Raw genomic sequence first — 127202 nt, 5'->3', positions numbered from 1 at the left:
CAACTTTATTCTTGTAATATTACGACTTTATTCTCGTAATGCTATGACTTTTTCCTGTAATATTACAACTTTTTTCTTGTAATATTACGACTTTTTTCTCATAATATTAAGACTTTTTTCTCATAATAATACTAGTGTTTTTCTTGTAATATTATGGGAAGAAAGTTGTAATATTCTCGTAATGTCAAAAAAAAAGTTTATTCTTTTTTTTTTTGTCTTCATGTGGCCCTAATACTCCGTCGTACCCCATCTTTCCCACCTACCTCTATTCATTTAGATGGACAGAGGCTGAACCAACCATCATACACACCTATAACTGTGTTGATTTGTAATGCTGCTATGCCAGTCCATGCTCATAAAAGTCATTATTTATATGTTGAACTCACTTGCCATTGGATTAGGGCTCCCTATAACCATTGACTGTAAGGTTTTTGCATTTTAAGCTATAGATTGCTGAGGACCATGGCCTTTCCATTTACCTCCATTTATTTAGATGGAACGTTTTCGCCCAGAAACAGGTGTGCTGGGCCAAATGCCTGGATGGACTGGTCATATTCATCTCAATGTCAACATTACATTATGCTGTCATTACTAGCATTTAAAACATTAGCATGTTTTCCAGAAGGTAAGGTTTCAGCTACTAAATATTAGCGGAACATTAATTGGTTGGATTACCGGTGTGGCCGTCCACAGAGTTGAATCTAATGAAGGTGTTTGACATATTTGCCTGCAGTTTTAGAAGCGGGATGATCAATACTCCCAGATTGACATGTGGATATCTAGTGTTGCTCTTGCAGACACCTCAAGCTTGATTAAGGTTATGATTTCACAGCCATGCATTAAAAGACTTGGCTCGGTCTAAACACAAACAGCCCAGCATTGGTCGCTCAAAGACGGGGCTCTCTGATTGGCTGGTCAGCAGTCCAATCAAGGAGTCTGCAAAGGGTTAATTGCCAAAATTCGGCCTTCCTCCCAGACTCTGTTACTGCTGATAATGCTAACAAGCTGGCAATAAATAGACATTTTTAATATTGGCAGAGCTTGTGATGATATATTATCTCCAGAAATCTTGCATATATAATTTTTTGTTAAGTTTCAGACAGGCTGAAGCTAGCATTAACATGCACTAACTACATAAAGTTCCCCATTAGCATTCTAGGCTAATTCCAGCCAGACACAGGACTAAACAGCTGATCTTTCGAGGTGACAGGACTTTGATCAAAGAGCTGATCTGACAAACTCAGATCAAGTATAACCAGACGGGTTCTTTTCCTCGTGCCATTCTGCTTCCCCAGACAAGTTTACCAGGTCTTTAGCTAGCAGAGCTGATCGATCATCGAGCTAAATAACAACAGGAGATAATCCGAGGGTGTTTCTCCATCTGTTTAAAGAATGTTCTTGTGACTAAGCATTTTTTTTCCAAATATCGCTCATGAAGAGTTTGTGTTTATTTCTTAATACGGATCATTTAGAATTTATGAATACTGAGTAATAATAATGTGGTGGTGATGACTTACAGAGTTTATAATAGTTTGGATAATGATTTTGAGTTCCTTATGATTTGACAATGAGTTGAATTTCAAGGTCGTTTTGGTGATGTTTTGGAATTCATAATGATTTGTCAATGAGTGTGACTTTGTGCTGATGTGCTGTGTGTTTCAGGGAGAGCTGCAGAAGAGCTCCAACTGTAAACCTCTCTGGTTTCTAACCTGCTTATCGAGGGCTTACTGTACACGGTGCTATCTGTTTAAAGCCATCTGTACAGAAAATACCTTCCTCCTTCCCCATCCTATCCTTCATCACACTAACACCTGAAACTCTTAGATTAACCCCCCCTAAAGGCATAGATCTACACCGGTTTTCCTGAACTATTAAATACACTTTAGCTAACCTGCCATTACGATCTTAGAGTAACGGTAACTCACCAGGAATGGGCCATATATGGAGTTTCCTCCCTGCCATATTGGGGTTTTTTTCCCCTGCCATTCGTGGAGTTTCCTTCAGAAAAAAACAGTTTCTAAGATGCCATAAATAGATTTTTATAGAGGCCTAAAATTCCGTTTCCCAGTAAGAGTTTTAAATGTGTTTAGTATTCGCTAGAAAAATAGATTTCATACAACTTTTATCTCAATAATTATAGCTGATTTTAACTGCCACCTGAATTTAATGCAGCAGTACTGCAAGATGGTGGCTGTGGCGCATCTGAAAGCTGTTTGCTAAATGGCGAAGGAAGAAGAAAAGATGCCTGTACGTCCTTATCCATCCAGGTCATGGTTATCCAGTCCTTGGTCAAGGGGGAACTGGACTTAATTGAGGTTCTTGAAGACAGAGTCCGACTGCCATCTACCATTGACCAAGTTTCACCTGAGGGCGCCCCTCTAGCTTTTGCCAGGGCTAAAGGGTGTTAGGTCATGTGGTCCAGTGTTAAAGCCTTGTTTTGACTGCTGTCCAAAGGAATCCAAGGCTGCACTGTATGCAGGGGAAAAACCAGTGATCTTCTCTTGACAGTATCCAAACGTTGCTGTCCTCAGAGAAATGTCCTATACTGACCTTAACTGAGTCAAGTGAGGCCTGCAGGTCTTTAGATATTGTTCTGGCTTTCTTTTAAGATCTCCTGGCTGAGTCACCCATGCGCTCTTGGAATTATTTTGGTAGGCAGACCACTGCCGGGAAGGTTCACCACTGTTCCCCATTTGTGGATAATGGCTCACAGTGAGGTCTCCAAGTCTTCAGACGTTGTTCTGGGTTCATTTGGGACCTCCTGGATGAGTCGTCCATCCGCTCTTGGAGTCATTTTACTAGGCTGGCAACTCCTGGGATGGTTCGACACTGTTCCAAGTTTTCCCAGTTTGTGGATAATGGCTCTCACTGTGGTTAGCTGTAGTCCTAAAGCCTTGCAAATGTCTTTGTAACCCCTTCAGACTGATAGATGTCGATGACTTTGTTCCTCATGTGTTCTTGAATTTCTCTAGATGTGTTGCTTTTTGAGGTCTGAGCCTACTTTAGTTTGTCAGATAGGTTCTATTTCAGGGGTTAAGTGACATCATAGGACACCCTGGTCTCTTCTGGTTACAGTCCTAGGCCACTTATCTTGTTGGCAAAATCCTGAGAGTTCCTGATGTGATGTGGGTTGTTACCAGCCGTTGGAGTCAAGATGGTCGCAAGGTTTTTAGAGATGTTAAACGTGACAAAGTAGAAGAAGCTGAAGAGGCACAACATCTTTAAGAACCTCAATAAAGTCCAGCTGCCCTCCTAACCAAGATGAGATAAGAAGAAAAAAGTGACATGGCTGTAGAGATGCTCGGTAGCTAACTTTGCTTCTCTTAAGATCTATTTTACTGAGCATTTTATGTAAAAGATCAATATAAAAAGTCTGTTTTCTTAATTAAAATAGATCTTAAGTTAAATTGGCATGAAGCAATGCTAAATCTGCTAGCCTTTTAATGGCCATTTCCATCATACGTTAGCATAAAGCTAAGCTACAAAAATTAATGCTTTTGTTGCATACAATTACTGGTCTTGACTTTGTCCTTGTAGAATCATAAAACAACTATGAAAAGAGCACTAAGTGTTTGAAATACACCTATTAAGAAAAACAAGTTAAAAAGCCAAGCCATACAGGAAAATTGCACGCTAACTTTAGCTGAATGCTTGCTGAATTGCTAGCTGTGTTAGCCTGTGCTTTATTTCCCACTCCCTGCCTGTTCTACACCACTGCTAAGCTACTTTCATTGCCAATGAACACAAGTCAAATTTGACTCACAGCACTGAGGACAACTCTCCAAGGAAGTGTCTTCTGTCAACAGATGAAAAGAGACACACACGGAGATCCAGGATGTGTTTAGCTTAGCTTAGATTAGCTTAGCATGACAACTGGAAGCTGGGGGAAACTCCTAGCCTAGATTTATTAAAAGTAAAAAGGAAATGCACCTGTCAACAGCAGTGAAGTTATTTCTGAATGTGTCAAATTTTGTTGTAAGAAAAGTTTACATTTGAGACTAAAGCTAAAGAGCTGCTAGCATTTAACACAGCAGCGAATAGAAACCTGTTTCTGCCACTACAAAATATAATGCAGTTATAAAACAAAACGTAAATTAAAATAATGAGAGTGTAAGACAAAATTATGAGGTTAAAAGTCAAAGTTATGGATAAAATCTAAAAGTGGTGGGGTTAAAATGTAAAAAACTTTGAGATAGTGAACCACATCTTTACGATAGAAATTAAATATGGGACAGTCAGCCCTGTTCATGAGATTAGAATGACATAATTATGAAAAAAAATTAGGAAATTCACAAGGGAAAACAGAAAATTGTGAGAAAAATACAAAATTATTTAAAAACAATTGAGTTCATTGGGAAAAAATAAAAAATATTATGGGAAGGAAGTATCAACTATGAGGCACATTTATTTGTTTTAAATAAATGATTGTTTATTTAATTTAAAAAAAAAAAATCAAAATTTAAAAGATAAAATTCCTCAATAACTGTCCCTTATTTTTTACTTCTATTATTATGTCTTTTTGAACGTGCAAAAAAACTTTTATTTTATAATTTTGACTTTTTACCCTGTAACTTTTAAGTTATATAAAAATGTTCAAGTTATGTCATTATGAAACAAAGAGTCTGGATTATAAGATAAAAATGTATTACTATTAGATAAAATGCCTCAATAACATTAAAAAGTATCTTTAATTTTATTTTGAAATTATAAATTTTTGATATTTGATTTTAACTTTTATCTCAGTTTCAACATAAAACCTTATGTTTAAATTTTCACATGATTTTGATTTTTTTTATTTCACAAATATAACTCTCTATTGTTATGACTTACTATCACATAATTTCAACTTTTTACCTTATAATTTTGGATTTAACTAAAAACTTTGACATTAAAACATATTTGTGACTTATTGCATTATTTCGGCTATCGACTATTATTTGCTTGACTTTCAAATTTTGTATTTTATAGTGGCAGAAACAGGTTTCCATGGCAACAAACACTAGAAACAACTAATATTAAATTCCCTCAGAATTCACTGTAAGGTGAATTTCTTCATTTTTAAAAATATTTAACCTGTTGTAGTGATTTTTATGAACAGCTTCCCTTTTTCTAAATAATCCCAGAGATTAAATTTATACTATTTTAACACAGCTCCATAGTTTACCTGACGGTTCTTCCTCTTGACTCCCTTTGAAGCACAATCAACGATAGAGTGCCTGTTTCCACGACAACCAATCTTCTGCATTTATCCAGAGTTTTTTATGACTCCAGATGAGCCACAATCCCAAAGTTGTTTACGGTGCCCTTTTCTGGAAGTTTAAGCTGCCTGTGGCAGAGCACAGAGTTCGAGAATGTAGAGTCTAAGTACAGCACATGACAGTAGACTTTATAGTCTGTATAATATATATTATAGTAGAGTTATGTAGCTATAGTGTAATATATAAAGTATAGTAAACAATAAAATGTATACAGTCATATTTTGGTAGTCTGTAGTCTATAAATCTTTATCTAGAGGTCATATTCACTCTCTGTAAACAGCTACACAGTAAACATGTTTTCATCTGCCACAAAAATCTGAATTTACACACGTCCAGTCATGTTTGAGGTTTAGGTCAGCAGTTTGTGCTGATTATCATGAAATATGAAGTTCTACCTAAAAGACACAATAAGGCTCGATGAGAATCTCCTGTCATAATCACAAACTCAACCACAACCTGCACTTTAAAAAACACAGACTCACAGGAGTGTACAATACCGCAGTTCCTCAAGTGTCCACTTGAGGCTTGCTCCTATAATGAGTCGTACCCCATTCAATTCCATATTAAACCCACATTTTTACATCAGAAGTAAAATTTCAAACAGCCAACATTAGTGTTCGATTTACCCAAAATATCATCTACCATGATGATTTTATGTCTCGTTACACCAACTGGTTTTCAGAAAATAAGTCAGTTTCTGAAAATCTGCTCATAAATGTAAAAACTCATTGCAAAAGAAGAAAGAATTCACTTGAACCTTTTATCAGTAGATATAAGTTAAAATTTTCAGAGTATGTTATGGAAAAACTTTGGAGAATTTTGACCAAAAAAAAATCCATTCCATTTTATTATTAATATTATTGTTATTATTATTATTATTATTATTATTATTATTATTATTATTATTAAAACTTTATTCTAATTTCTTTGGGAAACTTTTTTTTTTTTTTTGAGAAAATTTCAAAAATGAATTGAACTTTTGTGAAATGTTTTGAAAACCTTTTCTAAACATTTTTGGAGCTTGTGTCAAAATATTCAGATACTTCATATAAATACTTATGAAAAATTTCCTTCAAGTATTTTCAGTATTTTTGAATCTCAAAGTTTTTTTTTCAGGCTTTGGCAAAAATTTTATTTTTTTCCCTAAAACTCTAATATTTATTAAACTATCTTAGAAAATTTTGGCAATTTTTAAAAAAATGTTTATCAATTTTTTTATTTCATTTTTAAAGACTTGGATTTCAAATTCTTTTGATCTTTGTCAAAAATCCTCAGGTACTTATACTTTTAAACATTATTTTTGAGAAATTTCTTTCAAACATTTTCAACAGTTGTGAATATTTCAGCTAAGGTTTTTTTTTTTTTGAGTCTGTCAGATATTGGAACTTTTCTAGAAAAAAATGTGGAATTTTCTCAAAATTTCTAATCTTTTTTTTTTGTTTGTTTGTTTGTTTAATTTCTTCCATTTTTCCAAAAGTGTTTATTTTCTCTGAAACTCAAGAAAAAGTTTCTGACTACTTAATCAAATGTTTTTTCTTTTCTCTTTTTGAAATTTTTTTGCAATTTTTTTTTTGCAAATGTTTGGTAACTTTGGTCAAAACTATTTAAAAAAACTTTAGTACAATTTTTTTGAAGGTGTTTATTGCAATTTTAGAAAACTGATTAGAAGTTTTGGCCCACGCTTTTCCCATATTAAACATCCATTTTTACATTTGAAGTCAAAACTTTTTCAGACTGGTACAAAATCCACATTGGTGTTGGATTAGGCCTAAGTATAACTTGGTTTGATGATTTTTTTAATGTTTAGTTTGTTGATAAATTTAAAAAATGATCCAAATTAAAGCTCGGGGAAGAAGCTCCAGATCTACTACAGCGCAGTAACTCGGATCAGATGTCTGAATTTACTTTCTTAAACTCATTACATGTGAGTCTTGGGCCACTGAAACCAGTCGAACCTTCTGTTGGTATCTGACTTTCTGACAGATCAAACCAGAGCCGTGTGACGTCTAAGTGCCTGTGGCTGTTTCCCCTGAGTGAATCTGCCGTCTCTGCTGTCTGTGTAGTATATATTATAAAGGACTAGAGTCTACTGTACACACTCATCCAGAGTGAGACGAGGGTCGTCGGTCTCTGCGGTGTAAAAATGAAAGTCATGTGATGAAGAGGTCATGCGACCTCTTAGCCTCCGACCTCAGGTCCCCTCCTTTTGATTCAGACACGAGGTCATCCATTCATTTGTTTTTTGGATTTCTCAGCCAATCAGAATCAAACCAGCAAACCTGCTGCTGAAACCTCATCAGAGACACAGAGTTTTTAACCGGGAAAGATAGATTTCCCTTAAACTCAGCCTTCACATAACTTAGGAGTCTCAAAATAAACTCATTTATTAGAGTTCATAGAAACAAAAGTAGAGTTGACATTAAAAATAGAGTAACAGCTCCTCCTGGATGCTCTGAGTGGACATGCATCATATGTTTTATTTAAAATATTTATGTTTCTATTGTAAGATAAAAATGCTGCTTTTCCAGTGACATAAAGAGTTAAATTCTTCAGATCTTTAAAAAAAGGCTGGAATTCACTCATAATTAATGCAAAACCAGCATTTTTATTCGGAGAAAGTCCGAAAAATAAAAAAGTTCTAACTGTACTAACGTGTTATATCAGGGAAACGAGCTGATAGAAAGAAGTGACTCATGTCCTTTAAGGGCTTCCATACCTTCTAGTTCTTAACAGGAATGAACCTCATTCATTCATTATTAGGGTTTGATTTTTAACCCCTGTATTTGTTGTCCAGAATTAAAATTTCCTCAAAAAAAAAAAAAAAAATCACTTCTATAATTTAAAAGTTCCGCAAAGAAAAATGTAAAATAACTGGGTTAGCATGAATGCTAATGGATGTTGACTCACTGAGAATGTTAGCTAGAAGAATTTATGCCAGAATTGACATACCACATATACCGCTCTTTATCGTTTGCTAACAAGTGGAAACTGCTCAGATTTTTAAAGTTTGGGTTGGATTTTCTGTTTTTGGATGCCTTTTTTTTTTTTTTAAACTATGTTTTACCGGAGCTAAATGTTAGCTAGCTTACATAACAGCTAACTTTTACATTCTGACTATTTCAGTCTTTTCTCCGCCTCGTTTCTGATCAGCAGCAGTGGAATTTAAACTCAAACTACTGAAGTTATTTTACTTTACATAAATACTTCACTGTCTTACCAGAAAATACAGACACGTTTAAATCCCGACTTAAAACATGAGATCTATTATATATTTAGAGCAAATGTGCATCCTGAAAACTATTAAAGTGGAGCTTTGAGCTCCTCAGTGCAGTTCTTGTTACTGGCTTTTAATTTTTAAATATTGTCGAATTGTCTCAGCTGTCGTAAAAAACAATTCAGTTTTTCATTTGAAACTTTCAACAACTTTGTTAAAGTTTTTCAAACTGCTGAGGTTTATGAATCACTACTAATTTTTGGAAAATTAAACACATCAATCCAAAAATCTGGTACAAAAAACAAACAAACAAACAAAAAACAACTCTAAATAGAGGATATTTTATCAAATTTTGGAAAACATGTTTTAATGTTTTATTAGAAGATTTGGCTCAAATAAAAAAATCTGATTTTTTGTTTCCAAAATTACTTGGAGAAATTTAATAAAAAAACATTTCACCAAATTGTCAACAACTTTAGATGATTTTTTCAAAATATTTGCCCAATTCATATAGAAACTCACATAAGGAAATCTGAAACTTTTGTTCCTTTCTTTAACTTTTTTTTCAATGTTTTTAGACTTTAGTTCAAAACTTAAATTAACCTTTGTTCTAATTATTTTAAGTTGTTTTATAACAATTAGATTTTAATCCCAGTGATTTCAGAAATTTTACTGTATATTTCTAAAACATGTCAAGAATATTTTAGGCTTTTGTTAAAAGTTTTGAAAACGTTCTCTGAAAATGTTTGGAGCTCGTGTGAAAAACATTTTTCTCAAACATCTTTTCTAAAATGTTCCTTAATATTTGAAACATTTTTGATCTTTTAACAAAAATATGCAGAGATGTTTGTTTCAAATCCTTGGAGAATTTTGACAAAAAAAACTTAATTTGATCTAAAACCTTTGAAAACTTAAGTTGAAAATTTTGAAGACTTCCCCAACTCATTTAGAAATTTTCATCAGAAAATTTTGAGAAAAATATTTGTACCTTTATTTCATTTTTCTTTATTTTTTCCCCTAAAACTTTAATTCATCACTTTTGTTTTATTTTTTATATTGCACTTTATCATAAAAGTCTGTTATTCAAATTATATTTAAAAAATTCAAATTATTTTGGTCGGAAATTTAATCTAATTTTTAGAAAACTTTCTTTGAAAATGTTAGGAACTTCAGTAATACTTTGCTCAAATATATATTGCTAATTTTCTGAATTTTCTTTGGAAATCTCTGAAACTTTGCTTACTCTTCGTCAATAGTTTGAAACTTTTTATTGAAAATATTTACAAAACTTCTGAAGTTTCATCAGATTTTCAGAAATATTTTGTCAGAAGTTTTGAAATCTGTTTTTATTGATAAGGGTTTTAGATCATTCTGTCTGATTAATATTTCTGATTGTAGTGATCATTAGTAGAGTTTGATAGTGTTGGTTTCAGTGAAGTAAACGTCTTGAATGTTTTTCCTGCTGCTGGTCAGAAATCGATCCTAATCAGAGGGGCGGAGTTTAACGGCGTCTTCGTGTTAACAGAGACAAGCCTGGCGGCAAACAGAACCTGCACAGTGAGAAATAACAGAATCAGAGGCCTAAACAGCCACTGGACATCCCATAATACACTGCTGTGACTACAATGCCTTCACCATGGTAACGCCTCAGCTTGCTGCTGATTGGCTGAGAATCCTGTCCTTCTAACCTGCGTGTTTCCCCTCCTCCTCCTGATCTTCACCTGGTTTTAATGGTTTTATGGTTCCTTTCCTCCTCCTCCTCTTCCTCCTCCTTTCTAGCTTCCTCTTTTTACAGGATGTTTGTAGTTTCTTCTGGAGTGAGTGGCGTGTGTGTACTTGTAGTTTTTTTTCTTCCCTTTTCTAAAAACTGAAGAGCACACAATGACAACCGATGAGCTCTGCGACGCAACAAACAGATTGTAATCTTTATAATAAACCGTCATTTATTACAAAGTCAACGCTCCGCCTACCTGTCTTTTCTTTTCCACATCCACAGTCAACGGGTTTATGACCTCTGACTCAGGATCCTTGAGTCGAGTTAATGACTGACCAGATTCAGCTCAATACAGAGATAAAAAGGAAATAAACGACTGACCAAACAAAACTCAGTCACATTAGACACAATTAAAAACCTCAGACTGGAAAATCAACCTCAACTTTGAACAAGAAATCAAACTCTGGCTGTTCAGACTGACATCTTCATATTTTTTAAGTAATTTTAAACTCAAACAAAAGAAAAGCCTGAAAATAGAATAAAAATAGAATAAAAGGGAGCTGTAATAAGAATGAAAACACTAAAAGGTAACTCAGGTAAATGTTCTTAAATAAGAAAATAAAGCACTGAAGGAGAATTTGGTGAAATATGATAAATCAGGGGGTAAACGGTCCTGCAAATCCCAGGACCCCTTCCAGCACAATTCAGGAAGTGCCTTTTTCAGTGCATCTCTCCTTCATTATGAGAAATTTATGAGTGAAAACAAAAAGTTTCTGTTATGAGGAGCTATTTTATTCAGCTAAGTTTGAGTGTTTAGAAGGACTCGGCAGAGGTGGGCGACACTTGACAGTGCTGCTCTAAACTCGCTGGAAATGCAGAGTTGTGGGGGGTGTCCAAGCTTGAAGATGCCGTATGAGAAATGCATTCTCATGTTCCTTCAATCGTGCTTTTTTTAAAAAAAAATTTAACCTCTGCTCCGGTTCTTCACAGCGATGTTTCACTCCCTTTTTCTCTCTCTCACACTGAAACTTGACTTTAAACACTGTGTTGTGCCAATTCAGTCGACTTTAACCATGGATCCGAGTAGATTGAGGCCAAAAGTTTGTGCTCCAAGCCACATAAAGCAAGAAAAACTGAACCAAGAAGATGAACGCTCTCTCTCTCTGCAACATGTTAGACGTGAATATAACCGAAATACATGAAAAACTCTCTACAGCTCGATGGCTCCGTTTTGCATTTTGTTTCTGCAAAAATTAGAAAAATAAACTGTCAGGCTCAGTGTGGACAGACATTTAGAGTGTCTCTGAATTAGGTTAATGTATTTTTGACTGTGCAGAAAAGGCTTTAACTGTCTAGGACAAACTTTTATGTCATAAATAATAAAATAAATCTTTAAAGTGACTCAGCACCGTGTTAAAGTGAAACGGTGGCTGAGATAAAAGCTCTGCAGGTGAACTTGAACTCCAGCGAGGAGTTCAGCTGAATCTTTTGGAGCTCCATGGAGACATTTTAACCAAAGCTGGAACCTGATTGGCTGTTTCTGTCCTCCTCCTCCTCCCTGCTCTCCTTCCATTGGCCGGCGGACTCGTTGACCTGGCTTTGCTTTATGATGAGCTGCAGGTCAATGGCACTTGGACTGAAGCTCCTGAGCAGGTATGATCCCCTCAGCGTGGGTTTAAAGGGACAACATGAGGTCAGGTAGAGGATGTTTTTATGGGAGTGCATTGTTAAATTAGCATCATTAGGAGCTTGTTTATTTACTTTAGCACTAAAGTTACTTCTATGTCTGTTTAGAGCTTCTTGATTCCTCTGCTCATCACCGTCTCTGTGGTAAATATTCTACTTTCCTGTGAATTTGTCTGACTAGTTTATGTGCAAATGTTTTAACTTGTGTTTGCTTTTAAAGGGCAGTTCTGGTGTTTTAAAACCTTCGGCTCTAGTTTTCCTTCTTAACATGCCTTCAGTGCAACTAGACATGCTTGTTTGTACACATACATGCTTGGTGTGCTCTTCCAACATGTCTGACAATGTTCTTAACATCTCCGCCAGAGGACTTCTCAGGTCCGACGTGTTTTATTTTAACGAGGACAGCTTTAAAAATATAAAACAATAAAGTGATTTTAAACGTGTTTATCATGCAGTTTCACTCATGGTTATGTGTTATGTGATGAATGGGAAATGCTTTAATGAGGCTGGAGAAAATTAGTATGACATGCCTTTTGTATTGGAGTCTGTTTGGCAACAGATTTTCTCCACCAATTATGTCTTTAAATAAATTGACTGCCAGATGCAAATCTGGACACGCAAAAGTTTCCACCAGGAGTTTCATCGCTACGACCAAAAACATTTCTGTCAATCAAACAGGAAGAGGAAGTTACTCGGGAGGAGATGTTTGCGCGTTTAGTTACTCGGTCAAAAACATTTAAGAACTGTAGAAATACAGGTGCATCCCAGAAACTAGAATATCATGTAAACGTTCATTTTTCACCATGCATTTTACTTACAAGGTGAAATATTTCAAGACTTTTGTTCTTATTTTGATGACTCTCATTTAGTTCACACAGCCACAATCATGGGGAGCTGACTTGACATTTGTCCAGAAGAACACTCATTGACATCCTCCACAAGGAGAGTTAGTCACAGAAGGTCATCTTCTGCTGCTGGTCCACTGGTCTTCATCAAATCCATCTTTCTGGAGATCCTGATTTCCTTTCCACCATCCCACAGTGAAGCCAGAACTACCAGAGACTGGCTTTCTGACCGTGGAGTTACTGTGTTTGATAGTCCAGCCATCTGGTCTGACCTGTTGGGGCTTCATAGCAGCCCAGCAGTGCCACAGGCTGATCGCCTCTATGACACGAGCAGAGATGCAGGAACTTTCCAGACGGTCAACATTCCTGTCATAAATCTTTTTAGGACTCATGTTTCATTATATTCAAATATTCTGAGGAAGTGGATTTTAGGTCTTTTTAATCTGGCTGTGATCAACTGGATTTTAAAAAGTCTTGAAATATTTTACTTTGTAATGATGAATCGAGAATATCTAGAAGTTTCAATTCTTGAATAAGGAAAAAATAGACTTTTCATGATATTCTATTTTTTTTAGATGCACCTGTAATGGCCCAAATGATTTTAAAATCCTATTCAATCTCACTGTTTTCCCGCCAATACAAAAATAACTGCATTCAAATGCATACAAATTTTTTAAAATCTTTGCAAAGCCAAAAAATTACCACTTATAAAGAAGATGTTAAAAACGGGCTTGAAATAGAGAAAATGAAAGGTGTTATAGTGGGTCATTTTAGACTGGTGTATTATGCACAAATTAGGGCTGTCAGCATTATTGCAGACGGCATTAATGTCCATAAGTGTTGCATTATGTTTTAAGTTATTTGCATGCTTTATTGCACCTGCAAGCACTCTTTGTTTATTGCAGCATCTCCCAGCAGCCATAGTGATGGAAAATAAGCCACCGCTGCTCCTTAATGTCTCACTTCACTTTAAAATCTCACAGACAACCCAGAGGACAGAGCCATCTGCACCTCCTGTTATCAAATATTTACCTTTTTAATATCCTCCTATTTACTTCTCAATCCTTAACAAGTGTCCCTGTCTGAAGATAAGTTTAATGCCATAAACTTTTATCTACTTCTTCTTTCACAAATCAGATCCAAACAGGGTGCCAGTTACCCTTAGACTACGTTGTCTACAACAAGAGCAAACACGTTCCAATAAAAGTTAAAATCATAAATCATAGCTGTTTACTTTTTTCCTCCTGGAAGCTCTCTATTTTGCCCTTCCACTGATGCTATCCATGTCTTCATAGCTCTTATAGGGGCTTTTCTAGTGAGTCTGGAACTTGGGGGACTTTCTGGGGTCTTTAAAGATCAAATCTGCACTATTTACTATTTTTTAATCAATTTTTAATCTGTTTTTCTATCATAAGTTTGTATCCCACAATGCCAACCAATGGCAGGCTGTTCCAGCCTGAACTGCTCATAATGGAGAGAAAGAGACACAGAAAGCCTGTGACGTGTCCCTCTGTGTCCCTGCAGACAGGATCTGCTTGAATAATGGCACAAATAGAACTATAACAAAAAAGCACAGGACTGTTTTTATAAATATGTGAATGTTTTGAAGACTTTTTGTCACAGAATGATTATTATATAGACAGAAAAACAAGTTTGTGCAAAAGAAGTTGTAGTCATTATTGTTTACAGTTTGTTATACATAACAATCTTTTGAGTTCTTTGGTCTTTATAGTCCCATAACTTTTTAAGAAATTAAACTGACAATACAGCAGCACAGATAATCTTTAAGACCAGGTTGTCCTGAAGAAAATAATGTCAAGAGCCTGACTGGTCACCATAATGTTGATGTTTTACAAGATTTTTTTTAAGATTTCTTTTTGACAAAAATGCCAGGAGAGACAAAATGATGTGCCCACTTTCCCAGGCCTGAACTAGCTCGCTGCATACTGGGCGCCCAGGAGCTGGTGAGATGGTCTAGACCCCTGGGGCGACTACGGGGGAAGATACCTGTAAAGATAGGGGATGGGGGAGGGGGTGGCCTAGTGGTTTAAGGTGTGCCCCATGTATGGACGGCCCAGGCTCAAACTGGCCTGAGGCCCTTTACCGTATGTCTCTCCCCAGCTCTCGTCGCTGTTTCCAACTCTATCCACCGTCCTCCTCTATCAAATAAAGGCACAAAAATGCCCAAAATAAATCTTTGAAAAAAGAAAAAAAAATAGGGGAGGGGCCTGGAGCATGGCGATCAGGACACCAGAGCAGTACAGGACCAAAGTTGACATGAGAAATGCCAGACCGGCGTATGCTCTCATACCTGACCTGACCTGAATCTAAACAATGGTTCCTAATGTGAAAACACCCAGTTAGCCTCGAACCATTTCCATTTTTTGAAGGTTTTTGTCAGGTCAGCTAATGCGACAAAAGGTCAACCTGCTTTGAAAGCTCTCAGATCTTAAATTAACGTCTGTTTTTCTGTTTTTGAAGCCGGCATGCTGTCCGTCCCAGACATCATCAAGAAAAAGCGAGATGGAGAGACGCTGAGCGATGAAGAGATCAGAACCTTCATCAATGCTGTGACCGACAGATCCATGCAGGAATGTCAGATCGGTACGTTAACGCTGACTTTTAACCATCCTACGTGTTTCTGAGCTCATTTCTTCTTTGTCCTCAGGCGCCATGCTGATGGCGGTCTGGCAGAAGGGCATGATCGATACGGAGACCACCACCCTGACCAGAGAGATGATGTCATCAGGGAAGGTGATGTCATGGCCGAAGGAGTGGGCGGGGCGTGTGGTCGATAAACACTCGACAGGAGGAGTGGGGGATAAAGTCAGTCTGGTGTTAGCGCCGGCGCTGGCCGCCTGCGGCTGTAAGGTACAAAACTTCACAGCAACGCATGTTACACTGTGAGTTCAAGTTTAGACTAGGGGTGTCTGAATGTCGACATCGAGGATGTTACGTTAGCAAAACCGGTCTAATGGAGGCGAGGATATGCGATTGGGCGAGGCAAACAGCCAATCATTGAAAGGGTTTTGGGGTGACTAATCAGATTCCAGGGGGCCCTTGTTGGTTATTGGTGTTGATCTTTGTTCACATCAACTAATTCTTCTTGTCAAAATGTTTGTTTACAGAATTAACATGGTAGCACGGCCTTGTGCTGAAACTAAAAGAGCTGTACAGTCAAGAAAATTCTTCATGTGGGCCATATTAAATGTAATTTAAAGAATAAGCTGCAGGCGGATCAAAAATGCCAACATTAAAAGCAGACGGATTGTCCAGATTCAACATCTGCCATCAGGCAAATCCATCTTGCAAATATGTGCAGATTAATGTGACTAATATGAACGAAAACCAGTGCGAGAGAGGGGACAGGGGGAGGAAGCGTGCTCAAACATCTCTATGATGTCATAACCTCAGGTGTGTTTCCCAGGTGCCTATGATCAGTGGGCGGGGCTTGGCTCATACAGGTGGGACGCTGGACAAACTGGAATCAATACCAGGGTACAACATCCAGCAATCAGCAGCACAGGTATGACTTTGTGTCTCTTTAAAGGGCTCTGAAATGGAAAGACATCCTTTCAGTTAATCTTTGATAAAACTGCCAACACCAGTGTTTGATGTTTAAATGTTTAGGTGTATTTAGAGGCAGCATCTGTGCTTCTGTATTGTAATAATTTACTCTAGTTTTGAAATGTAGATCCTGGAGATCCTGGACTCTGTTGGCTGCTGCATTGTGGGTCAGACGGAGACCCTGGTTCCTGCAGATCGAGTCCTTTACGCTTTGAGGGACGCCACCAGCACCGTGGACAGTTTACCCCTAATTACTGGTACGGGACTGCTCCGTGCTGCAAGCACACCTTTTGTAAATTGCTTGGTACCGTTTGAACCGTAAATTGTAGGCACTTACTTGTTTCTTTGAATGGTTTTCTCCATGTATTCGTGGCTCTTACAGAACATTTTCTAGTAAGCCTGGAACTCAGCTGAATTTTTGGGTGCCTTTAAAGATTAAATTCACACAAGTAACTCTGATATTGGACATCTTTTTATCCTTTTATAAGCCACTTCTCAATTGTTTCTGCAGTTAGCCGGCTACAACGGTTAGCCCACCGCCATATTGTCTGTTTGTTTCCCAGAGTGCATTGTGACTGGGCCATAAAAACCAATTGGAAGCTGTTCCATCATCACGTCATGTGCACAGACTTTTAAAATTAAAAAGAGAGCCTGAAGGACTCAGAAAAGAGAGAAAGAGACACAGAGAGGCCGTGACGTGTCCCTCAGAGTCTCGACATTTAAATAATGACTCAAATTCCCAAAAGGGCAATGACTTTTTTGTAAATACGTGAATATTTTGAAGACTTTTTGTCACAGAATTCAGTTTTTTATATTCTTGTCCCAAAGAGATGGGAGAACAAGTTTGTGCAAAAAAATCTATTGGCTATTAATAGTTACTGTGTTTAATTTAGGATTCGTTTTTTTTTTTGTATTTATAGCCCCAACTCTTTTATTTAAATTAAAGTGACATCACTGCAGCACACATATTCTTATAGTCCAGGTTGTCCTGAAGAAAAGGCTGTTTAGAGCCTGACTGTGAACCACAGCGTTGATGTTTTACAAGCTTTAAAAGACTAAAAGTCCAGGAGAGACACAATTGTTTACAAAAACAGCTGAGAGCTCAGGGGGTTAAATGAAACAGATAAAAGTGTGATCTCATCTTTGTTTTAGGATCCATAATCTCAAAGAAAGGAGCTGAGTCTCTGTCTGCTCTGGTTCTGGATGTGAAGTTTGGTCGAGCCGCTCTCTATAAAGACCTGCAGAGCGCCAAAGAACTGGCACAGTCACTGGTACATTACATAATACATCAGACTAAAAATGTTACATAAATGAAAAACATATTGTTAAGAGTGTTCATTGAGTATAAAAGTGCTGGATGGTTTGATGGTGGTGTTTTGTTGCAGGTGAATGCAGGTAACGGTCTGGGCATGCGTACGGGGGCGGTACTTAGCAGTATGGACTCTACGATTGGTCGATGTGTGGGAAACAGTCTGGAGGTGATCGAGTCTTTGGAGACGCTGAAGGGACGAGGACCTGAGGACCTGATGGACCTCGTCATGACTCTGGGTGAATAGAGGACGCATTACCTGGCAATGTCAAAACATTATTGCATTAAAAAATCCACATTTTAACCACATTTACTGAACAATTTAATGCTTTTAATTATTATTTTAACAAATTTCTGTGAACAATATGGTTTTTTACATGGTGTTTAATGTGCTTTATATTTAACGCCTCGTTTTCTTACTGTATGCATAAATGGTAGAAATCTGATTTGCCATCCAAAACAGTCGATAATCTAACGTCAATGCTCTACAGAATAAATGAGCACAAATTCCCACAGAAACACCAAAATCTTGCGGACAGCTTTTTAAGAAGCGAGGAGGCTGTTAGAGCTGCAGAAGGAGGCCATCTACATTAAAGTACATGGATATGAATACAACGTCATACAGTCCCTGTAGGTGTAATGGACAAGTGGCCGAATACTTTTGTCCACATAGTGAGTTCATTTAGGGGATTTTGTGTCTTTTATTGTAGGTGGTGTTTTGCTGGTGATGACTGGCTCAGTGTCCAACCTATCAGAAGGCAGGAAGAAGATTTCTGACGCTGTGATTGGTGGAGCTGCTCTTTCAAAGTTCCAGGCCATGATGGAGAAACAGGGCGTGGCCAAAGAGACAGCTCACTCGCTCTGCTCCGCCCATGTAGATTACTACAGCGTCCTGAGAAAAGCCAAACATCAGAAGGAGCTGAAGACTGAAAGAGAGGGTGAAAGTTGAAAACTTATGATGGAACAAAAACAAACTCAGAGCTGACGCATCAGTGGACTTAAACTTTAACGCTTGACTTTCTCTGGTTTCCAGGGGTCGTCGTGGACGTCGACGGTTTGGTTCTCGCTGAGATTCTTCATAAACTGGGGGCGGGACGATCGAAGGCGGGAGAGCCTGTCAATCACAGTGTGGGGGCGGAGCTACTGGTGTCGCCAGGTCAGAGTGTCAATAAAGGTGAGGAATCGCTGATAAACATGGTGATGGCTAGTTCAGGGACCTCCTCTAAAGTCCGATTCTGTATTGTTAGGTGACCCCTGGCTGCGACTGCACTACGAAGACCCAGCCCCAACTCCAGACCAGATTCATCGACTGCAGAACGCCGTGACAGTGGGAAAACGAGACGATGCACATCAAGGAGAACAGACTTTAGTGAGAGAACTTCTGCTTCCTCATTAACACCAGTTTTAATGTTTTATTTATTAGAAAATCTCAAACCACCTTTAACTAGTCAATTTTTATTTCACCTTTAATGTTCAAAATTTTATTTTTGCAGATTTATAATGAAAGTTTATGATTATTTTATTCTAAGTGATCAGATTTTAACACAAAAAAGCCAAAATGGACTGTTTAAAGAGACTCCAGTGTGAAACACTGTTGAATATTTAAAGCTGGTTATAAACAGAGATAAATAGTGAAATGATGATGACAGATCGTGACAAAGAGTCGAATCTGCTGGTATGAAATGTGAATGAATAAAGTGTAATTCTGCCGACTCATCAGTTCTGCTGTTCTGTTTCCTGTGAGGAGAATTAAAGGATTCGATTGTTCCTGACTCAGTGGGTGATTCTAAATAAGTCTGTTCTTCATTCATGATTAGATCAACTTTCGGGACTTTCAGATGCCGTTCGTCACACAATCAGAGAATCTAGAGAATAGCAGCCTCGCCTGTTTTTCTCTGTGTGGCCAAATTAGACAGGAAATGAAAACCAGAGAGCCTTCGTAAGTGTATTGTAGCAAATATGCACATCCACTTTGCAAGAACATGTCACAGAAATGATAAACACAGGAAGAACACACTTCAGGTTTGTGCTTTTCAAAATAAAAGCCTCGTGTAGCATTTCATCAGAGGAACTCCCTCCATCTTTACAGAATTATAGCATTTCACTATGCAAGTCACTTGCAGACAAGTCTGCCCACAGATCTGTCTGGACTCTGGGCCCCGCCCCAGTTGTGATTTATTGATGATGTCATTATATGTGTCGGTTAAGTCGCTATGGTGCTGGTATATTTTCCAACTGTTGCTTTATTTAGAAGCTTTTGTTGATTTTTTCTTATACTGAGCATATTTTCACATGCTTTTGTTAACCTCTTTTCACCACTTTTTAACAGTTTTTCACCATATTAAACCACTTTTTATCCCATTTCACTTTTTTTGACACTTTCAACACATTTTTGGCGTTTTTTAACCCCTTTTCACCATTTTTTTCCATTCATTTTTGTTTGTTTTTTGCTCTCATGCTTCTTAAAAACAGCAAAAAAAAAGGAGTCAAAAATAGGTGAAAGTGGCAAAAATGGGCATAAATAGTGGTAAAATATAGTTACAAAGTTACTGTTGTGGCAAAAAAAATCTGAGGAAATTTGGTGAAATGGGATGAGAAATTGATGTAAACTGGCAAAAAAAAGGTTAAATGAGCAAGAATAAATAGGCAGATAGTGGCAGAAATTGGTTAAACTAGCAAAAATGTGCATAACAGATAGTAAAATGTGGTTAAAATGGGAAAATTGGGTGTAAAAAGTGGTAAAAATGGGTTAATAGTGGCAATAATGGGTCAACAGGCGCAACATTATTCTTAAGTGTCAAGAACTGGTTCAGAAGGCAAAAACAGGCAGAAAAAAAGTGGTGGAAAAGGTTTAAAATGGACAAAAATAGGTGTTAAAAGGCAAAAAAATGTTCAAATTGTTGGGAATACCATGATGAAAAGGGGTTACAATTTGGCAGAGTTGGTGTAAAGTGGCAACAGTGAGACCCCCTCTCAGTTTCTCGCGACCCCAAAGGGGGTCCTGAACCTGAGGTTGAGAACCACTGTCTTAGAGGACCCTATGGAGGAAGTGAATGAAAGGAAAAAGCTTAAATTTGCAGATTTAGGCAACTGAGCTGAAGTTGTGAGGCTGGGGAGTCCAGGTTTGTCTGGTAGTAGTGGGATGTAGAGGGTTAATAGCTCAGCCGTCTTATTACTGGGAGTACTGGGATAGAGTTTGTGAAAAATTATAAAGAAAATGTTAACCTCAAACCAGTCAGTGGGTTTTGACGTGGATAATGTGCAATAATGTCATTTGTTCTCTTCCTTCATGAAAATGAAGGAGTAGGTGGAGTTAGAGCAACAGTACCTAACCCTGCATACTTCCCTCCACTGTTATTATATAGTTGAAGGTGGTGTTGCTGTCTGGGCTGTGATCACTATGTGGTAAGTTAAGGAATATATAACATGTTTATATTAAAATGGTGGGCAGTGAGAGTGAGAGTGGAGAGGGTAGATCTGAGTCACCAGAGCTCACTGTCTGGCCTTTCCAAAGACCGTGGGACGGACTGGAAGAAAAACCAGTAGAGGGAAGTTCCCACACGACGACCCTGGAGATGCTCTGGCTTCCTGCCGCCCCATCAGCCTACATGGTTAGGCTGCAGTGGCCAATAAATAGGGCATGTATGGGTTTATGTTTTCACCAAGGCACAAGCATGCTGTGTTTATTTTAGATGTTCTGCATGCAAGATGATTTTCAAGACATTTTATTCTGATGTTTATGAGAGTTAAAATAAAAGAGGGATTTTGCAGTTACTTCAGAAGGGACTAGAATATTTTTTTCTGCCACAAACATGGCTTTCATTTACCTTTTTAGCTCCAGTTTTCCCTTAAATTCACAGGTACGTTGCTACAAGGTCAGTTTGAAACAGAAACATGTTATGCAGTTAGAAAGTAGAAAAATACTTTGTACATGCATTTCATGAAAAATTCAAACTGTCACAGTCTCACAAAAAAAAAGAATTTATTTGCAGCATTTCTGTTCCAGACTTTCGTCAGGCAAACCTGACGCTGCTGGTGTCACTTCCAAAATGTTTAGTTCCTGCTGGTGACCACCAGGGGTCTCCAGAGGACACTGTGATCAGAACAGATAAATAAAGTGAGGAGAAGTTTACATTCAGTGACATCAGAAAAGCTTATCCCACATATTTGGAGTTATAATTTCAAATATAAGGGATAAATATTTAAGCTTGTATTAATATTGAGCTGGAGAAATAAGAAAACTCTAGAATAGGAAAACAAAACTGATGAGGATAATCATAAAAATGAAGGAAATTTGCCAAAGAAAATAAGAATAAGTAAAAATCAACATATCTTTTTTTGTTGAATAGACACTCAACAAATAAAATAATTTACAAATTTAATACCTATTGTTTTCTTATTTACACTTATTTATTAATCGTGTTGAAATTTACCATTATTTTGCATTTTAATTGGTTTTGTGCCATTTATATATATATAATAATAATAGGATAATAAAATTGATTGAATATAAATGTGTTTATTTATTTCATTTGGTTAAAAATGAGGCACATGTTGCCTTTTTATCACCCTAGCCCATTGAGGTTGTAGAAGCCATTTTGTAGCTGTTTTGGTCATTTTTAGTTTCCTTTTTCTGAGCTTTTTGCCTGTGTCAATATAAATATTTGTAGGGTTTGATGTTTTTTAGTAGAAATTTGAAAAGAAAAAGTTTAAATTTTCCATTATTTTCCATTTAAAATGTTTTTTTTTGTACCATTAATATATATACGATGAAATTAAAATAATAATATGACAATAAAAGCTTAAATATAATTGTACTAATTTATTTCATTTTGTTAAAAATAAAGCACATGTTGTTGAAATTGAAATAAAACAATCACAGATACATGAGTTTATTAATTTCAGTGTTTTTCTGATCTTTTTGCCTGTGTATAAATATATATATATAAATATTTGTGGGTTATAATGTTTTTTAGTAGAAATTTGAAAAAAAAAAAAAAGTTAAAATGTTCCATTATTTTGCATTTTAAATGTTTTTGTGCCATATATATATTATATGATGAAAATAAAATACTAATATGACAATAAAAAATAAGCTTTATGTTGCCTTTTCATGGCCCCTTAAATTGAAATTAAACCATATTAGATACATTGGTTTATTAATTTCAGTGTCTGGTCTTCATAAAGATAGAGGAAACGTTTTCGCCCGTGGAGGTTGTATGAGCTACATTGGTCATTTTTAGTTTTCTTTTTCTGATCTTTTAGCCTGTGTTCAATATTCATATTTGTAGGGTATGATGTTTTTTTAGTAGAAATTTAAAATATTAATATCAGAATCTTAGTTAATAATCAGCTTTGTAGACTTCTTGTATACACTCTGGCTCTTGGTGACAAAAATGCCCCATTGAAAACCCATTAAAACCACATTTATTGATCCCTTAGTACAGGGGTGTCAAACTCAGTCACAGCAGGGGCCGGATTCTGGATTCAGGTCTAACCTGAGGGCCGAACAGGGTCAACAGAACCTTAAACTGTCAACCTCATTTTCACCAGTGATGGAATATGAAAAAACAAACAAACAAACAAACAAACAAACAAACAAACAAAAAAAAAACAGCACTGATGATAAACCATTTGGAAATTCAAAAAAGTTAAAAATGCTAAGTTTAAAGGCTTAAATCTGAGAAAAAAATCTAAATTATTAGTTCAAAAAAAGGCAACACATATGACTCAAAATCTTGAAATTTCAAATTTTTATTTATTTTCCCCCACCGTTTTGTTGATGAAAAACGTTTTAACATCACATGAAGTTTTCTGAGCCCATTCAAACAAATACATTTTCCTTATTTCCGGTGAACATCTATAACATCATGGTCACATGCGGAGTTATAATGATTTTCCGAGGTTGTGAACTGTCTGCTGTTTGATGTGAAACATCTGAAACCCCCAGCAGCACTGTGACAGGCAGCCGACTCTGTCATCATGTGACGCTGCAGAGATGGGCAAACCTCAAAGACATCTCACTCTACTGAGAATTCCTGTGCCACCTCTCTGAAAGATTGCCGGCTATAGTTTAGTGCCAAAATAGATTAACAGGGAAACAAGGTGCTATTCAATTTAAATAAACCACATTACAGGTAATATACACCTTATAGTTTTTGCTAATGAACAATGAGGAAGAAGTTTAAAGCATTTGGCTGTCTGCTGATAACAGAGAGCATAGTGGTCCATCTTTACGTCTACAGACGATCTTTGGGGAAGCTAGCCGGCTAACTACTAGCTCAAAGAGACGCCATTAGTTGGGTGAAAACCAGGCTTTCGTATTACGTTGAAAGGAGAATTAGCCCCCTGTCCAGACCCTTTTACGCCACACCTGCTGGAAGATATCGATGAAAGCCGGATTCGCTTATGCTGTCGAGGTGTTTTCCTCTTAATTTTAGCTGTTTTTCTAAAGTCGGAAGCTGATGTGAGCTGCGCAGGACTTCAGTTCTTTCGGGGTTAGCATTAGCAGGGTTAGCTTGAGAGCGCTTGTTTTGATAAAAATCAGAGGTTTTCTTTATTCAACTGCCCGCTATGGCTGCCGGGGGGACGGGCGGCAAAACCTACTCGTTCAAGGTGGTGCTGTTGGGAGAAGGCTGTGTGGGGAAGACCTCTCTGGTGCTACGATACTGCGAGAACAAATTCAACGACAAACACATCACAACTCTACAGGTAAGACACCAGGAAGCTGCTAACTCCGGCGGTGAGGCTAATTAGCTCCGAGGCTAACCTGTCTGAGGAGAGGGGACATTTCTAGAACCTGTTTGTAATATTAGAGATAAAAATCACGGGAAGGTGGAGGTGTTTAGTCGGGCGGGGGGTGTTTTTGTTGCTGTCACTTCTGTGGGTACGCGTGTTGCGCAGCCTGTGTCATCCCGGGGGAGCGGGGTTATTGCGAAACAGGGATGTTGGTGTTGTTGAAATACGAGCTGAGCATGTTGCTGTGATTACCTGAGGTGACAGAAGAAAGGTAAACATACCTGCAGAAACACATCCGTGATACTAGGGTGGCAACGATGTTAGATATTTAAACTCAGATACGCTTGGAGTAAAATCAAACGGTATTTTTTATTTTTGTCAATACCAGGGAACTGCTATTCGCCAAATATTGACTAATTTGTTGTTTCGAGTCTTAAAATTCCAGACTAACCTCCTAGCAATGTCTAAATCACACAGATACATGGACATGTTGGCACTAAGTGTGCATGAGTGTTCCTGCTATTTTCATGGATGTATTCCCCCACAATGCACCTGCTGTATGAAATAAAAGTAATTTTAGTTGCAGCGTTATAACTCATATAAATATGTTGTTTTAAAAAGAGCAGAATTAAAAATAGGCGATTGGCAACGCTAGGCATCTTTATTTATAGAGCATTATTCATGGTTATAGGTATTCAGAGTGCTTTACAGCCAAACACAAAGAATGCAAAACATCCAGGGCATCAAAACATGACGAGGAGCTTTCACAAGACATTGAAGCACAAAACACATACACACGAATGCTAAATGCTGTGTGATTCTAAGGATATTTAGACTTGTTTACAACATTAAAAGAAGCCACATGCATCAAACATTTGGTAATTTCTTTGGGGATTATTGGTTTTATCTGCATAATATCAGAATTGGAAGATATAAGCTTAAAATGCTATTTTTGGGCATTGGCAGAAATGAGAATTTCTGCCAAAATTTACATGAAATATATTGGCTGCAAATATCAGCTTGTGTCTACTGTAGATAGTGGCCTATACTGGCTGTATGTATGGCCTATATTGGCTGTAATTTGTCTAAATTGGCTGTAAATATCAGTCTTTATTGGCTAGAAACATTGGTCTACATTTAAAGTAAATATTGGTCTTTTTAGCTGTAATTATATGCCTGTATTGCTGTAAATAATGGTCTATATCTGTTGTTAATATCAGCCAATAGTGGCCTTGAATAATTTGCCCATGCCAGCCATAAATATTGGTCTGTATTGGCCTTAAATATTGGTTTAATAGCTGTAATATCGGCCCTTATATTGGTTGTAAATATTAGTCTAAATCAGCTGTAAATGTTGGTCTATAATGGCTGTAAATATTGATCTATATTTGCCATAATTATCTGCTGCTATTGGATGTAAATATCAGCCTACATTAACTGTAAATATCAGTCTATATCGGCTGTAAATATTGGTCTATATTGCCTGTAAATATCAATCTTTTATCAGCTGTAAATATTGGTCTATATTGGCTGTAATCAGCCTATATTAACTGTAAATATCAGCCTTTATTGGCTGTAAATATTTGCCATACGTATGTATTAGTAAGTGGAGTTTTAGGAAGGACCAACAGTCCAATATCGGTCTTATTTTTCATCCCCAAACTTTAAAGTGTGTTTTATGGACTAAAGTTTTGTGTCTGAACTCCATTAAGGCATCAGTATTTATGTTTATAACTGATTTTTAAAATATCAACATCAGATGTCGGCACAAATCGAATATTGTGCATCCCTGCATTCTTTAATAATTATCCCAAAACACTGAAACATTTCGATGTAGAAAACCTTGCCTATGTTTTTGAGCAGTTCAGCCAGTGTGCACGAGTTTGGCTGCAACTAGTCATGGTCCCATTAGAAACTTTAGAGAACCTTGCATGCTTTAGGTAAGAATAAACCTGATATCACTAAGGGGGAGCATCCCAAACACTGTTGGTGATCAATGTTTTCTTCAAATCATTCCTTCTGTGACTAATTTCTGATCATAAATCATCAACAGTACAGAGTATTTCTGCTGTATGGATGGAGTAAACACGGCTCTGTATGCAGCCCAAGTTTCACATTTTGATGTTAAAAACTTACAAACTAAGTACAATTTTAAGGCTGTTTTCCTTGGGTCCTTACCGTTTTTAGACCTATGCTAGTACATGATAATTCTCAGGGTAACATTATTTATTGATAAACACAAACTCATGAAAACAAATCATAGCTGAGATACTCTTGCCTTCATACAGCCATCAATGTAGTTAGGCCTACTTTTAAACCACCACAATACACCAGAGGAAAAAGGTTCTTTTTCACTTCTCTTTTTTTCACAAGCAGGTGCTCACCTTCATTTCCTTCTCTTATTTCTCCGTCTCTATTTTTCTTACCAGGGTTGTTCTCCCATTTCAGGATATTTAGTACTAGCAATATCAAAAATTAATGCTCAAGACATGTATGAATCCTTCACAGTGCATTATCTAAACACAGACTATGACAGTGTGCAGGTGTGTTTTCTTTTTTTTTTGCAGTTTTTGTGAATCTAAAACCAACAAAACAAGCCAATATCATTTGTCTAAGACTTGCCTTCATGTTGTTGTGGTATTGAAACGGGTATCAATACCGGTGGATTTTTACTAGAATCGTTATGAAGCTTTAAGTTGCAGTATTATCACAACCCTAGTGCAACCCCAGTTCTAAAAAAGTTGGGTCACTGTGTAAAATGTAAATAAAAAACAGAATGCAAATTGTCAAATCTCATAAACCCATATTTTATTCACTCAAGAATATAAAGAACATATCAGACATTTTACCATTTCATGAAAAATATTAGCTCATTTAGATTTTGATGGCAGCAACATCTAAAAAAAAAAAAGTAGGGACAGGGTCATGGTTACCATTTTGTAGCGTCCTACTTCTTTTATCAACAGTCTGGAAACGTCTGGGAAGTGAGGAGACCAACTGCTGGAGTGTTAGAGAGGAATGTTGTCCCATTCTAGGATTATAGCTCCTCAACAGTCCTTGGTTTTTTCTGTTGGTGTCTGGATGGGAGCATATGTTGCTCTAAAACCTCTCTACTTTTCAGCATCGATAGTTCCTTTCCAGATGTTAGAGCTGCCCACGCCATAGGCACTAATGCAACCCCATACCATCAGAGATACAGGCTTTAGACCTGAGCCAGGAGAACAAGCTGGATGCTCCCTCTCCTCTTTAGTCTGCAGGACACAGCATTTGTGGTTTCCAAAAGGAGTTTCAAATTTTCATGTGACCACAGAACAGTTTTCCTTGTAGCCTCAGTCCATTTTAAATGAGCTTTGGTCCAGAGAAGACGGTGGCGTTTCTGGATCCTGTTCACATATGGCTTCTTCTCTCCATGATTCAGCTTTAACTGACGTTTGTGGATGGCACGGCCAACTGTGATGACAGACAATGTGTTCCTGAGCCCATGCAGTGATTTCCAGTCCAGAATCATGCCTGTTTTTAACGCAGTGGTCCCTGAGGGCCCCTTCCGCGTCATCCAGTGCTCACAGAGATTTCTCCAGATTCTCTGAATCTCTTGAGGATATTCTGGACTGTAGATGTTGGGATATTCAAGGTTTTTGCTGTTTTGTATTGAGGAACATTTTGTGAAATTGTTCCACATTTTTTGGATGCTGTTTTTTCACTGATTGGTGAACCTCTGCCCAGCTTAACTTCTGAGAGACTCTGCCTCTCTAAAATGTTCCTTTTATTCGCAGCCATGTTACTGACCTGTTAACAATGAAGTTGGATAGTTGCATAATGCTCCTCCAGCTGTTTTTTGTATATTTAATCTTACAGCCTTATAAAGTTTATGAGAATTGACATCGTTGACTTCTGTTTTATTTATATTTTACACAGCGCCCCAACTTTTTTGGGAGGTTGTAGTTCAAGAGTCAAGACATTATGAGAAAGGCTCATGTATGATTTAATGACTTCTAAAGCTGTTTACTGTGGATGCAGCATTGTTGTGGTGACATTCAACCCTAAAAACCCAAAAGAGAAATGAGTTTTTAGCAGGAGTGTCGACAGAAACTTTATAAAATGCAAACGTAGTTGTGATAATAACAGAATCTTTATGACTCAGTGGCTCTAGAGCTGACAAAACCCTTTTACAGTTCTTGTTTGTTTGCATATCTTATTCCAGACTGGCTCTGAGGCAGCTGCTCTGCTCATACGTTCCCTGTTTTGCTTGTTAATCTGCTGCGATCGGGTTACAGAACCGTCTCTCTGCCCGTCCTCTCCAGGAGGGAGAAACATCCAGGAAGTGTGATGCAGCGTTTCCATGATGGAGCGTCAATAATGACTTACAGCCGCTCTCGCCGAATCGACCCCCACAGCGGGTCGGCGGAGCGCTCGTGGTTGTTTATGTTAACCACGGTGTCACATTCAGGCGCTCTGACGTCCTTGTAGATTTTTTGCGTTGAAGCCTGAAGCCAGACCTTTCCCAGAATTCTCAGTGTCGTGTTTGCGTTAGGATCAAGTGGCTGCAGACGGGAAAAAAAAGCCCAGATTTTCTCATTTGTTGTTGTCAGGCTGATCTGTTTCTCCTCTGCTGTCGTCAGACGGGGAAATAAAATGTTGTTTTAATACTGATGGATTAATCTGCTCTGATGGAGACGTGTAGGTTGATTTAATAATCCTGAAATTACTCAGCAACAAAGAATCTGTGCAAGAAAATGCTTCATTTCGACAGAAATAATCCACGTGTCCATTCCTTTTAGATATTAAATTAGGCTTGTATTTGCTCCTAGTGATTTATAATGGGTGTGGCTGAACTCAGTGGCCCTTGGACCGTGATAAAGCACTGTTTAAATTGCTCTGATAACTTTGGCAGAGTTTTGGCGGTGGATCTATGCAATTTAGCAGGAGTTATCTGTGAGTCACATCTTCTTTTTGTCTTGTTGTGGTGGCAGAACAGGCATCTGTAGGATCTGATTGGATGTTTACTAGAATCATAATGACGTTCGAGTTCTGGTATCATGACAACCCTAATAGAATAACTTTGTGATGTGTTAGGCTGGAGATATACTTCCTGTTTACCATGCATCTCTATGAATTCATACCTAAACAAAAACGACATTCAAGAGGACTGTTCTGTTTTCCCCAGCCCCTGTAGCGACATTAGGACATGGACCAGACCAGATCTCAACACCACCTAAGGTGGAAAAACTTTGTAATGATTTTTGGAAAGGTCCTCGTCTGTCGTTAACATGTTGGCATGATAGACTTTCCTTAGAAGTATCTGAGTCATAGTCATCAGCTCATGAAGTGAACCATCCCCTAAAGCACTGATCATCAACTGGTGGCCCGAGGGCCAAATCAGGCCCCCCAAAGCTTCTTGTCCGGCCCCTTGAAGATTTTTAATTCAGAAAAGGAGGAAAAGATGTTGTGATTTGAATTTTATCTTTCAACTTTAAACGTCTGCAGCTATTAAATCCACCCCAAAAACAATTAGTATCGAAATAGTTGTAGAATGACTTAACATTTTTCTTGTCGGCCATTATTAGTACTTTCTTTTTGAATGTTTAGGACTGGCAGAATTGTGGCAAAAATGGCCAGGAGTTCGAGAGTGGCACAAGGGGAAAACATTTGCCTGAAAATTGGTGAAAAGAGGTTAAAATGTGGAAAAATTTGTAAAAGAGGAAAGAAGGTGCATAAATGTAACAAAAAGGGGTTAAAAATGGCATCACAAAGATAAAATAGAGTGGCACAAAGAGGATAAAACATGCAGGAAAAGTGGTTTAAAAGGGACTAAATTGAAAAAATGAGTTAAAGAGGCCAAAAGAATCAAAAATGGGTTAAAAGTGGCAAAAACAGCACAAATAGCCTGGCAAAGTAGTGGAAAGGCTTAAAGAGTGGCACACAGGGGCAATAGTAGGCAGGAAAGTTGCAAAAAGGGTGGCAAAATGGGTGAAAAGTGGCAAAACTGATCAAAAATTGTTTAAGAGGGGCCGAAAGTGCTGCAGAAATGGCAGAATGAAGTATGGAAAAGGGGTTGAAAAAAGTTTCAAAAATGAATTAACACTGGTCCTAAATTACAACTGGGGAGGGCCCATTCTCTGAGATTTTCAGGGGCACAGCCTGTCTCATTGTGGCCCTCGGCATTATAGATAACAGGGGTGGATCTCACTGGTAATGACCGAAAATGTCCTGCGTTTTGAAAGAAAATAAAAATACTAATTCAAAAATTACTTGATTTTTGCTTTTTTGAAAGTCTGGCCTCAGAGTCTCTGTCAAGACTAAAGCTGGCCCTTGTGAAAATGTACTTGATGACCCCTGGCCTATAGTGAATAGCATTTTGGATGCTAGTGCACATCCTGATTCAGACTCATGGCTAGAACATTGTTCAGGTTTTATTATATTGGTATCTTTCTAAAGGGGACACTCTTAGCTTTCATTCAAGCCCAATTTTGAATCTTTATAGCAAATACAGAGTTAGCTGCAGCCCTTCAGATAGTTGGTGACACACATTTTCCTAAATTTTCACCTAAACTGTCTTTTTTCTTTTAGCCCTGGGACATCTAGGAGCATCAGGGACACAAAATTCAGAATCTGGGATATTCCCAGGGCTCAAATGAATAATATTTATAAGGAATGTACAACATTGGATTTCTACCTAAGTCAATGTGTAGATCAGTGTATTTCAAACATTTTTTTGCGCGGGGCACACCATCTTCAAATCTATGCAAAATTGCTTCTTTAACTCCTCCTACAGTATCTTTAGTTCAGAGTTTCCCAAGCATTTTTTCTTGGAGCCCCCCCCCCCCCACATGTACCTCAGAAAAGCAGAGCCACCCAAGGACACAAGAGAGAAGAAAAAGTGACACACTGCCGTCAAATATCAACATAGCTTTTAATTGTTTCACTGATAAACCCCTAAAAAAGGCCTATGCATGCTTTTCTGATTAAAAGACCTTTGTATGAACTGCTTAAAAACTACTTTATCATGGTTTTACTGAAGGATGTTCCTAAGCGTCTATTTCCCCATTCACCTAAACGCTCATTTACAATTCGTTTAACCGACTAGACTAAAGAGGAGAAAATTCCTAGAAAACAGCCAAATTCGTCACAGGGTCATTGTGTTAGTGGGTGTGATGTTAGCCTGATATATTCTCTACAGGGTGGCTAACATTGAAAGCTAGCGCTGCCCGCCTTCTTTCCTTTTATTTCCCATTGGGTGAGTATTTATACGTGAGCTCAACCCTTGACGGCCTACATACCACTTTATTTCCATTTACTACTTTAGAAAACTGTCGTACCGCAGTCTTCATACTACACTCTAACAGCTAAGCTACCGCTGAGCTTTTCATGTTTACATCCAGTGAAATGCCAGAGAGGAAGGCAGCAGCCATTAACTGAAGCTACAGTGGCCTCTAGTGGCGGGAGGTTCATTGCAGTTTTAAAGACTGGAATTTCAAACCTGTGTTCACAAAAAATGATAGGTAATAAATTTAACTGACTAGTAAATCCTGTGCTGGCTGGATTTGATAAACAGTTTTGACCATTTGATTAACCACACACATACCTAGTTTTGCCGAACATTTGCACATCTAATTTTGGCATAACCTGGTGTTTGAGAAAGGGCAGCCTTTGAAAAGAAGCGGAGGGTGATTGGATGAACGTTCTGTCTTTCACATCTTTACGGGCCAGTCAGAGCAACAAAATACGTGACGATTAAACTCTTACAGAATCCAGTAGAGAGAGGGGCAAAAACATTGTTTCCGCAAATAAAACAACTCACTGCTGTTCTTTGTTCTTCTTTTAATGAAGACGTAAAGTTCTGATGAAACTGGCGCTCTAGCAGCATCCATGCTAATGTCTTCCGCCATAACTGCACTGGCCTCTTCTTGCTGCTCCGCTGTGCCTGAAAGTACTGCCCCTCAACGCTGATTGGTCCTGTCACTTTCTAACCGGGCCCAAATGGTTCAGATGGTAGCTGTGCAAGATGGATTCACCAGTGAGAAACAAGGAAATGGGTGTATCCATCTGCTTTTCAAGGTTAGTTTTGGCAGCCTCAGAGCAGAAAAAGCCTTTGACCCCCAAGAGACAGACTTGAGCTGTCATTTGTTAGCTCAGTCAGCTGATACAGAAAGAGTTTTATAGCCAAAATATTGGTTGTATATTGGCAGAAATTTTCACATCTGCAGATACGATTACTTCACTTTTTAAGCTTGTAGTGAATAAATCCAGAGACTTTCCTGAGGGTTTATTTATTGCAGAATTAGAGATTTGTAAAATCAGTTTGTCCCCCTAAACAAAAAGCAAAGCGAGCAAAGACAATAAAAGGAACAAAAGAAGAACACATTTACCCGGAAGTGACCAAGTGTGACATTTCCTGAGCGGTTTATTTTCCACTGAAATATCTTCATGCTTGTTAGAAACACATGATGCTTCTCATATCTGCAGGGCTCTGACAACATTTTCACTTCTCTTGCCCAGAGGTGAATTCTGGGATCCCAGCTGGCTGTAGTGACTTTCGAGCCTGAGATTAACACGTTTTTTATCGCTGTTTTGTCCTCATAAAGGATGCACGGTCTCCAGTGAGCGTTAAATTTAAGGATCATCCGTCTCTTGAGTGTGAGCTCGGCTTCAGTTAATCACGAGATCGCTCCAAGGGGAAAGCTTCTGTTTTTGCATATTTTTCCTCTCATAAAGTAAGGTTCTGCCTGATTTATGAAGCTACAGATGTTTTCCATATTTCCTCCCGTTACTGCATTTTTATTCCTGGACCTGACAGAGCAATATTTTTGTCCGTAAATATGCGTCTCAGTCAGGATTATGGGATCAAAGCGTCGTGAATTTGAACCCTGAATCATCTGAGAGGAAGGCAGAAGTCTGACGTCTATCAGGTGTATATGCACTTTGATCACTGAGTGTATATAAGTGAGTGTAACCTCTGGTTCAGAAGTGGAGCTTTGCCAAGCAAAAACTCTGGTACTTTGGATTGTCTGGATACCACAGTTTTAAACATAGCCACATTGCTGGTCTAAATCAGTCAATATTGATTGAACAAAAATAGAAGTCCTATGCACGCAATATTGGATTATTTATAGAGATCTCTCCACCACAGGTCATACAGGCTAATCTGAGCAACAGAACATATGAAGGAGGCATTACAAGCAGCCATTATTGTTGTTCATTGTCAGTGGAGCCAGTTGGTAAATCAAACTCTCGTGTGGTTCTCTTTTAATAAAGAAATGTTTTCCAGCTCTGATCAAACTGCCGCTATTGCTAGGGATGGGTACCTTTTACATTTGAACTGGCACGGTACCGATCCCCGGTACTTGTGAACTGGTACCGGTACTCAACGGTACCCATTTTCGGTACTTTTTTGTGTGAAAAATATGCAATAACAAATGTTAGTTATATGACCTCAAAACTTCTGAATTTTAGATATTTATTTCCCATTTTTAAAACACTATCAAATATATCAAAACAACATTGTACACCATTTGTAATTTAACATCACAAGTGTTTTTTCAAATTACTCCAACATGGAAAACCTAAACTACTATAACTACCCGGTGGGTTTTCTTATATTGCACAAATGAAAACCCAGCCCACTACCTCCTATTCCTCTAATTTCCCCTCTTGGAAAAATGTGTGTTGGGTCCATGGAGGGCGAATAAGTTGAAAACAAATGAACAATGGAGTGTGGAGTCAAAATAACTAACTAGATAATAGATTGTGGACAGGCTGGGGGCACAGATGTTTGTTAGAAAAGCTAAAAAGTAATTTTTGCATAGTATGTCCCTTTAAACCACACACATGCATGTGCACCTTTGCTTACAGAGGGAGAGAAAAAAAGATACAAAACTACCAGTGAAGTTTTTGAACAACACTGCAACTATAATAACATCCACCAACCCTGTAGTAAATGCTAAATGTCCTTTATTTATTTATTTATTTTGAAAGAGGACAGTGGAGTAGAGAGTAGAGTCAGAAACAGGGACGAGAGCGGGGGAGAGACATGCGGTAAAGAGCCTCAGGCCGGTCTCAAACCCAGGCCGTCCGCATACATGGGGCGCGCCTTAAACCACTACGCCACCTGTGCCCCTCCCTTTTTGTTTTCTTAGTCTTGGTGAAAGACGCTTGATCTAAATTTAGTTTATGTAGTTTGTGGTGTTTCATGTATTGCTTATGTTGTGTGGGAATTTCTTTGTTTGCCTCGTGTCAGTTTTATGTGGAACTACAGATGAATATAAGTGTCTCTGTCAAACTAAAATACTGAGTGGAACACATGTAGCGGTGTGCCTTTCCTCACTAGGCAGGAAGAATAAATTGTATTAAAAACAGGATTCTGCCCTGTCCTACACCATAGCCACGAAAGGCTAATTCTTAGAGATTTAGGAGTAGTACCACACTCTGCCATCTTTGTTATTGTTCTGATCTAAAGCCTCCGGATGGGGAGATTTATATTCTGAGCATTTAGCAGATAAAGTTAAAATCAGTGCATTAGGAGATATGAGGAAGGAAAGTTCTGGAAGTCTGAAAAAGTACAAATTCAACAAGGACTTCTGTTGACGTGTGTGCTAATATTCCCACAATGCAGTGTGTCCTATTTTACAGTTGTGTAACTCTTCACCTTTGTGATGACGCAGACGGGTGATTCATGAACCTGAAGGCTGCACGGTGAACAGCAGAGAGTTTTATAGAGACACGACCTGGATCGGAATAAAAATTAGATAAAACCATGTAAACTGCGAAGGAGATTTGTCTTTGATTGTTGAGATTAAATCAGAGAAAAACTCTGAAACCCGTTTGTCACCTGTTACGCCATTATAATGACTGTGTTGGTATTTACAGAGGACTGGTTAACCTTGTTATGAAGGAGTATGGATTTTGTTTGCATAGATTAGATGGATTTGAGTTAAAAGGTTGAAGATTTATTATAGTATATTAGTTTTCAGTTTGGGAAGGAGGAGGAAGTTCAGAAGTGTTACTGTAAAGAATTTTTAAAGATATCAAGTCAACAATCCTACTTTAGGGAAGAATATTCAGTACTTTAACAAACTCTCACTATCAGGATTTCTTTCAGTTTAATTTTGAGAGTTTTAAACCAACAGGTCTCGAACGCAGCCCTGATGAATTCCCAGAGAGTCAGAGTCCCTCTGGGCCAAAGGTGACGTTTCTTCGTCCTCCTGCAGCGTTTCTGATTTATTCAACGGTTCTGTGGGAAATGTCCACCGACTCAGAGACAGATTTATCAGTGTGTGTGAGCAGGACTAGGGTGTGTTTATGCAGAGGATCGAGTGTGTGAGCTCGCTCAGCTGACTCGCTGCGTTGTTGAACATGTGGCCTGACCTCTAAATCAGGTCAAAGCAAACAGATTTACTCTGTTATTTCACTCTTATTGTTGGGGTTGTTTAGTTTCAGAATCACCGGCATATTCTTTAAAAACAGTCTATTGTCTTTAAATAAAGGTACTCAGTTAAATCATACATTTTTAATCACAGCTATTATTGCCTCACTATTGCTGATGTAATCCTCCTGTTATTAGAAATCATCCCCATTTATGCCACTTTACTGCCTTCTTAAATCTGTCCTAAAGTCTTGTGAAAAAGCAACTTCTGTAAGCCTTATTTTTTTTTTAAATTTATCACACTTTATTGTTTCAGATCACCAAACAAAATGTGATATCAGTCAAAGATAAGCTGAGCAAATACAAAATGCATTTTTTAAATGATGATTTCTTTTATTAACGGAAAAGCCATCCAAACCTACCTGGCTCTATGTGGAAAAGTCATTCTCCCTCCTTAAATCATGAATGAACTTTGATTAAACAACCAGGTCATCGACATCTATCAGTCTGGGAAAGGTTACAATGACATTTTTAAGGCATTTGGACCATGGCGAGAGCCGTTATCCACAACTAGAGAAAACTTGGAACAATATTACACCTTCCCAGGAGTGGCTGCCTACCTAAATGACTCCAAGAATGCACTGACGACTCATCCAGGAGGTCACAAAAAAATTCAGAACAACATCTAAAGACCAACAGGTCTTACTTGACCACAGTGAGAGTAATTATCCACAAATGCAGAAAACTTGGAACAATGGTAGACCTTCCCAGTAGGGGCTGGCCTACCAAAATGACTCCAAGAGCGTATCGACTGCTCATCCAGGAGGTCACAAACGAGTCCAAAACAACATCCAACGACCCTCAGCCTCACTAGACTGCAGTGTGAGTCATTATCCACAAATGGAGAAAACTTAGAACAACGGTTAACCTTACCAGGAGTGCCCAGCCTCTAGTCAAAGTCTGGACTTAAATCTGACCTTAAACAGGCCGTTCATGCTGGAAAACCCTCCTCTGTGGCTAAATTTAAATGATTCTGCAAAGAAGAGTGTGCCAAAATTCCTCCATAGTGATGTAAAAGACTCAGCACCAGTTGTCAGAAACGCTTGCTTGCTGCTGTTGCTGCAGAGGATGGAAGGACCAGTTAGGTTTAGGGGGCAGTGACTTCTTCACATCTGGTCTGATGACCTGAAACCAAATGAGAAATCAGGAAGGGGGCATATTCTTCTTCACTGCACTGCAGTTTAGCCATGAGGTTTTCAAACAGATAATGTCACATGCATTTACAACAATGTAATCCCTTCATTTTCAATGATCAGTACTGATGATTGTGTCTCCCTCTGCAGGCGTCCTTCCTCACAAAGAAGCTCAACATCACAGGAAAGAGAGTTAACCTGGCCATATGGGTAAGAGCCGACCCTCATCTTTTTACAGCATACACAAAATTATCATTTAAAAGTTGGTAAAGTCTTCATAAATGAAGGTTTTCTTGTGTTTTCAGGACACGGCAGGTCAGGAGCGTTTTCATGCGTTAGGTCCAATCTACTACAGAGACTCCAACGGAGCCATCCTAGTGTACGACATCACAGATGAAGACTCCTTTCAGAAGGTAAGGCAGCACTCCATCTTATCAGATGTTAGCAGGTCTACTGTGATACTCAGCTGATCAGGCTAACTAAGGCATTTTGGCTTTTCTCTAGATCCCAGTCAAAAGCAGAACTATGCCAGTCATGATTGAGCCCTGATCATACAAGCCTTATTCATCCAGCTTCACCAGTTTGGATGTTTTTAAACCAATAACAGTTTGACCCTGAAATAACTCCTCCAAAAATGCCAACTAATCAGATTTTCTAGCACTGCCTGCCGTTATTGTGTGATGGCACAACAAACCTTAATGTGCTCCATTCAGACAGCTGTGAACAGAGAGAGAAATGGTAGCTTTTCTCTTTCATGTGAGCTCTAAAGTATGTTGGAACAGCTGATGTTAGCCAGGCATGCAGCATATGGGATGTAAAACCCTAATTCCAGAAAAGTTGGGGCGTTTTTTGAAAATGCGAATAGAAACAGTATTCAGTTATTTTCAAAATTTTCAACCTTCATTCAACTCATTACAGCACAAATATGAAATATTTAATGTTTCATCTGATGCAAGTTTTTTGTTTTTTATAAGTGTACACACATTCTGAACTTGATGCCTGCAACATGTTCCAAAAAAGTTGGGCCAGGCGCATGTTTAACACCTTTATATCACCTTTTGTTCTCTGTAAGTGTCTGGGGACTGTAGACAATAACTGTTGAAGTTTTAGAAGGGGAGTTAATTGTGGGTTTCTGTCGTCATGTTTTGTGCTTACCAGCTGTTGGCTCCTTCACCCTGTGCTGGGGTGGTTCGTAGCTGAGTGCTCAGCAGTCGGGATGAGGGCCCAGTACCTCCAAGTCTGAGACCGTGGTTCTCTGCTGGGAAGAGGTGGCTTCCTCCCTCTTGTGGGGAGTGAGTCTCTGCCGCAAGTGAAGTAGTTCAAGTATCTCAGGGTCTTGTTCATGAGTGATAGTAGAATGGACCGTGAGATTTACAGGCGGACTGGTGCAGCATCAGCGGTGTTGCAGAAATTCGCTGTTGTGGTGAAGAGGTAGCTGAGCCAGAGGGCTTTCAATTTACTGGTTGATCTTTGAGATAGTGAGTTCAAGCTGTCCAGATGAGATTCCTCAGGAGGGTGTCAGGGCAAAGATCTCGGATATCTGGAGGGAGCTTGGAGTAGAGACACTCCTCCTATACTTTAAAGGAGTTAGTTGAGGTGGTCCAGGCGTCTGATCAGGATGCCTTCTGGTTGCCTCCCTGTTGAGGCTTCTGGGTATGTCCAACTGGGAGTTGACCCCAGGTTAGACCCAGGACTCGCTGGTGAGATTGCATGCCTCAGCTGGCCTGGGAATGCCCTGGAATCCCCCAGGAAGAACTGGAAAAGTTGCTGGGAAGAGGGATGACTTGCTCAGCCTGCTGCCATCTCAACCTGGCCCTGGAGGTGGAAGAAAACGGATTAAAAGATGCATGGATATTTTGCATGTGCAAAAATTTCAATGGGAGACAGGTCTAGAGTGCATGCAGGCCAGTCTAGGCCCCGCCCCCCTGTCGTTGTGAAGCCATGCTGCTGTAACTCCTATAGAATATGGCCTCTAAAACCTGTGTGTACCTCTCAGGTCCAGAGAAGTGGGCGGGGCTTCCTGATGTTGATATATGGCTTTGTCTTTGCATGCAGGGTCTTTTCTTACTTCTGTAGATGCAGTGAGCTGCTGTGTTAACCAACAATAGTTTTCTAAAGTTTTCCTATAAGTCCACGTTGTAATATCCATCACAGAATGATGACCGTTTTTAAGCAGTGCTTCCTGAGGGGTCAAAGGTTATGTGCATTCAGTGTGGGGCTTCAGCCTCCCCTAGACGTGCAAAGACTTCTTCAGATTCTCTGAATCTTTTGATGATTTTATGGACTCTAGATGATGAAATCTCTAAATTCCTCGCAGTTGCGCGTTGAGGAACGCTGTTCATAACCTGCTAGACTATTTTCCCACACAGTCTTTCACAAACTAGAGAACCTCACACCGTTTAAACCAGGGGTGTCAAACTCAATCACAGCAGGGCCCTGATTCTGAATTTAGGTCTAACCTGAGGGCCAGGGTCAACATTTAACCATAAACTCTCATCATCATATCATCAGCAATGAAGTATGGACAAAAACTAAGTACTGATGATATGAAGATTTTGAGATTAAAAAGTCTAAATGATAAGTTTAAAGGCTCAATTTCTGAGTTAAAAGTCAAACTTAAAAGATCAAAAGGTCAGAACATGAAATTAAAAGTCAAAAAAAGTTTTTAAAAGGCACTTACATGAGATAAATTCAAAATCATGAGTTTTAACAGTCCAAATATGAGATAGAATTCAAAATAATAAGTTTAAACTTCAAAATATGAGGTTAAAAAAGTGAAAATCATAAATCTTAAATGTCAAATTATGAGCTAAAACTGGAAATCAGGAGTTTTATTAGTGAAAATATGAGATAAATTCAAAATAATGAGTTTTAACAGTCCAAATATGAGATAGAATTCAAAATACTTTGTTTAAACTTCAAAATATGAGGTTAAAAAATGTCAAAATCGCAAGTTTTAAAGGTCAAATCGTGAGATAAAACTGGAAATCATGAGTTTTATCAGTGAAAATAATGAGAAAAAATTCAAAATCATGAGTTTTAAGGGTCAAAATTAAATCGTGAGTTTTATCAGTGAAAATATGAGAGAAAATTTCAAAATAATACATTTTAAACTTTAAAATATGAGATAAAATGTCAAAATCATGAATTTTAAAGTCAAATGTACAAGACAAAATGTAAAATAATAGCTAAGTTTTAAAGGTCAAATTATGAGATAAAACTGAAAATCAAGATCTTAAGGATGTTTTAAATTATTGAGGTTAAGTTTGCATTTTTATACTAAAGAAATCTGCAGACCTCATACTTGTGGGCCAACTATAATAAAGAAATATTAATGGTCTTGTGGGCAGGGTATAACTGTACCAGGGGCCGGATTTGGCCCCCAGGCCCTTAGTTTGACACCCCTGGTTTAAACCTTCCAGGAGTGCTGCTTCCGTACCCTATCATGTTTCTAATCTCCCTACATACCTGTGGAGTGTTTAAGGTGTTTTTTTGAAGATTGAACTTGTTGCAGGCTTCAACAAATGCTGAATGTGTGTGTATTTATGAAAAACAGCATTTGAATGTAAAATATTTTGTTTTTATGCTGTTTACAGTTGAATAAAAGTTGAAAACGACTTGCAAATCACTGTATGCTGTTAAATTCACATTTTACAAAACATCCCAACTTTTCTGGGATCAGAGTGTTTATGTTCCAATTTGTACTTTGCCGTATGCAGTTCTGCGCTCAGCCAGGGTCTGAATTTGTTATTTTTTTCTGTGGTTTCAGGTGAAGAACTGGGTGAAAGAGTTGAGGAAAATGTTGGGGAACGAGATTTGTTTATGTATAGTAGGTAAGTCATCCTCTGATTTATGTCTCCAAGATAAACTGCCTGCCTTTCATGACAAAATTCACAAGGTTTTAAGGCTTTTAGACGCCTTTTACTCTGTGCAGTAGCATTTTACGGCTTTAAAAAGATGTCAAAGCTGCAGTTACTCCATCTTTTGCCACAGTGGCAGCAAATTTAACGGTCAAAATCGAACCGTGTCATTTATATGAGGAGATTTTCATCCATGTCCGAGTTTGCTGCCATGTTTTTTGTTTTTCTCTTTGCCTTAGTATCCAGATCTTCAGTTATTTATCTTCTTGTGGCATCATGAAGGGGAAATCTGAAATGTTCAAAGTGGATTATGTTGTTTTGATGCTTGTCTGCTCATCATGTGTTTTATTACGTGGGGGTTTTAAAAGGACAATCTGCTGTTTCATAATATAATTTTAGTGTTTTTCATAAAGCTGTAAATCACATGAAGTGGTTTACAGAGTGGAGAGGAAGTCTGACAGAGACTTGAACTTCCTTTGAGGTGATGTGAGGATTATTTATGTACGTGTGAAATTCATGTTTATATTTGGCTTTAAAGGGAAACTCTCATCAGTGCGTCTGCAGAGAAAGAGAAACGTTTTTTACTGTAACAGAAATGCTTAAAAAATGTCACTGATGAACAAAATAGGGATGTGGCATGATTTTTTGAGTTGTCATTCATGAAAACTCAAAGAAATTAAATGGAAACACTTTTATCAGTACAACTTTTAAAAAAGAAGAAATGATTTGAAGGGTCTCACTCCCATACACTCAGGGATGAGAATGAAAATACAGTAGCATTTGGTTTAAGCTTCTTTAATAATAACTTTATTTGTACAGCACCTTTTAAAACAGTGGTTTACAAAGTGCTTTGACAAAAAGCAGGAATACAAACAAGACAAAGCATCATAACACAACAAGAAAGACAGAACCCCAGCACAAAAGAATCCATGAAAAATTCAGCTAGAATTTTAACCACATCATAATAAGCCAGCAAATCGGAAACTAAAACAGAAACCAAAACCCAGAATAACCTAGATGAATACAGGCAACATGGGAACCCAGTGACGTAAAGAGAGACCTTAGGACCAGAAATGTAAAACATAAAAGATCTTTTAGTAGCGATGGAACAGAATGGAAGTTAAAACTGTAAGAACAAATTAAGATGAGTAGTGATTTGATTATTAGATCAGAGTACAACAATAAAAAGGTAGAAATTGTAAGGTTACAATAATAGTAAATAAAACTCAATTAGAAGACTAAAAGCGCAATAAGAATCAAATAAAGGCATATAAAAGCTTTAAGATGAAATTAGAAAACTAAGGTAAATTAGAGGCAGAAAAATTAAAAGAGAGAAAATTGGCCAATGATGGAGGAGAAGGAAAAGACAGAAGACAACATCACATAAAAGCAAGACTATAAAAATGAGGCTTAAGAAGATATTTAAAGGAGGTATCTCCTCGGGCAGGTCGTTCCAAGGGGCCCTGATGGAGAAGGCCCTGTCACCTTTAGTCTTCAGTCTTGACTTTGGAACGACCAAGAGGCCCCCGCCCAAGGATCTAAAGGCCCAAACATACTAAGGCGGAACATACCTTGAAGACTCAAAGCGGACGTCCGCAAGGCCTGTGCGCGCAAAGCTCAAATTTTACGACTGTGCGGACTCCGCTCCGCGTACTGGTGTCACACAAAACACTGTTGGGCATGCATTTTTCACATTGACCCGCATTAAATGTGACACCGACCTGCATTTAGTTCCTCTGTGCAGCGTTGACGGGTGAGCGGTGACTCCATGATTGGAGAAGGAGTGGGGCTGGGCGCTCAACTAGATCATTAAAGTTTTCACGTGTCAATACTTCGCATGTCCTTCACCAACATGGCATACTCCTCTTCCTCGTCTCTTGTGGCATTTAATGGCCGTGCATACCACCATTTCTTAATTTTATTGCTTTGCAAAGCCAGCAGGCTCTGTCAGCGTAGGACGCCATGACAGAAAAATGTCAACAACTCACAAGGATTGTGGGAAATGTAGGATTTCATGGAAATTTCACAGGAAACTACTACGCAGCAGTGCGCTCGACTATGGAAGCTCTGATGACTGTGGACATTCTGCGTGGAGTCCACTCTGTTCACAGTACACTCGAGTATGTTTGGGCCTTAAGGCTGCGGCCTGGCCCACAAAGGGTTAAAAGTTCTGTTAAGTAGTTTGGAGCCAGGCCCTTCAGTGCTTTAAAAGTGAAGAGTAAAATCTTAAAATCAATTCTAAAACTTACAGGGAGCCAGTGTAAGGATGCTAAAATGGGGTGATATGATGCTGTGTGAAGCCTAGCTGCTTCGTTCTGCACTAACTGTAGACGAGAGAGGGATTTTTGACTGATGCTGGAGAGTAGGGAGTTACAGTAATGGAGTCTGGAAAGTGGCATGGATAGCCCTCCAAATGAGAACGCAAGTCACATTGAATCTGACCTTTTCGAATCAGATTCAGGCTACTTTCAGATGTGGTTCTCAATCAGATACATATCTGATCTTTTGGAAGTTGGCTGCAGTGTGAACAGGCAAACAAAAAATCTGATCTGAAAAAAGATCAGAATTGAGCGTTGAGGCCTGCAGTGTGGTCGTAGCCTAAATCCAGCTGTCTGTGATGATCTGAATCTCAGGAAACTACACCAGATGGCTTGGGTCAGAGTGCTGCTACACTCACGCTTGACAGTTGACTTCAGCCATAGTGTGTGTTTTCAGGAATTGTCGTTTTTTTTTTTTTTTTCCCGTTTACTCGGAGACGGAGAAGTTTTGAAAAACTTTCACTCTGGAGCCTGATTCCAAATTGTTCGTTTTTTTGGCACCAAAACGCTGTTCTTGTGTAAACGGACACCCAAAATGCTACAAAAGTTTTCACCTGAAAACATTGTCTCATATACAGGTCCGAATTTAAAACAAGAATTAAGGAACAGAGGTGGGCGGAGCTAAGCAGTGTTTCTATTTGTTATTGTTTTGTTAAGAGCCCCTTATGTGGTGGAATTAAAGTGGTGTTGGGTTTTGCAACTGTCTGAATCATAGGAGAGGAGTCCTGCCATATAGGGAGATCAGCTGCCTAGAAACTGTAGAAGGCCGGCTCATGCAAACCCTAATAATTTAGCAGGAACATTTCTCTTTGTTGGTGCATTTTTTAACACAAAAATCTCTGAATGGACCGTTTCCCCACATTATTCCATCTTCCTGTAAATCTCTGCATCTGTCAGGAAACATGATTCAGTTTCCTCAGAGCTCCAGTCATCTTTTTCTGTGTTCTGTGCTTACAAACAGACCAGACAGAATAACAGATGAATTTATAGTTATAGTGGGAGTTTCACTGTGAGGATATCATGTAATTTGATTTGTGTGATGTCTATCTGGAAGCCATAAAAGCCTGAATATTCTGAATAAAACTGTCTGTGCCTTTTGATCTGTAAATAGAGATTTATGATAAAGCTTGACCCGAGTTTTACAACCTTTTCATCTTCAAATTACCACAGAAAGGCCACATTTCCCATGCATGAAAATCCAGTTAAACTGTTGTGATTTTTGTGGTGGGTTATTACATTTCCTGCTCAGTAATGCTAATTCAGATGTTTTTGGGGGTTGCTACAGGCGTGGAAACTTCATCAATGCTCTGCAAAAATGTCAACTATGAGGAGAAGAATGATGGAAATGTTCTTAAAATGCCGTGTCTTTGTTTTCTCTCCAGGTAATAAAATCGATTTGGACAAAGACAGACACGTTTCAGTGGAGGAGGCCGAGAGGTGAGGGCAGAATCGACATAAACAGGAGATCGGTTTATTATTGAAGCTCATTATTCCTCATTTCTGTCTTTTTCTGTGCAGTTATGCAGAGTCGGTGGGAGCCAAACACTACCACACTTCAGCCAAGTTAAATAAAGGCATCGAGGAGCTCTTCCTGGATCTCTGTAAAAGTAAGAAAACAAATAAACACGCTGGAAGTGATTAGATCTAATTAATATCACAGTCGTCTCACAAATAAAACATACAGACCCCTTCACTTCATTAATCTACTCCCAGTTCCCCATCATGACAGAGTAAAACAGAATTTCAGACATGTTTGTCAATTTATTTGGCTGAGAAAAGTCGTAGCCATCACAAAAACATGAATGAGGTACAGCAACAGAATGGCGGTTTCAATAAACAACAAACATCTTTGTGTCTTTGTAGGGATTTAAGGACATTTTAAGTTGTTTTTACTCGCATTAATCGCTTTCTTTCTTTTCTAGGGATGATGGAAACGGCTCAAGCTGACGAGAGGTTGAAGGGCAACGGAGCCAGCCAATCAGCATCGAGTAGGAGGGGCGTACAGATCGTCGACGACGAACCACAAGCCACGCCGGCGGGAGGATGCTGCTCCTCTGGCTAACACACACACAGTTATACACACTCTCTTTCTGTCATTCATGCTTGCAGACATATTCACATGGTGTCGGCTCTAAAATCTTTAAATTAATCCTGGACAAAAAAAAAACAAAACAAAACGTTTCTGTTCATTCAGTACCGCCTCTGCTGCTAAGGAGCATGGGAAATATATTTAAAATGGTTTTATCATTGTTCCCTTCAAAATAAAAGTAACTTATGATTGAAAAGAGTGTGCTTTCAGAGGTTTAAATTGACAGAAAATGACATTTTCAGCACTTAAATAACTGTAACAAAGGCGTGAAGGTGTCTGATCTATCGCTGTTTCTGAAGCTGCGTTTCCACCAAGCTGTCTGCTCTAGTTCGGTTCAGTTTGGTACAGGATTATTGGAGTTTCCTCTGGCAAAAGTGAGCTAGACTCTCAGCATGCTGTTAGCTGGTTAAAAGGATCATTACTTTCTAAAGGACTAAGCAAGATGGGAAGTTAAAAGTGATGTTGAATGAGCTGGTTCTGACAGTTTTTCCATTGTTGTTGGTGTTTAATAGACATAATAGAACAGCCAGCAGGTGCTTAGCTGCCTCTACAAGCTTGCTAACTGCTGTTGTTACTCTGTTGTAGATCTCTTTGCATTTACACAAGACTAGAGCAATAAAAAACAACTTTTCACACATGCAGAAAGAAGGTAAAGCTCTAAAGAGGTGGTAAAATCACTCAGAATATGCAAAGTGTTAATTTCGACAACTAAAACTAAGACTAAAAATGTTATATGCCAGTTCTTTTTCAATGAGATGAGCTTAAACGGATCTTTGGTGATGAAAACTGTCACTGAAAGTGTGTTTAGTGTCTGTCAGGGAGACGAAAATGACTAAAATGTTTCTGCTGGACTGTTGGACGTCAAAAGTTGGTGCTGTTTCTGCACTATGCATAGAAGATATGTTGATATTTTCAATAGTTTGTTTTAAATCAATGAAAATATTGCTAGAGAATTAATATGTGTTTTTTTGACATTTATATTAATTATTCAACTTAGCTGATTAAATCAGTCCTAAGAGAATAAGAGCCTTGATTAAAAGACTAAAATGTAAGGAATTTAAAGGACTTAACCTGGACTAAAAGGTGTTTAAGTTTTCATCAACTAAAATGACGAAAATGTCACTAAAACAAAAGAATTTCAATATAAAGCAGTGTTGGGCATCTGGAGGCCTGGGGCCTGCATTTGACCCTCCTCACTTAATGTGGCCCTCAAGTTAGTTTCTAATTTTAACATAGTACTAAAAACAAGGCAGACAGGACAAAACCTGCCATGGAAACATGTCAAATAGAAGTTTCTACATCACTCCATAATTACTAGTATATATAAGAAGGAAATTAGAGATGTAACTTTTGCCGTAGAAGTCTGTCTTCATCAGTTGATGCATTTGTAAAAAAAAGAAAGATATGCAAGTAAACTGTACTAAAATATCCAGTAACTATTATGTTTTTTGCATTATAAAAACAGTTTAAAGGTCAATATGTTACCCTTTTAAGTCAAGTTTGTATTAGTCCCAGAGGTCCCCAAAACACTCCAGTATTGGATTTTTGCATGTCTAAAAGCCCCTCTGTTTCAGCCCTGCTCAGAACGAGCTGTTTGTGTGCCTGTAGCTTTAAATGTAATGAGCTGTCTGACCCCTGGCCACACCCCTCTTAGGAAATGATCCTCCTCTCAGCTGCCATCTGAAAGGAGGATCAGGAAAGGAGGGCAGAACTTTCTTCTAAGCGGGGAGGGGCATAGATTTTTCTGATTCTTGGGGGGGATTGTGGACAGGCCATGGGTACGTATTTTAGTTAGAAAAGCCTGAAAAAGTGATTTTCGCATAATATGTGACCTTTGAACTGGCATAAATGCACGGTATTTACATTTCCACCACCAGGGGGCTCTCACCCAAAACAATTACACAATATGACCAGCCCCGCCCATCCCTGCTTCTTGTTTTAAGTTGAAGACTGATAAAAGTAACCAGGCATGTTTACTAAACAGGAATCAGAAGATTTCGTTTCATTCAGAAATTTCTCCAATGAGGGAGAAATGCACTTAAAAAGGCACTTCCACATTCATGCTGGAAGTTGCACCAGAATGCACATGTGCAAGGATGTGCACAGGCTCAGGTGTGTATTCCAGCATGGATGCAGAAGTGCTCTTTTGTGCAAACTTCCTCAAAGCACACAAGAATGGCTGAGACAGAGGGAAGGACAAACATACGACCTTGGTTCTGGCTATCGCTGGTGTGCTGGTATTAAAAAGCCAAACTGGCCCCCAAAAAAGAGCCATCAGGAGCTGAAAGACCGGCTCTTATTACTGAGCAGAGATCTCTGAGAAGATAAAACTCCATCACTTAAAGCTGCACTGATGTTGACAGTAGAAACAAACAAGATTTGCTGTTCCAAACTGTTCTGAACCAAACTGGCCTGCTTGGTGGAAACTCGGCATGTGTTTTTAAATTAATCATCTTTATTAAAATATTAACGGCTTAGACTTCAGCAGAGGTTCATGTTTGTCTTTCTTTATTTCAGGGCGTTTCAAACGTGCATCCAGACACACAAACAAACTGTATAAACCTCCATTAATCATCATATTAAACTAAAATATAAAAACATGTTTGTGACCCAGAGGAGCAGCAGGGAGACGGCTGGTGGTGCAACGACTCCCCCTAGTGGAGGAAAGTCGCTGCAGTAAGTTCACTTTGAGCTGCACGTGGTAGTCGAGTCTGGTAGCAAAATTAAACTATGGTTGTATTCTGTTTTTATCCTTTATCCGGATTATTTATAATTTATTTGATTAAAACAAGGAAAAGAAGGAAAAACAAGGATGTTAACAAAAAATAACAGTACTTAGGAGATGAAAAATTCAAAGATCCTGCAGGAATAAGTAAGCAAACAACCAACAGAGTATAATTAAATGGCATTTAATGAATTTTTTTAATCTAGGGTTTCACTCTCTTTGACTTGTTTGCATTGCACTCACTGGTCACTTTATTAGGTACAGCGGGTGTACTTTATAAAGTGATCAAAGAGTGCTTTTCCAGTGAAAATCAGTTGATTTCAGCTGTTTTCTCAAGATTGCAAAAAAACTTACTCATCATAGAAAAATCAATGTTTTATTTTAAGGTTGAAGAAAATCAAAATAAGACATCCACACCCTTTTAATGGGTGCAGAATCCAGAACAAACCAGCTTAAAAAGAATGAAATCTCCAATTTGAGACGCTCCTGTTATGCTGGAGCTTCCTGGTGTGCAGACTGTTTTGTTTCCCTATCTCAAGAAAATGACATAAATGTTTGATTTTGAACAAAAAAATGACAAATTGAATAAATTAAATGAAAGGTTTTGTGGCATCCATGAAAAATTTAGGAGGAGATGAGTATTTTGTGTAAATTTGATTCTTTTTTAGTTGTATGTTGGCTAAAAATGCTGTTTATAGAGAGGAAAAAATCAACCTATTTAGAAGAAAAGACTAAAATCTGTCCATGTAAAAGCTTAATTACTGATTAAATCAGGTCGTTTCATTTATAATTGGTTAATTGAGTTGAGTCTGAACAGCATGCAGCAGCAAGATCGACCTGATTACAGCGATTCCTTTGACAGTGTCCTAACAGCCTGCACTTTACGTTTAACATGTTGCCCTGTTTCTTTATTCCTCTCGCTTGTGTCGGCATGAATGAAGAGCAAGGAGTCAGGGAATGGCGATCCATGCACCTGTTTTCTTTTTATGGCTTATCCAGGGGCGGTGGCAGAAGGCTAAGAAAGCAGACTCAGATGTCCCCCTCCTCAGCAACATTTCCCAACACCTGGGGCATTTCCAGGCATTCCCAGACCAGTTAGAGGATAAAATACCTCCAGTTTTCTCTAAAGGTGGCTGAACTTAGCCGTAACCAGTTAATGATGGGACAGATTTATTGCAGCGTAAGGCCGCACACACACTACAGGATTTTAACCCGATTTTAGCCTTTACGATTGTGGGGGCATATACCAACTGGAGCCTCGTTGCAAACGATTATTTGTCTGAGTAGTCTGCATGTGTGTGATGTCAACATGATTCATTTACTGCTCCAAATCGCGTCATAGCCTCCCAAACCCTGAATAGTAAATATCAAACATGTCTGATATTTACGTTTCTAGGTCATAGTGCTGCTGACGGAGTACACGCAACAACCAATGAAATCGAGCACACTGGGTAGCATCACCAGACGAATCACACGTACTTTAACTGCTCATAGCCATAAACACAACTGTACCTTAATTCCAGCCAGGATTTCGTCTTGAGTCTTTCCCCTGTTTTATGATTGTTGCTGCACCTGTATCACATGCCAGGACAGCTTGTTGTGGAGAGACAGCAAGATGGTATCGACAGACATCTGTGTTTTTTTTTTTTTTTCTGAAGTCACATGATCACGCAAGGTCGTAGGCAGGTTGGCAGGTGTGTGGTCTCCAGTGATCTGACAGTCTGGCTGAGTCGTCTAGTGTGTGCGTTCAGAGGATTAAATATGAAAAATCTTTGGAAAAATTCCTGAAGTCTGTGGTCTCTAATGGTTTTAAAATCGTTTCAGATTAAAAAATCTTCTAGTGTGTGGCCGGCCTAACTTTAGAAATGAATGTCTTTAAATTGAGTGACTGTGAGAGTGTAGCTATGGAAAGAATGCATCGTCTCCTCCAGTTCCAGCGGTGTGAACTACCTGGTTTAGAACGTCGCTGAGCATCCTGTCGTAGACAGCTGCAAGTTGCTATTGGGTGTGAGGGGTTCTAACATCCAGATGGGACTAGGAGAGCTGCCGCTCTTTCACTTTGAAAGGAGCCTGCTGAGGTGGTTCAGGTATGTGGTTTAGGATGCCTGCCTTTGGAGGTCTTCCAGGCTAGTCTAATGCTGAGTAGACCTCAGAGTGGACCCAGAATGCACTGCAGGAGAGATTTAAAGGCATCTGTGCCTTTAAAAACAGTCGTAGGTGTGCAGCATATCCTCTGAGTAGCACGGTAGATGCAGAAGTTGGAAAAGGGTCGTTGTTGGCGTCTTGACAGTCGTAAGACCATGCATAATAGCCTAGATGGACAGCATTGTTTGCATGGTGCTTATATAACCTAGTGTGGTTGCTGCTTCTTCTTTCTTCTTGGTACCACCTACATGCATAGCGCCACCTACTGTTATGGACTTTAAATGCAAGCATGCTTGGGCATGGAGTGGTGCTACTCATGTGAAAGCAGATCAGCGACCAGAAGGGATGTGGGGTGAAAGTAGTGCCTAATGTGAAAAAGCCTAAAATATTTAGCAGATGCAGAGCGGATAGCTTGTGTGCAATGCTGCAAAAGCTGATGATTTCAGTGCATGCTGTAAGGACACTGTCAAAGTCATTAAAATCCTTGAATATTACATGAAATTAAAAGAAAATTTTGCATTAAAAAGTCTCAAAATTGAAGCTACGGTGTTATGATGGCGTCTGTGCAGCTGCTCCTTCATTTGTCTCCACACAAACAGAGGAAAACTACCATGCATGTTGATTTCTGTAAAAGGCTCTTTGTTTGTTTTTCTTTTCAAAGAAAATAAAGATTGCAGCTCGATTATTTAATAAGTTATATTCATGTGGCAGTGATGGAAATGTGTGTACTCTCTAACGTGTACTTTAACTGTGGCTTCATTACTCTTCTGCTGACTCATCAGACTACAGTGACATGTACAAAAGCGTTTTATCTGCCTTTGGGGGAAAATCGATGCACATAGAAGAAGAAAAACCCCGCCATTGTTGTGTCCTGTTCTTTATGGAAAAACAACGAAATGTGGTTCAAAATAAATCAGCGCACTTTTTGGAGATGTAATTTTTTAAACTGCTAGTGTCAAAGTGTTTTTGTAAAGATAAAAAAAGAACAATTATAACGATTTACACAAGGCATTGAAGGTGTCGCACTCATTGTTGTCATTTCACACACAAACATCCCTGCCGCCATTTTTAATTTATTTATAACAGGAAAGAACGGTAAATTATCCTGATCAGGAATGTAGTTTTTGACTCAACACAAGTAGTTTGCCTTCTTGAACCTACAGATTGACCTTAACCTTAAGCATTTTACGTAATACAGCCCCAGTTACAAAAAAGTTGGGACACTGTTTTAGATATAAACAAAAACAATGATTGCCAAATATCATCAACATATATTTATTCACAATAGAACATGAACAACACATCAGATGTTGAAACTGGCATTTTCCCATTTTATGAAAATATTAGCTCATTTTGTATTTGATGGCAGCAACACATCTCAAAAAAGCTGGGACAGGGTCATGTTTACCGTCATGTAGCATCGCCTCTTATAACAACAGTCTGTAAACGTCTGGGACATTAGGAGACCAGCTGATGGAGTTTTGGGAGAGGAATGTTGTCCCATCCTTATCTGATGCAGGGTTTTAGCTTCTCAGCAGTCATGGATCTTCTTTATTGATATTCCAAATGTTGTAAAACTTTAGTGCCCATACCATCGGCACTAATGCAACCCCGTACCATCAGAGATGCAGGCTTTAGAACTGAGCCAGGATAACAAGCTGGATGGTCCCTCTCCTCTTAAATGCACAGGACACGGCGTCTGTGGTTTCCAAAAGTCATTTCAAATTTTTGTCTGACCACAGAACAGTTTTCCATGTAGCCTCAGTCCATTTTAAACGAGATTTGGTCCAGAGAAGACAGCGGCATTTCTAGATCCTGATCAAACATGACTTCTTTTTTGCAAGATCCAGCTTTAACTGTTATTTAAAGATGGCACCAGGGGTGGAAAGTAACTAATTACATTACTCAAATTACTGTTATTGCGTAGCTTTTTGTACACTTTTAAAACCACTAGTTTTCCTTTTACTTAAGTATATTTTGGGAGAATTACTCTACTTCATTACATTTTTAAAAGCATCAAGTACTGAGTAAAAATAAACTCAAAAAGCCAAAATAAGGAGATCAGAGCTTTCTGATGAAAACAAAAAATGATCAGTCATTTGGCCTTCACAACACATGACATTCAATAGCACACAGCTAGAGAATTTCATCCCGTACAGAAAGTAAGACTTTATAATAACCAGCCTGGTTGGAGATTTATATTCTTATGTAGTTTTTGCACACAAGGAAAGATCATAATCACTGTGAAAGCTCCTTCAGTACCAAAAGTAGCTGCTCAGTACTTAAAGACTTACAGTTTACTTTTAATTGAATTATAGACCAGTACTTTTACTTCTACTTATGTAAATTTTAACCAGAGTTATTGTACTTTTCCTTAAGTACAACAGTCTGGATGGCACAACCAACTGACAGACAATATTTCTGTAAGTGTCCCTGAGCCCATGCAGTGATTTCAGCACAGAATCATGCCTGTTTTTAATGCAGTGTCCCCTGAGGGCCCTAAGATAATGAGCATCCATGTTGACCTTCAGCCTTGTCCCTTGCTCACAGAGATTTATTCAGATTCTCTGAATCTTTTGGCGAAGGGATATTCAAAGCTGTCAAAATTTTACATTCAGGAACTTTGCCAGGTCACCCTTGCGAAAGAGATCTCGATCTCAATGGTTGAATAAAGGTTAAATAAATTTTCTTCTGAAATTGTTCCAGAATTTTTTGAAGCAGTTTTTCAGATAGGTGAAGCTCTGCCCGTCAATGAGGTGTGGCTAATGAATAATGAGACTGAGGATAAAACCATGTGGTTATGAGAGCAGTCTTGTTATTTAATAGATGTGCCTGGGCCTGCCCAAAAACCAACTGCCAAACCCAGAGAACAGGCCCTGCCCAGCTGTGATTTGTTAATCATATGAGTGCATGTGTTTTAGATTTGCTAGCATTGGTGCTAGCCAGTGTTAATTTTGTCCCATCACTAAAACTATTCCTCCACAGACTTTTTTCCATGACAAAAACTAGACTAGGAGTAACAAAATAGATCTTTGATGACTAAAACTGACAAAAACTAAGTTTAGTTTTAGTCAAGATGACTAAAACTAGACCAAAATGTAATTTAGTTTTTGTCAGACATTCAAAATCTGTGATATTTCTCCACTGTGAGTATAATCTGTCAAAAACAATGTAGCTGTATCTATTCTGCCTCTCAGCTGTAGAAAACAGGGACCCCAGGTTTGGCAGAGAACACACTACCATGATTTGGTACCAGATTTAGGCAAGAAAATAAATGCTTGAACTAAAAGTAAATACTAAAACGTGAGGACTTTTTTATGGACTAAAACTAGACTAAAACTAAAAAGGATAGACATGACTAAAAAGTGAATAAAACTAAAAATAGCTGCCAAAATTTACACTGACACAGTGTCCCAACTTTTTTGGAATTAGGGTTGCATATCAAGACTTAGTCGTTGGTATTATCTAAGACCAGTGGTTTTCAAAGTGTGAAGCCGGCCTCCCCTGGGGGGCGCTACAGAGCTTCAGGGGAGGCGCAGAACCATAAACCAGAAAAAAAGGTGATTTGCTTTGCTAACCTCTGCTGTGCATGGAGCAATATGGATAGACCTATAACCAAAGAGCCAAATTGTTGAAAAATACCTTTGCAAGAGCCACATTCTAAAAAAAAAAAATAGGTCAAAGGTGGCGAAATGGTCAAAAAGCAGCAAAAAAATGGGCAAAAATGGGGAGAAAAAGTGGAAAAATGGTCAGAAAGTAGCAGAAATGGGTGAGAAATGACAAAAAAAAAATGAGTGGAAAGTAACTAAAATGGGCAAAAAGCAGTCAAGAGTGGCAAAATGGTCAAAAAAAGAGGAAACAAGTGGTATGTAATTGCAAAGGGTAGTTTAAATGGACAAAAAGTGGCAAAAAAATTGTCACAAAGTGCACAGATGGGAAAAAATGGCAAAGAGGTGAGGCAAAAATTGGGAAAAAAGGAAACAAGTGGTATTTAATGGCAATGGGTGGCTTACATGGACTTAAAGTGGCAAAAAAATGATAAGAAAAAGGGCAAAAAATTGGATAAAAGTGGCAAAAATGAGCATAAGAATTTGAAAAAATGGATATCTAATGATGAAAAGTAGCTTCAATGGGCAAAAATGGGATAAAGGTGGAAAAAGTGGGGGAAAAGGCAAAAAGAAGTTGATAAATGGCCAAAATAATATGAAAAAGGGGTATTTAATGGCATTGTAACTGAATAAAAGAGAAAGGCAGATGTTTAAGGACATTTGCAAACCAAAATATATTAATGTAAATGTTTTCAGATAAGACATAAATGTTTGAAATGTTGTTTTTTTAAATTTGAATCCTTTTTGTGGATGGGGGTCCACCGAATGATTAATTTCTTCTTAGCAGAGGCTCACTCTTCCACACTTTGAAAACCACTGCCTTACACCATCTGCTAGGGGAGTCAGTTTGAGGTTAGCACAGGAAACAAGAAATCCGTCTCTGAAAATCACCAGCTGCTAAATGCTCACTGCATCAAACTGGTGATGGAATATTTTAAAGGTATTTTCTGTTACCCATATTTGTTATTTTTCACTTTTATAAAAGGTTTCAAACTTTCACTTGCAGCTGGAGTTATTTTGCAAACTTTAATCACAACATGACCTGAAAATTTTCTTTTAAGTCTTTGCAGCCCCTGACCCAAACGCTGGAAACCACAGACTCCTTTTCCGTGAAATGTCAGAAGAGCTGACACGTAATTCAGTCAAACCACACCACTGAAAATAGGTTAACTGTGAATTTACAATCTAACTTAAGAATTCTGGGCACAAAGAAACACTCAGGCACTTTATTTTGAAGTTTTTATTTCTACAAGGGTTCTACAGTCACAGCAGAAGAATCGATACAAAGAAGGGTCTCAAATTTAAAAAGATTCTCTCCCTTTTCTCCAGTTTCAGACGTTTACTGGCTTCTTCGTCTTTAAAGTGACTCAAACATCCTCTGTTTACTTCCTGCTTTACACTTTTCAGTACAAAAATAAATTTAAAGCTCTGAAATACTTCAACATTCCTTTGAGTTTGTCATGACAGCGCTCGTTTTTCAAAATAAAAGCCCTCTTATGTTGGTCATCAGGGAGTGGTTCATTACTGTTAATCAGATGTTCCTTTATTTCTCCTTAGATAAGCCCTGCTGTGACGTTAGACAGTAAAGAACATATTTGAGTAATATTATTTATAAGGAATAAGAAAAACTGAGGCAAGAGGCGCTCTGACACGTGTACCACTGACGCATGAGGCTGAGAGGAAACATTTAAAGCTAACCACAGTGTAATGTATTGCATAAACTCAAGTCTGTTTAAGGCCATTTGCAGAGTTATTTTCAGAACCAGTGGAGAGAAAAATATAGGGTTTTTTTTGCATTGCATTAAAGTAAAGTGCAATTATGTTTGGGAAAGTAGAGCAGATTTTTGCTGAGACCAGAGAGGATGTGGGTACAAAGAAAAGTCAGTAAATATTTTCAGATAAGAACCATTTGAGTTGGTATTTTCCACCTAATGCACAAAAAAAGCTAGATTTTTAATCTCTTTGTTTTTTGTCTCTCAAAGCTTCTTAAACCCAGATCAGACCAAAGATTTGCAGCAAGGAGGACCCAAAACTTGCAGAGAGACACTCAGCAAGGCTCTGAAAGCCTGCATGTTGACGTAAACTGCACGGTTTCCATTGCAATGACACGTTTGTACGCCTGTCTCGCCACTGCATTTCCTACGACGTAAATAAAGTCAGAAACAGTGAGTTACTGCGGTTGCAGATCTTCTGTTGTGAAAAAAGCAAAAGTAGAACAATCAAGAGGATCCAGACTTAATGTAAGGGGGCTCATGCACAAGCTTCAAGCTTAAAAATTCCATTATTTGCCAAATTCTCCCAGCTATTCCAGGAGTTTTTCAGTCATTTAGAGCCATAGTTCCCAACCTTTTTTCCCCTTCAGGCCTCCGTACTTAGATTTTAAGAACAGCAAGGACCCTCTGGGAAAAATTCAACGTCAATTTGAACTGTTTTCATTGAGAATACCCCGACATAGAAAGCCTTTAATTGACAATTAAACTTTTTATTATAACAAGGGCGTATTATAGCCTCTCTAGAAGAAAAATAATCAAGAGGTACTGTTGATTTTCAAGAAAAAGCGCCAAATTTTTAAGTTTAAAAAGTCGTTACTTTATGAGAAAAAAAATCTACCTTAAAGTCAGAAATGTCCGTGAAACAAAACTGATTTCGATTTGTTTTTTTGGGGTAAAATCTTGACTTTACATGGATGTAAAAACTTGATATATTTCTGTTTCTAAAGTCAAAATTTAAGACTTATGAAATTTTTTTCTCATAAATGTACAACTTTTTAAATCCTGAAGTTCTGAGTTTTTCTTATCGATATTTGACTTTATAAGCTTTTCTTTTGATAATAAGTAAATTTTGCTTCTTTCTCTAGTTTTCAAATTATTTATCTCCTTTACTCATGATCAAAAAGTTGGGTTTCCCAAGAGAACAGGATAATTCCTCAACAAATTAGCTGAATTTTCAGGTTATCTCAGGAAAAATAAACTGTATGTCCTCTGGTACTGATGCACTTTCAACAAGTTTCCTTGTCTCTCTGTTAAATCATGATTTATTCCACTGAAAGTCCAAAACTGCAACCCTTTTCATTCAATAAATCTGAGCAGTTGAGGATTGCTTAAAAATCTGGGACGCCATCTCTCTTTGAAGACATGGTGGTTCCTGATGCCCGTCCAGCTAAGAACTTCCTGTTCAGAGGACCTGGTCAAGCCTCAGGACCAACCATACACTTCAATGAGAATCTGTGATCCAAATTTCTGTTTTTTGACCAATCAGATGTATTTAACAAAAAAAAGCACAGTTTGTGCTTCAGACAGACTTTTTTCCAAACGCTATCTGGGCTACTGAAAAGGGCTCTATGACCAACTTTTGGGGCCTGACCCACCAGTTGAGAACCACTGCTTTAAAGGAGTTGGTGTTGCCTCTACAAAACAGAGAAAACAGTAACAACCGAGGCTGTATTTCACCCATGAAACAGCTGATAACACTGCGATTTCTGCAGTAACTTCTGATAAATATGCAGCGTTATGCAGGAGGCATCCCATTCTGCAGCCTTGAGAAGATCAGACCTACTTTTTTGGATTTTCTTTGCATTTCTAATGATTGTGCAAGAAAAAAAGAGCAGATTCAACGTATAAAATCTTCAACTTTGCCATTGCAACAAGGTGAGCATCTGCAATGCCGTAACTAATCTGTTAAAACACACGTGTCTTGTGTTCTAAAATCTGCAAACTGAAACGCCGGCAGCACTGTCAGCCGATTCTTGCAGCAACCGGCTTCTGAAATGGTCTTGTTGCATTGCAAATCTTTGGTCAGGAACGGGGTGCAGACTAAATTCGTCCAGACAATGCAAATATTTCTTATCTTACTTTATTTATCATACTTTTTTGCTTTATTATCATACATGACTGTATTTTTCTACTTTTAGGTGCTTTTTCAAGCCATATCTGTAATTTTGCACAGTCTAGAAGCTTTTTTTAATCATTGAGATGAAAAAAAAAAAAAAGATCCTAGGAACCATCAACTAATTTTCCTGAGGTTAAATTATCTTGTGGTCCTCTCTGGTCGCATGAAAACAGTAAATCACGGCAACATTTCAAGTGCTAAATGAGCCCTGTCCCAGGTGTGCTTACCTACGTAAAAATAGAGAATAACATGAATCATTATTTCAGTACAAAATAAAACCCAGTGGTGTTTTTTGTGACAGTCTCCACCATGTTTCAGGACTCCCTGCTAAGGCACTTTGGAGGCCGAACAGTGAGGATTGCCTCAAATCAACAACAAAAAAGAGGCCACATCAGACCCTGAATGCCGAGCTAACAGCAGAGAAGAGAGGCGGACTTGTTCCTCTAGTAAAGTGGAGGATTCATCTCCTGGTATTTGGGTGGAGGATTCTGAATCTCCTGGTATTTGGGTGGACTGTTTTGCAGCTCCTGGTATTTGGGGAGACCAGGAGTGAAGATGGCGGGGACCGACAGTACCACGGTGGCCCTGTTGGGGTAGCGCATTTGGTGGATGATGACGGAGGACAGAGCCATGCCGAGCAGCTGGAGGAGAAAAACAAAGCAGTTAAAACCTTTGCTGTTGAAATAAAAGGTCTGAAAATAAACCAGAGATGAAGTTTAACCCTTAAGAGATCCTAGGGACATTTATGCCAATCAAGTTTTTTTTTAATTTTTTAAGCCATTTTGGCTGTGTTTAATGGATATACTGTAGCTCAAATTTGCCAGAAGAAACTCATTTTCAAAATGTTTGGAATTGTCGTATCAGTTCCTTAAATGAGCCTAAAATGCTAAGCTACACAAAAACCGACACATTTTTTCCTAAGGACCAAAAATGTCCCATTGAAAACCATTGAAAATGACATTTTTGATCCTACATTTATCTTAACATAAACTAATGCATTCCTTTAAAATTTCACTTTGGACTACTAGCTTTCAATTTTCAATTTTATATCTGCCACTAGATGCCGCGTCTGTTTACCATTCAAAGCATGCTGCGAAATTTCGACCTTTTGACAGTTTTCTGCAAGGATGCCTTGCTACTGAAATGATAAGTGAGTGCTGCTATAGGTGTTTGATAATGGTGTGTGTGACTTTTATTTGAGTTTTTTGATTTTGTTCTATTAAAAACAGTGGAGTTGTGTAAACATACTGGCCTTAAAAAGGATTAAAACCCCCAAAATATAATTAATATTTGATATATTTCAGGCTGAAGTAGTTTTAAAAGATGGATTATTTTAAAGTGGAATAAAATATTAATATATATTTTTTACCGCTGATTTTGAGTGTGGACATTTTTTGTCCCTAGGGCCACGGGAGTGAGTTTTTTTAATCTTACACTGCAAAAAATAGCTGAAGTCCATGTTGAAATCAGCAGAAAAGACACTAATTCGCATACTTAACAAGCTAACGCACGGCTGTATGATGATTCGTTCAAGTTGGCTGGGAAATTTTACTGTTTAAAGAATGGGTATAAATATGTCAATATATAAATTTAAAAAAACAAGTGATTCAAAAATATATTTATTTATGAATATCTTTAATCACTGAAGAACTTTTGGAAGGAGGTTGCAGCATTATTTATAATTTAAATATAATTTATTCAGCCTATTTATTTTAATACAATTTATTAAAAATAATAATACATTTTATTTATTTGCTTTAATTACCATACCGAAAACATACAGAACTGTGACTTCAAAACTGAGGTATGTACTGAATTGAAACTTATCTGTACTGTTACACCCTAATATATATCTTTTTGCAGGTGGTTTTGAAAGGTGTAGCATTTTTTGTCCTTAGGGAGAAATGTGTTAAAGGAACTCTTAAGGGTTGAACATCAGTGCTTACCGCCAGTGTTGCCAGAGAAAAGGTGATGCCAATCAGGATGGAAAACATCAAATTTAGGTAGTACATCATGATTGGGAAGCAGGCCTGCAGGAAGGAGAGGAAATGTCACATATGAGGGTTAAATTTAACCCTTTTGAAACCTCTGTTAGTTACATTTTCACTGAACTCACCTGGGCGTAGACTTTTTTGGGGCCTGCTCCCTGCCGCATCAGATTCTGTAAATCAGAGAAAACCAGAGTCAGCTTGATGCATTAAAAAAACAGAATATAAATCACAAAGTGAAGCTTTGCGTGCTTTAAACTCACCTTGTAGTTGATGGTCTGACACTGGCCCTCGGACTGGTCCTCGTCACACAGGCAGCTCTCGGGGATGTCATCCCTCCAGTCGTCATAGCTGAACAGACCGCAGCAGTGGAACTACACCAAGGCGAACAGAAGACGAAGAAGTTTAGTTTAACTGTTTTCCAGGTTATTTTCACTGGTTGTTATTTGCTCTATAACTTGCTTGATGGTTCAAACACAGCATTCAATTTTATTTGATTTTATTCCCAGACAGGTGTTTTTGACTCAGCTTACCTGGAATTTTTAGGGGTTACAAAATTGATGATATCAAAGATTGGCAAAACTAAAAAAAAAAAAAAAACACATCTATTTCATAAGACAGCTGCGTAGGAGGGGAACCCCTGAACAGTTTAACTCGACAGAAATACTTGCAGAGTTTCTTTGATGAAATGCTGCCAGTATATTTATATAGTTCAGGCGATCTGCCTGCAATCTTTGATCACCTGAAGGAGAAATTAGCCAACACTGGAGCCATGGACCTCAAAACAGCAATCAATGTAGTTTGATTTTTAATTCTTGTCCAGCCTCACCGGTTAAACCTGCTGTAATGCTGAGTAAATGTTGTGTCTAAGCTGTAATGCTGCTTATATCAGGTCTGGTATCCATTTGATAGCGTAGAAATAAGTCAGTATGCATTACAAGAATATGTTTTAACGTGACAAATGCCGTTTAAATTCCATCTATTGTGACATTTAACCCTGATATTTCAAAGCTAAACATGACAAGTTCTTCAGAAAAGAAATGCACATTTTTATCTCAGACTCGGGGTTTCAAGTTTTGGCGTTCACAGAGTTTTACTGTAAAAACCACAACACGGAGAGAACATTGTTCAAAGTAGGACAGCAGTTTCTGCAGCTGTCGTAGGAGGTTTGCACCTCCTCACTGCAGGCCTTTACCAACAAAAACCCTCTGTTTGGTTTCATCTGAGTTTCCGTGATGACAGCTCCATGCAGATAAAGATCAGACCAGGACGATAAGCAAATTAATATTTTGAATTTTGACTGTGAATGGGCTTGTTCATACATGTCATAAGAGAAGACGGTGCAGATGATTAGTCACTACAAACTTTATGATTTTGTTTTCACAGTTCAGCCCGTGTTTGTTTTTAAAGTCCAGCATCAACACATTTCAGAGCAAAGATTCCCAATGCAACATTTCTGACTATTTCGGAGAAACTTCGCTCAAAAATGAAAACGTGAGCCATCCCTGCACTCCTCCATCTTGTTCAAATGTATGTTGCAAAAGTTCCTCATTTCTATGGTGTGGATTATCTTCTATTTCTCCATAAATGTGGGATTAGAGGAACAAAAACCAGTCAGATCTTCCTCCTTAAATGAAGAAGTAGTTCATACTGAAGTCAGAGCTCTGAGATTAATTGGAGGAGTTTCTCTGAATACAGGCATGAGAAAGTTTTCCTTCAAACTGGGCTAAGCACTTTAATTCTCTCTATTTCAGGTGCAATCTACTTTTTATGGAGCGCAATCTCTGACCCCGTTTAAACTGGCATTAGCATCCACGCTGGGTAATCAGACACCACACTTTATTTTTCTTTACAACTCTAAACTGACCACTACACTGTACAAAACTTCTGCTTACATTGAATGTGATGCCTACACTGATTTACCTGGCGTAGAGGTGATTGATGTCACAATTTACAGCAGACCTCTGAGCGTTGTCAAGCCCAACAAAGGGAAGCAAGAGTCTAGCACTGAGCTGAGAGGCTAGCGGAGCCCCTTTAACATATAAAATCCTTATTTTGTCACAAACATGCTTTTAAAAGAGTAAAATAAATAAAGTAAATAAACTTTATTTGGTCAGAGACCCAGTAATGATTGTTACGCTCATATTTGATAATTTCTTAAACCCATTTAACCCCCTTGACCCATTTTAGCCACTTTTGAATCCAATTTTCTGCTTCTTTTGATCCATTTTGCCAATTTCCCAACTGTTGTTGCCTCTTTGGACTTATTTTTGCCATTATTTATCACTTTTCCTCACTTTTTACACCCATTTTATTAAAATTTAACTTAATCTCCCTGTTTCTGTTTTTTCCATTGTCACCATTTTTCCTGCTGTTTTTTGCCACTTATAACAACTTTTTGCTAATTAGGAGACTGAGTAATGCTGTTCCGCCAATAAACGAGCCTGTGCTATGAAACAGCTCTTTAATGTTAGCCGTGGTAGCTAGCTCTTGTTTGAGTTGTTGTTAGCTTACTTAAGGAGGCGCTAGCAAACCAGGCCTGTCACCCATGTCACACACCAATAAAACATCAGATTTATTCACCAGGCCTGATGCATGTGCTGACTTTCAAGCCTTTTCTGATATATTAGGGCCTTCGAATTAAAAAACCTCATGCCTCAGGTCTTAATCAGCCTGTTTCATGAGAAACCAGAACTACTTTACCAAAACAATGAGCTAAACAAGTCAAAATCTCGAGAAAACAAGCAGAAATGACTCATCGTAACAGGTAAGTTGAGTGAAATAAAATGTAAGTACGTCCTCTGAGGCGTACTGTAAAAAATCATTAACCTGCAGCCCTTATGGAGTCCATGCTTGCAAAATAATCTACTTCCTTCTACTTGCTGTCCACTGACACCTGCCTAGCAACCTCTCCAGGATCCAGCCAGCCAATCAGACCACACCTGGCTGCTTCGTGAGCTCAGGGAGTGGAAACTGGTCTGACAGCTTCTAACTAGCTGTCTGAGTAAATACTTGCACCTCCCCCTCCTGACGATCAGACAACAACGACTGAAGCTTTTGCTTTTTGCTCAGATTGTGAGCGAGTGTGGTTGTTTACCGTCTTCTGAAGGAGGTTGGCGACTTCCTGGTCATCCTCTGGAGCTTGATCTAGGGGCAGCATCTGCCTGAACTTCTCCTCCAGTAGTGGCTCCACCTGCAAACACAATGACATTATTTTAGGTGTCACATATAACCTTGTTATTCTGTCAAAGAGGTTAACTTATTCTCACTGCTTAATAAAATAACAATACTTCCAGTTTTTACTGCCTTTTGTCTGTTCAGACTTGTTTACTTGGGTAGTTAAAGTCTTGTTTACAGTGCAAATATTTGGAAGTTCTAGTAACTAGAACTTAAAGTTCTGAAGATAGATGGGTTTCTACTGCAGAAGAAAAGGCAAATCGGACTAACACCAAAAGAAAAATGTAGGTTCAAAAGCCTTTTTCCAGCCTGTACAAGAAGGAACTTTGAGGCGAAAGCGACGTTTTAAAATCTTGGGTCCTCTAAAGCAGGGGTGTCACACTCAAGGACCAACACATTGTTGTGTTTAAATGTTAACACAGGAAAAAAAATTCCCCTGTTTTAACTTAGAAATTAGAAAAGCTGTCAAGAAAAGCTCTGTAACTAAAGCTATGGGCACTGCTAGTACAGCTAGTCCTCTTTTGTCTTGTAAATTTGACTTTACTTTTTCATATTTCAATTTTTTATGTCAGTATTTCAGCTTTAAATCACCTGTTGATGATTTTAATTACCCACATTGACACACAATAAAATATAATATAAATTTACAAGACATTCTATATTTTTTCATGAAGTTTTTGCCTTGCTTACCTTTGGGCGTCCGGCGGCTAACACGATACCGCCTCGGAGCAGCACCAGACTTCCAATAACCATGCACACCAAGAACTGTAAAGACAGAATAAGATCAGAAAAGGTTTAATATCAAAGTTTTTGAAGGTGAAAACCAAATACTTAAATTTCACTTGGAGGGAAAATTCATCTTTTCTTTACAAATAATCTTTTAGAATTTTAACAAACTCCTTAAGTGGGCAGCTTTTACTTCTTTAATAGAAACACTAAAGGAACAATAAAAACAATAATGGCTTTATTTGTATAACACCTTTAAAAACCAAGGTTTACAAGGTGCTTTGACAATAAGCAGAAAGACAACAACAAAGACAAAACCCATGAAAACAGAAGAACTCATGAAAAAATCAGCTGGAATTTTAACCCCAACATCATAATAATGAAGCAGAAACATTATAAAAACCAGAAAGACAAGATAAAAACCCAGAATGGAAACAAAAATCCAGAATAACCTAGACGAATCCAGGCCACACAGGAACCTGACTACATTAAAAAAAAAGAAAAAGAAAAAAAAGTAGGCTCATGAAAACAGCGACAAAACCCCCTAAACAGGAAGTGACAGAGTAAGCTAACCAAAGTTCTTGCCCTGCCTAGCCACAGCATTTTGACTTTCCCCACACATGACCTCAATCTGGAAATTTCTCAGGAGGATCTAAATCATGCGAAGCTTTTCATGACTAAACTCTTCCCAGATTTGTAAATAACCTCTCTTCCTGTTCCAGTCCTACCGGAGTTACATCATCCTGTGCTTTTACAGAGTTTCCTAAGGTTTGTACTTACGGCAATCATGCAACCTTTGTTCTCCTTGTGGGCTCCGTAGGCTCCCAGGATGGCAATGATCATTGTGATGGCGCCAATGATATACAGGAGGAGCAGGCCGGTGGCCCGACCTTCCATCTGGAAGCAGAAGAGATGAGACAAGTTAAAAAAAATTTTTTTCTTTTTTTTTTTAAAGAAAGAGAAAGATACTTAGTTTCTGGTTATTTCAATTAGACTTACGTTGCTTTCAACATTTGTGACGACCTGAGACAGCAGAGCGAGCCCGATGATGACGCCACCAACAATCTGAAACAAACAAAAAAATAGCCTTTGATCAGCACCACAGACCTTAATATCAAAATAAAAGAACAGGAAGTCCTACATTACTTTGAAGAACGTAAAAGCCCACTGTCTGACTGAGCTTTGGCACCTCTGCCATGGCAACAACAACAAAAAAAACCTGTTTTGATTAATAAGAAACAAGTAGAGTCATACAATGTAAAAATACCACATTTTAGTCACACAGACTAGTTGCTCTTCATTAATTTAATAAAAGTTGAACACACAGGATGCTGTAATATTTTAGCTTCATATGCACAAATCTAATGTACTAATATACTGACTTTTCAGTGAATTGAAGATTTTTATGTTTTTGAGTTGGTAAAACTTAATGGTTTCTACAGATATTAAAAAAAACAGTCCACCTTTTACATTATTATATAATATTTAAAGTCAATATAGGCTGATATTACAGCCAATATATGCTGACATTTACACTTAAATACTGATATTACAGCCAATAAAGGCCAATATTTACGGCGAATGCAGGCCCATATTTACAGCAGATGTAGGCTGATATTTACCGCTGATACAGGCTAATATTCACAGCTGATATAGACTGATATTTTCAGCTGATATAGGCCGATATTTTCCACTGATAAAGGCCGATATTTTCAGCTGATATATGTCGATATTTTCAGCTGATAAAGGCTGAAAATAATTAGACTGACTCTGCAGATTACACACTTTTTAAATAGGCATTGCTGTAATTGTACTACTTCCAACTGAAGATTAAGGCTAATACGAACGGTTATTTAACTGTCAGACTAGGAAGGAGTTTAGACTATAATCACTTCAAAATATATTGTTTTTTAAAGTCTGTGTTGTTCCCAGAGTCCAAATGATCTCAAACAAATAGTCAAAAAGCCATTAACTTTGGATTTAATTAACGTAAAGGAGGAAACATCAAGCCTTTCAACAAAACTTTGCCATCCTTGAGCTTGTTTTACACATTTTGGCCTAATCTACGCCCTCTATGCTGGTGTCTGCTGCTCTGCAATACTTCCCCAAAATGCTTGAGCAGTGCAACTTCTGAGCTAATTTGGTTCTGTCATATTTCCTGTTTGTTTGTTGACAGGAAGCCATGGCTGCTTGTGTTAAATTAGAATTGATAAATATGGAGCAGAAGTTGATTATACCGCTAAGGAGAAAAGAGAGGAGACATTAGAGGAGATGGAAAGTACAGCCACTAAATCTGCTGAGGCAGCAGACCGGGACATACATGGATGCACCTATTGTATTTTCAGACGTCTGCCAGTAGATTTGACAGACTGGTTTGTGGTCTATAGCCAGTTATTTCACACCAGAGCAGTGCTACCAGCAGAAGTTGGTATACCCTAAACTTATGACCCACTTTTTTTTTTACCAACAAATCCAGTAAATGATGAACACCCTGTGTTTCAGACTTCTCTGGTGTATTTGGTATTTAAATCAGCCTTTTGTATTTGCACTAGGGATGCATGTACAGGGTTTTTGCTGATATCAAATATACTGGTATTTCTAAATTACATCAATCCAATTAGCAATCACAATGGTGTTATATAAATTAATCTAGTTACGGCTTAAAAATTCAGTCCTTAAAACATACTTTAATGCGAAGAAATGAGGGTGAACAAAGAAAAAGACTGCAGCTGATATAGGCCAATTTGTCTGGTCTAAAACTCCATAAATTATTCAACAAATGAGCCGATGTTTACAGCAAATGAAGGTTGATATTAACAGCTGATAGACTGATGTGTACAGCCTGTATAGGTTGATATTTCAAGTCTTTATAGGCTAATGTTTAAAGCCTAAATAGGTCAATATATACAGCCAATAAAGGCCTATACTTAAAGACAATTAAGAATGATATTTACATCAACACAGGCTGTGATTTCAAGCCAATAAAGGATAACATTTTCAGCCAATATAAGCCAATATTAACAACCAAAAGATTTATCAGACAATAAGTACAGGTGATAAATGCAGATATTTACAGCACATATAGTACAATATTTACAGCAGATATAGGCTGGTATTTACAGCTGATAAAGGACAATATTTAAAGCTTATATTCATCAGAATTCAAAGCAATATGCTGATATTTACAGCCAACATGGGCTAAAATTTACAGCCTTTTTAGGCTGATATTTAAAGCTGATACAGGCCAATATTTACAGCCCATAAAGACTGATATTTACAGTCGATACACACTGATATTTTAAGCTGAAAAGGCCAATTTTTACAGCAGATATAGGCTGTTATTTATACCCAAAAGACCAACATAGGCAGATAATTGCAGCCAATATAGGCAGATATTTAGAGGCAACATAGGCCAGTATCTTCAGCCAATATAAGCTGATATTAACGACCGATACAGGCCAGCATCTTCAGCCAATATAGGCTGATATTAACAGCCAATATAGGGAGAAATTTACAGCCAATATAGGCTGATATTTACAGGCAATATAGGCTGATATTTACAGGCAATATAGGCTGATATTTACTGGCAATATTGGCTGATATTTACAGGCAATATAGGCTGATATTTACAGGCAATATAGGCTGATATTTACAGGCAATATAGGCTGATATTTACTGGCAATATAGGCTGATATTTACAGGCAATATAGGCTGATATTTACTGCCTATACGGGCCAATATAGGCAGATGTCCAGAGCCAATAAAGGCAGATATTTACAGATGATATTTACATTTGATACAGCTGCATATCTTCAGCCAAATGAGACAATATTTGCAGTTGATTTGTTCTGATATAGCTAGTTCATTTTTATAGCCAATACGAACTTATACTATTAGACTTTGGGGTCATTATCGACCAAAAATATTTGAGTATGCTCCGTGTACCATTCACCAGGGTAAAAATAATGTGCCTGTAGATACTACTGAGAAACTGGCAGTCACCAGATGCCAACCAGGCGATCAACCACAGCTGCTGCTGTCTGCAATGCTTCGATGTGTAGGTTCATTTTTGTGGCTTTGTGTGTAGGGTTCTATGTAGTTTCAGGGCCACGAGGCATAAGCAGCAGCAATGATTCACCACAGAAGTATTACAGGCATCACACCTCACTGTAACAGCACATTAGAGGTCCCATTTTTACTTTCACAGAGGCTGAAACAAGATACATTAGTTGAAAAAACAATTCAGATGAATAATAACAATATAAATGGTGCGGAATAAACTACTGCGCAATGGTTAAATGTTGAATCTGTTGTTTCTTTTAGAGATAGTTGTATTTAGTCCACATAAGGGCAAATACATGTTATTCTCCTCATCTTTTGCTGTTTTAATTGGATTATTAGAACTTTTAACCCGTTTGGTATGTACATTATGAAACTGCAGTGCGGAAAAACCAAATTAGGGTTTCCAGGTCATTAAATACAGATGCCAGTCTTACATAAGCAGATGGGAGTAACCAATAAACACTATAATGTTGTTTACAGAATACTGAAGGGTACTTTTCCAGACAGTTTACCTTTAACAGTAACCTTTTCCCTTCACAAAACCAGTATTAATCTCAAATATACACCTAAACGTTTAAACATAACATTTTAAGGCAAAATAGAAAGCAAATTTTGAACCTGAACTAAAAAAGTCCCGTTTTTATAGCACCTTAAGCTTAAGTTAGTCAAATTGATGTGGTTAAATAAGGGAAAGTACACAAAATGCTTTGTGAAAGTGAGTTCAGACATAAGATATAAAAACTTGACTTGGATGGACAAAGATGTAACCTGATATCCTTTAAATAAATAAATAAATAAAAAGATAACTAACTAACAAACTAAGATAGTTTTGCTTACCATTAGTGTAAAAACGAAACAGAAATAAGACAACAAACCGAAATAAAGCCGAAAAGAGCAGTAAAAAGACGCTTTCAAAAGGCAGACAAATAATAGGTGGCTCTAGCTTCCCATGAAATTGGATACCTTTAGTCACATGTTTTTGCATTTCACATAAGAGAATGATATTACTTCAAAATGTATTTCTTTAAGGTACGATTTTTCCAAACGTAGCTAATTTTAAATTCGCAATTAATTATAGTAACTTTTCTCATCAAACTTTATTGGAAAGAACAGCTGAGAAACGATGGGGGATTATGTTTTGATATATAATAAAAAGGGCAAAACGAATCCTTTTAAAAATCGATCTGTACCGCGACACGCTCGACAGATTCGAACTTTCGCTACGCACTTTTTATTCCCCTTTGATCTCCCGATTAGAACGGCGAACAAGCAGCGGCCATTTTTGTTTTTAACGGTTATTAAACTTACCGCGAAGAAGATGTTGAAGATGGTGAAGATGCGTTTGAGGCAGGTGTTGACCTGAGCCATGTTTACGGCTGAAAATGAGCAGAAATTCAACAAAGTGTTACAGTCCTGAGGAGCTCCCGGCCGAAGCGAAGAGAAGTGAGGACAGACGGAGGGAGAGCCGGTTTTAGGTGACAGAGGAACCTGGCAGGAGGGGTGAAGAGGAGGAGCTTCCGGTAAGTGCATTAGAGCAGATGGAGCTCTGTTATGGACGATCCCAATGTAGAGGTGGGAATTTATGGCCTTCTTAGTGATTTGGATCCTTTGGTTCCGACTCCCAAACGGATCTTTTCATGGCGTTTATTTCATTAGCAAGGTTTAGAAAAGTTTTAAATTAAGATTGATGTGTATGCAGCTATTTTATCTCACAAAAAAACATTAAAACATGGAAGTGGTATCGTCCTAAACCAGTTGGTCTGCCTGCATATTTTCAGTGTAAATATGTGTAGGATATTTTAAGCCCAATCAAGTAATAGACGTCTATTTGTTCAGGAAAACCTGGACAATCAGATTATGTGTATAGCAAGAATGTCCGGCAAATGTATAAAACGTTTTATGACCAGAAACAGACTCACAGAACTTTATACAAATAATACCCAGATCTACAATAACAAAGCCTATTCAAATCTGTGTTCAGTTTCTGACTTGATTGACTAACAGGAAAAAAAAAACTTTATAACAAACACAAAACAGAAACCCTCCCTATCATTTATCCCTGCAGTACCTATTTAAATGTTGTGCATATGTGGTATTCCAGTGCCTAAAATGCGCATTAATCTCATTTTAGGACTGCAAATGTCCTGTTTTCATAATTTGGGCCATAAAGGACTATTTTTCTTTCCTGTCCACACTGGCAGATGGCTCTAGCTGATCTTTTGTTGGCCCTTATTGGGCGCTACAGCTAAGAAAAACAACAGAAGAAGAAACTGGAGCATCATGATTAGCCAACAAGCTTATATTATGTTCTTGAAGAGATAAAAATGTCAGTGGCCTCCTATAGATCACCAACCGACCCCATAGAAATCCACCTTATGGATCCCGAGATATTGTAAACAACGCATGCACTACTACTTGGGACGGTCAGTCAGTTTTGGGTGTAGCCGTGTGCCCAGTTTTGCAGGTCTTAGCTTAGCTTAGCTATATACACAGATATTACTGTTCTAGTGATTTGGCTCAACCATGACATTAATATCACAAAAATAAAAACTCATACCGTTTTACGAAAATGGAGGTTACATTTTGAATGGGCTTTGTTGATTGGATGTGCTTGTGATAATTGGTCCTATTGGAGCCATCCTCAGGTGGACATTCAAGGAACTGTGGATGCACTTCTGCATTTTTTTTTTTTTTTTTTTCATGGTGGAGGTTGCCCAGTGTATAAAAATAAAATAATGCTTGACCATCAAACCCCAATACTCATGTGTACTTAACATTTTATCCATGCACAAAAACTGAAATGTACTTTTTCACTTCAAAAAATAAACACAGCAGTGAAACCAGCCCTCAAACAGAGTCGGGGCTCATGTTCACAGAAGAGTCGGTTAAAAGAGTAGACTCGTTCTTGAACGGCACATCTTTGTTCCGGTGGTTGTTAATCGAAAAGAAAGGGAGCGAGTGAAGGGAGGGAGAGAAAAGCTGCATTCCGGGAACAGATATGGAAAATTCCAGGCTTCTGACAGAGGAGTGCGGGACTGTTGAGGATTTGAGGGGCGGGTGGAGTTGCGTCCAGACACGAACCCTCCAAAAAAAATCCAGATCCAGGAAATGACTGGGCTCTTCTCTGTCAGGAAAGCAAGTTATGAAAGTTTACTTCTCTGGTAAATTTAAGTAAATAGGACATAAAGTAGGGCATGACTAAAAGTCAGTATAAAAAAGTTGACAAAATATTAGGCTAAACCTTAATAGGCTATTCCATGACATCGTTTGCTTCACAGTTCGGCCTTTACGCATCCAGGCCTACACAGCTTGAGAGAGGAGCATTAAAGAGGAATTTAATATAGTAAAAGTTGCATTTAAACTCTTACACACTGTCTAAATTACACAAATAAGTAAAGTGCAAATGTTTAGCAGTGAAACCTATCTGTCTAGTTGCAATTTATGCAAATAAACAGACAAATGCAAGAATTTATACTTCATAATGGATGTCTAAAACTTCAGTCGGCATGTCTGAAACAGATTGGCCCATTGATATGACATAATTTTTACAATCCTTTCCCAGTTTAATAACCCTGAAACACACAACGACATATATAAAAAAATCAAAGCATACTAGCATGACTCTTTTTTTGTAATGATTAAGCCTTCACATCTCATAATTATGTTAGTTTTAAAGCCCAAATTGTTGAACTTGACCTGATCATTGCATTTTTATCTCAAAATTTGGAATTAAAATGTTGAAATGATCCCTCTTCTCCGTTTCTGCCTTCTTGTGTCATGGTTATGACTACTTCTCACTGCAGCAATGTGACTTGCAATGTTAAAAATGTCAAACATTTGACCTTTGTGTCTCTGATTATCACTTTAATCTCAAAAATAGGCCATGACATTACATTTTTAATCAAGGCTGAGATAACATGAAACCTAACGTTCATGCATACAAACTGAACTTTTACCTTCTTTGGATTAAAGTTACACTGTTGAAGTAATGCAGAAGTGACTCAGACATCCTTGCATTTTCCTCAAAACAAAGAAAACAATGCCTGAGTGGCTAGAGTAGAAAAGCTAAAAGTGATATTTAAAGATTGAATTTTGAGAATGATGTAAAAATTTAAATTAGGGTCAAGAGATTTTTTTTTTTATTATCAAAGGATTTTAACTTGATACTCAAAACAGAAACCAAAAGTCTTCTTCAACTTTCGCCTAGAAGTCCAAAATGAATGAATCACCCATCATGAGATCACTGAAAACAAGTTGGCTCATGCATGCACCTCATGGATATTACCAGCAGAGGGTGCTGAATCCACTGTGTTTAGGCCTCATGTGCCATCCTCAGTCATGTATCTGCACTCAGGCAGCTGTTTTGAACAGTTTTCTTCTCTTAAACCCCAGATACACATTAAAAACTTGTCCAGCTTAAAGAGGAGTTTAAAACTTATGACTGAGTATTAGGGCCACATGAAGAGAGAGAGAGAAAAAAAGAAATATTATTTTTCTTGACACTACGATAAAGTCATAATATTATGAGAAAAAAGTCGTAATATTACAAGAATAAATATTACAAGAAAGATAGTCTGCCGTTAAAATGAGCAATGTTGAGCATCTTGTGAAGCTATTATTTAGTATCATTTTCACAAATAAGGAAATACTTCATCTTTTGGCACATCAGCATCAAATTATTATCAGAATCAGGACAACACTCCATTATAGATCCATGGCGCCGCAGCAGACTGTCTTTCTTGTAATATTTTATTCTCGTAATGTTACAAGTTTTCTTCTCATAATATTTTTCTCATAATATTACGAGTTTTTTTCTCGTAATATTATCACTTTTTTCTCTTAATACTACAACTTTTTTCTCGTAATATTACGACTTTTTTCTCTTAATACTACAGCTTTTTTTCTTGTAATCTTACAACTTTTTTCTCATAATATTATGACTTTATTCTCGTAATGTAAAAAAAAAAATGTTGTAATGTGGGCCATATTTAATCTTATTTCTAGAGTTTGCCAATCAAAAATCAAAAAAGGGCTGTGAGCGGCATTTGGCCCCTGGGCCATAGTTTGGACACCCCTGATGTAGACATACTGAGACACTGAATCAGTATGTTACTGTGTGGTAAAATGACATACAATGAAAGATAATGTCCAATTTGTTGCTGAAGAATGGATTTTGCTCACTAATGAGCATTTATTTTAGATTTTTAAGTAACATTTGGCCTACGATGCATGTTAAAATATTAAGATGTGGTAAATTTGAGGTGTAATGCTCCTTTAAGAGATGATTAAGCTAGTATAGGGTGTTTAAGCTTTAGATTTGGGTAGTTTATGTAGTTTTCTGGCTTCCTTAAATTGAAAAATATGCTTTAGAGCCTTGGTTCCCAACCTGGGGTCCGGGACCCCCCAGGGGGGGCGCCAAAGATCTCAAGGGGGGCGCGAGGCTTTGTCTGCTTTGAGACTGCCAAAAATATATGTGCAAATATTGACTAAAACCATGATAAACAGTTAGTAAGTAGTTTATGCAAAGGTCTTTAGATAATAAAAGCATTCATAGACCTCTTTTTAGGGTTTTATCATTGAAACAGTTCAAATCTTTGTTGATTTTTGGTGTCAGTGTGTCACTTTTTCTTCACTCTTGGGTCCTGGGGGGGGGGGGCTACGCTTTTCTTAGGTGCATGTAGGGGGGCTTCAAGGAAAAATGGTTGGGAAACACTGCTTTAGAGTATTTGGTTAACTTAAAGTATGATCGCTTTAAGAAAAACAAGGAAGGGCCACATTGGTCTTTGCCTAGGGCCTCAAAATTAGAGAAAACACCAAGAAGGTAAAAAAAAACTGGTCTGACACAGACGCAAGCTTTTACAAGAGTATTAGGCCCACACAAAGAGAAAAAAAAAATTAAAGATTTTATTTTTTACATTACAAGAATAAAGTCATAATATAGCGAGAAAAAAGTTGTAATATTACGAGAAAAAAGTTGTAATATAATGAGAAAAGAACTCGTATTATTATGAGAAAAAAGTTGTAAGATTACGAGAAAAAAGTTGTAGTATTAAGAGAAAAAAGTCATAATATTACGAGAAAAAACTCGTAATATTATGAGAAAAAACTCGTAATATTATGAGAAAAATATTATGAGAAAAAACTCGTAATATTATGAGAAAAAAACTTGTAATATTATGAGAAAAATATTATGAGAAAAAACTCGTAATATTATGAGAAAAAACTCAGAATATTATGAGAATAAAGTATTACAAGAAGGGCAGTCTGCTTCGGCGCCGTGGATCTATGATGGAGTATTGTCCTGATTCTGATGCTACCATGTTAAATTTGTAAACAAACATTTTGACAAGAAGATATCTTGATTGATAATGCCCTGATGGATTATCCCAGCAAATAGCAGCACCAATAACTTTTCAGGGGCAGAGCCAGTGGTAATGAGGGCTTTATGGGGCCCCCTGAAATCAGACTGGCTCCCCAAAATCCAAAAAAATGACTCTTAATTTGCCCTGTCAGCCATTAAGGCATACTCAATTGCTAAGCATGTATTAACTTAGATTGGATTAGTCTTACTAACTTTAAAATCCTCATGGCGAGAATATAAAAGTGGCCCCACCATCCTAATGTATTTCTGTATGTGGCCCTCTTTGAAAAAGTTTGGACACCCCTGGTTTACAGGGATCCACCTAGCTTGGTATCAAGACATTTTGAGGCTTTTGAGGGACTTGGACCTCACTTGGGGCCTGGGTTCTTCATCTGTTATGATGTTCTTCCATGGAATTGGCTTTTCAAAAATCTTTATAATCTGAAAAATTCTATATTTTGGTTGTCATAAATTTCTAACCTTTAAACTTGAAGATTCCATTTTTTGTCTTCTGTTTCTGACTTTTTAAATTTGAAAATTTCCAAATTTTCCCCCCAAAATAAACAGATCTGATATATTCTTTCACAGTGGCCCTAATACTTCATTGTAAAATAGGGTGAAGTACAGTTCTTCCCCAAGTGGAAACATTGGTGTAAAAATCATCTTCAAAAAGTATAAATACTCAAAAACACAAGACGGTTACCGTAACACAAGTTAATGTAAATTCCACCCCAGAAATACCAGCTAATAGATATTTTTTCAAGTTCTGTTACTTTTTATTTATAGAAATTGTTAAATTAAGATATATCACTTTGTTTAAAACACTTGTTAATCTTCTTGAAATAAGCCACTTAACCCATTGAAGAAACTAACAAGTTAATTTAGCTTTCTGCCCTGTCAGCCAATTTAAGGTTACTCGTTACGGTCATTTCAGGCCTTCCCTGTCTACTTTTATTTGAATGTAACCAGAAATAACCCTGTTGATCTGGACTTTTCAGGTGAATGTGACTCTTTTTATGTAACACTGATAAGGAATAAGACAAATAAATGAGTTTTCAAAGAGCCTAACCATGGCCAGGCCAGGTAGCATTAGATAAAAAATAAACCATTTCATCAAATTAGCAGGTGAAAAAGAGGCAGTATCAAACATCCTTTTTGTTTAATTATTTACTATTCAAATGCATTCATTTTCATAATTTATTGTACAACTCCAAACTAATTATTGTTCCCACTGTATATATATCAAAATTGTGTTAAAATGACACAGCATTTGACACGTTGAGCAAAGATGCTATCGTGTGTGCTCGCTACTTGATGTAATATGGTGCTTCTAAATCAAAATAATGTCTTTTAAATCATAATATTAAAATTTCCAAACCAATACGGACACGCTTTTTGAAGAGAACCTATGAGAAGAATTTGCAAATTGATTTACCGTGAGCTTGAAACGGTGCTAGCATGCTAATGCTGTGCTTTCTGCGTATTAGCATAAACACATGTTACATTAACTGATTGAATTCAGACAGGTTATTTTTATTTTTTTGGCAAATTCAGGTCTAAATGGGTGTAAATTATACAACCATTGGCACTTCTCAAACCATTAAATCAATGTAGTTATTTGATAACCTTCAATAATCAACAGCAGTTAATTTATGAGCCTGAATAAGTGCTAACATGCTAATATTATGATTGCTTTATATTAGCATAAATGTATGATACAAAAACTGATTAAATTGAGATGTAAGGTCAATTTGTGGCAGTTATTGGGCCTAAATTGGTGTATCCTAGGCAACTGCTGGAACTTCTCAAAACATTAAATTGATGACGTCTATCACAAACTGGCTTATTTTCTGACTTTGAAGATCCAACAGCTGTTAATTTGCTATCTTGAAACAGGGCTAGAATGCTAATTTTGAAGCTTGCTTTGTATTAGCATAAATGCATGATACAAAACTGATTAAATTAAGATGTTAGATTAATTTTTGGCTTATGTAGGTCTACATTTGTGTACTTAGATAACTATTGGCACTTCTTAAACCATTAAATCAGGTTATCTATGTGATAAATTTAAAGAATAAATCTGAAGGTTAGTTTGTTAACTTGAAACAGGGGCATGCTAATGCTATGCTACTGTTGCACTATTTTAACATTAATGTATGATACAAAAGCTGATCAATTCAGACATTTTTAGCTTATTTTATGGCGTAGTGTTTACAGAGCGCAATCAGTTGTAAACTACTGGCATTAACGTTAAATATTCAATGAAAGTTAACTAGTTAGCTTGAATAAGTGCAAGCATGCTAAGTTATGCTTGCTGTAAATTAGCATAAATGTATGATACAAAAACTAACTAAATTCAGACATTACGTTATTTTTTGTTGTAGTTGGGTCTAAACAGGGGTAATTTAGGCATCTATTGGAACTTCTGAAAACATCAAATTAAAGTAGTCACTTGATAACTTCAGAGATTTCAACAGCGTCATAGCTAGCCAAAAAGCTACAGTCGGTGTTACGGTCTTGCTAGTGACCGTGTTAACTGATAACTTTCAGTTGAGTGCGTTTGTGGTTGTCGTAGAGTCCTTATGATCGCATGTTTCTTTGCCTGTATTTTTCGGTGTATTTACCTATTGACAAGGATATCAGAGATACGTTTAAGCAAAAAATGATAAAGTAGAGGGCTTAAAAGTAGTTATGACAACCACGACGCCGAGTCACCGGTTAACACGGTCGCTTGTTTAAGCGAAACACCAAACGAAACTATTGGCTAAGGCCGGATAAGGCATTAATCGTGAAAAATAAATTAAAATGTAATAAATAAAAATGAATACGGAATATTTTTCTGCATCCCGAACATTGAATACAACGTGTCATTGTTTATTTATATTTTGACAGTGTGAAGGTAAATGAAAAAGCGTTATGAAAAATGAATGACTAATGCTTCTGTCTCCACACCACACCTCCTCTCCTCCCCTTCCTCCCTCTCATCATCATCATTGCCAGTCTCCACCTGAACCCCAGCTAACCACACTCCTCCTCCCCGTCTCCTGTGAATCTCACATGGAGGAAACCTCCGCCTCTCCCGGGGCTACTGCTGCTGCGGAGCGGCTCTTCCTTCTGTAGCCAGGCTGCTGAAGGACACCGCTGGACGGGAAGGAGCGTTCGCGGGGGGCCGGTAACGCCGATCCCCGGAGCTCCTGCAGCAGCGTCTCCTCCCTTCATGCTTCATGCTGCGGACACACATACATGCACGGGAATATTCACCATCTGCTTTCCTTGATGCATAATTACAGCAGTGAGAGAAGCTGCAAGAGCCGATTTATTCCAGTGTGAGCTGCAGAGAGGAAGGATGACTCGAAGAAGAGGACGAGGAGGATTTCTCACCATGTTCCTTTTCCTGAGCCTAATATGGACACAGCTGCTGATCACAGGTAAGCGTCTGTTATCTGTGCTGCCTACAACCACACATACTAGCAGCTATACAACTCAGACGAAAGAGTCTGCCTGTATTTCTGCCATTTACATTGTTAAAATAAACCAAATAGTGCTAATTGCAGAATATGCATGCATTTGGACCAAACAAACGTGCTCCGTAGACACATAAGCAAATTAACCCTTGTGGTAGTAGTGCATACATTAAAATTTGACAACAACTGTTAATGATTAGAGCTTAAATAACGTTAAATCCTTGAATGTTTGCAGGGTGCTGCACGTTGGAATCAGCAGTCATGCCTTCTGTGTACTAGCAGGGAAATATGACAACATAAGTAAGGTGCTACTACACAGCAAATTAACATTTAGAAACAAAAACAAATGCAGTATCCACACAGATTAACATGTTTAACACTGTAGGGTGTTGTTGCTGTGGTACCAAAACTGATATTTAGTGTTTGATTTGAGCTGATACCATATTAGAGTTTGAATATCAGTTTTTTTTTAACACCCTTACTGGGAACTCAGATGACTCACTAAATAATCCACAATATGGATCATTTTAAAAACCTTGAGGCTTCACTAGAATCTCAATGAGAAGGTCAGCAACTCCTCTGTTTTTGAAGAAAAAATGTTGCTTTTTGTCAATGGAATCTGGTGGATGGAAGAGAGCAATGCAGCGTCTGGGTCTGGTTGAAAAAGGCACATCCTCCTCTTAGATCTCGGCAGGAATCCTTCCTGTAGTGATGCCAGACACTGAGAATAACTATCTGAGGGCGTCAGTGACAAAAACAGCAACTTTTAGTGGGTGTTTAAGCGCATCAAGGATTATTAAATGTTGTACCTCCCAACCATACTTCATGGTAGCTGTTTGAAGCAGTTTACTACGACAATAACAAAAAAGATTTGTAATTGCTACTAATTTAGATGCTGAAACATGCTAAACAGGGTCCCAGGCTAAGTATGGTTTCGGTATGCTATAATCAGTGTTTTTGCTACAGAGACCGGTCATTGTTGGGTGAGATTGGCCAGCTCTGATCATAATTAGTGGTTGATGTAGCTGCTGGTTTTGCAGAAGGTCGGTCCACTTAGCTTTGTAGTGCACTGGGACCTCCAACAGGTGTCAGCGTATCCTTAAAGGAGTGATAAAATCATCCTGATTCAGAAGCAATGCAACAAGTGTTCTACAATAAGGGCAACTGAATTGCACAGTGTGAGGATTAACTGATTCAGTGAATTCATGGGAAGAAGCGCAGTTGTTTTATATTTCTACTTCGAGATCCTTTCGGATGTCTGAACTCCTCATCCTGTCTCTAGGGCTGAGCCCAGCCAATCTCATTTCGACTGCGTGAACCCACGATCTTGTTCTTTTAGTCATTACCCAGAGTTCATAGGTGAAGGTTGGGACAAAGATCAACCGGTAGAAAGTAGAAGTAGAGCTGCTGCTCCTTCATGTTGAAAGGAGCCAGTTGAGGTGGTTCGGCATCTGATCAGGAGGCCTCCTGGTCACCTCCCTGTGGAGGTCTTCTAGGCACGTCCAACTGGAAGGAGACCCCGGGGTAGACCCAGAACTTGCTGGAGTGACTATATATCTAATCTGGCCTGGGAACGCCTTGGAATCCCTCAGAAGGAGTTGGAAAATGTTGCTGAGAAGAGGGATGTCCGGGTTGACTTGCTTAGCCTGCTGACAGCACGAACTGACCCCGGATAAGCAGAAGAAAATGGATGGATTTTATATTTCTGAGGAAAAAAATCTCCTCTAAACAAGTGTATTTGTTCAAGTATCTCAGGGAAGCAACTTTTGACCACTGTGTAGAGATACAGCACTTGGTATTTTAAGCCTCCATCTCCTCAAAATGGCACATTTATATCACCTGGCAGCAGCAGAAAAATGGCAATGTTCCTTTGAAATGTAAGTTTATGTCTCTTTGGGCCATTCTATGGTTCCTAGAATGCTATGAAAATCCTTAAAACAAAAGGAATCTGTAAGGACGTAGCCAGAGCGTTTAAATAAAGCTGCAAACTAGCCCTGATTTGTGGTGTGTGAACTTAAGAAAGGCAGACACAATGACTGAAGACATCCAGCTTGGCACCTGAATGCTGTTCGGCTTGGCCTCTGCGTTGTTTGCTGTGGTTTGCCTAGCGATCAAGCAGCAACCTCCAGTTCTAAAAAATGAAGCCAATGCGGAAGTGGAAAAAGATTGCAATGCAGCCAGTGTCCACTTAAGGCTGGCTGCAGGAACACTGGAAGTCCCGTCTGAACAGCTGTTAAAAAGCTGTTTTTACACTAGAAGTAAACTGGTTTACAGCCTGGTTAAAAAAAAGTGTCTCATTAGTTAGTGTCTACATGTTCTCACACTGTATGGTGGGTAAATATGTTTATGTACCACCATCGTTTCGATTATATTTAGAAAAACCTCGCTGCGGACTGATTTGCGTGTCTCTAGCTAGCTAGCTGATGGGAGGTCGAGCTTAGTGGGTGGGCTGTTACGTTGATCCAAAGTTCAGTTGAGACCGCAATTTCAACGTGAAGCCAGCCGTGGATTGGCTTCAAAAGCAGTTTGAGCCGGCCTATTTTGAGGAGACAGCTGATGTCACTTAGGCTTTGTCCAATTCTTTCTACGGTCTATGCTTGCGATGAACCACGAGCCTGTAGGCTTCATCTGAATTCAGCTTTACTTTGGTGGCGTTTACCCCAGTATATAAGCCACAATTTGTATTTTTTGAATGTCTCAAAAGGGAAAATGTTTTACACCAATTTCCATATTGTTTGTCAAAGTCAACAATGTGCATTTTCAATGGCTCTGTGTCGCTCTTTCAGTACCAGCTGTTTTCACCTAGTTGTGCATCTACTTGCTACAGTACGATAGTTTAGTCCTTCACCTCTGGGGGATGTTGTGAGACAGATCACAACCTGCGAGTCCCTCTGCCCTCTTACGCTTGTCACTTACTGTCCTTAATCAAGAGGTTTCTAGTCAAACCAGCACTCTACAGCAACAGTGTATATTTTTTGTTTTCTTTAAATGCACGGTTGTGAACAAACAAGGGAGAAAAGCGGTTAAAAAGTGGCACTAAACCCCAACAGTCTGTGGTTAAACAGCACAAATAGTACATTAAAACACACACACGGTGCTTGTCTTGGCACAGACTCCAGAGTGTTTACCACAGAGAATCAGATCTGTGGCTATTAGAGTTATTTATGATCTAAGGTCATGTATTTAGGTCATGTATGTAGGTGTTTTTAAAATGGTGCTGTTTGTTTTGAATGTTTTTGTTTATTTATTCAAAGAGAACTAGGACAATTAAAAAAAAATCCATATTCTGATCTAAATCTGCCTATTATGACACTCATGCTCTTCGATACACATAAAAGTAGAAAATAAAATGATTTTTTATTAATTTTATTAGCTTCTTCAGACAATAAACTCAAACAGACTGTCATGTTGGGGAGTGTGTTTCCCCACAGCCCCCTGTAACTCCTGCTGTGATTGGCTGATGGCTGCCCCAGAGGCCAGGCAGTGCTCACTCTGCTGTCCAATCAGAGCACAGCTGGGCTGAGTGTCGTGCATAGCAACCAGGACGCTGTCGCTAGGGAGAAAAGGAGCCAAAGCCAGAGGAGCTGTGTCAGCTCAGCAGCTCTCCGAGGACTGATTCAGTCCACTGAAACCTCCTGAAAACTGCTGTTTTAAGGAGTTTTTGGTTCAACACAGCAAAATATATTTCATATTTTAGAAATAAGAGCCTCTGAAGTGTCTTTAATTTCACTCATGGCTGACTAGAAAACCAAAGAAACGTCCAGACTCTTCTTTATCCTCCCTTTAAAACAACATTAGGTCCCAATCCATGATTTCTGTCGATTATGAAACAGTTCTTGGCACAGAAACAGCCAAGAAAAACAGCCGCGTCTCCGGCAGCAGGCAGACAGTCTGTTAGACAGAAGTCAGAGGACACTGTCAGATATTTTCTTGTTTTTTCTTTTTGTGTATTTTTCTGCCAGGAAACACAGCTGACTCTAACAGACGCCACGGCGAGCGCTCAGTCAGCACTGCCAGCATCAGCTCTGCATCAGTCTCCACTTTAATCGCTCTCTGGCCTGAGGACAGATTTATTGGACCCTGAGAAACACCCACTGCATCTTTGGCTAATTGATTAGCCAGTCAGAATGAAGAGAGCTTTATAATGCTGATTAACTTGGAATTATTATATAAAGTCAGTATAAGAGAGTTTAATATAGAGCTGCAATGATGGAACCTAGTCTGACTAACAGGGACTTTAATGACATTGCATTCAGAGCCATGTACTTTAATATGAGGCAGCCCCCCTTTGCAGCTCTAACAGCCTCCACTCTTCTTGGAAGGCTTTCCACAAGATTTGGAATGTTTCTGTGGGAATTTGTGCCCATTCATTCTTTGGAGCATTTATGCTGGATGAGAAGGCCTGGTTCCCAATCTCCATTCGCCAAAGGTGCTCGATAGGGTTGAGGTCAAGCAAGATTTTTTATAACCAACTCACAAAACCATGTCTTTATAGTCATGCTGGGTTAGAAAAGGGCCTTCCCCAAACTGTTGCCACACAGTTGGAAGCATAGCATTGTTATAACATTGATGCCAGTGGAAGTTCAGCGCTCAGCAGAGCGTTGACCCCACCCTGTGATATTACATGGTCTTCTGCTTCGTGGCTGAGTTGCTGTTGTTCCTACACTCTTCCACTTTCTAATAATATCATTTACCTCAAATTTCCACGTACAGCGACTGCGCTGTGATCCGCCGACGAATCGGTGTGCGAAGCAAATCGCTTCCTCTCTAGTCCATCAGAGCAGTTCCGCTGCAGGTCTGTTTTCAGTGCCAGCTTCTGTAAAACCACGCCAGTTCCCATCAATCAGAAAGCTCCAAACAGTAAGTCCCAAGTGCAGAATATCTAGTTCTTTCAAAATACAACTCAGTGCACCAAGTCCCGTAAATCATTACTATGTCAACATTACGTCTCGCCCTGCAGCTAGAGCGAAGGGTCACCGAGAGGTCAGAGGGCTACAGAGCAATGGCCCCATTAACAAGGAAAAGTTAACTTTAGAGGACATTTAGCTAAAGAATTTTACATAAAACTACAGGTCCTTTAAGCCAGGGGTGTCCAACATTTTTCCATTGGGGGCCACATACAGAAATATAATAGGATGGTGGGGCCACTTTTATGTATCTCACCTCGATGTTTCAGTTAGTAACAGTCAGCTCTGGCTACCACTGGCCCCGCCCCTGGAACATCATGGGTGTGGCTATTTGCTGCTGTAATCCATTAGGGTATTACAAATCAAGATATCTTTTATTATGTTGGTTGCCAGTATTTTTTAGTACTTAATAGTGTCATCTTAATTTAGTCCTTACAAAAACAGCTAGAACTCCTTGTCAAAATGTTTGTTTACCGTATTAGCATGGTAGCACTGCCTTGTGCTGAAACTAAGAAGAATAATACAGTGCAGCACAAGCTTCATGCCCTATAAAGGGCCATATTCAATGCAATTTAAAGAATTTTTTGGGGGCCCAATCAAAAATGAGCCGTGGGCCATATTTGGCCCTTGGGCCATAGTTTGGACACCCCTGCTTTAAGCAGACATTAACCTTTAACTACCTTATGTACTCACCCATTGGTGGAAGCAATATTATTATGAATTCTTAACATAAAGCAGGGGTGTCAAACTCAAGGTGCAGGGGCCAAATCTGGCCCGTAGCACAGTTAAAATCAGCCCGCAAGATCAGATCATATTTTTTTTAGGTATGAGGTCTTCAAGTTTCCTTCAGTATAAAATGTAAATTTAACCTTGTTTTTTGCAAAATATCCTTGTTCAGGCATAAAAAATAGAAAAGGTAAAAATAGTTAGATAAAAGTCAGGATGTGGAAGATAAATTCATTTTTGTTTTCATTTAATATTTCCAATTTTGCATCAAACAGTTACGACTTAAAATAATGATTTGGACATTTTTTCTCATATTTTGACCTTTATATTCACAGTTTTAGATTTTAGGTCATTTCTTGATCATTTTAAATAGTTATTTTGAATTTCATCTTATTTTTCCACCTTTTAAACTTCTAATGTTGAATTTTAGACTCACAATTTCAAATTTTATTTCATATTTTCACCTTTAAAGCCCATTACATTCTAATGTTATCTTATATTTTAAACCTCATAACTCATTTTTTAAATGTAATCTCAAATTTTGACCTTTAAAACTCACAATTTTGAATTTTATCACATTATTTTGACCTTATAAATTTATTATTTCAAATTTTATCTTTTATTTTTACCTTTTAACTCATAATTAAACACATGATTTTGAATTTTTGGCTTATTCTTAACCTTTTAAACTCAAAATTTTAACTTAATCTCATAATTTGACCTGTAAAACTCACAATTTCAAAGTTTTTTCTCATATAATTGCTTTTTAAAACACTATTTTGTCTTTGAATTTTGTGTGTCGACCTTTTGGACCAATATGTTTGACTTTTTTATCTTAGATTTTGAGCCTTTAAACTTATGTTTTTGACTGTTTTAAATCTCATAAACATCAGTTCCAGATTTTTTTCCCATAATTCATCACTTGTGAAAATGAGGTTGACAGTTTTTGTTTAAATGTTGACCCTGTTGGGCTCTTAGGTTGGACCTAAGTTCAGAATCCAGCCCCTGCTGTGATTGAGTTCAACACCCCTGCCATAAAGGATGATAAATCAACCCCAAAAGGCAAAATTGTCCGCTGTTGGCATACTATTCCTGTGTAAACTCGCAGTTCTCACTTGATCTCTGCCCGCTGACTAGGGCGCATCGCAGCGCAGCGCTCTGGCCACGCTTCCAGTGGGCGAGGTCACTTGCCTTCTGTCGGAGCAAACCTGCGGCTCTTCGGTGTGCGGCACAGCCGTCCTATGTGGAAATTGAGGGTTACAGTTGACTGTGGAATATCCAGCAGGGAGGAAATTTCACCTTCTGTCCTGTTGCAAAGATGGCATCCATCCCAGTAGCACAGTTGAAGGCACTGATCTCTTCAGAACGACCTGTTTAGATCACAAATGTTTGAGACTGAGTTGAAGGGCCTCATGTTCATCTTTGCTACAAGATTCAGGTAACTGCAACACCTTGTCTGCACTCTTCTGCAGAATCTGGGTATAGAGAGGTCTAAATCATCGTAGAAAGACTGCTGATGAGAGGTGGATGTAAATAGAGAAGACATTTTGGCACTCCTCTTTCTGCTCTTTTACATAAAAATCTATCTTTAGTCTTTCTGAAACATGAAGCTTTATATATATTATTGATTGCTAAAAGGGATGATTAGCCTCCTATCAGCTAAAACACTATAAATGATCGAGACTGGGCTGAGGTCCAGCTGCTCCAGGTTCTGCTTTGTGCGCTCTTTAAATAGAGCGGAAGTACCATCTCAGCTCACAGTATGAGTGTCTCTAGCTGTGACGGTGAAGCCGGATGCTGCCTCGAAAAGTGCTTTGCTCAGTCGATTTTTTTTTTCTCTCAGGATAAATAAAGACCGAGGATGAATAATGCAGTGTTCATCTTCATCACGGCTGGGTGGTTCAGGCGGCGTGCAGGGGTTTCCTCTCAGCCTGATGAAAGCGCCGTCCTGACTAAAGACGACGTGACAGCCGAGACTCAAACAGATGGGATCTTCTGCTTTCATCCCTCATCCTGGTGTCTCTCTGTGAGAGAGTCCTGCTGCAATGAAGCTCTCCACATTCAAAAGACAGGAGGAACGAGCTGCTCCTCTCATTCTTTCTTAAGTCTTAAAAGTGACACTGAAGTGCAATCCCTCCTCAGAGCTCCTTATCTGAAAGCTGCAGAAGGTTGAGACTTTGTTCTTACCTTTCAATATCAAACAAAGAAGAGGTAAAGCTGGAAATAATGGACTTAAAAGTGCAGCTTTCTGTGTTTAACAAAAGCTGCAAATAGTTTGCAATCTGCAGAAGCCCTCTGCAGTTATGACAGATTATCAGGGACGAGTCCTGAGGGCTTCAGAAACTGCAGTCAGTTGCAGGCAAAATCTAGCAGTCCCACGCTTTTTTCAGAACTGAGGAGACTGAAGAAACTTATCCTGACCTCTGCATAAGAATGATAGTCTCACAGATCTTAAAAATGTTGCAGCCATAATCACAAACACACTTCTTGTTTATCTACGTCTAGCTTCTTCTTCTTCTCCTCAGAGTCATCATCTGGTGATCACGAGCTCCGTCTCTTCCCTTCTCGCCGCTCCAGTCGTCTTTCTCCCCCTCATCAACACCAGAATGACTTCCACCAGCGACACGAAGAGGACGGCCTTCCAGAGTCCCGCCCCCACCGCCTGCACCTCCACCTCCATCGCCACCACCATCATCTTCATCACCAGCACCCTGACAGGTTAGACAAAGCGATGCCAGCCGACCCGCTCGAGTCTCGGTTTCGCCAGGAGTCCAGCGAGCAGCAGAGCCTCAACCTGCTGGCCCGACCACATCACGAGGTGCATCCGGAGCACGCGGTGGTGTCTGCACGCCATCTGGTTACTGTGGTGAGTACTCTGTGTCCTGATTGGGTGAGAGAGAATGGAGAAAGGAAAGCTCATTTGTGATCTTTATCTGCAGCTTTCAGTCAGATTTAACTGGGCAGCACTAATGTTCTGACTGACAGCTATGACTCTTTAGCCTCCCAGTAAGTCTCCCTAAGTTTAAAATGAAAGAATAAGGGAAATAACTGCCCAACTTTCAGTTGAAATAATTAAGAAACCCCCCTGTTACCACAGACTCATTCCACCTTAGAGTGATAGCTGAAAACCCCACAATATATCTGGCACAGTAACAAGGCAATCTGATGTGGACTTTCAAAATAAAAGCCCTCTCAAATATGCCATTTTCATCGTGCAACTGCCTAACTTTAAAATGAAATAATTAATGTATGAATGAATTAAATTGTCCTTAAGAGTGAGCATGAATATTTGTCTGTCTTGTCTTTATGTTGGTTATGCATACAGAAAGAGCTTTGCATTAATTTCTCCTGCACTTCTGCACGTTTTTTTGGAAGCACACAGATATGAATCAAACTTTGCAATACCACAGGAAATCGTGCTGTAGTGTTGAGTTGTGTAGTCAACAGTTAGGCCAGACTAGCAAAATATATTAAAGCAGAACTCTTTGGTAAATGGTGGAACTTTTGAGTAAAGATAGCATGATGTGGCTCAGTCTGCCCACTCTTATTGGCTGTAGGTTGTTTGCAGTCATGTGCAAATGTCATACAATTGTCAGATGGGGAGCAGGAAGTGTAGGACAGTGGTTAGGAATCAGTGAGAACGGGGGTAGGGTATTATGTTAAAGCTTGAAATGGTCCTACAGGCCATGAGTATGATCCCTCCACTTTACGAAACAATAGATTGTTTTCTAAAAGGTTAACTGTGCCTCTTTAACAGCTCTTCTCCCCCATTTTGTCAACATTTAAAAAGCCAAACTGGTACCAAACGAAGAGCTGTTACGGAGCAAAAAACGGCTCTTATACCAAGCTGAGAAAGTTGATCCAGATGTCTAAAAAGACATGAATTTCCCACCACAAACAGCAATGCTGGGTGGAAATTGGCTGTGGAAGATTTCTGTGTAAGCTCTTTACACTCCTTTACTTGTATGTATCATTACTTTAGGAACACAAAAGTAGCCAAAGATAGTTTTTTTCCCCAACTCTTAAATTCAGAGTTTGTTTTCCCTGGAAATATACGACTTTATGATCTCAAAAAGATTGCTTTTTTTGGTAATCTTTTAAGTTGGCCATAGATTGGTTGTATCATATATACTTCCATCTTATTTTGACAACAACAGAGCAGACAGGGTCCCACACCCCCCACCAGTGTTTACTTTTTGTTGATCATCCACGGCTGTGATTTTCCCTCTAGATTTCGGTTGGATGGGAGGTCATTGACCAACCAACTGAGGGATGTCAGCCTTACAAAAAAGCCTTGAATTGGGCTAAGGCTCCTGTCATTGATATGAATGCCAATCGGGCAAAAAGATCTGCCTATAGTCCTTCAGTGTTAGACAGTGGGAATGAGTTTGGCTCTAATTTTTGGTGAATAATCCTCCCCTATATACCTGTCTTGATGCAGTTTTATTAAGAGTTTAGGCACCTTTTTATACCGTCAGTCACTAAAATAATGGATTTTTTTCTTTGAAAACACATGCTGCTAACATGTTGACAATCTTGCAGTCTTTAAACATCTGCAGCGGTCTAAAATGTTTGCTTTGACTCCCTCGGTTTTATCAGCTCATATCTCAGACCTCCGTTTGACAACCCGATAAACTGCAGCGACTGAAAGCTGCTGATTAGAAATTTCTGGAAGCCGGTGTGAGTAAGCTCTCCTTCACTCCCACCCCGGTTCTCTGATGTGATGTTTTGATTAAATAAGGCGGTCTCCTCCCTCACAGAGGTTACGGACGAGATCGGGAGGTCACAGCAAACAGACAGTAGGTGAATGATGGATGAGGAGACAGCGGACTTTAATGTTGCTAAGGCGCTGCTGGAGGAGGGATGCTGCACTCTCTGTTGCCATGGAAACACCGATCATGAGCATGTGTGAGAGAGACCCACTTACCTTCACAATGGGATGTTATATAACGGAAAAAAAAAACAGCAGCAACCTTCAGAGTGACATCGAGACAGACACAGACAGGTGTGCTCAGGTTGTTAATGACACAGACGGCTTCAGAGGGACTGAGAACCATCAAAGTTTTGACCTTTAGTCCATCAAATCTCAGCATTTTTTCTGTATACAGACTTACAGCCACCGGCCACTTCATTAGGTACGTCTGTTAATGCTAGTTATTACAAACATATCTAATCAGCCAAACACGTAGCAGCAGCCAGTGCATTTAGGCGTGTAGCTAAAGCCTAAACAACCAGTGAAGTTTGACCTGAGTATCAGAATAAGAAGGAAAGGCGACTAACGTGACTTTTGGACTGAACTGAGAGTTTATCTGAAAACTCATAGCTCTCACCTGACATCACACATCCATGGAACCACCCCCTAGCGGGCAAGAAAGACTATTGTTTTTTGTCACTACATAGTAAAAATAAAACGAAAGTTCGTTTGGCAGTCTCCTCTGTAGCAGCTAACACAGCCGTCCAAATGGTGATTAGAAATCCACAGCCCCGAGGGAGCGGGCACCCATGAGAAAGATGCTCAGTACGGGTTAGTGTGGGTGACGCTGAACAGACAGTGTCCAGGGTGCGAGGGGTCCATCAGGATCCTGGAGGCCTGCTTGTGGAGAAGACTCTGGTGGATGTCTTTAAGGGGAGGGAGGAGAGAGCCAGCAACCCCCTCTAGTCTTACTAGAGTCCGGTGTCTGGTCCGCTTCATATATGGTGCGGCCTACTAGCTCCACATCCGGATGTTTTCATGCAGCCAGGTCTCTGTTATTATCAAGACACAGTCATCTGTGTGACTGTTAGAAATCCGCGGCCTTGTGTCGTACATTTTGTTGGCAAGGGAGCGGGTATTTGCGATAAAGGTGCTCAGTGCGGCAGGTTTGTGTGGGGCTGCTCTTAGCCTAGCCTGCTTGTTTTCCCAGCTTCCGCCTTCTCGCACAACGCCGGCTCTGCCTCCTCCCAACTTGACTGTAGGTGTCGTGCTGCCTCTGTGTCCTCCTCCTTTCAGTCTCTGAGCGCTCTGGATAATCTCAGTCAGGAAAGAAGCAGTTTGGGTGTAGGGCTTTGTTTTGCTGCTAGTGATGGAGCACCATGTATAGTGGGGCGACGTGTATTCCAGATTTTTTGGGTGAAACGCCCCAAAGTAAAACTGGACTCAAATAAAGCTTAGACTTGCCACTCACCAAAAGGCGGACTACAGGAAGCAAGGCCGGAGGCCAAGCCGACCGGCATTGGGGTGAGCTTGCCTAGCTGGCTGTCTTCTGTCATGAAAACTATTCCCATCCTTTTACAGGCCATCTCTTTTCTTCAATTCACCAATCACGTCAGGGCTAGTTTGTGTCTTTATTTAAAGGCTCAGGCTAGCTCCCAACAGAGTCTTCTGATTTAGTGGATTTGAATAGCATACTGAGAACTGTATAAAAGTTACGTAACTCCCATTTTAAGTTAATATTGCCGTTTTTCTTAACCTTGCGAAGCAGATGGATACGCCTGTTTCCGTGTTTCTCACTGGCAAATCCATATTGCAAACTCCTGTCTGAACCATTTTGGACCGGTTAAAAAGTGACAGGACCAATCAGTGACGAGGGGCAGTGCTTTGGGCGCGGCAGAGTAGTGACGTAAGCAAGCAGCAACAAAAGGCCGGTGCAGTTATGGTGGAAGACATTAGCGTGGATGCTGCTTATGTGCCAGTTTTATCAGAACTTCACTACATTTCTTAGGTAAAAGAAGAACAAAGAACAGCAGTGAGTTGTTTTTCTTTTCAAAAATATCAAAAGTCGTGTACTGACATGTCTATAGTCGCCATGGTTCGCATTATGCAGCTCTCTATGGAGTTTACTCCTTCGGTAGCGGCTACGTCACGCGTTTTGTTGCTCTGATTGGCACGCAAAGATGCGACAGACAGAACGTTCATCCAATCACCCTCCGAGTTTTTTTTCAAAGGCTATACCCTTTCCCAAACACCGTCTATGGGAGGTTTACCAGATATATGTGTGAAACAAATCCATCTGGCATGCCAGGTTACATTTTTCTGACACTGTCAGGTGATTTAAACATGCTATTTTGAAGAGATGCAGGGTTAAATTGCCAAGTGCTGCAGCTCCACGTAGTGGTCAATGGTAGCTGCCCCTGTCCTAAACTCTTCTGCACTACTCCAGGATATTATGGCCCTAGAAATAACAGTGTAAAGGCTGATTAACAGCATGTTAAGGTAGTCTTTTGTGGAAATAGTTTCAGCAAAAACTGCTGGTTTCATTGGAATTGTACGGAGAATTTAACATCTGTTCCCCGAGGTAACATCTATCAGATGATGAGAGACGATGGTTGCTGAAGGGTTCTGAGATTAAGAGTTTGTCAGCATCAATTAGCTGTTGACAAGCAGAGCCTCTGCATCTTCTCTTATTTCAATCACTAAGAATCTTGCTGTTTAAACTGCAGAATTTTCCTCTTTATAAGGTCTGATTCCTGGATGTTAGAGATTATTCATAGGAAAATGATTCAGATGACATATTACCTGCATATCTGCATGTTTTAGCTCTGAAGTCTTGTTGCCAAGACTCCCACGATCCTTTGCAAAATCAGAGCATTTGTTTCAGCATATCCAGAGTTAGTGGAGAGAAAATCTGGAGATGTTGAAACCAGCAGACAGGCTTGTAAACGCTCCTTACCTGTCGGTTTGTTTGTGGTTTAGTTGTTTGGAACAGTCGGGGCACCGGGGTCCTTAAAGTTGGATTAAGGTTACTCTGCACAGCGCCTGCTAAATAAAACACTCTCTCTACACACGCACTCTCCCTGAGAGTGCTATGAAACATTCATACCAAGTCTAAATTTGTGACATAGTAAATGTAATATTTATTTTCAGGTTACCTGAATGTGCAGTGGCTTTTTTTGGTAGTAAAATAAACTCTTCAGTTATTTAAAGAGTCTATAAAGATGACTACCAAATAAAGAAATGTACCATTTTTTACTCAGCAGGTTTAATGAAGAAGCATCATTCAGAATCAGCTAGAACTACTTTCTCTTTGTGATTATTTTGAGATCCTCTAACAGCTCTTATCACACTATGACTCAACGTTTTCAGCCTCTTTTTTTCCTCATTTCTGCTTTTATCAATGGAAAACCGCTCTGAGGCTAAACGCCGCGTTACGTAACTCTCCTCTGTGTTAATTGACTTCCTGGAAGTGTGGTCACATGACCTGTCCCCGCAGGCTGCTGCCGTTCCATCAAATCTCCATGATGACTGGTGGATAATGGATGGATGCAATAAAGGACATGTATGTCAGGAAAAAGCCTTGAAATGTAATGAGAGAAAACCTGAAATACAAGATTGAAAAAGTTGTCTGATTTTTATGCATATATATTATCTACATTTAAAGACTTTATTGAGACAAATCCAACATTTTTTTACCTTATTTTGTGCAGACATGTTTCTAATAAGGCCATGAAGACCTTCTACATATGGAAGCTAAAATAGTTTTAACAAATCCTGCAAAAAACCTTTGGTATAAATAACCTTCAAAAGCAGCAGAAATTTAATTTACAGATATAGCTAAGCAGAGAGATTAAAAGGACAGAAATGTGTAGTTCCTCTTCTCTAAAAGCCTCTGATAATTTGAAATGCAATCTTAATTGTTGTACTTTCCCTGTTATGCTTTCAGATGTGTTTTAAGTGTTTTTTTGGGGGGGAGGTTTTGTTCAGCTGCCTCCTTGTCCAGGCCACACTTAAAAAAGAGATTTTAAACTCAGTGGAACTTCCTGGGAAATGAAGGCAAAGAATGAATTCATATATCTTGTTTTACTCCATGTTACTGTGGAAATCAGCAGTTGTTGGGTGTTTTCTCAAGATCATGCCTTAATCCCGTTATCCTGTGATAACAAAGCTGTTAAAAAATGCATCCATACATTTCCTCCCAGGATTGGGCTGTGTTTATTTTGCCAAACCCTCCCCAAATGTTCCCTGGGGTATACAGTATTTAGAGCATAGAGTATAGTTTAAAAAATCACATTTTACAAGCACTTTTTGGTATGCATGTGCAAGCACAGTGAGCAGAGCATGCACCTCTACAAGTGCTTCATTCAATCCTTTAACAAAATGCTTAAACACAATGTTTATAAGGCGACATTTACAGGAGCGCTGGAAGGGATATATTGTTGAAGCTTTTAACACTTCACAGGTAAACTGAGACACATCTGGACTCTTCCTATACTATAGTCTTTCTATATGGCACATACATGCTCTCTTTTCCTCCCTTCCCCCAGAGGTAAAATAAGAAATAATAATCCAAAACTATTATCAGAGGATCTGGGAATGTGCAGTAATGTTCAGAATTGGAATCAGGTTTAATTGCCAAGTACATTTTTACAAAATAAGTTGTTTGGTGCAAAATAAAAAACAAAGAGGAAGGATAAAAAAAACTAAGAGGATATTAGGAATGAAATAGTATAGACAAAGGAAATAGACTCTGATAGATTGTTATAGAACAAAACATAGTTGCAAAGTAAAAATATAACTGTGTACAATGGTGCAAAAGTAGAAACTCTATGCATGTGCAGGTTTACTAGTGCATAGTTTACAGTGCATTTTTCTAAATGATTACAGCACACATCGTGTGTAGTTTTAAAACTAGAGGTTAGAAATGTTCAGAATCTGACACCAGTATCAGAAATACATCAGATACTGCTTACAATGCAGGTTTTGGTATTGGCGAGTACACAAGTTTATTCACTGATTCGATACGTTTGGTTTAACTTTATATTTTGCTTCGTTTAGCGATGCTAAATGTTAGCACCGTAAACCGTAAATCAATTCTTCTTTGCTGCCGGAAAGCACCGCATTCACGCGCTACCGTGTGAAGAGCAGTGAAGAAGAACCAAGGACCGACTGTAGCAGCAAGGTTTGGCGGCTGTGTGACAGTTTTTCTCTGAATGTGATCGTTAAAATGCCTTCCAGACCAGGGCTGTTGTAAACAACAAGAAGTGACACAGTTTATCAAAAGTTAAATAACTTTTGGGGTTCAGTTAGAGTCTGTAGGGAGAGGGCCAGAGTACTGTTCCTTAGTCTGACAGCAGAGGGGAGGAAAGTGTTCTTATGGTGGGAGGTTTTGGTGGAGATTGCCTCAAAAAGTCCATGTCCGGGCTGACAGAGGACCAGCATGCCTCAGAGTCCTGGAGGCCTAAAGGTCATGCAGTCAGTCACCCTCTCTGCAGAGTGGATGATACGCTGCAGTCTGTTGGCTGCAGTGTACCAGGCGGTTATCGAGAAGTTAAGGCTGGACTCAGCAGAAGTGCACCATTGTCCTCTGTTGATTTTTGATGAGGGAGCTGATGTTGAGTTTCCAAGCGAAGATTAGGGTCCACAGTGGAGACTGTGAGCTTTTAAACAAGTAAAAATGATCCTTTAATATTATTCATATCCATGCGCATCAATGGCGAGCTCCATTCAGCTGCAGGTTAACTTTACAGGAAGCTTATAAAAGTTACCTAAGCACCCAAAATAACCACCAAGCATCGATTAACTTCATCTGCATTTGACATTAAAAGAGGTTAAGATAAGCTTAAACATTTAAAAACATTTTTATGGTTTTGATGTGTCTTATGTTGCTTTTGCAGCATGTATGGTTATTATCATGATGGTAATTAAAGCAATACTGTGGATATATTTAAATATTCTAATGTGTAGTATAACCATATCACCACCCATTCCTAGCTTCTATAATAAATCACATTTTAAATACGTTTATTTTGTCCTTTCTCATTGTGTTTTGATCCATCTAAGGTCCAAAGTGAAACCTTGCATCATATCTGCAGTGCAGCTAAGCTAATGCACAGTTACCTTTTTATTTATCAGACTATTTGCACTTTAAAGCCTGTTGTTTAGGCTCGATTCTCATGTATGTACTTGTTGCTCCTTGGGAAGTTCTGCTCTGTTGAACAAAGGAAGTAAAAGCATGTCGCTGGCTGAATAAGGATGACATTTATGCTTCTTTATCAGGTTATGCTGCCCCCTGTAGGAGGTCCCAGCACACTACAGAGCTAAGTAGACTGACAACTGCTAAACCAGCTAAAACACTGAATATGATCACTATGAGCAGCAAAATAAACAAGACCAAGGCATCAATATCATATCATATTGTGTAGTATTGAATCTAAACGTTACATAAACCAGTGATTCTGGTGTTTGTTGAACATCCGATCAGTGAAGGAAGCATGGAGAGACGGAGGCTGAGAGGCAGAGAGGTTGTGTAAGTCCCAGATGGAGCCCAGTCACCTCATATCTCTGCATCACAGCCTGAAGACATCACAGCGTGTGTGTCAGTGCATGTGTGTGTGTGCTTGGCCTTTGCTCCCCTGCGAGGTTCTCTCAGCACGTGCAGGCTGGTTGTCACACAAACTTGGCTGTGGCGAAGCAGGAAAAAACTGAATGTGTCTGTTAGTGAAGCTGAAAAGCTGCTGAATTAAATCCAGTTTTGACTTCCTGTCTCAGAGTCTGCTGTGAAACAGGGACTCATCATCTGTGTGAAGGTTGTTGGGTCGTCACAGTATCAGAATTAAATCTGTGATACTATTCAAGAGAATAATCAGAAGAAAAATAAGTAAAATAACCTGAAAACCTGTTTGATAGCAGAAGAACAAAAATTCTAGGCACCCAGCATCAGCTAATTTATTGTTTGCAATCAAAAAAGTCTAAATTACAGCAATGCATTTGCAAAGCCAAAGTATGAAAATGTTGCCAACATACTTTTGCATTTCAGACAATTTTCAGGAGTTTACCTGGAACTTTTAATGATTTTAACTCTTGTTAGGGGAATGCTTCTGTTCTTTTTCAGTTTTCAGTCATTCAGTTTGAAGATGGTGTTGTTTTGAGGTTGAAAAGGTATCAAACATTCAACATTTTAAAATAAAATGAAGGTTAAAGCTATGCTAAGCTTGAGCTGCAGGTTTTAATCTTTGTTTAGACATTTTTATTTGAGCCTTTGGATCAGGGGTGTTGAACTCATTCACAGAGGGGGCCGGATTCTGAATTTAGGTCTAACCTGAGGGCCCAACAGGGTCAACATTTACCCATAAACTGTCAACCTCATTTTCACAAGTGATGAATTATGGGAAAAAAAATCTGAAACTGATGTTTATGAGATTTAAAACAGTCAAAAACATAAGTTTAAAGGCTCAAAATCTCAGATAAAAAGTCAAACTTATTTGTTAAAAAGGGCAAAACACAAAATTCAAAGACAAAATGATTTAAAAGCAATTATATGAGGAAAAAGTTTGAAATTGTGAGTTTTACAGGTCAAGTTCTGAGTTCAAATTAGAAATTTTGAATTTAAAAGGTCAAAAATAAGCCAGAAATGTAAAATCACGTGTTTAATAATGAGTTAAAAGGTAAAAGTATAAGTAAAAAATTGAAATTATAAGTTCAAAAGGTCAAAATAATGTGATAAAATTTAAAATCACGAGTTTTAAAGGTCAAAATATAAGATTAGAATGTAAAGGGCTTAAAAGGTCAAAATATCAAATAAAATTTGAAATTGTGAGTCTAAAATTCAATGTTAGATGTTTAAAAGGTGAAAACATGAGATAAAACTGTAAATAATGGGTTAAAAATGCCAAGACATGCCTTAAAATCTAAAATTGTGAATATAAAAGGTAAAAATAAAAGATAGAATTTGAAATCATAAGTTTATAAGGTCAAAATTATGTGATAAAATTCAAAATCATGAGTTTTAATGGTCAAAATATGAGATTTAATTAAAAAACCAGAAAAGCACTGGGAGAGCGCAGACCTCCACCATTAGCCCTATCTCCAAATAGTAACGAATCATTAAAAAAATTCCTGGATCCAGATGGTGATCCAGATCTCTGCCAAAATCTAATCAGTTCTTCCTTAGGCCATTTCTGACATTTCCTGAAAATTTCATCAAAATCTGTCCATAACTTTTTGAATTATGTTGCTAACAATTTAACAATCTAACTAACAAACTAACTAACGAACAAACTAACTAACAAACTCTGCCGATCACATAACCCCCTAGGCTGAGGTAATGAGTTACGAGGTCAATATATAAGACAACATTATAATGTAATGGGCTTAAAAGGTCAAAATATGAAATTAAATTTGAAATTGTGAGTCTAAAATTTAATGTTAGAAGTTTAAAAGGTGGAAACATGAGATAAAACTGTAAATAATGGGTTAAAAATGCCAAGACATGCCTTAAAATCTAAAACTGTGAATATTAAAGGTCAAAATGTGAGATAAAATGTCAAAATCACAAGTTTAATTCGTAACTGTGTGTTGCAAAATTGGAAATGTTAAATGAAAACAAAAATAAATTTATTTTCCATATCCTGACTTTTATCTAACTATTTTTACGTTTTCTATTTTGTATGCCTGAACAAGGATATATTGAATCAATATGATTAACTTTACATTTTTATACTGGGGGAAACCAGCAGACCTCATAACTGAGGGCCAGTTCTAATAAAAAATGTGATACGATCTTGTGGGACAATTTTAACTGTGCTACTGGCCAGATTTGGCCCCCAGGCCTTGAGTTTGACACCCCTGCTTTAGATGTCAGTTTTTTCCCCTCATAATTTCTAGGTTTTATTTTTAAAGCTACAAGAGCAAAATAAATTCACAGTATGCGGGGTCAGTGTGTTCAAGTTCATATTTCAGCCCACACACTGAAGAGAGAGCGTCAGTGTGTGTGAAGTGTTCAATAATTCATAGCGGCTGTCTGCGAGTGGGGGGAACTTTGACGCCACCTCAAACCCACGGAGGGAAACATGATTCATCCTGGGCTCTGTTTGCACTGAACCTTTTATCTGCTTCCTGTTTTAACACGCTACAGGAACGTTGACAAGCAGTTTTGAATTATTTTAGATAAAACATGCACCCCTCAGATGTAGGCAGTACTGAAGCTAACTGGCTTCCTCTTAGCTGGAGGCTGGTGTGTGAACCAGAGATTGAAAGTCTCGCACTCAGGGTGCTCTGTGGAAGGATGGACGCCATTCTCCTAGGTTAAAGTTATCATAATGTCATGAAACAACTATTTTATGGTGGAAAAGTCACAGATTGTTGCTTTAAATAAATACAACACATAGGCCATAATAGCCAAAAACACACAAAAGAATTCAGCACCCTTATAAAGCCAAAGACCATTTCCATTGCAGACTTCTAATAAATATTGTATTACAAATAGCAGTGATTCAGCTATCTGCTCATGCCTATTATAATCACATTTGTGTGTTTTGCAACATTGAAAGTTGATCTAATTTGGCTTTATCGCAGCAATTTCCTGCCACAAAGTGCCTCTGGCTGCTGTAACCGAGTAAATTTGATGGCCTATGGATGTGTTTATCTTCAGACGATGCTGCGAGGAGGACGGGGATATTAATATGAAATTAATTCTGTCAAATTTTCCGCTCAGCCTTTAAGAAAAAAAAAAGAAAAAAAAAAGGTCTTCTGTCAGATTCTTTATTCTGCTCTGCTCTGAACCGGAGCCATTTCTTCTCAAAGGAACCAACACAAGCGTGAATAATCAACTAACCTCACGTCAACCCACTCATTCAGCTGTGTATGTGTGTGCATGATCTCATTGAGTTGGATGTTGCACGTGGTGCTCACGTTTTAGCCGTCAGCGCTCTGAGGGGAAGCTGCACGGCTAGCACGCTGCAGAAAATGACTCGCTCCTCTCGTGGCATCAGCGCTGCAGTTCATATTTTTAAATCAGTGCAGATAGTGAAAGGAGACTCTGCTGTTTGTCTTTTAAAATGACAGTGATTAAACGATAAACAGCAGAGTTTCCTTTTGATGACACACTGACCTTGAGCCATACTGTTTCTTCCTAGGAGCCATTCCTTCTTTAAAGCATTGTCTTTTTCAAGAGGCTATATGTTTGCTTTATACAAAGAAATTTTACTTTTTATACATAAATATGACCCTCAAACCTGAGCTAGTTGGGGTCTGAAAGGTTCAAGTGCTTTATTGATTTGATTAATTTATTAACTTCATGATAATAATAATAATAATAATAATAATTTTTATTAATTTCCCCATGAAATTGTGATCATCCAACTCTTAATGGCCCACAGTCTGAGGAATATTTAGCAACAGTTTGGGACAGGAATTGAATTATGTGAATGGAATACAAAGTTAATCAGCAAAGAAACATTTGGAATGTAATTTTTTTTTTATTTCAAGAGGATACATTGTTGAAATTAATCTAAAATATACAGAAAAAAATTGCAACTTGTTAGGCAAAATGTTTTACTGAATCAGCGATGGGAAATAGCATCCAGCTGTATTTTAGTGAGTAGTGGGCTGTTTGGCGGACAGCTGGCACTTATGGAAGCCCTAAACACTGTGATCTGAAATGACTTTATTTAAAGTTGTTGAAATAAGCCCAAAGTGTATAAGAAAAAAAAGAGTGGGAACTTTTTTGTCAAACTATTTTATTAAAACTACAATGGGGAATAAAGTAGCCAGCTGTAATGAAGTGAGTAGCGGGCTGTTTGGCTGACAGCTGGTGCCAGTTGAAAGTCCCGCACATTGTAATGTAATATTACTTTAAGTTGTTGAAATGATGAAAATGGATGAAAAGAAGCTGTAATTCAGTGAAGAGTGGGCTGGTTGGCTAACAAGTTAAATTACTCTAAAATACTATTTAAATTGATACATTGTTGAAATAAATGTAAAATCTACTGAAAAAAACAGTTACTAATTGAAACTTATTAGCCAAACTGTTTGTTAACTCAGTAGGAACAAGTTTATGGATGTAATTTAGTGAGTAGTGGGCTTTTTAGCTGACAAATGGCCCTACTGGAAAGCCCGGCACACTAATCTAAAATGGCTTTATTTTAAGTTGTTGAAATAAATCTAAAATGTACAGGAAAAGTGTTGCAACTTGTGAATAAAACTTTGATCTTTTTGAGTCAACAGTGGAAAAAAGTATCTGTAGTGTAGTGAGAAGTAGCTGGCTGTTTAGCTGACAGCTGGTTTAAATGGAAAGCCATGCATTTGTAATCTGACATTATTTTTTTATGTTTACATATTGTTATGTTACAAATTTAGAATGTAGAGAGTAATTGCACGTTGTTAGTCAAACCATTTTATTAAAAAGAGCAATGGTGAAAAAAGTACACAACTGTGATTTCATGAGTAGTGGGCTGTTTGGCTGACAGCTGGCAAGGTAACTTCTTTATACAGCAGTATTCATATGCAAGCAATTCAAAATGCTCTGCAGACTTAAAATACATCAACAACATGTGGTTTAAAAAAAAAGCATTAAAAGTATTTAAAAATGGCAAATATACATTGAAATAACACATAAAATATGAGGTCAGAATTAAAGGAAAATGACAAAAGAAACAATTAAAGAAAATATGATAAATTAATTAAGAGCAGGAAAGCCCTGCATGCATTTCACTTGCTCTGTAATTCCAAGTTTATACAAAAATGCATCACACCATTAAATAAATCAGATTTCCACCAATCACAGTACAACAGGAGCCACCTCAGCCCCATGGCGCTGCCACTGCCCCCCTCTTGTAAACCTCATAAAGGCTCAGTAGTTCTAGTTTATTATTTTTTCATTCACATACTCATGGTTTACCTCCGCTCTTCTCTCTTAGATCTGATTGGTCCAAATTGGATTCCCCCCTGCTCCTCCCTGGGGGCTATCAGCTAATTAGCAGTTATGGCTCTGACTGTGTGTGTGTTTGTGTGAGTGTGTGACATAAATAGCACCTGATCCTGACAGGAAGCGCAGCGGGTTAATGGCATTACCTGGACAACAGCCAATCAGGCTTGCAGGTTGAACTCGGGCCCCCTCTAAGCCAATCAGAGATCAGTGAATGACCAGATCAGGAAATGGAGCGAGAAGTCCCTGGGCTCTGACTGACAGGCGAGTGTGAGTGTGAGTGTGAGGGTTCATTGAGTGAAAAGCTTCCTGTAGTCGACGGGAGGATCAACAATGTTTACGAGTTCACCCGGTAAGGCTGTTCAGTCGTTTATTCTTCTTTCTATTGGCTCTATTTTTTTTTAGTTTGTTTATTTGTTGAATTTAAGACTTTTATTTTTATTTAATTGATTTCTTAGCCTGCCGGAGCATTGACCGGCGCTCTGATTGATTGGTTGCACTGCAATTCACATCAGAAATAATTCACAGAGGCTGCACCAGAAAGCTTGTAGATAATAAGCTCAGCATTTTAAGCATTTCTTCAGAGGAAAATTATGAAATAAGCTTTGTTTCAAACTCCATTCACTGGTTTCTATGGGAGGATTCACAGATGAAAATGAAATATAAGCATGCAAAAGATATATGAACCAGACTGTAGAGTAGAGTTATTTGTCAGTTATCCTTTCTCTTATCTTCATATTTTAATCAATTTAGGCCTTCAATCCCAGTCAGACACTCAGTCTAGACCACTGGTTCTTAACTGGTTTAGGTTCAGGACCCACCACCATCTCCCTAATGGAGAATCACAACCTGAATTTCCTACACCTTTCAACTATAATCAAATATTTTAAGTGAAAAATGGGGCAGATGGAGTTGAGGTAAACAAAAGATGCAATGGAACATAGAAATAGAGGCATTTCCTTTAAGATAAAGGGATATCAGGGATGTTTTGCAACAAAAAATGGTGAAATGGGAAGAAAAATCGACGAACTGGCAAAATAGTGCTAACTGAGAAAGAAAAGTAGGCAGATATTGGCAGAAATTGGTCTAACTGGCAAAATGGGCATATCAGATAATAAAAAGTGGTTATAATGGGAAAAATTGTGCAGAAAATGTGGTAAATTGGGGTAATTAGTGGCAATTATGGGTCAACAGAGGCAACATTTGGGTTATGTGGCAAGAGTTGGTTTAGAAATGGCAAAAACAGGCAAAAAAACAGTCGTGGAAAGGGTTTTAAATGGCAAAAATGTGTTAACATTTGTGGGAAAATGTAAATTCCTTTTCTTTAAAGCAGAATTAAAACAGGTCAAATGGCTGAAATAGGTTTAAAATGGCAAAAATTGGTGGAAAAGGTGGTTAAATGGTATTTTAAAAGTATAAGAAAATAGCAAAGAAGCAAAAATGTTATCAAAGTGAACAAAAAGAGGAAACAAGTTGCAAAAATAGGCACATAAATGCTAAAAGGGGGTTAAAAAGGGGCAGAAGTGGGTTGAAGATGGCTAAAATGGGTTAAATGAGGCAGAACAATAGGCAGAAATTGGCAAATATGGGCATATACATGGTAAAGGGAGTTAAATTGGGCAAAAATGAGCATAAAAGTTGTTGAAAAGGAGTAAATAATGGGTTAACAGGTGCAACAACAGGTGGTACTAGGCAAGAGTTGGTTAAAAGTGACTTAAACAGGAAGAAAAAAGTGCTGATAAGAGTTTTAAATGGACAAAAAAATGATGCAGCGCAGGGGTTAGCACTGTTGCCTCACAGCAAGAAGGTTCCTGGTTTCCTTCCTACCTGTGTGGAGTTTGCATGTTCTTCCCGTGCATATGTTGATTCTCTCCAGGTACTCCAGATTCCTCCCACCGTCAGTGACGTGCTCGTTAGGTTAATTGGTGACTCTAAATTGGCCGTTTGAGTGTGAGCATGCCTGGTTGTCTGTCTCTATACATCAGCCCTGTGATTGACTGGTGACCAGTCCAGGGTGTACCCCGCCTCTCAACCAATGACAGCTGGGATAGGCTCCACCCCCCCATGACCCCGAACGGGATAAATGGTATAGAAAATGGATGGATGGATGGGTTTAAAGTAGCAAAAATGTGTTAAAATTGGTTGGAAAAGGTGATGAAAATGACTGAATTGGGTCTTACATGTGCAAAAACTGATGAAAAGTGGCAAATAACATTGGTGAAATTGGGTGGGAAAAGCTGTGAAAAAGTGGCACAAATAAATACGTTCAACATTAGAAACCATTAACAGTTTGACAAACTTTTCAGTGACCCCCTCTCAATGTCCCCTGACCCCAAAGGGGGTCCGAACCCCCAGGTTGAGAACCACTGGGTTAGTCCACAGGTTGCATGGTGGAAATCAGACTGTGATGGTCCATGTGGACTAGTAGGGCCTTTATGGGCCTCCAGGTCAGCCGGGTTTCGACCAGGCCAGGGTTGATGTAGTGCGTATTTTTATTTTAAGATGATGCATAAAAATATTGTTACTGCAGTATTTTCTACAAAAAATTAGATTTAAAATTATCAATTTAAGAAATGTTCTCAAGAAATGGGCACTTCACGAATCAAAAGATGGTGGAAAACTTTACAATGTTACTTTATTTGGCTTTTTCAGTTTTCTGCTTGAATATTTAGAAACTCAAGCAGTCTTTTTCTTACTTTTTATGATCAGTATTATTGGATAACATAAGGCTGGTAAAACAATGAAAAAAAATGTTGGAATAATGCCATTTCAGATTTGTTTCTGTGTTTTATTTCCTCGGCGGTGAGTTTGTGTAGCAGAACAATCTGTAACCAGAGCAAACTGGTAATAACATCTGCTGTTTGTGTGTTTTAGTGTGTAGAGCCTGTCTGCCTGTGTTTTATTGTTCCTGATATTGAATTAAGTAGCAGCAGAACATGTTGTTTTTTTAGCCATTAGCAAACAACCACCCACAGCCGCACAGAGACACACACGGTGCAGCAGCAGTCTGTGTGTGTAGAAGCTGATGGATGGGAAGCCGCAGAGGTCAGACTTCATGTTTCTCTTCTTTTATTCTGATTAAAAAGAGCAGCTCAGTGTTCTGTGTGGAGAAAGAAACTAGTCATGTTTGTTTTTAAGCAGAGGCAGACTCCATTGATAAAAACGGCGATTTTAACTCACAGAACAGCGTGTTTGCTCTTCTGCTGCACTGATTGGTCAGTTTTTTTGTGTTGTTTTGCTGTGTGGGATGAAAACCGAGTCTTTGAAACACAACAGCAGCACCAGTGCAGACGGCAGAAGACCAGTGTCTGATATGTTCTGCAGAATCACTTGCTAAAACTCAGTTTTTGTGAATGGAGTCCGGTGGCTTTAGGAAGAAATGCAGCAGGAGTTTCCGGTTTGCAAAGTCGTCCTCCTTTTCAACAAACAGGTCTGTCTCTGACCCTGTTTACACCTGCATTAGCATCTATGCTGTGTATTTGGATGCCAGATGGCCATCCTTAATGGCTAGGATGCCTTATCTGGATTTGTTAGCTTGTGTAGATATCATCTGAATCTAACCCCTCCTCTACAAGGTTTATTTACTGTCTGGTACATCACCATTTCCTTTGTAAGAATGTTTAAGAGAGAAAAGCTGTTAAAAGGGCGCTACTAACCTCTTAGCTTGTGACTAATTCCCTCTAATAATTTTTATTTTTATTTTCATTGCCTGCAGCTGCAGACACCTAGCCGGGGGATTTCAGGTCCCCCTCAGCATCACCTTTACCTGTAGCCTAGATTGATGTGATTTTAGGTCGAGTTTGAGGTCAGGCAGTAATCTGGTAATTCCGTTTTCTAGGATATTTAAAAATAGCCATGGTATCCCTTTAAGTAGTCCCATGAAACTCGTATTTCAGGTGATGGCATTGTGTTATATGGTCTTCTCTAAGGTCAAAGTCAAACTGTACAGCTCATAGTACTGAAGTAAGCAGTATGTAAAAGTTTAAAATGCTTTTATTAAGCTTTATGGAGTCTATGGATGTGGACAGCCCAGTGTCCACTTGAGGCACATTTTCGTTGTCTCCTCCCTTTACTTTCATACCAGGAGCCCGGTCCTGGATTTGGGTACACTTGAGCCCAAAGTCTGGTTCATTTTGGTCAGTGTGAATGCAAACGAACTGCACCCAGGTACCGGGCTGGGCCCACTCGCAGAGGTGGTCTTGGGCGCGATTCAAGACCACTCTGAGACGGTTGGAATGAGGTGTGAATGCAACCACGCCCCGTTACAGGACAGAGAGTCGCATCAGCTGTATGACGACATTGTAAAAGCAAGGCTTCTCTCCCTGGGGCAGTTTGTTTAGTTTTTCTCAATAAACAGTGGAAATTGGAATCAAGTCAGCTATAAACATCATGGTGGCTGGATGGACTACTTTGCTTGCATAAAGGGGACATATTATGCAAAATACACTTCCTCTCTGAACTAGGGCTGGGTAATCAATTACAAATAAGATGCAATGTGGTATGCTGCAATTTTCAAAACGCAGGCACTGAAATTTGTCAAAAAACAGTTTGATACAGACTTTTCTTTTTTTTACTTCTCTACACTGTGGGTGTTTTTAACCTTCTTTTGCCCATGGCACACCTAGAATCCTAGAGGAATCAGCATTTCCAAAATGGAAACCTTCATTGTTAGGCTTCACAATTCCTCTTCTAAGATGAATGAGTGGTGTCACCAAGACTATGTCCATACAGTCAGTGGAAAACAGCTGTGATTACCCATCAACAGCTGTAACATGAAAGTCTGCTATCAGTAATGTGATAGCAGACTTTTCAAAAATGTTTTGGCCAAAGAAAGAGTGCAGCCTGACAAGATCCAGGTCATACGCCCGTCATTGTTTTTCTATTAAAGTGACTTTTACATACAGCAGTGGGTCAGTGGCGTAGTCCAGGTCCAAGCTGTTCTGTGCTTTTGTATTTCCCATCCCCTAATTCAGTTTTTGTTGACAATACCCATATAAAAAAATCACTGCTCCTTTTGTCTCTGTTCTGTAGCTGGAGAGAGATTCTTAAATAGTTAAAATATTAATGTGGTGTTCCCTGAGATGAGAGGCTTAGAAAAGGTGTGGACTTTCCTCTGGAGAAAAAATGGCGTCTTTAGCCCGTGTGTCTGACAACACCAGCCACACAAGCTAATCAAATATGAGCTGGTGTCTGTGAGCCCACAGGGGTCGTCTTCAAGCTGCGTTTCCTGTTGTTTTGGCTCCATGCGGACTCTGATTGCAGTAAAATCCAGGATGAGTCATTAGCCAGCGTCTCACCTGTCTGTGTATTGCTGCTGCTGAAAGCTGAGAGGCTGTGGGGAGAACCGGAGGGGGGAGTCAGACAGATGGGAGCAGAGAGAGAGATAAAATATCAGCAGAGATGATGGCGTGATTCGATCTGTTTGGAGACGAGGCTGAGAGACAAAAACACTGATGACTGACTGTCTCTGTCTTACAGGAGGCTGAACAATTTTAAACCTTGTCTGTTTTATTCTGAAATAATAGGATAGCATGTAAATCAAGAAAAGAAAAGTCAATGTTATAGAGCATGTGAGAGGATCTGACACGGTAAACAATGAGGTGCTAAACGTAGAAAATGATCCAAAACAACAAAACACAATACCGTACACGAGGATACGTTTCATAATGATACAGCAGGATTCAATACCTTCAATATAATATGATACAGCAGAATACAGCTAACTCTATATGGAACTACAGACATGTTTTCCAAAAAAGTTGGGACAGTGCCTATGACATTCTAAAGGTAACAGGTGATAGTACCATGATTGGGTAGAAATTAAAGGAGCATTCTTGAAAGGCTCCCTCATTTATTATCGATGATGGTCTGAGGTTCTCCTTTAGCGGCAAATGTCCAACAGTTTATGAACGTTCCTCAATGTTCGGTTACAAGGGAATTACGAGATTTCACCATATACTAAGGATGTTCTTGAGCAGCTATTTCCTTGATCAGCCAAATGTGCATTTAAATTTGTTTGACCGACTTTCTAAAGAGGAGAAACGGCTCAGAAAAAGTCATCACAGGGCTATTGTGTCTTTAGATTGGAGATGGGAATCAAGACCCGGTTCCAGTTGAGAACCAGTTCCAATAGGTTCAGTCAATCGACATCGTTAATGGTTCCCTCACCAATGTCTTACTCCCAGGCGCCTCGAAGAACACGGTCTTGCAAGAGGCAGTCAGCGAAGCAAGCAAGGACATAGACGAGGAAGTAAACATGGCAGACAGCTACAAAAACAGGTTAAGGTTATCTGGTTCAGTGTTCAGAGAAAAAGAAAGCAGTGAAAACTTATATTGTCTACTTTTTCCAAAAGAAAATTCACATGACGGAGTCAAAGTGGAACCTGTAAAGAATTAAATAAACAAGAAGAATGAATAATGGCAACGATAACATATACCTACATTGGGTATATGATGTAAGGCTGGTATGCTGAGTAGAGTGTGGCTAAAGTTAGCCGTTAGCTCTACCTGTCTTCATTTCTCTTAAGAGATTGATATCATGCTTAATGAATAATGTGGGGCATGGCCAGATATGAACATTAAAAAAAGTAATGTGACCTTTGACCCCCTGATGGCATTAGAAACTGTGATGGATATTACAATATGGGCTCAGAAACATTTAAGTAAAACCACTGTCAGTTAATACAACTAAGACTCTATTATGCAAAGTCAAACAACATCCTAAAGACCCCCACCCTGCTTCTCTCGGTCGAAGATCATCTGAGACGGACTGACCTGAAGTGGAAAAGTCTGTCGTTGTCTGAAGAGTCTACTTTTGTAGTTGTTTTTGGTAATAATTCCTGTTGAGTCCTTCTGGCTAAAAAAAGGAAAAGACCCACCCAGATCGTTACCAGCACAGTTCTATGATGGTGTGTGGGTGTATTAGTGCCATAGCATGGGTCACTTGCACATCCGTAGAGGCACTATTAACCCTATGAGGCACAGATGTGAGAGTTTGTCATTGCTGCAGCTTCTTTCTTATGAAACAGTCATGCCTACTGTGAAAACGCCCTGGACTGTCTCGGCTGGAGAGACATAAATGTCTGATTAGTGTTTAGAAAAGAGAAAATGTTTTAATAAACCTCTCTCTCCCTCTCTCTCTCTCAGTACCTGGCTGTGGACGTGCGAAGGCTGAACGTCAGTCTTCTTCGTTGGTTTCGAGAGGGTGTAGCTGCGGCGCTCGGCGTTCCTGCGGGACGCGTGCACATCAACCGCCTCAATGTGAGAGACTCACTTTAAAAACATCAACCCCTTCTGATTGATCGATATCTTAACTGATTCATTTTATTTTTCAGGAGAAGAAGAACGGCATCGAGCTCTTCGTGTCCTCTGATAGGCCGGGCGACTCGGAGCCCCGTCCCGCTGAAGAGGTCATCCAGTCACTGAACGTGAGAGTCCTCCACCGACACTTGGGACACTTCGGCATCACCGAGGTCTCCACCGAGGTGAGTGAGTGTGGCTGCCGCTCGGTCTCCTAGGTAACCACAGCTCGTTAAGCGGCCTAGTTAGTCCCCTTGGAGACGGGTGGTGAGGATGGATTGGGATTATTAGAGAGAGAGAGCGGCGCTGCTGAAAGTTTAATGGAAGTATTAAAGTCCCATCGCTCAGAGGGAGGAAGAGGAGAGCGGCTTCATGGATCACATTAATATTATTACAGCTGTGAGGGATGTGACAGCTCCTCTGAGATAATAACATCACTGAAACCAATCACAAACTCACAAACTGATTTTAAAGGAACAATACGCCAAAAATCTCAGGTTTCAATCTCGAATCCCCTGCAAATTAACACACTTTAAGCAGCTGTTGTTTGATAGTTTGTCTAACCAGAAGTAGACCAGCGATGGCTATGAGACACAGGAAGACAATCTTTTATTGGCTATTATTTATATGTGAAAATCCACAGAGAGCATGCTCAGATGTCCGCAAGTTTCTTCCCAAACAAAAGGAGATTGAACTATAGATTACTTACAAGCCACCATTGTACTTTGGCATAGATCGGATCACTCACTACAGCTAAGTCTTACAAGATAATCATTAGAACCTTAAAAAATAACATGTATAATCCATCTCACTTTACTAAATCTGTAATTTTTCTGCAGAAAAACGTGCTGCAGGGCGAGCAGAGGGATCATGTGTGGAGCAGAGAAGGTTTCTACGCCGTTGTCCTCTTCTTCACAGTCTTCATCATCGTCATCACCTGCTTGATGGTAAAAAATGCTGCAGCAAACACATGCATTAAAACACACCGGTGCACAGAAAACTTCTCAAAGCATGCAACCAACCTAAAGAAACATGCAACAGATGCATAGAAAACATTAGAAACAGAGGAAGTGCAGCTGAATCCAAAGTGTGAAAGTGATTCCCACATGCATGGATGCAAAATCTCTAAGCACATTTAATAAGCGCGTTACACATGACCTGCTTAGTTTGGCTTCCACCATTGCATTGTTGCAGTGTTCATATTTTCCTGCAAGAAATTCTGACCAATCAGAGAGTGTTTCAGTCTGTTTGTAAATGTCCTCATGTGAACACAGACGAATCGGAGAGCATTAAACAACCTTGTAACAGATTGGTTCATGATTGAGGCCGGAGAAAACAATCAATGGACTCTCCTCTACAAACACAAACAGATCAGCCTAATCACTACCATGATGCTGCTGAATCTAAATTAGTCACTTTGATTCGCTGCCAATCTGAGGCCACGGTCAGGAGAGTAGTTTACGTTTGGGTGAAAGTGAGGCCACACCTTTGTCCTAACTTCACTGTTTGATCCACCGTTTCCTCAGAATCAGGCCTAGTCAGAGATGTGCACACAGTAGATTAACAGGATGTAAAAGAAGGGAAAGAAAAGATACAGGCAAAGATGCAGGCACAGGAATTTTTTATTTATACTTTATATTTTAAAAGAAAAATGTTGACGGTAACATGAATGCACAGTTTTAGTTGCAGTGTTGCCTCTCATCCACAAGAGGGAGCCCTTGCACAAAAAACACAGTGCTGATTCAGTTTAATACATCTTTTTTACATCCTTTATTTAAACTGATCTCCAGCCTATTTTTAACTGTTTATTCCCTGTGCCTTCTTTCTGTTTGCATTCCTTCCCCCTGTCCTTCATTATTGAATTCTTACTGATTTAACTCAGTCCTATTAACTGTAAAAATATCAAAAACAAGGGTGTTATTCTGGGCATGGCTGTGTGTAATTGAGGAGATGATTGTTAAGCTTTGTGTTGGACTAAAAGGGGGCTCTAAGCCACTTAAACTAAATGAAGTGTTTTCCAACCACTCAGCTCCTCTGAAGCTCTATTTTCTCATTCAAACACGGTCGCTTCAGACTACAAAGAAGCCAAGAAAGCAAGGCAAGGCAGGACAGCTTTATTTATAGAGAACCATTCATAGAAACAGCAAGTCAAAGTGCTTTACATAGACATAAACAAGGCATAAGCAGGATCAAAAACATGACACAAAGCAAAAATGAGACTCTAAAATACACCAAGGAAACTATCCTCTGTAGAATTTGTTGAAACTTCAGTCAGGCAGGTAAAATTCTCCCAGCATCCTCCTAACCCAGACTTTAAGAGTCTGTAAACGTCTTAATTGTCATTTTATTCTTGCTGTTTTTGTGTCCTTTTTGTTCTGCAGGTTTTATACCGACTGAAGGAGAAGGTTCAGGTTTCCGACAGACAGCTGAAAGCCCCACCCCCTGACCTGCACCTGACCCCAGCTGTCCTTCAAGACTCCGCCCAGAAGTCTAAGGGCACCAAGGTGAGAACCAAATCTTCAGAAACTTCAGGGCGCTGATGGGCGAAAAACTGCAGTTCCTCAGGAGTCCACTAGAGGGCTGTCACAAAAATAAAGGAACCTGCATTAGGACCTGTTTACTTACTAGTCTACAATTACAGTAGAAATAAAAACATTTATGCCCTGATTTTATAGACTCTTATATCTTTTATGAGTTGTTTTATTATAAAGGTGTTGAATTTTAACACCTTTTTCAGCATATTCTGGTATTTCATAGATCAAGCAAAATTAATAATGAATTGAAAACCAGTAAAATTAAAATAGAATTGTAAATACTTAAATGGCACAATGAAATTTAGTATCAAATCTGTTTTCCAGGTTTTGACGTCAGGAAGCATGGTCCAAGCTGAGCTCCCTCCAACTGTTGCCACGCCCATTCCCCTGCAGCAGCCAATCATAGCCTGCCGCCGCCTTGCTCCTCCTGTTGTCCCTCTACCAAGGTTAGTCAGTTACGAGTTCAAACTCCCCCAAATCCCAAGAAAACTGGGGATTTTCTGCCTTAGTCAAATGTTTTTTATGTGCTTATAAAAATGAGGATCGAACCACACTTGGTGTTTATCCTGATATTTAAATTTTTGAAAATTAAAGATGTTTCCACTGTGCTTTTCCTCCCAGCCCCGCCCCTGTACCTGTCTTCAGCAGCAACGACCACACACCCCTCGTAAGCGTTGCTCCGGTGACAGCCAATAACGAGCTTAAGCCCTGCCCCTCCCCTTTCAGGATGAAACCTGCTGCAGGACTGCAAGAAAGGTAACTCACCTTCATTTAGTTCCTTCCCTCTGCACATCAGTTTGGCTCATAAAGAACAAGTCGATATTTTGCTTTCAAAATATGCTTAACCTTCAAAATAATCAGCTGTGAAGTAGGAATGTGCAATGAAGCAGTCAAAAGACTAGTAAGAATCAGCAGACCAATCTATAGCAGGGTTTTTTCCTGGCTAAAATTGAAGTAGAGAGGTTTCTGATGTTGAGCACTCCGGCCTTTTTAGGGGGGGTCTTCCTCTTTGGCAGCTTTGGCTGATACAACGGCGCCACATTGGCATAGTACCTCAGATTGCAAATAAAAATGACAGCCATTAGTGCAATGCTTGCAACTTAAAGAACTGGGGACAGTAGAAATTTGCTGGAGGCAGCCTCCTCTTAACTTAAATGCAGGCAAAACTCTGTAACGATGTCTTTGCTTTCATATTTATTAGATTCTTTAAATCCAGGCTAAGATTTAGGCCTGTTTTACAGACAAGTGATGAGCAAGTAGTGGTGCATCGATGGCTGGCTATTCTATGTGAATAACTGTAGCTGGCTCCCATTTAAGAACCTGTTCCCTTTTTGTTTTCCAGTAAATATAAAATATGTTAAAAAGGCACAATATCGAAAGGTTTTTCAGAGCTAAAAGGCTTCTAATGAAGCTGAACCACATGTGGATCTCTTAAAGAGCCAGAATTCCTATCACTACAAGTGAGGGCTAATAGACTAGAGTAGTCACAATTTTACTACTGCTGTAGACTCCATCAGACCACCTCTGTTTGAAGTCTGAGCCATCAGATATCAAACTGTCATCCTCATGCACCTTTGCAAAACAATGTAAAGTGTAAACATGGTCTTAGATGGAGGTTGTAAGCTTTAACCACTGGAATAGCTGAAAACATTTTCATCCAGGTTTCAAATTTATAACAACATTTAGAGCAAACAGTGAAGTTTTTTATTGTCTTATTTGCTTTAAAATCCTGTCATCTGTAAAGATTAACACTTAGAATTCTCCCTAAAAACAGCTTTGACATTTTATTACCTTTGGACATGAGCGCTCCGAGCGTCCTCAGTGTTCACAGACAGAAAAACAAATGTTGTGGGTGTGTTTTTCTGTGTTTGTGTGAGTGTGTTTTCAGTACAGTCACCTCTAACCTGTGATTGTTGGAGCGGTCAGGTGTTGATCTGCCTACGTGCCGATGAGGAGAGATGTGCGTCCTTAGTTTATACCTCAGAAACATCAGGACATATTCAGATCGTGAAGTAGATTTCCTCCATAAACAAACTATACCGAGAAAACGTATGTGACCCAGGAATAATGTTTACATGAAGGGAGGTGTCCCATTGAAGGTTTCCTCTTCATGTCAGGAAATTGTACAGTGGAACTGCTATAGATGAACCCTGAGAGATTACCTCTACCCAGTCTGATAAAAGATCTCTGCCATGTTTGTGATTTATAACCTCACTTCCTACCATTCAGTATAACCTGACATCACCTCTTGATCCACTTATGTTCTGGCTGTTTGGACCTGCGGTGTTCCCCAAGGCTTCATCCTCGGTCCTGTGTTATTTACTGTAGTATAGAAATAGATCTGTGTTTTTGCAGCAAGGGTACAGATACTTAAAATCAATGCTATTTTTTTATTGCTATTTGACGCATGCATGACGCCTGGTGAAAAATTTGATATTTTAATAGTTGCCAACATGAGTGATAGGAATTGACTTGCTACCTCCCCCTAAACAGGCCTTAAAATTCATCAAAGGCCATCTTACCCATCAAAATGAAATTTTGTACACATATTCAGCTTCATGAGATGTACAAAAAAGTCTCTTATGGTCATGGTGAATTTCCTACAGGAAGTTTGCAATTTTGAGTCAAAGTATCAAATTTAATGTTGTTTTTTGCCATGTCCAGGGGTCCTTTGAGGGTAAACTTTTCTGAGGATGTTTGTCAAATCAATTTGAATTTTGGTAGGTAGCTAGAAGAGACATAAATGATAAAATTTGATAAAAATCTTGGACAAAACTCAAACGGCATAGTCAAGGTGATCCCTCAAATTAGCATATTTTTCAAGAAACAGGAAGTGGCCTGTAACTCAGCTGTGAATCATTCAATCTGACTGAAACCTTCCACATTTGTATGGGGTCCAGACCTGAATGCATATGTTAAACTAATCATAGCGCCTCCTAGTAGTGACAAGAAACACCATGCTTTACAGCACCAGCTATAGTTAAAAGCCAATCCAAGATATCAACACAAAATTTGTGTCAAGAAGGCTTCAAGTTGTTTAAAATGATTGCTTCTTTATTATTAACCACGATTCCTATGTAGTTGATCAAATCACACTCAAATTTGTTCAAAAATATCCACAGACCTTCACCTGACACCATAATGAAGGCAAGGAGGTTGTCCAACCCTGTGGCCATGGTGATTTTTTTCCGCCATGAAACAGGAAGTAGTTTTGTCAGGGGGTAAAAATGGTAATAAAGCCATGAAACACGACTAAGAACATTCTTAGAGGGGAAAAGAGATTATTGATCTCAATTTTTTTGGTGAGTGTGGCCTAATGGCTCTGTGGCACCCTCTACAAATTTTCAAAAGATTTGCACCCACACTATGTTTGACCTAGGATTCTAAATTTTGGTACACAGTTTCCAGTGTCAGTCATGCTGATAATATAGTGCATCTCTATCTGTCCAATTAACAATAGTATTAAATCTTTTTTACCATATTTGATTAACTACGTGGACTTAAAATCTTTATAACATTTCTTGTAGCAATTGACCAGTCACAATAAGTTATTGAAAAATAGTGATCAGTCACAAAAATATTTAATCACTGGGCAGCCTCAATTTTCACTGAAGAAAAAAGTAATAAAACGTGCCTCAAGGTGACTTTCTAGTGAAGAAAACATAAAAAGTACTATTTAGATTGCAGTTCTAATGTTGAAACATGGCAGAATGTTCCAGGTGAAGCATCCCTGTACAAAACAATAATAAAACGCCCTCTTGGTTGCCCTTGCTTGGGGAAAATGTTATTCAAATCTCTCTATTATCCCTCCAGTTCAGAGACAAAGTTCCCTGTAGTGCAAAAACATAAAATACTCTTGAAAGGAGGATTTTTGGGTGCCAGCCCAGTGGAGAAATCATGATAAAGTAAGGGTGAATCGGTGCCAAATAGGCCGCCCTACATTAGTGATAAAAGCTTGGAAGTAATACATTAGGAGTTACTGCAAACTGGACCACATTGAGACCTTTTCTATTTTTTTAATCCCACTTATCTGAACTCAGAAATCAACATCTGTCCTCACATAAGTTTCAAACCAGTTTTGGGCGTGAGAAAGCGGTTTCTTGTGCGTTACGTAAGTCTGCCCTCATTTTTCAAAAGTGTCAGAGAAATAAACTCTGAGTGTTTCTTTAGGAGCGCTTTTAAATTTGGCCCAGGTTCGTTTCCCTCTTAAGCCATTTCATAACTGGAAAGAAAACATCTTTATCAGCCGCTCGCCTCAGTGTCGAGCACTTTAGCCGTTATCTGGCGCTCGTAACTCTTCCGTTGACTCAAAGTGCCTCTGCAGATCTGGACCGCGGAGGCCATTTTGTTCTGGTTACATCAGATTTTGGAAGGAGGGTGTAAAAGTGGGAGAACTTTGTGTTTCTTCAGGTAAGGCAGGAGAGGAAGATTCCAGCCTCAGAGTGAGAACAGGATGTTTTTCTTGGTGTCTGTGTCTCTATCTGTGTGTATGTGTGCTCTACTCTGGATGGCAGCCAATCAGCAATCAGACGAGTAGGAAGTAACAGCATCCTGGAGAGGAAACCCACCGACACGTAGACAGACAAAGGGTCCACCCACCCATAAACCATCAAAGCACACCTTGTCTTTTCTTCTTGTTCAGGATTGTTGTCTTCTTTTGTTCTGAAACTCACTTCAAACTCTCCTTGAAATTAGTCGAACAGTTTTATGGCCATTTACAGGGTTATTCACCTGTAAGTCGTACATTTGTATCCACTTTTTAAAGAGATATTCTCTGGATAAGGGCAAATGGAAGACATTTTTATTTGACAAATACATCCTTTTACTTTCTGGAGATTTTGCTGTAGAACAGAGGAAGTGACTCATGAATCTACATGTCTGGATGTAGGCTAATAATCTAATAATAATAATAAAAATCTAATAATCTTTAACCTTTAAAATCTAAACTAGTAAATCCCTGCATCAGAGTGGACATGCTTGCAAAGTTTTAAGAAAATCCCTCCCAGTGTTCTTGAGATATAATGCAAACAAGGGATGGACACGAGGCCTCCAAAAAGCCATTGTGGTAACAATTTAATTTCAGTGGGCCCTGATTAACTAGTACTTTTATAATGAAAATTGTAATTAACAATTTCTCAATAAAAATGTGGTACTTAACTATGGAAAGTTGGAATTTTACCGTATAATAACTTGGTTGTATTATAGCCAAAAGAAAGAAATTACCTGGAAAATTATAAAGCAACATCAATAGAAAATCATTAACTATTTTCTCTCTTATAAATTAATTGGTAAAATACCACTAATTACCAGAGAGTTGGCACAATATTACAAGTTTAAAGTTCCAGGTTTGTTAGGGTAAAATACCATCTACTTACCAGAGAATTGCCACAATATTACAAGGTTTAAGGTACAGATTTGTTAGGGTAAAATACCAACTAATTACCAGAGAATTGCCACAGATTACAAGGTTTAAGGTACGGGTTTGTTAGGGTAAAATACCACCTAATTACCAGATAATTACTACAATATTACAAGGTTTAAGGTACGGGTTTTTTTTTTTTTAAGATTTATTTTTGGCTTTTTTGCCTTTATTTGATTGGACAGTGGATAGAGTTGGAAACAGGGAAGAGAGCAGGGAGAGACATGTAGGAAATAGTGCCATGGGCCGGACTCGAACCTGGGTTGCCTGCGTATATGGTGCGCGCTTTAACCACTCGACTACCGGCGCGCCAAGGTATGGGTTTTTTAGGGTTAAGATACCACCTAATTACCAGAGAGTTGCCACAATCTTACAAAATTTAAGGTACGGGTTTGTTAGGGTAAAATACCACCTAACTACCTGTGAATTGCCACAATATAACAAGGGTAAGGCTTAGGTTAAAATATCCCCTAATTAACAGAAATTTGCCACAATATTACAAGGTGTAGGGTAAGCTTTAGGGTAAAATGCCAGCTAATCACCAGAGAATTGCCACAATATTACAAGGAATTACTTGATAATTAATAAATTAATACTTCCTCTACATTACCAAGTAATTAATGAATAAAATTCCAACCTTATATGAGTTGGTTACCATCATGTTATTTAGAAATTAGTAGATTATTAAACTTATTGCTATAAATTTATTAGCTAGGTAGGGCCCACTAATGTACATACTTCTAAGCCATCTGCACCTCAATCTCTGTTGGTTTGATGCAAAATTATATAAATCAATAAAATCTTAAAATACTCATTATTTTCATGGTTTTTGTGTAATAATTATTAAAGACAAAACCTGCATCTGGTCTAAATTGCAGAAAAAAACATCAACAACAAATCATTACCTAAACATATCCATGTGTCTTTGGAACTTAGTCGTTATGAATGACTGTTCCTATAATCTTTGTTAAATTAAGAGATGAATTAGGAAGAAAGGCTCTTCAGTTTGTCAACTTCAAACAGCTTCTTCTTTTTCTTCTTCTCTCCCAACATCTCTTCCCCCCCATCCCTCTCCTCCAGACGAGGCTCGAATGTCTCTCTCGTCTTGGACATGTCGGCCCTCGGCTCTGTGGAGCCCCTGAATGTGTCTGTGGTGACCCCCAGAGAAGCGGCGGCCAGAGAGTACCTGCTGTCCGCCGGTCGGCCGCTGACCCGACAGCAGCTCCGCGACATCGTCAACAATACTCACAAACTTCACGCAGAGTTTGCTGTGAGTAGGAAAGACTCAGTGTCATGGCTTTATAGGGTGTACCTAATCAGATGTCTCTGCAGAATTACTGTTATCTTACATTTTTAACACCAAACTTTCCATTTTTGATTCTCAGGAAATTCCCATGAACTTCATCGATCCCAAAGAGCTGGATATTCCAAACCACGGGACCAAGAACAGATATAAGACCATCCTGCCCAGTGAGTCATGTTTGAAACAATCATACTGTTGCTAGGAGACAGTGACTTTGGACCCAGAGCCCTCATCTCTCATTTCCTGCTGAACCAGGAAGTTGTTTTATGATTTGGGTGGGGTCTGTGGTCAAAGGCCAGCAACACCAAGGACGGCTAATAAAGCCCCTCCCTCTTTCCTGACCACACGCACACACATGAGCACACTGGAACAATCATTTTGGTCAGCACAGTTTGTTCTCACACCACCATACAGCACCCGGCCTGATTAAGATGTTACGTAACAGCGACACACACAACAGCGCTGTTTAGTGTATGTGCTCATGGTTATAGAGGGGGCGGGGTTATCAATATAACAGTGAGGGGTGGGGCTGCTCCCTCTTTCCTTCCTTCCTTCCTTCCTTCCGGCCAATCAAAGCTAAGGAATGCTCACCTAGCTGCTGTCAATCAGTCGCCTTCCTGTAGTCCAGTTTTCTGGAGATTTCACAGCTCAGGTCAGGATCATGGTCCAGACCGAGTCAGGGTTGAGTTTAGTGAAAGAAAGGCATGAAAACAAGTCAGGACAGAATCTACAAGAGGCTGAAAGCAAAGTCATGACTAAGTTTAGAGAACAACTGAATGAAGCTAAGTTAGCTCAACATCAAAACGCCAAGTTAGAGCTTAAAACGTGTTTCAAACAGACAAGACGGAGTCTAAAAACAAAGTCAAAAGAGGCAAAAAGCTTTGTCAAACAGTTTAAAACTGGCTAAAGAGGCTAGGAGAGGAAAAAGTGAGTCCAAATTAGGTCAAGGGAAATGTAAAAACATTCAAAAGACTGAAAATCAAGACAAATTTAAAAGTGAATACAGAGATGGCAAGGCCTACAAAGATAGATTCAAACATCTCACAAAAATGCTCAAAAAATGTCTAAGATAGGCTCAATAAGTACAATTAAAACTTAAAACTAGGTCTATACAGAGCATGTGTTCAAGTTGAGACAAAAGCCTAGAAATTAAGTCCAAAATAGGCTCCCCCAAAAACAGAGGATTAAAACAAATTACAAAAAGTCAAGTCTAGAAGCTGCTCAAACCAAGTCTGAAGAAGTTCAAATCCTCATCTCAAAAATGAATAAAAAGATCCTTAAAATCGTCTTAAAACCTCTTCTGAAAGAGGTTAAAAAACTATTCCAAAGGCAGTAAAACCATGATTGAAAAAGGCCAAAGTCCAATTCTAAAAAGGCTTCATAACAAGGTAAATATGGCCTTAAACCAAGCTGAAAAGGTGATTGGAAAACAAATCTAAAAGAGGTTCCAGGCAAGTGTGACAGTGATGAAAAATAGGTGTATAGAGGGTCAAAACCAAGTCTAATGTGACTAAAATCCAGGTCTTAAAAAGGCTAGAAACCAAGTCTAAAGAAGGGCAGAAAACCAAGACTAAAAATGCAAAAAAAAAAAAGACTAAAAAGGGTGGGAAAACATGTCTATAATGCTCCAAAACAATTTTCTAAGTGATGAAAAGTGTGTCTTGTCTGAAAAGACATGATTTCCAAGTCTAAAGAAGGCTCCAGATCAAGTCCAAAATGGCCAAAAACCAAGTCTAAAGATGCCATAACCATGTCTAAAAGTGGCTGCAAAAGAGGTATGGGAGTTATGACAAAGCAAGTGTATATGATTGTCAAAACGAGGTCCAAAATGGCAAAAAAATGTGAGTCTAATTTAGTCCAAAATAGGCTCGGTAACAAGCCTGAAAATGGCTAAAACTAAATCTAAAGAGGGTCAAAACCAAGTCTAAAAGGTGTTTCAGAGAAAGTCTTGAACAGGTTCTAAACATATGTAAAAGTGGCTAAAACCAAAACCCTTAATTGGGTTAAAACCAAGTCTTAAAGGAGCTGAAAAAAGTTAAATGGGCTATAGAAGGTAAAAACAAGTCTAAATGTTGCTAGAAACCATGTCTTAAGAGGGTCAAACCCAAGTCTTAAAAGGCAATTAAACAAATGTAGAAGTGGCTAAAAATCAAGATTTTGGAAGGTCAAAACCAAGCATCAAAGAGACTCAAAAACAAATCAAAATGGACTAGAAACTAAGGTTGAAGAAGGTAAAAACCAGTTACAAAAATGCTTCTAAAAACAAGTTCTTAAGAGATTAAAAAAAAAGGTTGAAAGTGTCAAGAAACCAAGTCTTAAGAAGGTTAAAAACCAAGTTGAAAATCAGCTAAAAACAAGTCTTCAAGAGTTTAAAGAAAGAGTCTCTTAGAGGCCTGAAAATATGTTTATGATAGGTGAAAGAACACATTTAAAACCAGCTTATAACATGTCTGAAAACAAGTTTAAAAACAAATCTTAAAGAGGATCAAAATGCTTGTAGAAACAGCTCAAAGAAGTCTAAAACTTTTCCAACACAAGTCTTGAAGAGGTTCAAAATCTGGTCCATGGTAGGTCAAAAAACAAGCATAAGTGAGGCTTCAAAACGTGTCTCAAAGGACTCAAAACAACTGAGAGAGAGGCTCAAAACAATTCAACAGAGGATGCAAGGTCTGAGAGTCTAGAGGTTTTGTAAAAAGGTTTAGGAAAGTTTGAAGACAAAGTCCCAGAGCAAAAAAAAAGAAAAAAAATGCCAAGATCAAAATAAAATCATGTTTTACTGGAGTTTTTGCTTTTCAAACTGAGTCCAGAAGAAGCCTAAAACCAAGTTCAAATGGCTCCTATTGGAAGGCTAGCATAAGGTCTAGAAAAGGTTTTAAGACAAGCCTTGGTACAGTTTTAAGACTGGTTTAAAAAGCTTGTTTTTAAGCTTAAAAATAGGCTGATGCCAAGTTCAGACTCAGCCAGAGAATTATTTCAAAGGAGCAGACAACATAACTAAATAAATCCTCAAATAAGTAAAAGTCCACCTTAGACCGTGGCCAAAAGGACTGACGATATCTTAACTCTAGATCTGAATCTCCTCTGCCCTCTTGTCTTGTGTCCTCACCTGCTTTCCTTTCTGTCTTTTCTAGATCCTCATTCCAGAGTGATCCTGAAGTCAAAGAGCTGCAACGACCTACTGAGCTCCTACATCAACGCCAACTACATACGGGTGAGTTTATAGCAGCTACAGCTTTGTATAGCAGAGGGTAACGATTACAAACGTCACTAAAAGGCAGAAACACAAACCCACCTTTGTTTTAAATAAACTCTACCAAGGTTTTGCTGCATCTTGGATGTCAAATTTGGCTTTTTAGCTTAATTTCCCAACTACTTTTTACTTTGTGCACAGTCCTTATAAGATGGTTTAAAGTCCATTGTTCTGGTCTTTTGCAGCCTTTCCTATTGTTTGTCCTTGTCTTTATAGAAACTACCAGTTGCCTACCTTTGAATTTCATCACCGTCTTGTTTATTAACCTGCCTCTAAAGCTGAGAACAAGCACAATCACCTCACTGATCTGGAATGTCAACACTTCTTCCTCTGGTTTCCTTATTGACACACACACAATAACACACAGACATAGACACAGTGAAAGTCGCTCCTGCTGAAGTGTGTGCTGTCGCTCTCAGACTCTCATACAATAGACTCTCTTCCTGTCAGGAAACTCCACTGAAACAGTTTAAACAGACTTCATCCTACTGTACATTTTAACACCAACAGTGTGCAAAGAAAGTGAGCACAACAATAAAGAGAGAAATATGGAGACCCAATTATCTTACATGCCCATACACTGCCTTTTAACGCTGCTGGTAGATACAGAGCGCATCAAAGCTTCAGGCTGAAAAATATCTGTTTTCAATGATGGTGTTTATTTGCTCCTTTAAATTTGGGGTTTTTGGAACCTCTGTTTATGATTAGATGACACAGTGTGTGATTGGCTCTCATTTCAGGGTTACCTCGGCGACGAGAGGGCGTTCATCGCCACTCAGGGCCCGATGGTGAACACGGTGAATGACTTCTGGCAGATGGCGTGGCAGGAGGAGTCGCCGGTCATCGTCATGATCACCAAACTGAAGGAGAAGAACGAGGTAGCATCTGAAACCAGATCACCACTAAAACAAGCAGGAAAGAGAGAGAAGAGTATTCGTTCTGAGGATAACAGGGAAATTATCTTCCAACCCCACTTCCAAAAAAGTTGGGGCACTTTATAAAATGTAAAAAACAGAATCCAATGATAGTCAAATCTCAAACTCATATTTTATTCACATTTTAGAACATTAACAACATATCAGATGTTGCAACTGAGACATTTTACCATTTTATGGTATTTTCTTTTTGAAGCTAATTAGGTTAATTAACAACAGGTCAGTAACATGAGTGGGTGTAAAAGGAACATTTTAGAGAGGCAGAGTCTCTCAGAAATAAGGATGGGCAGACATTCTCCAATCTGTGAAAACTGTTTCTATGTAAAATTACAAAGACTTCAAATATTCCTCCATGTACAGACCATAATATCATAAAAAGATTCAGAGAATCTGGAGAAATCTCTGTGAGCAAGGGGCAAGGCTGAAGGTCCGTATTGTATGCTGGTGATTTTGGGCCCTCAGGGGCCACTGCATTAAAAACAGACATGATTCTATACTGGAAGTCACTGCATGGGCTCAGGAACACTTCCAGAAATCACTGTCAGTCAACACAGTTTGCCCTGCCTTCCAAAAATGTCAGTTACACCCTCATATTCTCAGGGTCCGTTTGAAAATGACTGAGACAAAATGGAAAACTGTTCTGTGGTCAGAAGATTATCAGAAACCAACCACACAATGGTAAACATGGCCCTGTTCCTACTTTGTTGAGATGTACTGCTGCTATCAAATCCAAAATGAGCTAATATTTTCATGAAATGGTTAGGGTTGGTAATGTGATAGAAATCCTCAGCAGGAGTGTGAGGAACATTTGTGCTGCTCTGAGTCTTAAAGATCTGTTGTGTCTCTGTAGAAATGCGTCCTTTATTGGCCAGAGAAACGAGGAATCTACGGGAAGGTTGAGGTGTTGGTGAACAGCGTCAGAGAGTGTGAACACTACACTACACGAAGCCTCACTCTCAAGGTAAACGCAACACCTTTAAATTCTGTCTTTAGACTGAGAACAGGTCCTTTTCTGTGTAGTTTCTGTTTAAGACTGGGTTTTTTTTTTTGTGTAAAGTGTGGGAATCAAACCCGCGTCCTGCAGCATTACTGGTACACGTCGTGGCCTGACCATAAAACCCCTGACTCCACGATGCCGCTGCTGCAGCTGATGGCCGACGTCGAGGCGGACAGACGGTCAGCTGCAGCCATGGGGCCGGTGATCGTCCACTGCAGGTACAGAGAGATGAAAAATTTAGCTTTTCTACTTTAATTGAACGTATTTAGAAATTACTTCATTACACATGCTCCTCTGCTCGCAGTGCTGGGATTGGCCGGACTGGCTGCTTCATCGCCACGACGATAGGCTGTCGACAGCTGCAGCTGGAGGGAGTGGTCGACGTTCTGAGCATCACCTGCCAGCTCAGAGCAGACAGGTAATGACTCCAGCCAAGATTGAGATTTGGATTCTTCGATTATGAAAAATCGACAGTTTTCCAAAAGACAGATTTACCTAAAAAGTCCAAATGAATGTTTTATGTGCAAATAAAGGCGTTGATTGCCTATTTAGTAAAAATATCTGCCAATGCAGTAAGAAAATTCACTTGTGAAGCCTTTAGAGAAAACACTTTATTTCTAATCTTTACTTGCTTTGAAAGTCTTGACAAAGATGTTTATCTGGACTTTTAGAGTATTGTGGATTAGAAATTAGTCTTAGCCAAAATCTCTTGTTGCTGGACTCTATCTCATTTGAAATCTAACCGTATTTTATCAATTATTCTCCTCATGTTCTTTCAGAGGAGGTATGATCCAGACAGGTGAGCAGTACGAGTTTGTCCATCACGCCTTGAGTCTCTATGAGGCCCGCCTCTCTGCAGAAACTGGCCAATGAGCTCTCACCACCACAGGAAGTGCTGACTTGAACCAGGTGTGGTCCTGACAAAGCTGACCGGTTTGATCTTTGGGATTCCTCGAGGATTTCGGAGACCTTTGTGAAGGTTTTTTTCAAGTTTGCAAGACAACAGGGACAACCAGTGAAGTGGGCGGAGCCTGCTTAGCAGAAGAGGAAAGGTAAAACAGAATGTGTCCGTTCTTCTTCTTCTGCTGTTTTCTTCTTCTTCAGAGGAACTTAAATGACTCTTCTGTTGGATCGTGTCATTTTTTTTAATAACCGGACCGTCGTATTACCTCTTTTCTGTCATGGACACGTAGAAATAGCTGGACTCAAGTCGATGGTACGTTGTTCAATAACACTGTTGTGTTTCTGTGTCTTACAGGATTTTGAATTATTTTATAACGTGATGTTCTTATGAGAAACAGCCTCCTAAAAATGACTGTTAGATGGTTTAACGAGTGGTAAAAATGTTTTTATCACTACTGAACCAAACCTCGCCTCGCTCCTTTGTGACTTCAGTCCTCTGTAAGGTTATCACGATCTGGTTCCAGTAATAATTGAACCGTATGAATATCCGATTAAGACCACAGAAACAAAAACAGAAGTCTTATAGGGTTTCTAACCATCTAAATTGCACAAAAACATTGCTAACATTGCAATATAACCTGCAAAGAGCCATCTGATTGGAAACAAGAGTGTTGAAGTGCACATTTTTAATAGATACAACCAAATGCATCATCTTTATTCAAGGAATATAATAATATGTGGCAATGCAATTAAATATGAGAGCAAATATGGACAAAATAAATGTAAAAAATTTGATAAAACCATTCGATGACACCAGTATGCAGAAAATGCATGCATACAGATCACTGAAGTCACAAACGGAGCTTCCTCCAGCCATCGTTCACAAGCTAAAAGCTAACAAACCAACGATAACAATAAATAAGCTCCTGCTAAGCTCATTTTTTAAATAAAGCAATCTGATTAAAGCTAATTTTTTTTACATGTGATAGTTATGTGATGCTTAAATGCCTATAAAGAGATGCTAGCCTGCTGTAAAAGCTTATATTAGCACTAGAACGCTATGTTGCTAAACCAATCAAATGTAGTGCTTCTAATGGGTTAAAATTCTTCCATAATTTTGTTTTATATAATTCTTTGACAAAAAAAAAATCATATAGATACAACAGCAACAAAAATGGAAGTCCTTCACATCAGATATTGGTCGTATTAAGTTTCAGTCACCAAAAATTGCAGGCAAACTCTTATGTCAAATAAATTGTCAGCATTGTTTCAGCTCTGAAGCATTGCCAATAAATAGAAAAGGGTTGTCACGACACTTTAATTGGATTTTAGTAAAAATCACACCACAGCAATCGAAATAGAAGTCCTTGGCACCTACTACTGGGTGTTTAATTCTTTTGAATTAACAAAAAATCGCATGCAGACCCCTGCAAAGTGTTTAAATTGCACAAATATATGTGCAGCGTTTATGACAAAACGATGCCAGTGTATTTGAGCAGTTTAAATGATGTGCATGATTTTGCTTGTAGTTTTTGATGGGAAAGTTTCAGTACTAATTCTCTTCTAATACAGTGCAGGGATTCTGGTTTGGGCATTTGGATAGTAAGTGGTAATCCTTAATGCTTGGTGGTCCAAAAATTGAGGCTGAAGTAAGGCATAGATGTGGCAAGCAAGCCTGCCTGAGGGCACCATAAAGTTGGAAAGAGGCTTGACTCAACCCCGGCTGTGCTCTGGATTACCTTGCATTTCCAGGAGTATGGGGAAATAATCTGTTGTACTACCCAGGCGGGGATAGCAGGGTTGCCATGAGCCCTTGGTTGTGCTATGGATGTCCCAAAAGCCTGAAATCTGCTGGCAGTCTCCAGGTGTAGCGCCAGGGGGGAAAAGGCCTGACATCGAGCTCAACCTTGGCAATACTCCACTTCATATATTTTCAAATTATATATCAGTGTGTCCTTTAAAAGAATTTATATGACTTGGTCAGAGCCACAGAAATGATGGGTGGGCTATTGTTTGAATAAGAGGCAAGTTAGTTCTGAGGACAGATTGCTAATGCAGAATATGGACATTTGCACATTCTAAAGTGGAGTTAGCTTGATCTAAATGCCTAAAACAGATTATGAACGCAAAATATGAACAGGCCCTTTGATGCCATCAATCCCTGAAAAACAGATTTTATCTTTTAAAGCACCTGGTAAATAAAAGACACCCAAATATCAGATATGTTGACAACCTTAGCTCTTAAACTGAAATTTTTTCTCCACCAGAAATAAAATGTTCAAATCCTGCAGCCCCAACAAGGTTTGAGGGGGATTATTGGAGCTGTTGTTTTTTGAATGCCAAGGCATCTATCTTTTGTTAAAATTATGAAAATAAAGGTTGTCCAACTTTTACATCAGGATCTTGTACTAGGGAAATAAATAAATATTGATACCTGTTATGACACATAGAAGGTCCTGGACTCAATGTTTGGAATTTCCTGTATTTAATCAGCAAATACTGCAGAAAGAGCTGCTTGTTATCTAATTTGCACAAAACACTGGCAATGTTGCCGTACAGAATCCTAAATCTCATGAACAAGAAGTAGTTTTTGTCCAATTTTGGGTACTTTAGATAATATAAATAGTCATTGAGATTCTATTATTTAAAAAAAAAAAGGCATCAAAAATGTTGACCTCAAAGAATTTATCAATAAAAGAATAACTGGAAGCCTTTTGGCTCAAATATGGCGTAGCACTTTGCCAGGTTCTTTTAGTCTGCACCTTATAAAGCTAATATCACTGAAATACCTGTACATCTTAGTAAAGTTGATTTTTTTCAACAATGATAATCCTAAAATGAAAATTCTATGTTATATTTTGTGCTGCTTTGTCTCTTCTCTGTATAAATAAATCAATTATAATGTTTTTTTGTTTTCGCTTAGACAATTTCCCCCGTTGTAAAATAATGTTGCTTTATACCAAAAATGTGAAATAATTTCTGTCATAACGGTGCAGTCATCTCATCGTTGTGCTGGTGTAAATGATGTTATCAAGTGGGTCTGATATATCAGTGTATTAAAGTAATAATAACTTTATTTTTATACCGTTTTTACATGTTTTTGATGTGTTTAGCAGCTTTTGTCGACTAGCATGGACGCTTCCTTAGTGACGCCTCATGATCTTTAAATCATCAACATGACAGGAGCTGGAATAAAAGTGTCTTTGTTTCTTAATTGAGACCAAAAATTCAACTTTCAAGAATCTGACACCCATTATCTGAACGGTGGGGCAATAATGTAGAATGGGGAAAATGTGATGTCCATTAATGAATGGGGGGCACAGTGAATAAATATAATTCTAATGCATTAACGAAGATGTTGCTTTTGATAAGACTTACTCCTGTCCTGCTTCACTGAAAAGGGTTAGGGCTGTCAAGATTAATTGGACCAATTGCAATTAATTAAGGTCTACAATTAGTGCAATATATTTCTTAATTATGCCTAGCCACATGCTTTATTGCAGTTTTCCAGAAGGTCTGGCTGCAGACCACCACTAAGAGATGCTGCCACATTCATGAAACACTGCAAACATTACAGACTTAAATGTTATTCGCACAGGATTGGTATTACCTGTAGACCTCTGTAAGTGCTGAAATATGGCCGGTAATTTGCCCTGGAATTTTTATTTTGCAAATTACAGATAAGCGTTGATGTCTTGTGTGGTTATTACAAATTACCAGAGGTCCCTGGGTAATTCTAATCCCATGCGAATAAAGCATAAGCAGAATTTCATACATAAAAATGGCGGAGGAATGGCCAGAAGTCTAATTCTGGCTTGAAATCTGTATAGAACCACTGTAGAAGTAGTCAGGAGAATAGTGGCTCACATTAGCTCTGTTAAATTTAGCTAAAGCTAGCATAGCTATGCTAGCTACATAATTAACGTATCTGCATAGGCCAATGTAGCGATGTTAGCTTATACTTTAGCAATGTGAGATTTAGCAAGTGTAGCTAATGCTAAGGTAGCTAAGCTAGCTTTGGCAAACATAGCATATGTTCACATAGCTAACATGGCTTCACTTTAACTTTAGCTGCAAAGCTACATAGCTATTTTATGTGGATGAAATGTGGGTTCATAAGATTTGAAGGTCTACCTATGTGTCTTAGGTAGCTTACATAGCTTTGTTAGCTTCAGTCTTAGCTATGTTAGCTGCGTTAGAGTGTTTTCATTGAAGACAAGCTGTTTTCATGTCCCTAAAAATAGTTTTTCTCAGGTCCGGTATTTGGCTGTTAACTTTTATTATCATAGCCCTTACCTTAAACCTAACCCTAACCGGAGTTTATCCAGTTTTATTTTCAAAATTTTTGCATCTACATCCATCCTAACAGAGGTGATGTCGTATGTCCTTAATGTTTCATTTCACTCAAAAAACTAACAGAAACCTCGGTAGAGTCAGAAGTCATCTGAACCTTGTCATATCAAACATTTACCTTTCTACTGTTCACTTATTTCCTTTTCAGTCCATAAAAGTTCCTTTTTCTGTGGTGAAATATGTGTTAAAATCTGCAGTCTACATAAAAAAAGCAGATCTGTGCAAACAGGAAGTCAACTACTCTTAGAATGAGAAAATGGAAAATCCAAAATGCATCGTAAACAGTTTTAAATTCAAAATATTGGAATTTTCAAATGTGATAAAATTGATGTGATTAATTCTGATTTACTACAGAAAATTCAACATGAATCACGATTAAAAATCACATCTTTGGACAGCCCTGATCCAAACACATCTTTAAAGATCCACAGATTGATGCAACTCTCTGAAGAATCCATGTATGTGAAGCATTTCATAATAAAAGCTCATCTTTCTTTATTTGAGAGCAAATTAAAGAAAATGTTGAACTCAATTCTTCTACGTCCAATTTAACTTAATTTAGAGTTAATTGGCTTTTAAAAATTACTAAAAAGTTATTTTTTGTCCATTCCTGTGATGTTTCCTGGTTTTAAAGGTCTGAGGTCTCTGTAGTAATGCCAGTAA

General features: G+C 38.6%; 4 protein-coding genes across 6 annotated transcripts; 3 read left to right on the top strand and 1 right to left on the bottom strand.

Annotated features, from left to right (window-relative positions):
• The first annotated feature begins 11819 nt into the window (after positions 1-11819).
• LOC121505612 (thymidine phosphorylase) lies at positions 11820-19342 on the top strand. 2 transcript variants are annotated; one of them, XM_041781070.1, is made up of 10 exons: positions 11820-11839; positions 15199-15321; positions 15386-15588; positions 16145-16243; positions 16412-16541; positions 17437-17555; positions 17670-17832; positions 18304-18531; positions 18627-18767; positions 18841-19342. In XM_041781070.1, exons 2-10 carry the CDS (start codon positions 15204-15206, stop codon positions 18987-18989), a joined length of 1350 nt encoding a protein of 449 aa, XP_041637004.1. In that variant the 5' UTR covers positions 11820-11839; positions 15199-15203; the 3' UTR covers positions 18990-19342. The 2 variants fall into 2 exon arrangements, with proteins under 2 accessions (XP_041637004.1, XP_041637003.1); XM_041781069.1 differs by lacking the exon at positions 11820-11839 and adding an exon at positions 11862-12016.
• A 4508-nt stretch (positions 19343-23850) lies between these two features.
• On the top strand, positions 23851-45346 carry rab21 (RAB21, member RAS oncogene family). The gene is made up of 7 exons (XM_041780678.1): positions 23851-24304; positions 37034-37093; positions 37189-37296; positions 40653-40716; positions 44444-44498; positions 44580-44668; positions 44984-45346. The coding sequence occupies exons 1-7, from the start codon at positions 24167-24169 to the stop codon at positions 45121-45123; spliced, it is 654 nt and encodes a 217-aa protein (XP_041636612.1). The 5' UTR covers positions 23851-24166; the 3' UTR covers positions 45124-45346.
• Positions 45347-54853: 9507 nt separating this feature from the next.
• On the bottom strand, positions 54854-68958 carry LOC121505275 (tetraspanin-8-like). The gene is made up of 9 exons (XM_041780432.1): positions 68778-68958; positions 64407-64472; positions 64188-64304; positions 63372-63446; positions 62602-62697; positions 59768-59878; positions 59633-59677; positions 59463-59546; positions 54854-58157 (listed from the first exon to the last, which is right to left on the bottom strand). Exons 1-9 carry the CDS (start codon positions 68835-68837, stop codon positions 57960-57962), a joined length of 852 nt encoding a protein of 283 aa, XP_041636366.1. The 5' UTR covers positions 68838-68958; the 3' UTR covers positions 54854-57959.
• A 7885-nt stretch (positions 68959-76843) lies between these two features.
• ptprr (protein tyrosine phosphatase receptor type R) lies at positions 76844-126290 on the top strand. Of its 2 annotated transcripts, XM_041781295.1 has the most exons (17): positions 76844-77258; positions 77530-77594; positions 85453-85793; positions 106693-106806; positions 106881-107030; positions 107685-107792; positions 109227-109349; positions 109704-109825; positions 110001-110135; positions 115879-116068; positions 116184-116268; positions 119233-119312; positions 120092-120229; positions 121137-121247; positions 121344-121501; positions 121588-121701; positions 122063-126290. In XM_041781295.1, the coding sequence occupies exons 1-17, from the start codon at positions 77236-77238 to the stop codon at positions 122154-122156; spliced, it is 2151 nt and encodes a 716-aa protein (XP_041637229.1). In that variant the 5' UTR covers positions 76844-77235; the 3' UTR covers positions 122157-126290. The 2 variants fall into 2 exon arrangements, with proteins under 2 accessions (XP_041637229.1, XP_041637230.1); XM_041781296.1 differs by lacking the exon at positions 77530-77594.
• Positions 126291-127202: the final 912 nt, after the last annotated feature.

The sequence above is a fragment of the Cheilinus undulatus genome, linkage group 23 (assembly GCF_018320785.1).
Source record: "Cheilinus undulatus linkage group 23, ASM1832078v1, whole genome shotgun sequence".
Taxonomy (NCBI): Eukaryota; Metazoa; Chordata; class Actinopteri; order Labriformes; family Labridae; genus Cheilinus; species Cheilinus undulatus.
The sequence above is the reverse complement of the archived record's forward strand: the minus strand, read 5'-3'. Positions and strand labels throughout refer to the sequence as shown.

Coding starts and splice junctions, on each gene's coding strand:
- LOC121505612 (XM_041781070.1), top strand. CDS start 15,204: ATGCTGTCCGTCCCAGACATCATCAAGAAAAAGCGAGATGGAGAGACG. Junction 16,542..17,436: donor CAGTTTACCCCTAATTACTG/GTACGGGACTGC, acceptor TCTTTGTTTTAG/GATCCATAATCTCAAAGAAA. Junction 17,833..18,303: donor GGACCTCGTCATGACTCTGG/GTGAATAGAGGA, acceptor CTTTTATTGTAG/GTGGTGTTTTGCTGGTGATG.
- rab21 (XM_041780678.1), top strand. CDS start 24,167: ATGGCTGCCGGGGGGACGGGCGGCAAAACCTACTCGTTCAAGGTGGTG. Junction 40,717..44,443: donor GATTTGTTTATGTATAGTAG/GTAAGTCATCCT, acceptor TTTTCTCTCCAG/GTAATAAAATCGATTTGGAC. Junction 44,499..44,579: donor TCAGTGGAGGAGGCCGAGAG/GTGAGGGCAGAA, acceptor TTTTCTGTGCAG/TTATGCAGAGTCGGTGGGAG.
- LOC121505275 (XM_041780432.1), bottom strand. CDS start 68,837: ATGGCTCAGGTCAACACCTGCCTCAAACGCATCTTCACCATCTTCAAC. Junction 59,678..59,767: donor GTCAGACCATCAACTACAAG/GTGAGTTTAAAG, acceptor TCTGATTTACAG/AATCTGATGCGGCAGGGAGC. Junction 59,547..59,632: donor CCAAAAAAGTCTACGCCCAG/GTGAGTTCAGTG, acceptor TCCTTCCTGCAG/GCCTGCTTCCCAATCATGAT.
- ptprr (XM_041781295.1), top strand. CDS start 77,236: ATGGACACAGCTGCTGATCACAG. Junction 77,259..77,529: donor GACACAGCTGCTGATCACAG/GTAAGCGTCTGT, acceptor GAATGTTTGCAG/GGTGCTGCACGTTGGAATCA. Junction 110,136..115,878: donor GCTGCAGGACTGCAAGAAAG/GTAACTCACCTT, acceptor CCTCTCCTCCAG/ACGAGGCTCGAATGTCTCTC.